At 41.3% G+C, this 111,302-nt stretch overlaps 2 protein-coding genes across 3 annotated transcripts; both read right to left on the reverse strand.

The window, feature by feature from the left end:
- Positions 1–963: 963 nt before the first annotated feature.
- heatr6 (HEAT repeat containing 6) lies at positions 964–68,926 on the reverse strand. Its single transcript, XM_072589803.1, has 20 exons — positions 68,728–68,926; positions 54,420–54,527; positions 51,224–51,364; positions 48,950–49,065; positions 47,348–47,462; positions 44,274–44,375; positions 40,945–41,085; positions 36,800–37,089; positions 36,023–36,200; positions 34,082–34,288; positions 32,223–32,322; positions 21,974–22,335; positions 20,476–20,598; positions 18,710–18,796; positions 17,044–17,178; positions 15,624–15,746; positions 13,149–13,273; positions 11,064–11,160; positions 6,852–7,056; positions 964–3,578 (listed from the first exon to the last, which is right to left on the reverse strand). The coding sequence occupies exons 1-20, from the start codon at positions 68,917–68,919 to the stop codon at positions 3,019–3,021; spliced, it is 3,507 nt and encodes a 1,168-aa protein (XP_072445904.1). The 5' UTR covers positions 68,920–68,926; the 3' UTR covers positions 964–3,018.
- A 6,941-nt stretch (positions 68,927–75,867) lies between these two features.
- Positions 75,868–79,521, reverse strand: LOC140491513 (dynein light chain 2, cytoplasmic). 2 transcript variants are annotated; one of them, XM_072589804.1, is made up of 3 exons: positions 79,372–79,521; positions 78,067–78,206; positions 75,868–77,144 (listed from the first exon to the last, which is right to left on the reverse strand). In XM_072589804.1, the coding sequence occupies exons 2-3, from the start codon at positions 78,196–78,198 to the stop codon at positions 77,007–77,009; spliced, it is 270 nt and encodes an 89-aa protein (XP_072445905.1). In that variant the 5' UTR covers positions 78,199–78,206; positions 79,372–79,521; the 3' UTR covers positions 75,868–77,006. The 2 variants fall into 2 exon arrangements, with proteins under 2 accessions (XP_072445905.1, XP_072445906.1); XM_072589805.1 differs by having other exon boundaries at positions 78,067–78,202; positions 79,372–79,510.
- Positions 79,522–111,302: the final 31,781 nt, after the last annotated feature.

Consider the following 111,302-nt stretch of genomic DNA (forward strand, 5'->3'; position numbering starts at 1 on the left):
TTAGCTACACTTCAGAAGATGAAATTACCCAGAATTATGCTCAGAAATCGGTGCTTCAGGTTAGGAAGCAGAAAACATGTACAGGGAAAAGAGCAAACCACATTCTCAAGAGTGCCAAAAAAATGCTCCTACATTTAATTGGAAGTTCAAGCCTATACATCCCCAGTCTCTGAGAACTTAGCAGCTACTGAAAGGAAGTTGAAAGAGATAAGTCCAAGAACAAGATAAATAATGTGTGCAAATCTGAAAGGATGGCCAGACTATGTACTCAATAGCTTGTTATTACACCTATACTTTGAACAGTATAAGCACCTCATTGTTATTTATGACTTACTAGTCTTCAATGTGAGATTAGTCATACTAAGATCCCTTCAGTTTCATATCCTTCAAATGATTCACCAAGGGCATTTGGAAATTATAAAACGCTGTGGGACAGTGAAACCATAAGTATGGTGGGCAGGTTTCACTCATTTTTATTAAAGAATTGATTTGAATTGTATTCCTTGTGCTGTAGATTGCCACAAACAAAAGAAACTACTATTACCCTTTTGTTTGCCACCATGATTGTGGGAGTGCCAAGAAATGGATTTATGCAAGGGAAAAATCTTCATTACTGTTATTATTCACAATGGATTGAAGTTAACTATTTGCATGTATCAGAGTAGATGCAGTTATTTAAAAATGGTCCACAATATCTCTGCAGTCTAAAAAGGCCTAGCTATCTTTGTCAGGATATAATGTAGCTTAGAGGAGTGATGGTGTTCCCACACATCTGCTGCCCTTGTTCTTCTAGGTGGTAGAGGCATCCCTTTTCTCAACGTCGGTTTGAATCTGGCACTGAGTTGACTGGGACATTCAGGTATGTCAGTCAGCCGACTGACGTATTCTCAAAGGCAGAAAAACAAGACATTAGAAGCATTGATAATCTTTTTAATTTAAACATTCAAAATAAATTAGGTATGGATTAAATCAGAGGCTAAAATATGAACAAATTTTCAAAAATTATCCCAACGTGAAACTTATCATCGCAGCAGAGACATTTGATGTTCCACAAATAAAAAATTGGCTTTATGGCCAGAGACGGTGTTTCACATTATTTATTGTTAGTACGTTATTAAAAACCCAATTACACCTCATTCAACAAGATGCAATTTTTCCAAGCTTTTGTTTTGTACAGTGAGACCAGAAGTGTAAATAAGCGTGGAAGATCTCATCAATTCACTGATTCTTTGTGGATTGTACTTTGGGCAAACTCTGCTCTGCATCTTCTTCAAAGCATAGAATGACTGATAGCAGCTTTTGGATTTCCGTGTGTGTGCATGCTTCCAAAGCTGCTCTTTCAGCAGAGTAATGACAGCGAATTCTAACTGTTTCACTGTCATTCCCACAAAATCAGGATCACCGTTTAACATGGTAAAGCCTAAACTTAGCACTTGCATGGCTTTGCCCAATTCTTTAGTTGGCGTTGGGGTAACTGCTGTTCTGCAGCTTTCTTTTTAATGAAAAAATACTGAATTATTTCTGGCTGTCTGTGCAGTGGCAGGGAATGGGGAAAAAGGCACAAGTTTTATGAGAAAAATCACATTCTATCAATTCAGAGCAAGTGCCAAAAAAAGGTCTTTGCTCCTTCTGGGTCACAAGTGGTTGAAAGCATGTTGTTCTTGTACCTCTGTGTGAAAAGGTTTCTTCACCTTGACTGCCACAAGTCCAACAAAATATCTTACTCTGTGAAAAATCTTTCTGGTCTCAGTCCTATCCCATGACATCTCAGCAGCTGGAAATCCCAAGAATGCAACAGAGTGGAAGCCAAGAGTTGAAGATGGGGATTGATCGATCATTGCGAGGATCCGCCAATGGTGTCAGCATGAATTCCCTTCTGATTTTTGCAATACTAATTTTGGATTGCAAATGTGAAGTGGGATCAATAATCCTCAGCGCATGCAAAAATCAAAAAGCAAAATCCCTAATAGCTGTGGCGTTCCCTAAGAAAGCCCAAATCCCTTTGCATCATGTCAATCAAGTTTTAGCAGATCACAGCCCTGGGGGAAGCCTATTTAAATACACAGCATTTGTGAGTTCAGCCTGCTGGGGTCAGGAACAGGAATGGAGCTGGAAATGTATCCCTGGAGCATAAAGAGGATGTCAGGGCAAAAGAGTTCACCACATCCATCCATAACTCATTCTCTCTTCCCCTTTGTGTGAAACCATCTTAATGTTACTCCCTGTTGGTCTGATCAATATCACAACACACTGTGAAAAATGCAATGACTCCAGCTTTCTGTAATACTTGGCTGATGATGGTGAGGGAGTGTGTGGGTGGAAATGGTGTGATGGTGCTACAGGTTTAAAAAAAAATTACAAATAGAAATATTTCTCTGACCGACAGCCTGAGAGAAATCAGAACAGTCATTAGATACATAATGAAAATATTCCACTCCACAGCTCTGCCACCCACTTGCATTGAATACATTGTGGCATCTCAATGGCATTTCAGTGTATTTAATATTCCACCCACACGTCAACAACAAAAAAATTGTCAAATAGAGGATGTTAGTGCTGATGATCATTGCCCTTTCTAGCTCAGGCATCCTGTGTCACCATCGGGCACTCCTACACCAGGTTAGACACAAGTGACGTACTCTGTATTTGGTTTGTAAATTAAAAAGAATGGCCTCTAACTGCATCAGTGTGACATTGTTCAGCCTCTCTGGAGCAGGCTGTTGGAGAATTTGGGGCAGTTTTCACATGCTCAGGGTTCTTGTCCCCTGGAACCTGGATTGAAACGATACAAAAATGCCTTCATACCCACAGAGAAAATGGACTTTCAACTTATTGATGTTCACCAAGTGTGACCTTATAGTCCCAGTGGAGGGTCGGGAGCGTCTAATGCAATGGACTCTACCACATGCCAGGGCACCCCACCTCCATCTTTTAAGAAGCAATTATAAAAGCAAAACAGACTGAGCTGTTGTAATGTTCAAAAGCATTGGACATACAGCAAGAAGTAGGCAGAACACTTCACTCCTGACTATCTTTCAGATCACTCTCTAGGGCTGTGGATTCTGCGCAATGTTTCAGGATTTCATCCAGGTATTTGGCCACCCGCTCTCTCTCCTCCAACGGCACCTCCTGAAGGCTGTGTAGGTGCTGAAAGGCCTTTTGCAACATCCTGACCCTATCCTGTGGGTCTGTCTGAGTTTCATCAGCCTCTGTCCCTGAAGTGAGAAAGCGCCGAACAAAGGTTCGGATTAAGTCACCTTTCTCTGAAATGGATTTGTTGATGCAGGGGTGGTCTTCAGCGTTGATGAGATGGAGAAGGTGCAGCAGTGTCTGGCAAATCTGAGTTCTCAGACTGGCACAGTACTTGAACTCCAGGAAGTCTTCGGTCTCTTCACTCTTTTCCAAGGCCAGCACCAGCGCATTCCAAATCTCGCTGAACTGTTTGCTGTCCCCATAACGCTCACGGCTGTTGGGGACGGAGAGGGCCATGGCCGATTTGATGCGCACTTTGAAGTTTTTGCAGGTTTTCACCACCGAGGTCAAGGCACTGAACGCCTGAGCTGTCCAGGGAGCTGAGTCTGTAAGGAACAGTCACAATGAGAAACACGGAACTCCACTTTCACTTCACTGTAACACTGAAACTACTCGGTAGAAAACATCTTTGGACAGTCTACAGTCTGGGCTCCAAAACTGCTAAACTCCACACTTTAACCCCAGTGCCCTGACATTTTACTCAAGCTCATAATACCCTAAATTGCTGCAAAGCAGGGTGATGACATGTGGGTCTTCACCCACTATTCCCCAGACCTGCACAATGGCTGGGTGTTGATGGAAACACAGCAGTTAGCATGTGCGAGAATAGGGGGTTCTGCAAACTACTGGTTCACTACTATTAAACAGGCTGCTTTTCATTTCTCTATAGATATTGGTCTGCCATTCAGTTACCCAGTTTAACTGGAGTATAAGGGACAGGGGATCCTGTGGGGCCACTTTGAGAGGTCACCTTATAGCGGTTTATAAAATTATGATTTGGAGATGCCAGTGTTGGACTGAGGTGTACAAAATTAAAAACCACACAACACCAGGTTATAGTCCTACAGGTTTAATTGAAAACACTAGCTTTCAGAGCGCTGCGCCTTAATCAGGTGGTTGATGAAGGAGCAGCCCTCCCAAAGCTAGTGTTTCCAAATAAACCTGTTGGACTATAACCTGGTGTTGTGTGATTTTTAACTTTATAAAATTATGAGGGGCATAGACGAGATGAATAGCAATGGTCTTTTCAAGAGGATGGGGGGGCGGGGGGTGGAGTTCAAACGACAGGACATATCTTTATGGTGAGAGGAGAAAGATTTAAAAAGAACCTGAAGGACAAGTTTTTCACACAGAGTGGTTCGGATGTGGAATGACCTGTCATAGTAAGTGATAGATGCAGTGACAGTTACAACATTTAAAGGACGTCTGGATAGGTACATGAATATGAAAGGTTTAGAGGGATGTGAGTCAAACTAGGCAAGTAGGACTAGATTAGTTTGGGAAACTTGGTTGGCATGGACGGGTTGGACCAAAGGGTCTGTTTCTGTGCTGTACAGCTCTATGACTCTGATTGTCCCTCGACTGGCTGGGTTGTGAATGGAGGTCCACTCACCAACATTCCTTGCAAGTGACCAGGCAGGTTCTGACATTTAGGCTCATAGCTCCTTGAAAGTAGAGTCACAGGTATATAGGACAGTGAAGGTGGCGTTTGGTATGCTTACCTTTATTGGTCACTGTATTGAGTACATGAGTTGGGGGATCATGTTGCGACTGTACAGGACATTGGTTAGGCCACTTTTGTAATATTGCATGCAATTCTGGTCTCCTTCCTATTGGAAGGATTTTGTGAAATCTGAAAGGGTTCAGAAAAGATTTACAAGGACGTCGCCAGGGTTGGAGGATTTGAGCTAGAGGGAGAGGCTGAATAGGCTGGGGCTCTTTTCCCTGGAGCGTCGGAGGCTGAGGGGTGACTTTATAGAGGTTTATAAAATTATGAGGGGCATGGAAAGGGTAAATAGACAAGGTCTATTCCCTGGGGTGGGGAAGTCCAGAACTAGAAGGCATAGGATTAGGGCGAGAGGGGAAAGATATAAAGGAGATTTAGGGAGCAAATCTTTCACACAGAGAGTGGTGCATGTACAGAATGGGCTGCCAGGGGAAATGGTGGAGGCTGCTACAATTGCAACATTTAAAAGGCATTTGGATGGGTATATGAATAGGAAGGATTTGGAGGGATATGGACTGGGTACTGGCAGGTGGGACTATATTGGGTTGGGAATCTGGTCGGCATGGACAAGTTGGACCGAAGGGTCTGTTTCTGTGCTGTACATCTCTATGACTCTTGATAAAAAGTCATCTCAAACAGGAAAGCCTGCTGATTCCGAGTGCACCACTAGGTGGCGGAGCTTGTGCTTGCTAACTCCCAACAGGAAAGGAAGACCATTTAATTTCTACAGCATCTTCCAATCTCTGAAAGTTCCACCACTCATAACCAAAATTAATGTTTTCCATGGTGTCGTTTGAACCAGAATGTCATCAAATCCACTTGGAGAATATACGAGGACTGTGGGCGTACCCACCCCCAAAACATCCCAAACCATCTAGGAAAATTCAATTGTGGGGGACAATCAGAGAAAAGTCTCATAGAATCCCTAAAGTGCAGATAGAGGCCATTCAGCCCATTGAGTTTTAACTCTACTTCTGTGAAAGTTCAAATAACCCACATATCAAGACAAGTACAGAAGGTCTTATTACTCAGTAACTGCATCACTTAATAATTGTCCTAGTGAGGACGAGAAAGGAGCCCCTGAAAATCAAAATGAAGATCTCAAGAAAATCACGTGAATATTTAACCACAAAGTGTATGCCCTGGATAGAATTTTAGAATGGGGACAGCAGTTAATAAAGTCATTTGGCCCATTGTGCCTATTTCAACAGGAAAACTGGGCAGTAGTCCCTGTTCTTTGAAACACTGATGTCCATGTAAACTACCTTAAGATTCATATGAGGCACTTGATTAATGTTTTGTATGAAGATCATCACCTCTGACAGTGAAAGTCCTTACTGAGGTTAAAGTATTGGCACAAACTCTGGAGTGTGGATTTTACCCATGGTGTTCTAATTCAGAGATAGAAGTGTTGCCAACTGAGTTTTAAAGCTCCAAAACTAACATCTTCACCATCAAAACATTGTAGGACAGAAGAATGATTTTAAAATAAAACACTTACATCTGGTCCCTTCAGCCAAAAAAAATGGTCTGACACAATCAACATGGCATCTGAAAATACGTTAAAAAAACCTAGGAGGATCCCAGATTTAAACCCCTAGTCTGTGATGAGTTTGGTCATCTCATTCAAGCCACAGATAGAATATTACAATCAACCACAAATGTTCTTGACCAAAGATGGAGACAGGTGACACCGTGATTAAAGAAAGGCGTTCAGCAGCTGCAAGGACAGGACAAGACAAAACCTCAGGGATCATCCTATCCACAGTCAAACCAAAACAAACACAAGAAAGTCTCAGATGTAAAGAGTTAAAACAGTTAAAGAGATCCATGCACCAAACTCGTGCCTGGAATGCGCTGCCAGAGGAGGTGATGGTAGTAGAGACAATAGCTGCAATAAAGAAATTCTGGACAAATACATGAATAGGAAGGGAATAGGAGGGTTAAAGATCCTGTAAGTGAAGACAGTTTCAGTACGGAAGGGCAAAATGTGTCAGTGCAGGCTGGGAGGGCCAAAGGGCCTGTTCCTGCGCTGTACTGTTCTTTGTTCTAACGAATCCCAAAGTTGAAATAGATCAATATAAATACATACCGAGTGGAATAGCTGGATTTTTGAACATATTCCCCAATGCATAGCATGCATTCCATCGCACCTTCATGGTGGCCTCGCTCTGAACAGTGCGGATTAAAGCCTGGATGGACTCCTCAATGCTGGCCTTGAACTGGGGTTTGGAGATGTGGTGAGGCTGCAGGAAGTGCAGCAGATTTCCTAGAGCTCGCACAGCATTGCTCTTCACCTGCAACACAGAAACCCTGTTGGGATCAGGCCGAACTAAAAAAGAAACAAAACCAGGCATGGTGGGACTGAGTACTTTGGCCCTGTGCCACAGAGCAGTAGGATGGAGTTCTGTCATGTGAAGACTCTGACCAAATTCCACATTCCCTATTGTGAACCATTTAGTGGTAACCTATAGGAAAGGAGAGAAAATACCCTCCAGAGTTTGTTCAGGATTTCATTGGAGTGAGCAGCTGAGTTTAGCAACAAGCCTGAAGCACCAACTAAAAGCTAAACCTTCCAATATGTACAGGCACACCTGTGATCACAGGTAGAAAGTGGGATTCATTCCTTAAAACCTGCCATGTATTTAATTAATAGATACTTGTTTAGATGGCTATGAGTTGTCCTATAAGGAACAGCAGTAAGAAAAGGCAACTGAGCAGTTAATTCTAAATGACCTGCAATGAAAAGATAAATGTCAGTTCAATACTCATATAGTCTCTGCAGCACCAACGACAATCTGAAAAATTAATCTCCTATGAAGTAATCTCCATGGAGACTTGGAGTAATTTTATTTGCTAAAAGAGCAAAATTCCCCTGAACCTTTGAATATTTGAGTCATTTTGCTGATATTATCTGAGATTGCTACAGAATTTTCTTCCCTTTATTTCAGACATTCAAGTGTTTTCACTTTGGAATTTGGGACTTTCCCCTCCCCCTCCTCCCACTGAGAATCTTACACTCCTTTTCAGGATTTTCCTGCATAAATAAATTTCAGAGTTATTGTCCTAAAAAAGCAGTACTGGAATTTCCCCAATTTCATCTCTTCTGTTACAGAGATACTCTGAGTATTTAAACAACATGCTCATTATAATTGCCTACATTCTAAACACGTACTGACTGTTGGATATAGACATCAGAGAAACATATTGAACAGTGACCAGAGGTGATCAGATGACTACATTTGATTCCATATTCTTTTAAATCTGTAGTGAGATACAGAACACTTTTCCAGAAGAGAAGACACCCTTTTATGCTGTTACTTTGGCATTTCATCCCGTACAGCAGCTGTAGCTGGGAAGAATAAATTGCATCTCACATTTATTTACCAATTGGTTTGCAGGACTGAGATAGAAATAAGTTTTGATTGAAGTCATATGAAATATCTGCATCACACCTTATGACACAGACATTAATAACACTGGTGTGGACACCAGTTTGATTTCCTATTGACTGTAATATAAATGTTACTCATTGACTAAAACCAGTCAAGACGATTGTTTGCAGGTAGCACAGGGACTGGTTAAAATGCTCAGCTTTTGTACATTTAGTCTACACTGTCCCTTTAATGACCAACAACCTCCCAGCAAGAGACTGGAACAACTCAAAATTGATTATGGAGAAAACATTTGGTAGGTTGGGAGTTTCTGTAAATCTCTGGCTCTTGCCCAGGTTGAAGACAAGTTTCCAAGAACAGAAAAAAAGTAGCAAATTACTAACTGCATTTCTTTTTTTCTAGCACATTGACACTTTGACAATGCAAGACTTTTACCTGTATCCGCTAGTCAACCTGCTTTGGCATTCCAGACACACAATCTACATGAACTTAATCTTCAGAAAGGAGCAGGTTACAGGGTGGCATATATTTACATGCTATGATTCAAATATATAGTACAATTCTCATTTTAAGTAACTTACTTTGTCCTTGTTTGCATATAATTCATAATTAATTTATTTGTCTACATTCACATTGGAAATGTAAACTGGTTATATTGTCGCTAGGTACAAAAGTAACATGCTATAGCACTTACTTTCAGGAGGCTGTAATTACAATGTGATAAATTTACATTTATGTTGACAGTTTCATTATAAACATGGACACAATTAACGATGGCAGTATACGCAGATGTAAAAAATATATTAAAGATGCATACATATAACTATCAGATCTCCTGGATCAAATGTGTTGCTGTAATATATAGTGGCAATCTATTGATTATTCCCAGTACCATGTGTGAGCACAGAAACAGAAGGATGCAGCAAATGAACAGATGATAGAGAGATGGTGCAGAAGGAAGGGCTTTAGATTTCTGAGATCTTGGGAGCAGTTCTGTGACAGGTGGGGTCTGTATAAAGAGGTCAGTTACAGCTTAGCAGGACTGGGATCAATCTCCTCAGGGAGATTTGCTACTCCTGTTAGGGAGGACTTAAACAAGCTTCAAGACCAAAAAACAGAAAGTGCTGGAGAAACTCAGCAGGTCTGGTAGCTTCTGTGGAGAGAAAAACAGGTTAACATTTCAAGTCTAGTTCTGATGAAAGGTCACTCGACATGAAACACTGATTCTGTTTGTCTCTCCACAGATGCAGTGAGATTGGAGTTTCTCCAGCATTCGCTGTTTTTTGTTTCAGATCTCCAGTATCTACAATTCCTTGTTTTAGTTTAATTTAGCTTGGCAGTGAGATGGGAACTGGAGAATGAATTCAGACAGAAGCAAAGCAAAGCTGGTAATGATAGGAAGAAAAGTTTGAAGTGAAATTGAAAGCCAGCAGAAACAAAGGCAAAATCAAATATAGAAAAATACTTTAAAACTTAAAATTTAAATTAAAGGCACTCTGTCTGAATTAATGTAGCATTTGCAACAAGGCAATTGAATTGACCCCACAAATAGAAGTAAATAGGTACAGCATAATTTAATTGCTATTTCAGAGATACTGCCGCAGCCCAACCAAGGCAGGAACTGAATATTCAAGGGTGTTTAACATTTAGGAAGGACAGACAAATGGAAAAGAAGCTGGAGTAGTGCTTTTAGTATCGGATGTGATCAATTTTTATTAAGAGAGAACCTTAGATCAGAAGATCAGGGTATAGAATCAGTTTCACTGGAGTTAAGAAACAGCAAGAGATAACAAACATTGAAACGGATTGCTTATCGCATATCAAATGGTGGTGGTAATGTAGGACACAATATAAAGCAGCAAGTTAGAGGTGCATCTATGATATATAATGCTGAAACCAAGGGGACTTCAATCTACATATATACAGGTAAATGTATTCAGCACCAATGCCTGAGGATTGAGAGAATTCTAGAACTTGGAAAAGAAGAACTAAGAAACATAAAAGAAAAACAAAGAACATTAAATAAGACTTGTGAGAAACCTAAGTATTGACTGTTAAAAGTTGTAAAGTAGAACGCACGAGATTGGGGTTAATAGATATGGATGGACTGAAGTTGAGATAATGGACAGAAAACAAGTAGCAAGAAACAGGTCATTACTAAATTGGCAGGCGATGACTAGTGTGATATCGCAGGTTTGAGTGCTTATGACCTAGCTATTCTTAAACCAAATCAAGGATTTGGATATGGGGACCAATTGTAATATTTCCAATTCTGCTGATGAAGTAACATTATGAGAGTTTTGAGTACGATATGAGACAATGGTAGGGGTAGAATATCAGGCTGAAGGGGCCAAATGGCCTACTCCAGTTCCTACAAACAATTGTAAAAACAGAATTATTACAGCATGTATTATCAACCTTGTTAAGAGGTGCTATATCCCTTTAAGCAGCAAAGTCTAATTGCAAGGTGAACAGGACCTTGGTTCATTCTGCTTAACTGCTATTCGATCTGAAATGATACCAATGTTTAATGTACTCATTACCTTCAGGCAGCAGCTGAGAGTCACACAGTATCTTAAGATGATTTTTGCATCCTTAACAAGACACAGCATCTGCAGCACCCTGACCAATCAATTTCAATGCAACATTGGCACAGTTCCCATGGCTTAGATTATGGCAATTTGGAGAAAATGCTGCATTCTCACGAAAGAGATAATACAAATTTGTTATGAATAAAGTAAGTGACAGACTTAACAGGAAGTGCACAATACATAAGATTTCCTTATAGCAGATAGCCAGAGAAAACAGAGAAGGGGAGAATCAGAGGATGAGATTGAGAATGGTACATGTATATTTAGAGAGAGGAAACAAAAAGAAAAATAGAAGACTTTCATCCATCAGTCTTGTACCTTGTCTTTATCATTGGATGCATGTGTGGCAGATTTCAACATCTTGAGTAGCAGAACATCTGAAAACTCCTCTTGGAAACCCAGCCCCATGGACTCCCTGAGGAGACAAAAGTTAACGCAAGTGAATCATTTGACCATTAGATCAGAATCTTAAATAACCACCTTCCTGACTATCTAACAACATTTTTACTTCTCAAAGCCCTCCAAGAGTGCAGCCTCACTTCATGTTTGTTTTGCTACTTGTATTTCAATCTCCTTTCTACAGCCATTAAAATGGACAGTTTTGATACTTGTATTATATATTTGTTTTAATTTAAACATCTAGGGTCTTATAGGATCCTACATGCATGATTTAGTTTTGTCAATGCCTAATTATCTACGAATATCTGTTATTCAAAGAAAAGGCTGTTTTTTGTGGTTTCCCTGTCTGAGTCAGGAAACCCAGATTAAAGTCCCACCTACTCCAGAGGTGTGCAGTAGCACCTGAACAGGTTGATTAAAACATTTCTTCAACACTACTGGAATTATCCGATATTTGAATAATCTTTCGTTGTGCTTTTAGTTGCACTTCAGAGCCATGCTCTTGATCTTTGAGCATCCGGTGTTGAGGGGTGTGGGCAAGTCAGAGGTTCTCCTGGTGGTTCTGCCCCTGGGCCTGGCCGGGGGTGGGAGGGGTGGGGTCGTAGCTGCTGAGTCTGTCTCTGTTCCATGGCTACATTCATGCTGGGATGTCCTTGGAGCAGGAGCACACAGTGTCCACCAATATTCCTAACACCTCGAGAGAGAGGGAGGTGGGAGGTGCACAAGGTGGAATGCTTTATCTCCCCTTCTAACTCCATTTTGAATTAGCTCCCTTCCCCTCATCTTTGAAGATTTGCATTGCCTTAACGGGCTTAGTATGTAAATTAACTAACTGGAAAACACTGATGATTCACTAGTGATGGTTAATAGAAGCTATAATAATACCACAGGTGACTTGGTTAGGGGAAACAAAATATTCATTTGTATGCAAGAGCACTTCTAGATATAGAAAAAAAAGGGGCTGTTTTTGTGGCTCTTGTAACACACGAGTGGCAATGCACCACCTCTGGTCCAGAAGTCCTACCTGCTCCAGAGGTGTGTAATAATTTTTGAACAGGGTGATTTCAAGAAAAAAAAGGGGTTTTTTTCCCATGGGCAATTTGATGGCAGGGCAGAAGAAAAAACAAACACTCAGTTGAATGTGATAACAATTCCGGATTAAAAAAAAGAAAACAAAAAGGCTATTTTATTCAGTAAGGGGAGCTTACTGGGGACAGAGCAGACTGGAGTGAAATATGGAAGCAAATAAAAGAGTTTGGGAATGACTTCTACTTCCTGCTTCAGTAAAAAGATGACTAGCAGTTTAACACACGATAGGGTGGCTGCAACTTCAGTTGCCTAGGCTCTGTATTCTGGATTACCCTCCCTACACCACTGTGTCTCTCTACCTCTATTTTCCTCCTTCAAGATCTAACACCTGGACCAAACTGCAAGAAATCTAACTCAATAACTTCTCTTGTAGCTCAGCGTTATATTTTGCTTTGTAACATTCCTGTGAAGAGCCTGAGGATGTTTTATTATGTAAAAGGTGCTAGATAAGTCATTGTCGTTATCTCTGGCAACTTCAACACACTGTCATTGTGCCAAGACTTTAATTTAGATTAGATTAGATTAGATTCCCTACAATATGGAAACAGGCCCTTCAGCCCAACAAATCCACACCAACCCTCTGAAGAGCAAACCCATTCCCCTACCCTATTTACTTCTGACTAATGCACCTAACACTATGGACAATTTAGCACGAGCAATTTACCTGACCTGCACATCTTTGGATTGTGGGAGGAAACCGGAGCACCCGGAGGAAACCCTCACAGACACGGGGAGAACGTGCAAACTCCATACAGTCACCCAAGGCGGGAATCGAACCAGAGTCCCTGTCACTGTGAGGTAGCAGTGCTAACCACTGAGCCACCATGCTGCCTTGGTTAATTAACAAATCTCAGCAACCCATACCAGCTCAGTACACTTAAAGGATGTAAACATAAGGGAACCACAGAAACGTACATGTTAGCAATTAAGGTGTCTGTGAGATTACCCAATGACCAGGCTGCCTTGGTACGAACATTCAGGGACTTGTCATCCAAGGAGGTCAGGATGGCATTCGCAGTGTCAGCCACAAACATCACATCCTGTTTTGTGAAGAAAGAAAAGTAGAATATAAGTGCTCCCTAGGGCAATTATGAAGGAACTTCAAGCTAATAAACCAATACAAATAAAAATGAAAAATCTCATTTTAAATGAGGAATCTACCACCGTACTGAATTGGTGCCTCTTCTGCCACAATTCCAAGTTTGGAAAGGATACTTGTAGATCTTGTCTAATCAACCTGCTCAGAGATTGTACAACACATTTATGAAGCAGGCGGGACTTGAACACAAGCCTCCCTGGTATACTTGTATATGAGCTAGTTTTGTTTTGTCTGTTATCAGGACTGCCACTGCCTGTCAACTGTAATAATGGATACATTTATACTTGGGATTTGCCACACCTCAGATAGTAACACTTGTTCCTCGGTGTGTGAAAATTGTAGCTTCAGGTTCTGCAAGCATGGAAGTGAGGCTAACACTTCAGGGCTTTCTGCCTGTGGGAAGGCCATGCTTGTAGAAAGTCTGTCTGTTCGATTAGGTGTTAAACAGGTGCTCCAGCTTTCCTTTGGAGACAAACTCCACAGCCCTATTTTGCAGAAGAACTTAAGAATTCTCCTTAACTTGGTATCCTGGCATTCATTTATCCCTCAACTAGTAAGACTAACAAAATTACCTGTTCATTATTACAGAGCCATTGTGGAATTTTGCTGTTCCATTCCCTCCAATTGTCACTACTCCACAAAAGTGCTTCATTAGCTATTACCTACTTTGAGATGTTTTGAGATTGTGAACAGTGTTATGTGCAATTCCTACCTGCAAGTATTCCTCCATGCTACACAACATCCTGATTTGGAACTAGATCACCACAACCACCACATTAACATCCTGGGACTCTCTTCCTAACAGCGCTTTGGGTGTACCTACACCACAAGGACAGCAGCAACTCAAGAAGGCAACTCACCATCACCTTCTCAATGGCAAGTAGGGATGGGCAATAAATGCTGACTTAGTCCAATCTGTCCACATTGCATGAACGAACTTTTGAAAATATAGAACTGCGTGTTCTTTCTTCATTTCCTAGCCTCTCAAATTCACTAAGAACTGAGGGTAGGTTATCCAAAATAATTTTGTGGGAAGGGAAAATTTCACTCTATCCAAATCAAAATTTTAGAGGTATGAGAGAAATTGTCCACCCTACTAAAGCATTTTCTTCCCTCCAATAACTTTGGACAGCAAACTTTCAGCTCAAGTTAGTCAATATCTATTTCTCCAAGCTTGTGAAATACCATACAACTGCACCCATCAATGACAGCCATGTGGAAAAATGCTTTGTTCATTGATTATGGAGGTTCCACAGAAAAGGTTAGTATAGACAAGGAGTCAGAGACAAATCTTCAACAAGACCAGAGAAAAGGAATTACAACGGAACAAAAAGTGGCAAGAATCTTATTTAATGTTATCGGGGTCAAAGATGAATTCAGAAGCCAAAGGTTTGTGCAGATTATTGATTTAACTTCAGCTTAGGTGAGGTGCTACACCCTGCTGAACAGGTCATAATAGAAACTGCATGACATAGAAGGCAAGGAATAGATCAAATGCAGAAAATTCATCAGGCCATAAACTACATAATTGTAGCAGTGTATATACATAAACAGTATCTACACTTGCAAAGGTATGCATAGTTCTTTATAATTCCCATTACAATACCTGCATGTGTATGTCAGAAGCACTAGTAGTTTCACATTAAGTAAAGTTAAAAAAAAATCACACAACACCAGGTTATAGTCCAACAGGTTTATTTGGAAGTACTAGCTTTTGCAGCACTACTCCTTCATCAGGTAGCTGTCGTTGTGTGATTTTTAACCTTGTCCACCCCAGTCTAACATCAGCACCTCCACATCATGACATTAATTAAAACACATTTTAAAGTCCAGGTAAATTATGCTACAAAGGGAAGTAGAGTGTACAATTGGCAGGGGATGCTTAACAGAGGTCTGTTTTTAGTCCAGGGTTAGATGTTGGTCACAAATGGTCAAACATCAGCAGGTATTTTACGTAGAATCCCCATAAATGTCCCTAGCCTTGTTCATTTATCAGGTATATTTTTAAAAAATATTTCTCTGCCCCAATTTTCCCCCCTTTTCCTGAAGCAGCACAGTTCCATGGGCTGCCACTATTCCTTCACTGATGCAATTATTATTAATGCGAGCATCTAAATAGCTGCATTTGCAGAGTCTTCAAGTTTTTGAAGCACCAAGTATCAGGCACCAGAGATGATTTTATACGCTTTGGTGCCACAGAGGCACACAGCCCATCACCAAGTCATGACAAAATCTCTCTGGCTAGTAAAGCAGGCTGTGCACCTAACTGTACAGCTGTAAGATGTACTGACCTGTCGGAGCGAGGGGAAGAGGATGTAAACACCGAGTGCTCGCACAGCAGCTGCCTTGACCAGAGGATGTTCGCTATGATTGAGCCCGAGCAGCATAGTTATGCACAGAATCTGCTTTTCATTCTAACAAAACAATTTTATTGCATTAATATTAAATCCACAGTTAAAGAACTCTTTCAGATACAACACTTCCACTGATCTAGACACTTTAACTGCTTCATTAATCCCTTTCACTACTAAATGCTTTCTTTTCTTGTTTCACAGTAAGATAACCAATGTTCTCTTCCCTGGAGATATTGAAGCATGCTGGGGTAATAAACTATACAGACTGCCAGACCACTAACATGTCACCCAAGTGGTCATTCTATATGTGGGATTCTAGACAGTCAGTTGAAAAAGGGTCTTCAACCATCAACAGACTTTTCAACTGAAGACAATCCTGATCTTCCTCCACCAGCATCAAGAACTAGCTTGTCAGTTTAGGTCATTAGAGAGTGAGAAGAAATGTGATCTTAGCTTCCCTCTCTGGTGCATGCGTCAATGGCTAATCATAGTGTGCCCAATGTGGCGCTGCCAACTAGGGTAGTAAAAAGACCAAGAATGAAAACAGTATCCCTCAGCATATGTTGCTATGTCAAACTGAACAGTACTCATTTATACTTCATTCTATTTCTGGTTATGCAGCCATGTTGATCTCTTTGCAGGTTAATGTTGTTAATCTTGCAAGTATCAATGACTATACTCATAGTTCTTCCATCTCCAATCTCTCCATAAACTGCTGTGTCCCATAAACAAGGGCCCATGAATTAAATACTCCCATTTTACTGCCATGTCCCTGTGGAAATGGACACTGAAACACAAATGATTAATGATAACCAAGTACAGAGTAAAACCCCCAGCAATTTACCCGAGTTTTTCCAAAATAGTGCAATATTTTTCATTTCCAATTTTTCAGATTGCATTCATTTTATTTGAAATGTATAGCAGGGTTGGTGTGGATAAAACGTTTCTCCTGGCTAGACAAGGCTCAGTTCATGTCTCTCTCCAGGATTTGAAACCCCTTTCAGTGCAGGACTGAATAGGTGCCACGTGGTCTTAAATCCTTCAAAAGAGGCCTTAATTAGCTCTCATCGCTGGTTCAGGTTTAAGTAGTACAGTCAGACTCCCAATATTCACATCGATATCAGCCCATCAACTCCACCAAATACACATTACCACATTCATTCATCTTGTCCTGTGCAAAGCAGCTACCGTACTTACCTTCCTAACAACAATCTTCAGAACAATTTACACATTGGAGAGATGTATTGACAATATAGTTTCCATGTGATTTTATTTTCATTATATTACTCTAATACAACAACGCCTAAGTACAGCAAGGAAAGAAATGTAATCGACTGTGTTTCTCAGTCATTCTTACTGGAAGACTGTTAAAAGCCTCTGGTAAAATTGAAGAAATTGCATCGCAGGTGCTAGTCTGGAGTGTCGGATGTTCATCATTCTGTAATGCCCCGGGCAAAGGACCATTCAACATCCTGGACCAGAAGGTCACAACCTGCATTGGAAGAGATGATCCCAACTCAGTACAAAAAAAAAATAGACCCAGACAGGGAAAACTTGTACTTGTGCTGAACAGTCTGACGAAAACAGCAGAATTGGAAAACTACAGCTAATGAGCATCTATTCACAGTAAAATAAAACTTGAATTGAAGAGGTTTGATCGTTTCATATCTCTGATCTGAAGTTGTTCAGGGACCAATAATGTTGTGTGCTTGTTAGAAGAAAAATCAGATTCTACAATAAAATGGTTGCCATGGTCTTACCAAACAATGGAACTGCTTTTTCATGAGAAAGAGAGAGAAAAAGAGAGAGAGAGAGAGAGAGAGAAAAAGAGAGAGAGAGAGAGAGAGAGAGAGAAAAAGAGAGAGAAAAAGAGAGAGAGAGAGAGAGAGAGAGAAAAAGAGAGAGAGAGAGAGAGAGAGAAAAAAAGAGAGAGTGTGAGAGAGAGAGAGAGAGAAAAAGAGAGAGAGAGAGAGAGAGAGAGAGAGAGAGAGAGAGAGAGAGAGAGAGAGAAAAAGAGAGAGTGAGAGAGAGAGAGAGGTGAAAAGGAGGAGAAGAAAAAAGAAGAAAAGAGATTACATTTTTATTTACTCATCAGACATGGGCTGCCCTTGAACTAAGTGGCTTGCTAGGCTATTTCAGAGGACAGTTAACTGTCAACCACAATGCTGTATGTCTGGAGTCACATGTAGGCCAGACCAGGTGAGGATGGCAGATTTCCTTTCCTGAAGGTTTGGGGATTGGTGGTTTAACCATGAATCCTTCATGGTAACCTCAGCCAGTGGGGGAAATTGAACCCACTGGCATCAGTCTGCATTACAAACCAACTGTCCAGCCAACTGAGATAAGCCGACCCGACAACAAAAATACCTCAGTTTTTGTTCTCAATTCACCCTGTGCTGTTGACATTGAGAGTTCAGCCATGCCATTTGAGGGCAGCAGATGGGAACTGCCCCGTGTCAGAGGGTAACATTACTGGAGGCAGGCCCATTCTAAGCTAACCTGGCAGAAACTGTTTGAAAATAAATATTTAGTTCAATCCACAGTTGCTGCTGAGGTAGATGATCTGAGATAGCCATAGACAGGCAGTAATTGGCAGAAGCAGATTAGAGAAAGGAAATTCAACCAGAAAACCCAACACTGATGAGTATCAAACAGACAGAACCAATCTTGCGGGGAGGATCAGGAACAATCAAATAGCCCTGCAACCATATCTGAATAATGTGTGAATCCTGACAGCCTGGATCCCATGGACCTTCACCCATTAACAAATCAGTAATAATTAAGGAGACAACAGGTCCAGAAAACCCATGCTGTGGGATAGCACTACCATAAATAAAAGTTATTTAATAAAAATACATATTAACTGATTCCAATTTCTTCTAATTCTGTTGTTAAATTGTCACAGCAAATTATGAAGACAAGTTGACAACAGCAACTCAAAGAGCAGCAAATTATATCAATTATTAAATAAGCACTTATCCACAGCAATAACTGAATCAGTGAGAGAAAAGATAATAGTATACCTGGCTGACAAGCACTCTGTCACTGAGGGGTGTGGGAGAGTCCAGCTTATGTTGCTGGACAATCCCTGAGCCTATCTCCTCCAGAAGCTGAAAAAAAAACACATTTATCAGAGTTGTATGTTCCCATAAGACATGATTAGATGTTTGGATATGGTCCTTGCTGCAGGAGGAGTTGCAGTGTGATGGAGACAGGATCAGAGAGAAACAGTTGGGGAAACACAGAGAAAAGAGTATGTAGTGTCCCTCCAAATCCCTTTTTACACTTTAATTTACGCTGAAATCCTGATGGTGACAATTCACTATTCATCTGCAGTTAATAAGCAGTGGTCATTTTCTAACGCTTCTCCGTGGTGTTCCTCGACAATTTGTCTTGATAACTGGCAAAGGAGAACAGCAATGCTGACTGCAATATAGTACACTTCCAGGAGAATGATCAAATCAAAACTGAATTCTTCCAGTCTTTAAATCGCCACATACCAGTGCAATCCGCTATCGGCTTTAAGTATTTCATTTTAAATTACAGCAGTGCACAAATAATAGTACCCAGGCTGACAGATACTCCATAGACACATGCAGCACTTCTCTATTGTTCCTAGTCAAAATGTAAATATTTTAACTTCATAATGCACATGTTGGATGGAGCTAGCAATGCACTAACTTTAAACAGATATTGGTGAGGGAATTTGAACAACTGGAAGCTGCTTTTAAATTCCTATCTTCACGTCAAAAGATTTGGACATAAAAATACAGCCTTCTTAAATACACTGGACACATCAATATCTGAACTACAAAGGACATAATACTTATAGCACTAAAGATTGCAGAAGACAGAAGGCACTGTTTTCAATGCAAGAATGTGGATTATTGGCTTAGCTAGATCAGGTCTCACCGTTAATCTATTTTTGGTAAATTAACCTCAACCAGAACAGCAAGGGGAGCAACAATTGGCAACAAGAACTCTGCTCCAGGAACAAACAATGAATTAAATCAGGGAGCAGTCCAACACCTCACAACCTCTGGTGGAAGATATATCTGGTGAAGACAATGACAGATGGACTGGAGATTTCCTCATAGTGCAAACAGCCAGCATCTAGGATTACACAGAGACAGTGGCCAATATGTGAGACATTGACATCAAGAAGTGTAGCGGTGCCTTCCAGATAGGAAGGGAAAAAAAATGGGAGGAGTAAAGTTAAAAATTGTCAAGCTCCATTCAGGTTATATGTCCACACTCCTATTTCTAATGTGCATTATGACGCGAGTCTCCAAAGAAATAAGTCCTGGAGCTGAACTGCTGCGAGCCAATTTTTAAAAATTACTATAGGATGAAAGCCATATGCTGTTTATAAGGAATCTACATGAAATGAAAATGAACCAGCTCCCCAGCAGTTTGCAATGGGCAGGCACATTGCACAAAGTAACTGCGAATTCATGCAAAGAGGCCACAAAAGGTTTAATGTTGGAAACACAAACTTGGAGTGGGCACATGTTTTTGTGATGTCTGACCAGTAAATACCTAAAACTAATGCCTGCTTCTGAAAAGAAAAGTGACACAACCCCTGTGGCATCCTCAGAGATATACGAGGGAAAAACAGTGCCTTTTGTTTTAAAGCTGTTTCCATTGGGTTTCTGCCAAAAATTGCAGCAATAGACAGGGAGAACTCCCACAGAAATTCCAGGCAAGGAGTTTCATTTCCTAACTCCATCACTCCAATGAAAAGCACCCAAAACAAAAATGGCAAACCTGATTTTAGTGTTCTCCTTACCCTGGCTCCATGCAGTTGAATAGATGGATCTGGCTCCTCCATACATTTACACGCTACTTCTCCCAACTCAAGCAAGTTGGCCTGGGCCATTGTGAAATATCCTTTAACAAGCAAGGCCAATACCTAGAGGACACATAATTGAGGAGAAAATAGTCAAGTGTCATTTGTACTTCCACCTTCCTTTAGAAAGGGCAGAGTGCACTCAGTAAAACGTACGAAACAATAAAGGTTGTGTTACAAAAACAGAAATTGCTAGAGAAACTCAGCTGATCTGGCAGCATCTGTGCTGATAGAAACAGAGTTAACATTTCACATCCAGTGAACCTTCTCCAGAACTGATAGCACCCAGGAGAAAAAAAAAAAAAAATCGGTATTCTTCTTGATGACAGGAGGTAGAGTGAAAAGGAGTGAGCTGATAGGTAGAGAGAGAGAGAGAGAGAGAGAGAGAGAGAGAGAGAGAGAGAGAGAGAGAGAGAGAGAGAGAGAGAAAGAGAGGTTGGGGAGGGAATAACCCAGGGAAAAAGGAAAGTTAGATAGGTAATACTAGGGACTGTAGGGACTAGGACAGGGTGGAAATGGGTTGCCTGTTCTGAAAACAACTTTTGTTATGTGAGGATGTAAGGGTTGGGAGTGGGTAAAAGACATGGAAGGAGGTTTCAGGATCTAAAATTATTGAACATGATATTGAACCCTGAAGGCTGCAAGGTCCCCAAGTGGAAAATGAGATGCTGTTCTTCCAGCTTGTGCTGAACATTGCCGATGCACTGCAGCAGGCCCAAGACAGTGACATTGGTCAAGGAACATGATGGTGCTTTGAAGTGGCAGGCAACTGGAAACTCAGGGTTACTTTAGGTCTGCGCAGTAGCATTTTAGGCTCTACTGCCAAAAATGTTTCGCGCTATTACTAATGTTTGATGGAAATATTACCCAGTGTCAAAATACTTGTTCTCTTAAAATGAAGTAATGTGATTGAAATCATCAATTTTCAGCCACAGAGTGGAACAGGTTAACAGAACAGCTTCATTCAACTTCACAGAGCAGGACTTTTTACAAATTAGGAAATTCAAGGTAATGAATAGTTCCATCTCAGTGTTTCACCCCACCCTCCCACACCTAACTGAAGAATAAACGGTCACAGTCCTGATGTTTTGTGTAGGTACTAAATATATTGGCAGGCAGATTGTTTGCACTTTGAACTTTAACCTCAGGATATCTACAGCAATGTAGTGCACAATTATTAATCTTCAAAGACTGAAATGCAGCAGGAATAATGTATCAAGATAGCCTCGGAGAACTCCAATTTGGGAAATCTCATCACACAGAAGTGCCAATGAAAGCAGATCTTAAGTCTTTCCTTTCAGCAGAAAGTCTGTGAGCCAGAGGGGCTGTTGCAAGGAAAATAGGAGAAAGTAAGCAAAGACTAAACATGCAATAAATACTTTAGATTAAAAAATAAAAGCCAGTTTTATTTGCAATGAGCCAAGAGGTAAGACCACACCTGTAGTGCTTCTACTCGCACTGGAGAGGGCTCATATATGCTGTTTGCTGCCCCTGTACTGGCGTCACTGTCTGAATATGGCTCCTGTTTTGGTAATGTGATGATGGAAATGCACAACTGAATCAACCAGCAGAGCTCGAACAGTGGACTTTCTGAGTTCTCCTTTTCTCCATCACGGGTTCCTGTTTGTTGGGGTTTTCTCCAAGACTCTAAGTCGCTGAGGCGGTGGGGTGTTCCTGAGCCACTGTTAGAGAGGCCTGAAGAGCTAGGCTGCTGTAAGAGCAGCTGTACCTCAGGTAGTGGGGCCTGCACGGAAATGATCGCCCCCAGTAAAGTCAGGCTGCACACACGCACATTGACATCTGAAGTTTAAAGAAATAAAAAGGCACGTTAGCCATTGGGATTTAAAATAGTGATTTCAAATCAGTTTTCCCAAAATTAAAGTAAGAATCAAGATTAATGCCTGACTGTAGAACTGAAAATGCCTGATACATAAATAATAATTTGGTCAGTGTCAATTCCATGATGGTTTGGTACTAATGTTAAGTTGTGGTCTATGATGGACCAGTGGATAAAGGAACAACTTAGTGGTGCATTGATCCATCCAGACCAGGTAGGTTTCTCACACTCCTCAGAAGACACCACCATTAACACAGTCTGGATTATTTTTTTTAAAAACAAGTGGAATATTGACACTGTTCAACATTAGAATCATTAGATGTCGGGGGAACTAGCACATAACCCCACTAGTTTGTGGGGTTTTGCTAGGTTGAAGGTGGGGTTGCAACATTTGGTGTCTCTACACCTATATCAAGAAGGACCGAAAACAAAAAGAAAAACCCAACTGGATTCTCAGTCCAATCACTGGCCAGACACTGAAAAAAATTACACATGCAGGAAAGCACAAAAGCATCTATGAAAAACCCCCTCACAATAGTACAAAACATATGAAAAGTTGGCCAGGAAGATAAAAGAATGAAAATAACTAAAACTGGCTGCCAGATTTCAGCAGTCAGTTACAAGGCAGGATTGGTAGAGATAGCTCTGGGAGAGATCACCTAACCATTATTTCAACCAGAGAATGGTACAGAACTGGATGTAGTTTTGCTCGCTGAGCTGGAAGGATTGTTTTCAGACGTTTCCACACCATACTAGGTAACATCATCAGTGAGCCTCTGGATGAAGCTCTAGTGGTATGGCCCACTTTCTATTTATGGGTTTCAGCTTCCTTGGCTTGGTGATGTCATAGAGTCATAGAGATGTATAGCATGGAAATAGCCCCTTCAGTCCAACTCGTCCATGCCAACCAGATATCCCAACCCAATCTAGTCCCACCTGCCAGCACCTGACCCATATACCACCAAACCCTTCCTATTTACATACCCATCCAGATGTATTTTAAATGTTGCAATTACACTCGCCTCCACCACTTCCTCTGGCAACCAATTGCACACACACACTATGCATGAAAAATTTGCCCCTTAATTGGTAATTTTTAATGTCCGGAAGGTCTACTCCCCCCAATCTGTGAGGCAACTGCAGTTTGGCTAATTTAATGAGGTCCCGTTTACAGTGCCAGATAAAAGGAGCTGAACCAACTGTTCAGTCTCCTGAGTGTTTGTTTATTGAAAACAAACCCGTATAGGGTATAGCAAATGAGGGAGAATATTCATCTTGATAAGCGCTATCCAACCCAACCATGAGACTGGAAGTGCCTCCCATCTTTGGAGGTCTTGTTTAATTTTTTCAAAGAATTGAGTAAAATTGGCTTTGAACAGCCAATCCAGAACTGGAGTAATGAATATGCCCAAATACACAAAACCCCCCTGTGACCACCTAAATGGGAATCTATAGTCACTCTCAAGGGCCAACTCTTTCGGAAGACCACCCATAGGCATAGCCTCTGATTTAGCAAAATTAATCTTATACCCTGAAAAAGCACACAATGCATTCACGCGTTTGATCAGGCAAAGCACTGTGACTGCTGGATTTGTCAAGAAAATGAGAACATCATCTGCATACAGCGAGATCTTATGTAATTTTGACCCCACTTCTGGAGCTGATATATCGAGATCCCCACGAATGGCCTCTGCCAACGGTTCAATCACCAATGTAAAAAGTAATGGTGAAAGGGGACAGCTCTGCCGGCTGCCCCTAGAAATATTAAAATTGTTTTATCGTACCCTGTTGGTAATGACCGCAGCGAGGGGTACACTGTAGAGAACCTTTACCCATCTTATGAAAACTTTGCCCAGACCAAACCGGTCTAGAGTATAGAAAAGGTACAGCCACTCAACTCGGTCAAATGCCTTCTCTGCATCTAAAGAAATCACCAATCCCTGTATTGACTGCTGTTGGCATGCTTGAATTACGTTAAGCAGCCTCCTAATGTTATTGGAGGATCTGCGACCCTTTATGAAGCCCATCTGATCTTCTTTAATAATAGAGGGTAACTGTCCCCAACCCAACCTTAACGCAAGAGCCTTAGAGAGGATCTTAAAGTCCACATTTAAGAGTGAGATGGGCCTGTATGAAGCACAGTCTTCCAGATCCTTCCCTTTTTTAAGGATAAGTGAAATATTGGCCTCTCTCAGATGGTAGGAGACAAAGATGACTGTATGAATCATTAAACATATTCAGCATCGGGCCTGATAGTATACTCATAAATTCCTTATAGAATTCACTGGGAAGTCCATCAGGACCGGGAGCCTTTCCACTCTGAAGCTGCCTCACAGCTTCCTGCACTTCTTGCTCTGATAATGGGGCATTGAGAAAGGAGTCACACCCGGGAGCTTCAGATTTCTAAAAAAGGATTCCATTTTGGGCTGCCCCACCTCACAATTCTCAGACTGATATAACTTAGAGTAGAATCTCTAGAACGCCGCATTAATCTTTTTAGAATTACATGTTAGATTCCCAGACCCTTCCCTAATCGCTGCAATGGTTTGTGGGGCACTTCTCTTTCTGGCAAAGTATGCTAAGTATTTTCCTGGCTTGTCACCATGCTCGTATAACTTTTGCTTTGCAAAAGCCAGCTCCTTCTTTGCCGTCTGCGTGAGCACGGAATTTAGTGCAGACTGCAGTGCCGTAATCCTCTGTAGTTTGACCAACGAGGGTCTGTCAAAATAGGCCTTCTCGGCTGCCGTCAACCGTGCTTCAAGGAGACGTTGCTGCTCACCCTTCTGCCGCTTCCTACTTGTAGAATATGAAATAACTAACCCTCTGGCATAAGCTTTGACAGTTTCCCAGAGAACAGATGAGCTATCAACTGAGCCTATGTTGATGTCTAGGAATGCTCGAAATTCCCTGGAGAAATACTCCACAACTTGCTGTCCATGAGAATTAAGGGGTCCATTCGCCAGTACCTTGAATCCACTGTAACATCCTTAATTGTAACCATGAGGTACACTGGAGCATGATCAGAGATGGCAATATTACCGATCGTACAGGATGCCACCAGATCCAGAGTTACCGCAGGGGTCAGAAAAAAAAAAGAAAAAAAAAAAATCAATCCTCGTGTGACATCTGTGCGGATTGGAGAAAAGCGAGAAATCCCTACCTGTAAGGTGGAGACACCTCCAGATGTCCACCAACCCTAATTCCCCACACAATCCCAATAACTTTTAGTTTGTGCAGAGGGTATCGAGGGACCTTTAGGCAATCTGTCTACTGTGGGATCCATGAGGCAGTTAAAACCTCCCCCTATAATGATGGGTCGAGATTGAGACTTTAGTTTAGAAAAAGCATCTACCAAGAATTTAAGAGGATGAGCTGGGGGACAATAAACATTTAAAATGCCATATTCTTCCCCATTTATCAAGTCTTTAAGAATTACAAACCTCCCATATGTGTCTTTAACACATTCCAACTATTTAAATGAGAGATTTTTCCTTACCAATATAGCCACTCCCTTACTTCTAGTATTAAATGATGAAAAATAAACTCAGTCAAAGCCATTCTGCTGTAATTTCAGATGCTCTTTGTCATCCAAATGTGTCTCCTGAAACAAATCAATATCCACCCTCTCCTTTCTAAGACTCAAGAGTACCTTCTTCCTCTTAAATGGTAAGTGACTTCCCTTGATATTCCAGGTACACCATTTAATCAAATCATTAGCCATAATCTTCTGCAATTATGTTTAAATTTCAGAGAGAAAGAACCCGAACCACAAATTGCTGAGCCTTAGTGTCGCATGGTCCACCAAATATAAAAACTACATAAACTAAAACCACTACATTTAACAAACATACAAAATTATAAAAAAATAAAATACAACAAAAACCAGAAAACAAACCAATATATAAAGCGCCAATATCGCTGAGTAGGGGAACTCACCCCCTGCCGGAGGGGGAAACTACCTGTCCTGAACTTCCCGTAAATAGGCATCTAATCATCTCAACCACCTTCACTTCTCCCAGCTAGAGCCGCATCGCAAGCACAAGCTAAAAAGAATAAACACCCCAAAGAATATCAATATGAATTTTTTAAAAATTCTTTTATTTAAAAAAGGGGGAATAAATACCCCACCCATCCTTTGGTATGTCCTAACTTAGAAATTTAAAATGTACATCTTAACCACTGCCAGACATAGTTTGAACCAAATTATTATCAATAGAGGAAAAAAAAAGGGGAAAAACAAAGCTCCAACAGGATTTCCTCCATTTCTTTTACAGAATGATAAACGCATACCCAAGCAACAATATTTATACGTACTACAATTGTTTAAACTAGGTTAGTTTGTCCACAAAGTCTCTTGCCTTCTCCGATATGTCAAAGAGATGCATGGATCCATCTAAGGTGATCCAAAGCACTAACGGATATCTCGGAGTACTGAATCCCCAGCTCCTTCAGTCTTCTCTTGACACCATCATATGATTTTCGTTTCTGGTTCACCGCCGCTGAAAAGTCCTGAAAAAACATGATCTTAGACCCCTCGTGAATTAGAGCCTTTGGATCCTTCCCCTGGAGTCTGGAAGCCTCCATGTCTCTCCTTATCCCGGTAATGATGGAACCGCACCAGGACAGGACGAGGGTGTTGACCCAGACCCGACCTCCGTGCTGTGATCCAGTGAGCCCTCTCTATCTTCAATCCTCTCATGCCAGTCTCCAAGTCAAGGAAATTCGGAAGCCAATCTTCAACAAATTCCGCAGGCCGCTCACCTTCCTTACCCTCGGGCAGACCGATGATCCGAATGTTTTTTCTCCTGCCCCTGTTTTCAAGATCATCCACTTGGTCACGCAAATTATGAACCTGCGTCTTCAGGGCTTGGATCTCTTCCTTGAATGAACTGGCATCAGCTTCCACCACTGTGACCCTGTGCTCCACCTCATCCTTCCTCTTCTCCAAGTCGCCCAGCTGCTGCTCATGCTTCTGCAGCACGAGAGAGATTGGAGCCAACTTCTCTTCAATCTGTTTCCCCAACATCTCGCGAGATTTCGAGAGCTGGTTCACCAGGTCCTGGAGAGTAATCTGCTCTGAGGCTGCTGAAGGCTGAGCTGCAGGCCCGGCCTCAGATGCTCCTCCTCCCTTTTTAGGCATTTCTCAACAGCTGAAAATACAGGTAAGTCAATTTTTAAATGTTTCTTGGGGCTCCACAATCTTTCCAACACCCCAAGAAATCCTGATGACCTGGGTTGGGTGGGTGAAAGAACCGTCCTGCTCCTGCTGCGATGCGAAGCTCTGCAGTGTGATCTTCTCAGATCGTCGCCATCCTAGATTCCCCCCTTTGTTACTTCTTTAAAAAAAGCTCAATCAAGTTCGTGAGACATGATTTCCCACGCACAAAGCCATGTTGACTATCCCTAATCGGTCCTTGCCTTTCCACATACATGTACATCCCGTCCCTCAGAATTCCCTCTAACAACTTGCCCAACACCGATGTCAGGCTCACTGATCTATAGCTCCCTGACTTGTCCTTAACACCTTTCTTAAGTAGTTAGCCAACCAGTTAGCAACATGTTAGCCGACCTTCCAGCACCACACCTGTAATTATCGATGATACAAATATCCCAGCAAGAAGCCCAGCAATCACTTCCCCAGCTTCCCACAAAGTTTTCAGGTACACCTGATCAGGTCCTGGGGATCTATCCACCTTTACCCGTTTCAAGACATCCAGCATTTCCCTCTCTGTAATATGGATATTTTTCAAGATGTCACCATCTATTTCCGTACATTTTATATCTTCCATGTCCTTTTTCACAGTAAACACTGATGCAAATACTCGTTTAATATTTCCCCCATTTTCTGCTGCTCCGCACAAAAGCCGCCTTGCTGATCTTTGAAGGGTCCTATTCTCTCTCCCTAGTTATCCTTTTGTCCTTAATGTATTTGTAAAAACCCTTTGGATTCTCCTTAAACCTATTTGCGAAAGCTAATCATGTGCCCTTTTTGCCTTCCTGATTTCCCTCTTAAGTAGACACCTACTGCCTTTATACTCTAAGGACGCACGTGTTGTATTCTGTCTACATCTGACATAAGCTTCCTTTTTTTTCTTAAGCAAACCCTCAATTCCTCTAGACATTCAGCATTCCCTACACCTACCAGCTTTTCCTTTCACCCTAACTGGGAATATACTGTCTCTGGACTCTAGTTAGCTCATTTCTGAAGGCCTCCCATTTTCCAGCCGTCCTTTTACTTACGAATATCTGCTCCTAATCAGCTTTTGAAAGTTCTTGCCTGATATCGTCAAAATTCACTTTCCTCAAATTTAGAACTTCAACTTTTAGATCTGGTCTATCTTTTTCCATCACTATTTTAAAACTAATAGAATTATGGTCACTGGCCCCAAAGTGCTCCCTCACTGACACCTCAGTCATCTGCCTGCGTTATTTCCCCAAAAGTCAGTTAAGTTTTGCACCTTCTCTAGTAGATACATCCACATACTGAATCAGAAAATGTTCTTGTACACACTTCACAAATTCCTCTCCATCCAAACCCATAACACTATGGCAGTCCCAGTCTATGTTTGGAAAGTTAAAATCCCCTACCTTAACTGAAATCTCCTTACAAATTTGTTTCTCGATTTCCCACTGACTATTAGGGGGGGTCTATGATACAATCCAAATAAAGTGATCATCCCTTTCTTGTTTCTCAGTTCCACCCAAATAACTTCCTTGAATGTAATTCTGTGAATATCCTCCCTATGTACAGCTGTAATGCTATCCCTTATCAATAATGCCACTCCCCCTCCTCTCTTGCCTCCCTTTCTGTCCTTCCTGTAGCATTTATATCCTGGAACATTAAGCTGCCAGTCCTGTCCATCCCTGAGCCACGTTTCAATAATTGCCATGATATCCCAGCCCCATGATCCTAACCATTCCCGGAGTTCATTGCCTTCCTTGTTAGACCTCTTGCACGGAAATAAATGCTGTTTAATTATCAATCCTACCTTGTCCTCTGCTTTGTTCCTGCCTGCCATGACTCTTTTCTCAACTGTACTGGTCTCAGATTGATCTCTTTCCTCAGTATCTCCCTGGGTCGCCTCCCCCCATCTTACCAGTTGAAGTGGTGTCCTTCCTCATCTATATGTAAGAATACTAGTGAGAGAGAGTGGGTCCTGTCTTTTTATGGCTAATTGGTGTTAGTGTATCCTGGTGGCTAGTTTTCTGCCTGTTTTCCAATGTAGTTTTGGTTACAGTTCTTACAAGCTATTTTGTAAATTATATTAGTTTTGCTTGTTGTCATATAGGGTCTTTCAAGTTCATTCGCTGCTGGTTTCATGTATTGGTGAGTTTGTGGGCTGCCATGAGGCCAAGAGGTCTGAGTAGTTGGCAGTCATTTCCGAGATGTCTTTGATGTAGGGAAGCATGGCTAGGGTTTCTGGATGTGTTTTGTTTGCTTGTTGGGGTTTGTTGCTGAGAAATCAGTGGATTGTGTTCATTGGGTGAAAGTGAGGATTGCAGATGCTGAAGATCAGAGTCAAGATTAGAGTGGTGCTATGTTCATTGGGTACCTGTTTTTTTTTTAAATACACGGTATAGGTGATTTTTCTCTGGTCTTCGTAGTTCCTCTGTGTTGCAGTGTATGGTGGCTCGTTGAAGTAATGTTCTAATGCACGTTTGTTTTAGGATGTTGGGAGGATTGCTTCTGTAGTTCAATATTTGGTCCGTACGTGTTGTTTTCCTGTAGATGCTGGTTTGAAGCTGCCCATTAGCTGTTCGCTCTATTGTGATATCTAGGAATGGAAGTTTGTTGTTGTTTTTCTCCTTTTTAGTGAATTTTATGCCAATAAGGGTATTAGTGATGGTTTTGAAGAAGGTTTCCTCTAATTTGTTTTGTTTTGTGATGACAAAGGTGTCATCCAATTAGCGGACTCAAAGTTTGGGTTGGGTGGTTGACAGAGCAGTTTGTTCAAGTCTCTGCATTACTGCCTCTGCTCAGAATCCTGATATCAGAGATCCCACTTGTGTTCCGTTGGTTTGTCTGTAGATTTTATTGTTGAAGGTGAAGGTGAAGTGGGTGGTAAGGCATAGGTCCACTGGAATGGCGATACTGTCCTTGCTAATGAAGTTGGTGGTGTTTGGTGTATGTGTCTTTGGTTCTTATTATAGTGTGGTCAGTGTTTCCTTGGTCAGGTTGATGTTGATGGTAGCAACAAACAATTTCTCAGCAACAAACCCAAGCAAGCAGACAAACGCATCCAGAAGCCCTAGCCATGCTCCCCGACAACAAAGACATCTCGGAAATGACTACCAGACTACTCAGACCTCTTGGCATCATGGTAGCCCACAAACCCACCAATACACGAAAACAGCAGCTAATGAACGTGAAAGACCCTATACAGACAAGAAGCAAAACTAATGTCATTTACAAAATACCGTGCAAGAACTGTAACAAACACTACATTAGACAAAACAGGCAGAAAACTAGCCACCAGGATACATGAACACCAACTAGCCACAGAAAGACATGACCCACTCTCACTAGTATCCTTACATACAGAGGAGGAAGGACACCACTTTGACTAGGACAACACACCCATACTAGGACAAGTCAAACAGAGACACACACAAGAATTCCTAGAAGCATGGCATTCCAACTGGAACTCAATCAAAATACACATTGACTTAGATCCCATTTACCACCCCCTGAGAAAAAGAACAGGAAGTGACATCACCACAGGAAGTGGCATCACCAACCCAAGGAAACCTAAACACAAATAGAAAGCAGGCCATAGCACCAGTGTTTCATCCAGAGGCTCACTGATGGTGTTACCTAGTACGGTGACAAAACATCTGAAAACAAACCTTCCAGCTCAGCCAGCAAACCTACACCCAGAAACTCAACTTGAGCTACAAACCTTCTCAAACTCACTAATGGTACAGAACATTAAGATAGCATGAAAGCTATCTCAAAATTGAAAATGTCAGAGAGAAAAGTATGGTAATTTGTGGTGATGGGTTGGGCGATTCGGGTTTATTTTTATTCCTTTTGTCGGTTGATGTAGTAGCATTTTCTGGAATCAGGGACAGTTGATTCAATATAGGTTCATGACCTAGTTTTCAGTCTCACTGTTTCTAAAAGAACCAAATACTGTTGGTCTGTCTTATCTCCCATCCTGGTTTTCAAAGATTAGGCCACCGATTTCCACTGCATTGGTCCATGCTTCTGGGCAAAGTACTGCAGTGATTTGCCATTGCCTTTTGCACTACAACTGACCTGGAAACTCTCCCATTCATATTGCCTGCCACAGGCATTATGGAAATAACAGGCTGACAATCAACCTGTATGGGCCACATTATGAACACTCCTTCCATGACCAGTAAGTCCTGGCATGGGACCCAAAAATAGACCTTCTGGCCAAAAAGTAAAGATGTTTTAACTGTACCACAAGGACCTCAATCTAGATATTAAAGGATGTTTTGAAAACATTTGAACTTCCCTTAAGTCATCATAAGAATTCTCACATATGCCCAGGAAATATAGAAAAACACCAAAAAGCTAAAAGTCTTCTTAGGTCCACATCTGATCCACTAGCTTTTTCATTATCTGCCTCTATGCTCAATCTACAGTTCATCCACATAACTCTTGCCTGCCCTTCCCTCATTACAAATGTAAATGAACTTCAAAAAGTACTTAATTGGCTGAGAAGCACTTTGTGACAACGCAAGCTGCTGAAATGCACTATGTAACTACAAGTTTTATTCCCTATCTCAGCTCATCATTCCTACTTCCCTCTAATGTCTCCACTTCTTGACCCAAAAGCAACACTGGATATCTACTTGCAAACAAACAAATTGATACACAAACCTTTGCGGCGGTTGTAGGGTTTAATCTGGTTCCAAACACGGGTAAGGAGTCCTGGTTTGAGGCGGTTGTATGGTACATTGGTTACCAGATTAGCAAGGCACTGATTCAATAACAGAAAACAAAATCATAACATTAACGATAGGGCCTTGTCTAAACATATGATCTAAAAGTTGGCACCTCCAGTAATTTGGCAATCTCATAACTGCATTGAAATAAAAGTTGTGCCACCAAGTCCTGGAGCCAATTATGAAATCACATCTATTGACAGAAATCAGCTTACTACCACTGAGGTATCATTAAAATATCATTATATGCCAAAGAAAAACACAATATTATCAAGTAAGTGAAGAGGAATAATTCTAGTTGGGGATAAACCAGCCATGGTTATCCAAGGAAGTTAAAAAGTAATATCAAATTGAAAGGAAAAAGAACATATGTAATAGAGATTAGCAATAAAGGATTGTGAAAGTTGAATAAAAACAAAAGATGACCATATAAGAAAAATGAACTAGGAGCCTCAACTAGTAAGCAATGTAAACATTGACTGTAAGAGCTTCTTTAAACATATATTAAAAAGAGAGGCAAAAGTGAACGTAGATCCCTTAGAGAATGAGGCCAGAGAACTAATAATGTACAACCTGGAAATAGCAGTAGAGTTGAACAAACACTTTCTTCAGCTTTCACAATGGAAAACACTAAATATAATTCTAAAAATATTAAATCAAGGGAGGCTGCATAAGTTCTTTGACCTGATGAGTTGTGTTCCAGAATATTAAAGGAAACAGCTACAGAGATAGTGGATGCAATGGTTGTAACCTTCTAAAAATGTTTAGATTCTGAAGTCCCAGAGGATTGGTAAACTGTCAGTGTAACACCCTTTTTCAAAAAGGGAGACAGAAACTTGTAACTAAAAGCCTAACATTTGTCACTGGGAGATTGGCATGTTATATTTTACCTCGGGGAACCAATAGATATAATATATTCAGATTTCCAAAAGGCATTCAATAAGGCACACATATAAGGCTACTTAATAAAGGTCAGAGCACATGGCATTGGGAGTATTTATTAGCCTGGACAGAGGATTGGCTGACTAATTGAGATCAAATTGAGGTATTTAAGGTGATAAAAGGTATGTATAAAATAGATGTGGAGTGGATGCTTCTGCTTGTGGGGCATTCTAGGACAAGAGGACGTAGTCTTAGGATAAGGGCAGCAAATTTAAAACAGAATTGAGGAGAAACTACTTCTCTCAAAGGGTTAGTGTGTAGGACACACATCATGAACTGTAGTGAAGGAGGAAATATTTAACTCTGAAAACATAGCAAATTACATATCAGCAAAATAGAGATAGAGAAAACTAATTCTGGCCAAAATTAATATTAATATTATGAATCAGTGGAACTTGCTACCCAAAGTGCAGTAGATGCTGGGAGAGTGAGTAAATTTAAGGAGGAGTTAAAAAGATTTTTAACTGGTAATGAGTTGAAGGGTTATGTGGAGAAGGCAGGAAAATAGGGGTGAGGAGCAGATCAGCCATGATCATAAGGCAGAGCAGACTCGATGGGCTGAATGGCCTAATTCTGCTCCTATATCTTATGAACTTACAGTTGGATGTGCAGCTGTCAATATCTTGACAAGGCTCTATCATGTGAAAATGCTGCAGATAATTAAAGTGTTGATGTATACTGGACTAAAACATAGGCATTGGCCCAAGACAACAGATAAAATTCCTTATATCACAAAAGAGTTTCTTAAAACTCAATGATCCAAATGAGACAGAAGAAATATCCTAGAGCTTCATCAAGTCAAGTGCTGAAAGATAATTAATGAATACGTGGTCTTGGTGTAATCTGTTTTACCTTGATTATCTGGGTGAGTGTCTGTGGGGAGGACTCTGCTACTAGGGCAATCAGTAGACATCTATGCAGCTCCCTAATGTTGGAAGCCAATGTTGCAGAGAAAGGTGTGAAAGCTCTCCGATGATCATTGGTGTCCTCTGCAACAGACAGGAACTGCTTAGATCCTTCCAAGATGGCTGATAAGGCTTGGAGAGCAGCTGCACGGACCTGACACAAAAACAAAATTAGTACAGTAGCTTATAAATTATTCTGCAATATCCAGACTTTCACCTGCTAGCTATACAGAATTGAAACATGTACCCTCAGGGGCCACATATAACAAGAACAGGTCAGAATCTAGGAATACAGCAGCACATAACTCACCTCCTGACCTCCCAAAGTCTGTCCATCATCTCCAAGGCACAAGTTAGGAGTGAGATGGAAGACTCCCTATTTGCCTCGCTGAGTGCAGCTCTAACACTCAAGATACTTGCCACCATTCAGGACATAGCAGTTCACTTGATTGGCACCACATCCACTATAACCCACTCCCTCCACCACAGATGCTTAGTAACAGCAGTGTACCATCTACATGATGCACTGTAGAAATTCACCAAAGATCCTTAGATAGCATCTTCCAAACCCATGACGACTTCCATCTAAAAAGGACAAGGCAGCAGATACATAGGAACACTACCACTTTCAATTTCCCCTCCAAGCCACTCACCACCCTGACTTGGAAATATATTACTATTCCTTCACTGTCATCAGGTCAAACTCCTGGAATTCTCTCCCTAAGGGCATTGTGGGTCTATATACAGCACATGGTCTGCAAATATTCAAGCAGCTCACCAGCACCTCTTTCCATTAAATTTCTTTTTTTATTATTATATTATCATGAAAGAACTGTTATTCTGAACTTTAGTTTTTCCAATTTATTACCATGATTTTGCATTTTTGAAGGTCTGTAACACAGGACTTATTATTTCTCTTTCTGTACTCAAGAACCTGTAGTACCTAGGGACAATGATGGCTCAGTAAGTGGTGACTTAGAAACTTTTCACTGAACTCATCGGAGTCCATGTGACAAGAAAGCTAATTCAATTAAATTCAACAGGCAATAAATGTTGGCCAGCCAGCAATGCCCATTAGTGAATACTAAAAAAAAATTCCTTTTCAAATTTCATGGGATGTGAACATGTGGTGGTAAGGGAAAAATATCTTGCTAATCCCATAGTTCCCCTCGAGAAAATAGTGGTGAATTGTCTTCTTGAGCTGTTGCAGTCCATCTGGTGTAAGGATATGCACAGAGCTATTACAGAAGGTGTTCCAGGTTTTGAGCCATCAGTAAAAAAAAATGGTAATCTCATTCAAAGTCATTTTTGTGAGCTGAATCACCATTTCTATCAATTTATATCTACATCAACTTGCTTTGATCTACTAATTTCAGAGTTCTCCAACAATGAAGCAATGGTGCGAAATTAACTGATCTCAAATTTCCAGATACACAGAATTCTAAGAGGACAAGCCAGCAAGGAAGAAATCTCAAGTACAACAAGGACAACACTGCCTTTGAGGATCAAATTGTCAGGGATCAGAGAACACAAATTGGAAATCTGACACTGTGGATGAATGTTTTGCAAAAACCAGGCAGGTCATGAAGGTTTCAGGATTGGTCCTTGACTTGTCCTGAGTCAACTGAACTCAGAGTAGCAGTCACAGCATGCCTTTACTGGAAAAGAAAAATCAGTCAACGTTCCCACTCTTGAGCAGTATCCAGTGATCTCCAACTGGTGCCTCAGGCCAGCACAGCAAGATGAATATTTCCTCATTGCTCTTCATATCTTGGTATCTAACTTGAGATAGGGTTCAAACAACAGGATATAAAGGCAATACAGAAATGAAGTAAATCCCAAAGCAGTCCAAATTGCTGTTCAGCAAATGAATGTGCAAGCCCCTTACCTTTGGTGATGGATCTTTCAAAGCAATTGTCATCAAGGAAACAGCTTGTGGGCTTCCAATGCTAGGGATATCTGCAATGAATGAAGACCAGTAGCCATATAAAACCTTCTTCTCCAATGACTTTATAGTTGAAAGGAAGCAGGACAAAGCCCCCTGGCGAACCTTTGCTTGCAGTGATCTATAATCAGAAAAGGGAAACTGTAGGGATAATTTATTTCATTTCCTCCATTCCATTATTTCCCCTTACACTTCTTTCTCTCCTGAAGATATGTAATGCTGGAAGCTCCACAGAGCATGCGATGAGAATTCAGACATACAGTGCACTGAGTTGTCTGCTACATACTTTCTACAGGCATAGCTCCTTGTCAGGAAGGCAAAGTTGAAAAATGGTCTGACTGATCTTAAATGATTAGTTGTTGTGATATGCACTTGTGGGCAGAACGGCTTTGGATCTCAAAAGACCTAATGTCCAGGTCATACAGTCATTGAGCTGTAGAGTTATCCAGCATGGAAACAGGCCCTTAGGCCCAAACGGTCCATGCCAACCAAAGTCCGCCTTATCGTCTCTAACAATGTCTATCATATCAGTGTAACCACCAACTGATGGTTAACAAGCAATAAACCAGTTCTTGTTCAATTGAAGAGCTTCTTCTACTTAGACCAGAAAGTGGTCTTCCTTGACTAGGCAATGCCAAGAAGGCCCTGTAGATCTTTACACTTCAAACTTAGTCTAAGGTAAGGTACAAACTTGGTTTCACTGTACAACACAACACTCACCTCAGTTTGGTCTGGATTCCTCCCTCAGTATCCGAATACTCAGAATCAGAGCTATTTATTTTTTTCCAGCTGGGATAGAAGGAATTTGAAAGATCCTTTCCATCTAAAGAAGGCACGATCTGATCAGAATTGTTCCATCCTTGAAGGAGGTTGAAAGTTGAGTCACCTCCTCTTTGCCTCCCATTGTCTGCTCCTTGGAGAACTTCTTGCTGCATTGTCTCTTTTTGCTCTTCACTTTGATCTTCCAATTGTTCCTTCTTGTTTTTGGATCGAGATTTCTTTTTCTTATGCTTTTTTAAGAACATAAAATTAAAATGTATATTTTTAAAATGGAAGACCCTCTGTGCCTAATTGATATACCCTAAAATATTTCTTAAGCAGGACCCTACTCTTCAGCAGGAATTTAAAATCCCAGCTATACTTTGCACCCAAATTTGTTTCTCTTAGATTTGGAAAATGGATTTCCCAAGCACAAATAATCCTCTGGGTGGTAATTCTTAATTTAAGTGAGCTGACAAAAAGTATGGGGGAACCTGTTGAATGCTACAGAATTTAAAGTATCCCTGATTTTAAGCAGTCCACCTTTGATATCCACATTTTCATTTGCCCAGGCCTCAAAGTTTTTGAATACTCTCTCTAACCCTCTCCACCACCTTGCTTTCCCCCTTTAAGATACTCCTCAAAACCCACCTCTAACTCAGCTCTTGACAATCAGAGCTCATATTTCTTGGTATTATATTTTGTTTTATGATGCTCCTGTGAAAGCCTTAAGATACTTTATTGCACTAAGAAGCTACTGTATATAAATATAAACTGTTTTTGTGCTGATTATTGCTATTGTCATTATTGTTGGTCAGCATCCTGATTGAGATGCCAGGCTGATTTCTTTCCCTCCCTCTGGTCTGGGCTCCTCAAAGTTAATTCTAGAGGACTCATTAATGACCTTAGATTGAGATCAACTAACCAAACACAGATCAGGGATCGCCCTGTTCTGTTGCATTCAGTTGAGTTTTTGTTGGTGACCTACCCATTGAGTCATTGGGGGAGCTCTATCATCACTTCTGGAGAAGAATTACTCATTAACAACCTCAGCTCGGATTTCACATTGATATATTTTGTGAGTTTAAACATGGTTTTCCAATTTAATTAACTTTCATTCTGTACATCTTTTATCAGACATGCTAAACAGTAGACACTGCCAGTTTAATAATCCCTTGTCCATCAAGAAATCCATCATCTGAACAAAGTAATCAAAGCTGACAGCTCACAAACCTTCTAGTTTATGGCACAAGTTTGTCTGATCTCAGACACTAAGCAGACTCAGGCCTGGTTCGTACTTAGATGAGAAACTACCTGGGAATTACCAAGGGCAGTCAGCATTAGGGACCTTGTGGCATACCAGTAGTGGCCCTACACCAGGGCCAGGAGGCCCAGCTTTAAGTCCCACCTGCTCCATCGGTGAGTAATAACATCTTTGCATACATTGTGATTCTATGACCATTTCTAATCAATGTGGAAGCAGGCCAGTCAGCACCCAGATCCTCTGAACAGCATCCCACCCGATCCCTGTAACCCAGCATTCCCCATGACTAATCCACCTAGCCTGCATGTTCCTGGACACTATGGTCAATTTACCATGGCCAATCAACCTAGCCTGCACGTGTTTGGACGGTGGAGGAAACCAGAGCACCTGAAGGCAACCCACACAAACATGGGGAGAATGTGCAAACTCCACACAGACAGTTGCCTGAGGGTTGAATAGAATCCAGGTCCCTGGTACTGTGAGGCAAGAATGCTAACCTCTGAGCCACCGCACTGCCCCAAAATTATGTGCATTAAGAAAATTGATGGGTAGTTTAAATAAAGCATGGGGAGGCACGGTGGCTCAGTGGTTAGCACTGCTGCCTCACAGCACCAGAGTCCCAGGTTCGATTCCAGCCTCGGGCGACTGTCTGTGTGAAGTTTGCACATTCTCCCTGTGTCTGAGTGGGTTTCATCCGGGTGCTCCAGTTTCCTCCCACAGTCCAAAGATGTGCAGGTCAGGTCAATTGGCTATACTAAATTGCCCATAGTGTTAGGTGCATTAGTCAGAGGGAAATGGGACTGGGTGGGTTACTCTTCAGAGGTCAGTGTGGACTTGCTGAGCCAAAGGACCTGTTTCCACACTGTCGGGAATCTAATCTACATATAAAAACTGTAGAATTACTCCCTACATCAATACAAAGTAGAGAGCACTGATACTCTTCGTATGGGCTAGGGTCACATGCAGCCCACTTGCATTTCACTTCTCAAGGCAGCTATAGAAGGTTTGATGATCCATTTGATCTCATCCTTTCGGTTGTTGATATCTGTCCTATCTGTACCCTTTTTATAAGCCTGAGGCCTTTCAAGTTAATAAAGTGGGTAGAGGAGAAGTCCCTTCCTCAAAAGTAAAACTAGGCCTGACACTAATTGAGAATACACAGAATTGAACTATGGGATGCTGCTCTCCATTTAAAGGGCAATGACACCCATAAAACACCCTTCCCCACAGGTTCCACATTTCACACCTGCTTGGAAGATGGGGGGGGGGGGGGGGGGGGTGGATCATAGATATGTACGGCACAGAAACAGACCCTTTGGTCCAACTTGTCCTTCCTGACCAGATATCCTGAATTAATCTAGTCCCATTTGCCAGCACTTAGCCCATATCGTGTTGAAAAGAAATACCATTCAAGAAGAAAAAAAAAGATACTTATGTAGCATCCTCTCATGTTTCTCAGAAAAGCTTCAAAGTACTTCACATAAAACATATGACTTTAAAGTGCAGTGCCTGATAATGTAGGTTCACAGTGAGAGGAGATAATCAACACTGAAAGGACTGACCACTTGTCTCAGATTCACCCTCTTTCTTTAAAGCATCAGCTACACATTTCAGCTGTAATTTTAACAATCAGCGACAGTATAAGAAGGGTGATATCATTTTAACCACCCTCACAATCAATCAATTCTTCATTCCATTGAAGTAAAAGGAACACAAAATTAACTTGCATTTATAATAGGCAACCAATTCAGCATCATCCATTTTACACTAGTGCCTGCAGCTAAAATCAGCACTCTTGATGTTATACTGCTTAAATTGTAGGGATTCCATGCAGCAGGCACCACTTATCGGGCCATAGAGATATACAGCACAGAAACAGACGCTTTGGTCCAAATTGAACATGCCGACCAGATATCCTAAATTAATCTATCCCGCTTGCCAGCATTTGGCCCATATCCCTCTAAATCCTTGCTATCATATGTCTTTTAAATGTTGTAATTATACCAACCTCCTCCACTTCCTCTGGCAGGTCATTCCATACATGCACCACACTGTGTGAAAAAGTTGCCCCTTCGGTCCCTTTGAAATCTTTTCCTTCTCACCTTAAACCCTCTAGTTTTGGACTCCTGTACCTTGGGGAAAATACTTGACTTTTCACCCTATTCATGACCCTCATGATTTTATAAACTTCTATAAGGTCACCTCTCAACCTCCAACCCTCCAGGGAAAATAGCCCTAACTTATTCTGTTTCCACTATATCTCAAACCCTACAATCCTGGCAACATCCTTATAAATCTTTTCTGAACCTTTCCAAATTAACAACATCTTATAGCAGTGAGACTAGAATTGAATACAGTATTCCAAAAGTGGCTAACCAATGACCTGTACAGCAACAATATGACCTCCCAACTCCTATGGACTGACCAATAAAGGCAAGCATACCAAATGCCTTCTTCATTATCTGTGACTCCATTTTCGAGGAACAATGAACCGGCACTCCAAGGTCTGTTTGTTTGGTAACACTCCCTAGGACCTTAACATTAAGGTATATAAGTCCTAAACCTGATTTGCCCTACCAAAATGTAGCACCTCACATTTATCTGGATTAAACTCTATCTCCCACTCCTCGGCCCACTGATCAAGATCCCATTGTACTCTAATGTAACCTTCTTCACTATCCACTACACTTCCAATTTTGGTGTCATCTGCAAACTTACTAACTATACCTCCCATATTCACATCCAAATCATTTACATAAATGATTTTGCTTACTCGAACAAAGATATCTCAACATTTGTAATGGCTTTCAACTTTAATCATATTATGGAGAAATGTTATTACCCCGACTTGCTTTGAAGAGTTTGTAGCACTTCCTATTTGCTCCTTTATGGGTGAACTACCTTCATACTGTGGCAGAGGAGCTGGGTAAAGAACAGCAGGAACTTCAATGTTCACACCTGGAAAACCATAGAACATGTATGTCTGCGAGGAAAGAAACACAGGAATAATAAGGTGGCAGGTTAGGCGATGCAGTAATTGCAGAGTGCATTGTAGGCTGAACTTCACCTTGTGGACATTCAGCAGAGGGTGAAGGTAAAACAGACTTCCCTACAGTCACAGTTTCCCAAGAGGCTAACACTTGCAAATGGATAGATTGCAAGAGTCACTCCAATACCTTGGGTCACTTCAATGTGTCAGTTCCTTTTTAGATACAATAATCCTAATTAAGTTGCATAATTAAATAATTACATGTGCATAAGCAACTTATTAAGGCTCCTCCAACAGCATCTTCCAAACCCACAACCACGACCACTAAGAAGGGAAAGGTGAAGTTACCATTGTCTGACCAGACCTTGGGGCTGCTCTCTCATTCGAGAGACATGACTGATGGTGATTTAACTTAAGGATCGCCATACGTCAGATGAAGGCGAAGATGAGAAGAAGAATCCTTCATGTTAACAAGGACAAGTCCAGCAGATATATGGAAACACTACCAACTGCAAGGTCCCCTCAAAGCCACTCACCATCCTGATTTCACTGTTCCTACAGCACTGCTGGGTCAATATCCTGGAGCTCCCTCTCTAATGGCATAGTGGGTCCACTTACAACAACTGGACCATACCGGTCCAAGAAAGTGCTCCCCACCCTCTTCTCAAAGACAACGAAGGGTGGGCAATACATGCCAGAGATACCCACTTCCTATAAATGAATTTTTAAAGAAGAACTGCCCAGTAATAACAAACAAAAGAACAAAGAACAAAGAAAATTACAGCACAGATAGGCCCTTCAGTCCTGCAAGCCTGTGCAGATGCAGATCCTCTATCTAAACCGGTCACCTATTTTCTAAGGATCTGTATCCCTCTGCTCCCTGCCCATTCATGTATCTGAAAAATGTGTTGCTGGAAAAGCGCAGCAGGTCAGGCAGCATCCAAGGAGAAGGAGAATCGACGTTTCGGGCATAAGCCCTTCTTCAGGAATGAGGAAGGTGTGCCAAACAGGCTAAGATAAAAGGTAGGGAGGAGGGACTTGGGGGAGGGGCGTTGGGAATGCGATAGGTGGAAGGAGGTTAAGGTGAGGTTGATAGGCCAGAGAGGGGGTGGGGGCAGAGAGGTCGGGAAGAAGATTGCAGGTCAAGAAGGCGGTGCTGAGTCCGAGGGTTGGGACTGAGATAAGGTGGGGGGAGGGGAAAATGAGGAAGCTGGAGAAATCTGCATTCATCCCTTGTGGTTGGAGGGTTCCTAGGCTGAAGATGAGGCGCTCTTCCTCCAGGCGTCATGTTGCCATGGTTTGGCGATGGAGGAGACCAGGGACCTGCATGTCCTTGGCGCAGTGGGAGGGGGAATTAAAGTGTTCAGCCACGGGGCGGTTGGGTTGGTTGGTGCGGGTTTCCCAGAGGTGTTCTCTGAAACGTTCCGCAAGTAGGCGGCCTGTCTCCCCAATGTAGAGGAGGCCACATCGGGTGCAGCGGATGCAGTAAATGACGGGTGTGGAGGTGCAGGTGAAATTGTGGCGGATATGGAAGGATCCCTTGGGGCCTTGGAGGGAAGTGAGGGGGGAGGTGTGGGCGCATGTTTTGTATTTCTTGCGGTTGCAGGGGAAGGTGCCGGGAGTGGAGGTTGGGTTGGTGGGGGGTGTGGACCTGACGAGGGAGTCGCGGAGGGAGTGGGCTTTCCGGAATGCTGATAGGGGAGGGGAGGGAAATATATCCTTGATGGTGGGGTCTGTTTGGAGGTAGCGGAAATGACGAAGGATGATACGATGTATCTGGAGGTTGGTGGGGTGGTAGGTGAGGACCAGTGGGGTTCTGTCCTGGTGGTGACTGGAGGGGCGGGGTTCAAGGGCGGACGAGCGGGAAGTGGAGGAGATGCGGTGGAGAGCATCGTCAACCACATCTGAGGGGAAATTGCGGTCTTTGAAGAGGGAGGCCATCTGGGTTGTTTGGTATTGGAATTGGTCCTCCTCGGAGCAGATGCGGCGGAGGCGAAGGAATTGGGAATATGTGATGGCGTTTTTACAGGGGACATGGTGAGAGGAGGTGTAATCTAGGTAGCTGTGGGAGTCGGTCGGTTTATAGTAAATGTCCGTGTTGAGTTGGTCACCCGAGATAGAAATGGAGAGGTCTAGGAAGGGGAGGGAGGAGTCTTAGACGGTCCAGGTAAATTTGAGGTCGGGGTGGAAGGTGTTGGTAAAGTGGATGAACTGTTCAACCTCCTCGTGGGAGCACGAGGTAGCGCCGATACAGTCATCGATGTAGCAGAGGAAAGGTGGGGGGTGGTGCCAGTGTAGCTGCGGAAGATTGACTGTTCCACATATCTGAAGAGGCAGGCATAGCTGGGGCCCATGCGGGTGCCCATGGCTACTCCTTTGTTTTGGAGGATGTGGGAGGATTGGAAAGAGAAGTTGTTCAGAGTGAGGACCAGTTCAGTCAGTCGAAGGAGGGGATCAGTGGAAGGGTACTGGTTGGGTCGGCGGGAAAGGAAGAAGCGGAGGGCTTTGAGGCCTTCGTGATGGGGGATGGAGATGTATCGGGACTGGATGTCCATGGTGAAGATACGGCGTTGGGGGCCGGGGAAGCGAAAATCACGGAGGAGATGGAGGGTGTGGGTGGTGTCCCAAATGTAGGTGGGGAGTTCTTGGACTCAGGGGGACAGGACCGTGTCGAGGTATGCAGAGATGAGTTCGGTGGGGCAGGAGCAGGCTGAGACAATGGGTCGGCCGGGACAGTCAGGTTTGTGGATTTTGGGCAGGAGGTAGAAACGGGCGGTGCGGGGTTGTGGGACTATGAGGCTGGAGGCGGTGGATGAGAGATCCCCTGAGGTGATGAGGTTATGTGTGGTCAGGGAGATGATGGTTAGGTGGTGGGAGGTGTGGTCATGATCAAGGGGTCAGTAGGAGTCTATAATTATCTGGATTATCCCTGCTACCCTTCTTAAACAAGGGGACAACATTAGCAATTCTCCAGTCCTCTAGGACCTCATCCATGTTCAAGATGCTGCAAAGGTATCTGTTAAGGCCCCAGCTATTTCCTCCCTCACTTCCCTTAGTAATCGGAGATAGATCCCATTTGGACATGGGGACTTGTCCACCTTAATGGATCTTCTCTAGATCTATCTACGGTTAACATACTCTGTTCAACAATGTTAAACTGTTGTTAATTTAGAAATATTTACCTTTAGAACTGCAAGAAGATTCCCTAGTTGATCAGTTTGCATCAGGTTTATCCTCCCTGCATTCAGAATGGAATGGATGCCTTTCAATGCATTTTGCAACAACTGAAACAAGAATTACAATCATGTCAAGTTACTACCAGAGAATACGCAGGTATCCTAATCTTCACTTACAGGCAAAAGTCTGAGTACAGTGGCATGGTGAATTGATGCACGAATACTTGATGCAAGGGCAGTGGAAACATAGTCAGTGCTAACACTGTGACATTCCCAACTATTAGCTTTACTTATGCGAAAGGTCAGGCACCACTCCAGTGAGGGGAGCATAAAATCAGAGCAAACATCACCAATCTGTCAATCCCCAGAAAGTGGCAGTGATCCAAGACTTGTAGAAGAAAATTAAACAGAAGACAAATTCACAAAAATCCTCTGCTTAAAAAGATTCGAAAGAAATCCTTTCAAAATCTTTTTTGTGGCTCAATGGATAGATATATCGTATGGTGTAACACTCACCAATATAAACATAGACCGGGAGGGGCAACAGATAGGAAGCCATGCTTCCAGATCCTGATCACTTTCCAAAGGCTTCTCTTGGAGAATGCTCATTCTATGGAAATTGGACTTAGAAAATACCAGACTCACACAGCCTTTGATATCTTCCAAACTGTTTCAGAAGATAGAATCTGTAGAACAAAGTGTCCATTTTCATCTCTTCCAATTTTCTTACTGTACAGTGAAAATTCAGATCACAAACATTGGGTTCTTTGCAAACTGAATTTTGTTTAACAATTGCATGCACAATTGTCAACAGTCAGGAACAACTTAACTGACTTTGTGACATGTAAGGTCTTGCTTCCTCACAAAAGCTACTTTTCTGTTGATCACATACTGCAGAACTTTGTTTCATAACAAATTCTGTCACTAGAGTCCTTGTGCATATCAGTAACCACATGATACACTTTGGAACATTATTATACAGTAGATGCTTTTCATCACATCATGGACACTTCCCGCAATCTAAGGGAACAGAAACATTGTGACCAGATTGCTGAAAAGAAACAAACACAAAACAAGGGAGTTCACTTAGAACAGTGCTGGCTGTTGAGACAGCAAATCTAAGACACTGTGCAATGTCAACTCAAAACCAGGCTATCACATGGTGAACTCTGGCTGAGCAAAGCTATCACAATGAAATGATGAGCAGAAGGTCAGGTAACATCCCCACAGGAACACAGGTAATAATCAGAGGTCCAGCCACATCCCAACAGTTAAGTATGTGGTCTGTGTCAGAGCCTATGAGCAGGTTGCAGCACTGGGATTAACAATTAATTTAATTTTTATTATATTTGTTTGAATAATGGCAGCAGTCTTAACATTTAAGCTGTGCTACTTGCCAAGGTGAAGAGCAACAGAATACAATACACAGCAAGCAATACCCATGTTATTTTAATGGGAGCTAAAATAGGACATTCAAATCCCCAAGTCTGATGCACCATTCAGTAAGATCATCTGTTTGTATTCTGAATTCTACACTCCCCTCTACCCATAACCTTTTATTTCTCTGCCTAACAAAAATGTATCCACCTCGGTCTTAAAAATATTTGAATATTCCCTAGATGTCCCTCATTATCGAACATAATCTGGACATCATGAGCTGTTTGTGGCCATGAAATTGTGAATGTCATGAAAACAGCAACATGAGTTTTCATACTGTATGACATAAGGAAAGAAGAAAGACTTTATGTATTGCACATATATAATAGATACAGAGCCTTTCACAACCACAGGACAACCCAAAGCACTTTTCATCTCACAAATACTTTTAAAGTCTACCTGCTATTTTAATGTAGGAAATGAAGTGGCAATTTGGGCACACCAAAATCCCCCTAGCAGCAACAAACTATGGAACTGGATTTATTGTTTTACTTAGAGTCATAGACCTGTATAGCATGGAAACAGATCCTTCGGTCCAACTCGTCCATGTCGACAAGATGTCCTACATTAATCTAGTCCCATTTGCCAGCATTTGGCCCATATCCCTCTAAACCTTCCTATTCATATACCCATCCAGATGCCTTTTAAATGCTGCAATTGTACCAGCCTCCATCACTTCCTCTGGCGGTTCATTTCATACATGCACCACTCTCCACATGAAGAATTGATTAAGGAATAAAGGTTAGTCAGAGAGAACACTTTTGCTTTATGAATCATCCTCTGAAATCTTTTATATTCGCCTGAGAGGTCAATCAAAGCCTCAGTTTAACAATTCATCAGACAGATGGCATGTCAATTCCCTCAATGCTGTACTGGGTGTATCAGCTTAGATCATGTGCTCAAGTGTCTGAAACAGGACTTGACCCCACAATCTTTCATTCGTACTAAGGAATTAAGTGATAGCCAGATAATTCCCTACAGAAAATGAAATGAAAAATACAGGTAGTTCTGGGATAATGCACGTTTCAGCAGCGCAATTGGCTATAACTTCGCTGAAAAATTAGGGAATGGTATTTTGGTGCATGTTTACCTCTGTTGGCAATAGCACGATTCCAGCGGGGATTGGTTCATGCGCTTCATTCTGCGCATGTGCCGATGTTCTTGCCATTCTGCGCATGTGCCAGTGTCTACATATTTGCGACATTGGTGCCAGTCTGTGTGCCATTCTGCACATGTGCTGATGTAAGCTGCCAACAGAGCAGCTTTCTAGAGAGATACTGTACAAAGAGCAGCTTTCTTACATTTTATAAATGTACTGTGTTAAATTTACTTTTGTTTCGTTAATAAATATGATTTCAACCTTCATTCAGGCTGTGATATACTTTGTGTTAGACTTCTGGGTGATTTTTGAGTGACCATGGGTGATATTTTTGCTGGTCTGCCCCAATTTTCCCAAAGGCCCCATTATATCTATTAAGCGAGGTTTTGCTGGAATGCAACTACCATGTTATCAGAAAACTACCTGTAAAAGTCAAGGTGTTCTGGTTATTTAAATGCACCTCCCAGCAATTAGCTACTTAGCAGCAGGAGCCAAACTTGTATTGTGATTAGAAATAATTGTACCATCACACTTTATTAGTTACCTTACATACGGTGACATCATCAACATCAGGAGACCTTGGGTTCCGCATCACAATGAGAAAGGTCTGTAGAGCCACAGTTTTGTACGGTTCATCCAAGTATGGCTGTCCAGGCATACTATTAGCAAGAAAGTGAAATAATCCTTTAAAATTTTAGTGCAATATTTGCATTAACAGCTGACATCTATCACAGATACACATTCTCAGTTTATAATAAACCGATAGAAACCCATGAAGTGTAAATTTAATCAGTCCTTCCTAAAAGTAGGAGAATGGTTTAATGTACTTTTATATTATGCTTATGCTGCCAACGACATAAGTGCAAGTGCATGACGCCAGAGGCAAATCTGCTTTGGCCAACCAGCCATGAACACCCAGGGACCATTGTTCCTCAGCCTTGAAAGGTGTTTCTATTGTGTGTCAGATGAAGGGAGAGTGGGGCCTGTGGGTTTGGAATACAGGTCAGAATCGTACAGACTATGGTCTCCATCCTATTTCCTAAACAAAAAAGTTTAAGGACCAAAAATCAATATTGGTTGCAAATAAATGTATTTTCTAATTCCCATCAACTCAAAACATCTTGGTCAAACCTCCTTTCACCAGTGCCTTGACATGCACAGTTTGTAACAGTCTACTAGATGCCTAGCTATAACTTGCCAAGGCTTCTTCCACAGCACCTTCCAAACCCAAGGTCTCCGCCACCCAGAAGGACAAAAGAAGTAGACACTAAGGAAAACTGCCATTTCTAAGCATCTTGTATCATCTTGATCTGGAAATGTTTTGAGATGTCTTCATCACCACTGGGTCAAAAGGCAGGAAGTTCCTACCAAACAAAAATTGTCAGAGTGTCTACATCACATGGACTGCAGTGGTTCAATATTACCACTTGACAAAACCTTTTCAAGGCTAATTAGGGATGCGCAATTAATGCTGACCTCGTTGGTAATGCCCACATCAAATCTGAAAGTGAAAACTAGACTCGGACATGGCAACATGAAACTATCGTCAATCGTCAAGAAAGCCCATCTGGCTCACAAATGTCCTTTAAGGAAGGAAATCTGCTATCCTTACCTGGCCTGGTCTGGTCTACATGGAGAGTCCAGACCCACAGAAATGTAGTCAATTCTTAACTGCTCTCTGAAATAGCCCAGCAATTCATTCAGTTCAAAATGTAATTAGGAATGGGCAACAAACAAATATTTCAGCAATACCCACATCCCAAGAAGAGAATTAAAAAGTGAATTAATAATTTAATCAAAAAAGACATAAAATTCCATTGTTATGCCCTGAAACTGTAAAATCAACAATCTTTTTGTCATCAAACAATTCTTCAACTTAACTATTAGATGGAAGATTGCATTTTAACAGGACAGAGCAGTGCATTCCAAGTAGTGAACAGGTTGTTTCATTTTGCTACTAATTCATATCCTGTCAGCCTACCAGGGAAAAGCTTTGAAGATAAGCTACTCTAAATCTTACCACCCTGGCATCTTTCCTTTTCCTAAAATGCCACTAGCCAGTGAGGAATATAAAGGAATTGAAGTTTCAATATTTGCTAAATTATGAACAAACCTGGTCCAAATTACTTTATATTTGAAAACTTACCCAAGACAGAGATTGGCCATGCAATAAACCGCAGCCCTCCGCAGGTCCACGTCTGGCTGGGTTGGTGCGCTAAGCTGAAGTAAGATTCCTTCTTTCCCCAGCAGGTCTGGAAGGAACTAGATGAAAACACAAAATACAGACAACACATCTCAAAATTAACTGATTGAAGTTAATGACCTGCATGCCTCTCAGCATCACAGGGAAAAGCAAAAAGAAAATGCATATGAAAACAGAAATGTAGGAAAAGGCAGTGCTGTAGATCTGTCAGTATTTGCAAGGAATAAGTTCAGGTTGTCACTTTAGCCAGACACCTCAGTAGAAAGATGCTTCCCTGAAGGGTTCGAGGAAAGGACTCTGCTGAGACGCATGGCAGAATCTGGAGCAAAATTCAGTTTCACAGAGTTCCTGCTCCCATTACTTTGTAAAGAGAATCCAAGCTGGGAGCTACAGTATTTCTTGCCCTTTTCCGAATCGGGGCTGGCAGTAGTTTGAGGGGAGTGTCCTGGAGAATTTGTATGGGTTCTCTGGGAGTACAATCAGTTTCACACCTCGATGCGACCAGTCACAAAATGCCTGTGGAGAGCTGCAATATCACAGCATTTCATCTCAGCCCCAATTCTTCAGGGGGAAAATAATCCAATTGATCTAATCCTACAGTTTCCCCTCTTAGACAACTGGAATGCTACTCAGATTCTGCTGCCAACGCAGGGCTAAAGACCCAGGAACCTGCCCTTTTTAGCCAGATAGCAACATCCCCAGAGTTTGGAACAATGTCACCATGGAACTCTATCAATAGACAGAGGTTCCACCTCATTTTATACAACATAACAATGTCAGGAAACATAGCTATCTATGACTAGGTCCATTTCAGATAAAAGGCCTGAAACACTGATCTGACCTTTTTTCTCTTCAGATTCTGGTATTTCTGTAATTTTCTGACTTTACTGCAGATTTACATGATTTCCTTCCAATTTATTTTTTCCATTTCCATGGTAACAGAGCAAAAAAAACTAATTCAATGGGAGTTCAGCAATATTCATTATTAACATAACCAAATGAGCTAAAATCTCTGCATCCAAAATGTTTGGAAAAAAAAATGTATATTTCTCCCCTCTCCTCTAAATACATTCAAAGAATCACACAGCACAGGAGGCGATCACTTGGCCCAGGCCTTTGAACGAGCGAATCGATTCATCCCAGCAACCAATCCACCACCCACCTACCCTGTCATCCTACTCACGCTCCATCACTCTGCACCTTTTTCCCTTTTTAGTAATATATAAATTGCCTTTTGAAAGCTACTATTTAATCTGAACTCTCCATCTTTTCAGGCAGCACACTCCAAACAGTTCAAGATTATTTCTCCTTGTTGTCCCTCTTTGACTCACTTGACTTCCTGTAATGAGGTTTGGAACAAAAACTGAAATTCCTGGAACAACTCAACATGTCTGGCAGCATCTGTGGAGAGAAATCAGAGTTAATGTTTTGGGTCGAGTGACCCTTCCTCAGGCCTGAGGACCTTGAGGAAGGGTCACTCAATCCAAAATGTTAACTCTGATTTCTCTCCACAGATGCTGGCAGACCTGTTGAGCTGTTCCAACAATTTCTGTTTTGTTTTTGAGTTAGAGGATCCGCAGAATTTCCTTTTTTTAAAAAAAATAGGAAGGCTGAGCTTCCACTAGAGAGATTGCAGAGGAGATTCATCAGGATGTTGCCTGGGTTGGGGCAATTTAGCTGAGAAGAGAGACTAGATGACCGGTGATCTTACCTAAGAGCAGAGAAGGCCAAGAGGAGACCTGACTGAGGTGTACAAATTCATGAGGGGCACAGATGGGGTAGATAGGGAGAAACCTTTCCCCTTCGTAGATGGGTCAATAATCAGGGGCAGAGTTTTAATGTAAAGATCAGGGAGTTTAGAGGGATAACGTTTTCACCCTGGGACTAGTGGGCATCTGGAACTCACTGCCTAAAAAGGGCAGGAGAGGCCCGAACCCTCAAGATGTTTATGAATTATTTAGCTAACGATTTGGAATGCCATAGCATACAAGGCTACAGACCTCGTGTTGGACAATGGGACCAGAAATAGATAGATAATCAACGTGGTTATGATGGGTCAAAGAGCCTTTTCCCATGCTATTAAAAACACTATGACTCAGACCAAGGATCAAATCTGCATTTTGCATGGTCTGCTTGACTCTGCTCCACACTGAATAACCAACCGATATGGCCTGCAACACAACATTTCCCTTTAAATAAAAAAGAAAGCAAACGTACCTTTTGGCATCGTGTCCCATTACCATAGACAAGGGCAGCCACTGCCTGCAGTATTTCAACATGGGTCCAGGAGTTACACTGCTGCAGTGCTCGGATGCAGTAGGAAAGTAGGAGATCCAAACTCTGTTCATCCACTGTCACCTTGGGACACAACAAAAATTAATTCCCCAAATGTCTTGACCAACATTCCTCTCTCTAATAGCTCAACAGAAAACAGACCAGCTGACCACCTATTGCTAACAGTGGCTCCCTAGAAGAACATGTCATGTAATCTTCACCCTGTACCTTTAAAAACAGAAGTCTTAAAATACTTCTCTACATTTCTTTTATAAGCCATTAGGGAATATTTTGCACTGCCCCCAAACAGTTTCTGTTAGAGTATTCAATGTCTCAGCAGCCAATTCAAGCAGACAAAATGCCTATGGATCTCCCTTATCAGGAGAGGTTCTTCCTGATTGCTGTTCTCCAGCTATCCTTATCACTTTGATGAAGATGAACTGATCAGAGAGAACTTGTAGTGATTGGTGGAAGGTTATTTTGATGTAAATAACACTCCACAAATCACAACTAATGATCTAACTTGGTTAATTTTGTTTTGAAGAGTTTTGCTAACAAAGTTTATAAGGGAGTGTCCATTTTTTTAATATCAAATTCCAGAAGCCTTTGATAAGATTCTAAACAAGAGATGCTCACATAAAAGAAAGAGTGTGGCATTGGAGCCAACCCTCAAGTTGGAGAACTGCTTAGGAGTCAGGAAACAGAGAGAAGGGATAATGAGTATGTACTCCAATCGGCAGGATGTGACTGGTGTTCCCCAGAGTGTTGTACCGGGGTCTGTATTTATCACTGACTTAAATAAAAGGAAGTGAGAACTGTCCATCTAAGTTTGCTAACACCACCAAGTGAGGTGGTGACATGGTAAACAGTGAAGATAAAGCAGTAAGAATAATTGACAGGTTAAATGAGTGGATAAACTGTGACAGACTGAACTTAATGAAGGGAAATGCAAGGTCATTTTCTTTGGAAAGATAGGTCTGAGTATCTTCTAAACTGTAAGGAACCAGGAACCGTGGAAGAGCTGTGAGGTTTAGGGATCAGTGTTCAGAAGTTACTAAACGCTAGTGAACAGGTGCAACCTCAACAGGAGGCAGTAAGGACTGCAGATGCTGGAAATCAGAGTCAACAGACGTGAAGCTGGAAAAGCACAGCAAGTCAGACAGCATCAGAGGAGAAGAACGTCAACATTTCACGCTGAAACTCTTCGTCAGGACTGGGGAGGGGGATGGAAGCGCAGAAATAAAACAGAAGGGAGGAGAGTGGGGCTGGGGGAAGGGTCGGTGGAATGGTGATAGGTGGATGCAAGTAGGAGGTTACTGTGATTGGTCGGTGGGAAGGGTGGAGCGGAATAGGAAGCTGGGCAGGTTAGAACTGGTCAGGGAGGTGAGGAGGAGGGGAGGGGCTAGACATGGGATAAAGCTGGAGTAGAAGGGACTTTGAAGCTGGTGAAGTCGATGTTGAGGCTATTGGGCTATAAGCTTCCCAGGCAAAATACAAAGTGCTGTTTGTCCAGTTTCAGTTTTTCCTTACTCTGATGGTGGAGGAGGTCAAGGATGGACATGTCACTGGGGGAGTAGGAGGGGGGAATTAAAGTGGATGGCAATTGGAAGTTAGAGTTGGTTAGTGTGTGCAGAACGCAGATGCTCCACATACTGGTCCCGGAGTCTCGGTTCTATCCTCCACCAACTGGTACTCCGAAGCATAACAGAATTTTAAAGGATATGGAATCAAGGGGCGGCATGATGGCTTAGTGGTTAGCACTGCAGCCTCACAGCACCAGGGACCTGGGTTTGATTCCAGCCTCAGGCAACTGTCTGTGGGTGTTTGTACATTCTCCCAGTGTCTGCGTGGGTTTCTTCCAGGTGCTCTGGTTTTCTCCCACAATCCAAAGATATGCAGGTCAGGTGGACTGGCCATGGGAAATTGCCCATAGTGTTAGGTATATTAGTCAGAGGGAAATGGGTCTGGGTGGGTTATTCTTTGGAGGGTCGATGTGGACTTATTAGACCAAATGACCTGTTTCCACACTGTAGGGAATCTAAGCAGGTAAGGGGCATTAAGATAAAAGTGGTGGAACCCATTTGTCCAGTTGCAATCGTTGTTCTCAGTTTCCGTTATTAAAATTCTTCATCTTAGAACAGAACAGACAATATTTTTCAACACAACAACTGTATTTGTTGTTTCGTTATGGTTCATAGTGGCCTCAGTTCTGGTGCTATGAAGTGCTGTTCTACATATACTTTTTCATTTTATTACCGTAAGGGCCCATGAAATAACCTCCTAAAGGTCTGTGTTCAAGACCAAGAAGCCCAAGTCTTTCTTTAGTCTTCAGTCTTTGGGTACTAACTTATAACTTCTATTTGAAGCACTTCTGAGTATTGGAATATGGTTTTGAGAATATCCTGCTCATTGATACTTCTATCAAATGGCTATATTTCAAACACAATCTGGAGATGGCAAAGGCAAGTGGCACAACAGCAAAACCCCATCACGTCCTACTCAACATCTTCACACACTTTCCACTAGGGTTCATAAGAGCAATTTCTTTTTCCTCTTCTTCTGAGTCCAGGCTTGAAATGTTAAACTTCTGCCATCACTCCAGCCGATTCAAGCCCATGGTAAGGATTGAAACTGTGATGTTGTATGTCAGATGGTTTAGTACCCCAAATGCTACCTATTCAAACAAACCCATTATGATACTCTAACTCCATTTCCTATCACAGGAAAAAGACTTAACCATTCAGCCCCTTGCACTTGTTCTCCCATTCAGTTAGTTAATGTTACTTTTTTTTAAAAATCAACCTGTTCAGGAATGTTGTTATGACACATCTCTGGCATAGGTGGGATTTGAATCTGGACCTCCTGGCACAGTAATAGGGACACTAACACTGCTCCACAAGAGCCGAACATATTGCTTTATAACCTTTAATAATTGTAACCATTCAATTCACTACTGTTAACTGAATAAGATAGGCATTTACTAGACTTTCTAATGAAACAAATAGATTAGTTCAATGTGTCTGAGTATAAGTACTTGAACACAGAGTAGTTGGAAGGGAATTAGAAACCAGTTAAATGCAAACAAAAAGGGACTATATCCCTGCTATTTATCAATATAGTAGTTTATGTAGGTTCCTACCTGTAAGCGGTTAAGCAAATGATGGATTAGTTGACACATTTTGTTTACAAGGTGCTCCTGGTTTAACTGGACAAGTCGACAGGCTTGGACAAGTAAAGAGCATACGTGCTGTAATTGAGATATGAGAAAAATAAGATGACTGAGACTTCTCAAAGTTCATCCTTCATCCAAACAAGCTTTCAATTAATTCATTCTCATGGTTGAAGGGTTATTTATAATTTACAGTAATAAAGATTCAGAAACCTGCCACAATTTAGATAAGACCAGATCAAACAATCCGCCTTACATATTAGCCCTGTAGTAAAGGATTTCTTGCACTTTCAGGTTACATTTTGTTGACATCACATTGGGATGATTTACATCACTTGCCTTCCAACAGTTTATACCTGTATTCCATGTCATGATCTAAATTGCAATTTTCTGATTTTTACACTTCCATATCAGTTCCTATCTTAAATACTCGCAGACATAATCCTTTTAATCACTTCCTTCAACATTGCAGCTCTTGTAGTGTGATGACAGAATTTAAAATTTACTTACTTCTATTTAGCCAGCAACAGTGACAAGCCACTTTCTGCTGAGTCTCCAGATATGCCACAAAATCCCTGCCCCCTACATAGCTTACTAATTGTCCTGATTCATTGTGGTGCCCCAGTGTTCTTACACTGGGGTGCAGGTTTGCATTACCATGCATGGGCTCTCCAGGCCATTGTTTTATTTTAAAGACAAGAAATATCGACTTTCCATGACTGCAAAAAAAAAATGCCAGTAAGAGCTTCCACTAGTTCAGTGTAGGGCAATTAGAGGATGTTAATTTGAAAAACTGAGATCTGATTTCCCAAAAGGGAAACTCTCCACTTTCTAAAATGGCATTCTCCAATGAACCTACACCAAACGGAGGCACTGGACAGTATAAATTGACAAACTCTGTATAGTACATGCCCCTGTGGACCATGTTCATGCACTGACAGTATATGTTTAGACAAATAGATTTACATTTTCTAAATTGAAGACCTCTAACTAATCTGCAGTGACATACTAACCACAGATAAGGAAGGACAGTACTCTCAAATGAAGGACTAGCATTGCTCTCTCAAAACCCAGTTAAATATAGAAGTGCCCTTAATAATAAATGAAGACCAGAAATAGATATGAAGTTTTTTTTAAAGGAATGGCTTTTTTAATTCTGTGATATCACCAGTTTAGTTACTGTACTGCCATCAAGGCAATGTCAGGAGAAAATATTAGACCCAAACTAGTCCATCTTAAAATCACGATTCTTGCATGACGCTCTCAAATCAATACCGCAACAGTACTGCTAGAAGCAAGCTTTTATTCACCATGTCTGATTTTGCAATTATTTTATCTTTTCATAGGATGTGGACATTACCAGCAAGATCAGTACAGTACTAAACTCTTCTGCTGTTCGTGCAAAATACTCTTTTCAGGTACGATACCATTTTACAAGTCCAGCATTTATAACTGTACCCAGATTATGTGCACAGTTGACAGGAGAAATATAAAGACTTCACTTGTTGACCATTCACTTTAATGAAATCCAAGTGAAAACATTCCAAGTGAAACCCTAGCATTATGTGAAATAAGATCTCTGCATTATGTCATTATCATGTATATTGTTGAATAGTCCTAATAATAATCCTGCTCTTATAAATAAGGTGTTGACCTCCATTCCACACAGTTGAAATACATGCTGATATGACTTTTATGACACTGGCCAGTGAGTTTAACAGGCAAGCAGTTATTAATCCATGAGCATTGAATTTCAGCACTGTATTACTATGTTAGCATATATAATATTAGTATTGGAAAATATTATTATTGATATATTATATTAAAGTGACTGGAGTTAGCTCAGTTAATTGAATGATTGGCTTGTGATAAAGAGTAATGCCAATAGTGTGGATTCAATTCCCGCATCGGCAAAGGTTACTATTAAGAGCTGTCTCCTCTTGCCTGAGATGTGGTGACCCTCAAGTTAAACTCACCATTAGTCTTCTCTCTCTAATGAGAGAATAGCCTCATGTCCCCTGGGACTATGGCGACTTTACCATCATTGCAGAGACCTAAAACTTCCCAAGATCTAGTTGGAATATGCAACCGGATCAAAATGTTTCATGGAACGTCTATCAAACTCTTACATGGAGAACTAGAGAGAAAAGGAGCTCAGCACAGCTATTTTGATTTCACTTTAAACTTGTTTTATGAAATGAGAAAGACCCCCAATTCCTGAAGCATTCTTGAAAGTCAACTGCTTAAGGGGAAATTACACAAACAGGGCAGAAAGTGTTTTTAATATTAAATCCTCTTTCAATAACAGAAGCAGGAAAGGAGTAAGTAAGCAAGTGTAGAAAAATGTAGAATGCAGAATTTACAAGATGTACTCTCCATGTGCAATATTTCCAAACCCAAATCTGGTGACCCTGTGAAACATTCAGAGATGCCAGAAACAAATTTGAAAACCAATACATTCAAGAGTCTATCATGGATTTTCCACAATTCTCAACTTATTAGTTATACGGCACCTGCTCCTGCTTTATGGCTGCCAGAAATAAATAAGGAGATATAAAGCGTACCAGTGTGTTGCATTTGTATCTGATCATAGTTTTGCCTCACATTGAAGCTGTGGCTAAAATGCAAGTGCAACTAGACGGTGAAGGAAAGCAGAAATAGTCCTGAACAGCAGCACTATAAACATTTCAATCATACCAGGGTGATCATCACCAAAGGCAGGTTGAGTGGCCACTCATCTATTTCTGACCTTTCGTTCAGCGGTTGTTGGTGTCACTTACTGGGTCAGCATTTATATCCCATCCCTAATTGCCCTTGAACTGACTGTTTTGCTAGGTCATTTTCAGAGGGCAGTTAAGAGACAAGCACATTGCTGTGGGTCTGGAGTCACAGGTAAGCCAGACTGGGCAAGGACGACATATTTCCTTTGCATGCCTGCTCCCTGCAGTGCATCCCTCTCCCCTACGGCATACACACAATCCACTGAAGAGAACACTGGATTGGTCTCTAACTTTTCAATGAGTGGGATCCCATTAAGCTAGTTGAAACTGATACCACCAGAATGCAGGTCAGGTACAGATAATTAAGGATGAGCACTAACAAGAAGTTGCAGTGTTGGGAAAAGATCAATTACAATGAGACAATATAAAACAGCAACAACACCTATCACACTTTTAATGTGGATAATGGCTGAAGCAACAGACCCAATGACAAGGCTCTGGTGATTGTCTGAGAAGTTATACTCAGTAGCTCTCAAAGTCAACAACATATTTAAGAGCCTTGTCATTTGTGAGTTTTGCACTGCTACTCCAGCTTCCTAATATCTTAACATCTTGCTCTTTAGCTGAATTCCATTTTTGCTTTTGCTTTTTTAAAGCACTTTTGGATCATTTTTCTGCATGAAGTGCAATAGAAACACAGACAGTTATTTGTGGAATGTATTTTCCACTGCAATGTATTTGATCTTCTCCTTTCACTGCAAATTTCTGATGGACTCATCCTATACTATCTGCATTACCCTCAGTCTTGGTGTAATTAGTTCCAGCGAGCATACTGGAATTTATTTTTAATTCACGCATACAACGTGGATGTTGCTGGCTCAACCAGCATTTACTGCCTACCTCTACTTGTCTTTGTGAAGGTGGTGCTGAGCTGCCTTCTTGAACCACTGCAGTAGACCCACAATAATATTAGGTCGAGAGTTCCATAATTTTGACCCAGCAACAGTGAAGGAAGGTTGTTTCTTATGAAGATGATCATTACCTTTCTTTTGTGTGACATGCATTGAGCATCAGTAAGCAGGTTAGTGTTAAGCAGGTGCTGTTTGATAGCACTTTGATAACACTGATGATGGTACCTTCCATCAGGTTACTGATGATTGAGGCTAGACTGACTGAATGGTTGGATTTGTCCTGCTTTTTGTGTATAGACACACTGGGGCAACATTCCACATTGTCAGGTCGGTGCCAGTGTTGGGTACCTGTACTGAAACAGCTTGGTTAGGGATGTGGCAAGTTCTGCAGCACAATCTTCTGTACTATTGCAAAATGTTGTCAGGACCGGTGACTTCAACAATTTCTTGATATCACTCAGAATGAAATGAATTGGCTGAAGACTGGTATCTGTGATACCTCTGTAAGGCTCCCACAAAAGATCTAATCATTGATGGACATTTATGCAGAAGATGCTGAACACAGACCACAGGATACATCATGATTTTGGCTAATGCCCACAAATTGGTCTCTAATGCACATTCTCTACGTGGAAAGTATAGGACATGAAAAAAAGTACTGAATGTTAAAACAAAAATATGTTTCTTTTTAAAACTGCACACATACCAACAAAGTGAAAATTAAATACCTTTCCCAAAAACAAATTAAGCCATTCCAGCAATCATTACAGGATAGAAACAGCTAAACGAAAAATCCAAGATAGGTAGCTTTACATGGACTGTAACAGCCTTAATCTTCTTTTATGTAAAGCATGCTGAAGATTGCTGATGGTCAATTTCATGTATTTGACCATTAACAGTGTATTTTTCCAGGCTACATCATACAGAGTGTTGGTGAGGCAGCACCTGAAGTACAGTAGTCCCCTCCGTACCCACAGGGGATACTTTCCAAGACTCACTGTAGAAGCCCAAAACTGGATAGGTGCGAACCCATTCATTTAAATGGGAAATTACCTTCCCAGCAGCCCCTGGCCCCTGGTTCTGGAACATTCTCTATAATATGGTCAGGCCATGGTAAACTGCGGATATCTGAAATGGTTTTAACCAGACCCACAGACACAGCCTCCCTCTGTGCAATCACCCAGTTTGCCACCATCTGTTAATCAGGACTCTAGAAGAAAGATAATCGCCGATAGCTAAAGGAAAAGAATGGCAACAGAAAGACCAGAAATTGAAGGCATGGTCAAGGAACAGCAGGACAGCACAGGCAGCACAAAAGGGACAGGGGGTGCAAAAATGAGTTCAATTTTAATGCTTATCCTATAAATTTTATGGACTGTACTGTCCTCAGCTTTGATCCCCACATCTGAGAAACAATAAATTAGCACCGACTGGGATTCAAAAGAGATTCATTGGGAAGATTCCTGGGATTTTATGGTGAATGACTAAATAGATTAGGCTATTAATCATTAGAGTTTAGAGATATGAGGAGATACCTTTATTGAAATCTATAAGATTCTGAGGAGGCTTGACAGGCTGGATGTTGAGAAGCAGTTTCCTCTAGTGGGGGAATCTCGAAAGGGGACATAGTCACAGAATAAGTGGCATTCATTTAAAACTGAGATGGAAAGAATCCCTTTTCTCAGGTAGTACTGAACGACTTGAATTCTCCACTCCATAGAGTTGTGAAGGCTAGATACTAAAATTATTTAAATAGTTCTTTGAAACATTAAGTGCGGTGTTCTTAAAGGTTGTAAAAAGGACGATGAGCAAGAATAAACTAAAATGGTTTATCTGTAAAATTTCACAGATATTTTGATGATATCACACAGGCTGCATGGTAAAATCTCAGTGCTGTTGTGCATTGGAGCAAACTTAAGAAGCCTTGAATCAGCCGCCGACTGGGAATCACCCAGTTTGCCACCATCTGTTAATCAGGACTCTAGAAAAAAGATAATCATCGATAGCTAAAAGGAAAAGAATGGCAACGGAAAGACCAGAAATTGAAGGCATGGTCAGGGAACAGCAGGACAGCACAGGCAACATAAAGGGGCAGGGGGTGCAATTGTGAGTTCAATTTTAATGCTAATATTATGAACTGTCTGAAACCCTTAAAAATCAAAATTGCCCACGAAAGAAGATCAAGGAATGCCAAGTGGGAGAAAGTAAAATAAGTCAGGTTTGCCGCTCAGTCCTTAATTGGTAATAATTAACTGCGACTGACATAGAGAAACTACAATCCAGAAAAGTTTCTTTTTTGTTTGAAAATACATTCGCAAAAGGCATATATTATACTAATTATACACAAATACCAGCTGTTATCTCTATAGGATGAGATCTTGTTTTTGCCCCTGTAAGCCAAACTAATTTTGTAAACTGACAAGCATGGGACAATATGATAAACTACATAAGTCTGACTTGATAAAATTTAAAATAAGGCTTCCTGTTAGGTAATATATGAGGACAGTACAAAGTTCTTATAGACATAATGACTGGGTATGATAATCTACCTCATGATGACCTAATTTTAAAGCTAATTTATGCCATACAGAGAGTAGAAGCTACTGGGCAATGTCTGTAGCCATCCTTAAAGCCATTTGAGATTAGAATATGGTAAATATGAATACCTAAAAATCAGAGTTAAACAATTATTCAGTAGCGTAGGCAATTAGTCTTATAACCATTTGGAATTGGTTATATTATCATGCAGTACTGAAGTTACAGCTCAAAGATGAAACTCATACTATCTCCTAAAAGTGACAGTCTAACCACTTGTCCTTGATATTCAATTGTACTATCATCATGCACCACCAACAGTCTGGGAGTTACCATTGTACATAAGCCTTACTGGATCAGCCATTTAAGGACTCAGTAAGAAGAGCAAGTCAGAGGCTGGAAATTCTGCAGTGAATAACTTGCTACCTGATTCTCCAAAGCCTTTTCACCAATTACAAGGTACATGTCAAGTGTTATAGACTACTCTCCTCTTACCTAGATGAGCGTAACACCCGCAACACTTAAGAAGCCCAAGAGTTTCAAGACAAAGCAGCCCACATGATTGGCACCCCATCTACTACCTTCACAGGAATTCTCTCCCCACTAATGCACAGTGTTTCTAGCATCTACTATGTACACGGTTAACCACAGCAACTTGTTTAAGATTTGCTCGATGGTGGTGGTGGGTTGTTTTTCAGACTGGAAGCCTACGATCTGCAGTGTGCTCCAAGGATCAGTGCTGGGTCCAGTGCTGTTAGCATTTACATAAATGATTTGAATGTGAACATGGGAGGTATGGTTAGTAAGTTTGCAGATGACACCAAAATTGACAGGGTAGTGGACATCGAAAAAGGTTACGTCAGAGTAAAATGAGACCTTGAACAGATGGGCCAATGGGCCAAGGAATGGCAGGTGGAGTTTAATTTGGGTAAATGTGAGATGCTGCATTTTGGTAGGGCAAATCAGGGCAGGACTTCTAAACTTAATTTGAAGTGTTGCTGAACAATGAGACCTTGGAGTGCACGTTCATAATTCCTTGAAAGTAGAGTTACGGATAGTCAGGATAGTGAAGAAGGCGTTTGGTATGCTTGCCTTTATTGGTCAGTGCATCGAGTATAGGAGTTGGGAGGTCATGTTGCGGTTTTACAGGACATTGGTTAGGCCACATTTGGAATACTGCATGCAATACGACAGGACGAATATTGTGAAACTTGAAAGGGTTCAGAAAAGATTTACAAGGATGTTGCCAAGGTTGGAGAGGTTGAGCTGTACGGAGAGGTTGAATAGGCTGTGGTTACTTTCCCTGGAGTGTTGGAGGCTGAGGGATGACATTATAAAGGTTTAGAAAATCATGATGGGCATAGACAGGGTGAACAGACAAGGTATTTTTCCTGGGGTGTGCAAGTCCAAAACTAGAGGCAAGGGTGTAATGTGAAAGGGAAAAGATTTATAAAAGGGGCAATTTTTTTCATGCAGTGGGTGGTGCATGTATGGAATGAGCTGCCAGAGGACGTGATGCAGGCTAGTACAATTACAACATTTAAAAGGCATCTGGATGGGTATACAAATAAGAAGGATTTGGAGGAATATGGGCCAAATACTGGCAAAGGGGAGTGGATTTATTTAAAATATCTGGTTGGCATGGACAAGTTGAACCAAAGGGCCTGTTTTCATGCTGTACAGCTCTAGGACGCTATGACTCTATGACATCGCCTTGCAAACACATGACCTCTTCCTTCTAGAAGGAGAAATGCAGCAGATGCATGGGAATAACACCATCCTGACTTGGAACCATGTCACTTCCTTCACTGATGGATCATGATTTTGGAGCTACCATTCATAAAGTCTGTGTAAGTTATTTAATCATATAGACTACAGCAGTTCAAGAGGGCAGCTTATCACTAACTTCTCAAAGGAAATTTGGAATAAGCAAAATACACTGGCCTTGCCAGCGATGCCTATATCCTGTGAGTGCTGTTAAAAAAATGACTATCAGCCTCTGATAGAATCTGAGTGTTTCAGATGTTTCAGTGAATGATGTGCTGGACTACAACCAATATAAAAAAAGGTGATGGTGGTCTCTATGGTCAGGTAGAAAGAAGATACAAGAAGGATATCATGCAGCAGGATTATCACATTTTCACTTGTGTCCTAAATCGACAAAAACACCAACCAAGCCTGTTAATTGTGTATATTCCAATATTATGCAACCTAACTATGTCAGTGGGTTTCCGAGTGTTCCTGGAATGCATCCAGGCATCAACACCTGCCATCAACCAGATTATGCAAAACATACACTCCCCTAAAGACTCTAGAAACTGATGAGAATGAGCGAGGGGAGGGCAACATCTGCAAGGAGTTAATTGTTACAGACCCTCACATCTATTAAGAACCTCATGACTGACTCAGTGATAACCAGCGAGTTTCCCTGCTTCTCTGCAGCACACATTCTATTAGTAACCTCCAGCATCCCATCACCCTTCTTGGAGATAATAGTGGGCTCTAAAATGCAGCACAGCTGGGTGGGAACAACTGACCTGAAGGGAAAAGAAAAACATAAAACTTATGTCCTGATATCATACATGCAGGAAAACTGCAGTGATTGCCATTTGGAGAAAAGTCAAATGAAGTTCTGACATACTCCTAAGTAGTACCTTACATCTATCTGCACTAGATATTGCAGTATTTGGTTGTTGAGCAGTCCCTCTACTGGACTAATCTTCATGAGGCTCCGGCTAATAATCCAGGCAATGGGAGTCCAAGAATTTGAATTTAGTTTGAAAAATTTAAAAACAAAATTTCAGTGCCAGTAAAAGTTGGCATTGTCATTAAAAACCCAACTGGTTCTCTCATCTCTAGCAGGGAAGGAAACCTGTCCATCCTCACCTGGGTTGGTACATGTGTACTTTAAGTGTAAGGAACTCTTAACTATCCTCTGCAGTGACCTTGAGAGTTACACAGTTGTCTCAAACTTTCCCAGCGCAGTCGCAGGTAGGGAACAAATACCATCCTTAACAGTGACAGTCTTCATTCCAACACTTTCATTTAAAAAAAAAACAGAACAGCATCGGGAGACTGATTTGGGTAGACGTGCAGTATTTTCCAGTGATTCATATTGCATAAACAGTGCTTTCATAAAACAAACTACACTTTACACTGACCAAGCTGCTGGAACACCAGTGATAAAGTCTCTTTTTCCCTCAGGGGGTATGGGTTAATTCTGCAGTCATCCTCTCCTGGGCCAGATTAACAGTTTACATTATACATAAAAGGTGTCTCAGAGTCTTTTTATCTTTAAGAAACTAATTTCATTTCTCCTTTGTCACCATTTTGAGATTCCTCATGAATCTCTTGCAAGCTGGTAGCAATCAATGGGTTATGGTTTTTTTTTAAAAAAAAAATCAAAAAGCAAGGCTGCTTCAAGATTGATCACAAGGATTTCCGATGAATGCCTCAGTCATACATTGGTTTCAGGCTGGATGGACAGCAGTCACTTTTAAATAGGAGAAATTATCCAAGTACGTCATGTGATTGTGACAATAGTTCATGAAACAGGGAATATTAATACACGCAAGTCTTATAACCCAATAGTTAGTGTTCCTGTCTCTAAGCCAGTAGCTCTGTGTACAAGTCCAATTCCAGGACTTGATAGCCATGGAAGATGTATTCATGGTGTAGTCAAAGTAGTTGATTATCAATCCACAAATACTTTCAATACATTTACAGCAGGCACTAAGAGCAAGAGTCTCATGGTCAACAAGAGTCATGTGGCAGCCACAGGCTGCCCTCCAAAGCAAGTGTTCCCCTCATTTCTATGTACAGCCAGAAGGAGAACTTTAATGCAAACAAAATATACAAGATGTACCAAAATAGCACACTAGAAAAAAAAGCCTGTCAGAATTACATAATCAAGTGGATATTCAATGGAAAGCGCTGCAGCTCCATAACAATCCAGCCCAACTAAAATCAGTTCTTCTTTCCCAGTCACATTCTTTTGAAAGTCCTCCTGTAGATAGATGCATAATTACAACAGTTCCACTCCACAAAGCTTACCAAAGGCTTTGTACAATTATTGCTTGAATACAAATCTTTGATGTTAGAAATTATTGGACATTTCTTGCAATGTTTTTCCGTGGTGTTAGATCAACAGAACTGCCTTTTTTTAAAAAAAAACAATGAAGATATTGGAATATTTATAATCAGTTCTTCTGTGCAGTTTAAAATTAGAAACATATTTAAATGGATACCATTATTTTGAAGTTTAGGACGCAAAGTGGGGAATAGGTCAAGTTCATTGGACCTGGCAAAATTACTTCTTGCAAATTGCATTGTTATAACGTCCCATTATGTATTTCTGAGGGCAGTGAGCAGAATGAGAAGTTTAAGATTTTCCCCAGATAATAGCTGTTCTGCAGTACATGCCTCTTATTGATCCATCCAAGGTTAACTTACCTGGCATGGTGGCACAGTGGTTAGCACTGCTGCCTCACAGCGCCAGAGCCCTGGGTTCAATTCCCGCCCCAGGCGACTGACTGTGTGGAGTTTGCACGTTCTCCCCGTGTCTGCGTGGGTTTACTTCGGGTGCTCCGGTTTCCTCCCATAGTCCAAAGATGTGCAGGTCAGGTGAATTGGCCATGCTAAATTGCCCGTAGTGTTAGGTAAGGGGTAAATGTAAGGGTTTGGGTGGGTTGCGCATCGGCGGGGCGGTGTGGACTTGTTGGGCCGAAGGGCCTGTTTCCACACTAAGTAATCTAATCTAAACCTATCTCCCTAGAACATTCAATCCCATTTCTAACCAAATGACTGAAATCCATTTTAAGAATCATTAGTACAACATTACCTTTTAAGGAAGTTATTAACAGAAGAGAATAAGACATGCTACACATCATGCATGTCACGATGATTCCTTGCTATTTTGTCCCCATATTTCCTGAGATGAACAAGCAAGCATATTGTAAGCATGTGAAACACTTCATATCCAACAAATCACAGTACTGCGAGACAATTTAGTAGGTTAAAAGCGCTACGTAATTGTTATGTTGTTAAACTGAATTTGTTACGTCAACAAATACAACAGCCTACATCTATGCAGGAACAGAAAAGATCAGGCGATCCATCTCACCACAATTCATCACTTACATACAATACCTTAAAGATGCTGAGGTACAATTCCTTGGTGCTGACTGCCCTCAAACAAATTGTGCTACTTTATCATTCTTCATTTCTTTCATTGACTGAACCACAGTCAAGTTGACAATGCTTTTGGTGCAAGAACAGAAGTTTCACTTTGTGACATAAGACTTAGGCCATCCAGCCAGTTGTTTTTCGAATGAGCAAACAAAAATTAACAGTAAGTTACTTTGTACTACACAGTGCAGTACCGTACCACAACCAAGGAACCCAAAAGGTTAATCTCCAATTTATACTGCAGTGAGGTTGGTAGTACAGACTCTACAAGTGATCTTGGGAGTTCAGGAAGGCAGAATAAATATTTACCAAGGAACCATGTGACAATACTTTGGCTTTAAAAGATGTATTTTATCCATTTTTTTAAAATGAAGAAAGGTTGAGACAGAGGTGACAACCAAAACCAATAAAGTAAACAGATTGTGAGGCCTTGGGGTTATTTTTTAAAGTTGGATCAATAAAAGTAGTCTGAATGGGTAGGGCCAAGCTCCCACAGAACCAGGAGTTTTAGTTTTAACTTTCTGCAGCTGCTGGGGTTCTGAGGCTGGATGTAGAAACTCTTCTCCATCTCTCTGTTACAGCTAAAACCTGGGGCTCTCTTCCTGCTGCATGTGAGACAATCTATTTTACTGAATTTGCCTTTGCCAAGGGAAGGTTTGTGGAATGGTACTATATTGGAACAGTTAGTTAGTCATAGTTAAAACATACATCATTTTGTTAAGCATTTTAATAGAGTTACTGTTAAACCAATTCTTATACGAGACATTAGACTAGAAAAGATCAAGGTTAGTTACAAAGAGGTGTTATCAATTCTAGAAGGAGTGAAAGTAGACAAGTCACTTGGTTCAGATGGGATTTTCTGAGGATTCTCTGGGAAGCTAGGGAGGAGATAGCTGAGCCTTTGGCTTTGATATTTGAGTTGTCATTGTCTACAGGTATAATACCGCAGGACTGAGGATTGCAAATGTTGTGCCCTTGTTCAAGAAGGGCAGTAGAGATGACCCAGGTAATTATATACCAGTGAGACTTTCTTCTGTTGGGAACAGGAAGGAAAAATACTGAGTCAATGGAAAGATTCTTGGTAGTGTGGATGTGCAGAGGGTTGGTGTTGTTAAGAAGGCATATGGTGTGTTAGGTTTCATTGGTAGAGGGATTGAGTTCCGGAGCTGCAACGTCATGCTGCAATTATACAAAACACTAGTGTGGCAGCACTTGGAATATTGTGTACAGTTTTGTTCGCACCATTACAGGAAGGATGTGGAAGCATTTGAAAAGGTGCAGAGGAGACTTACCAGGATGTTGCATGGTCTGGAGAGAAGCTCTTATGAGGAAAGGCTGAGAGACTTGGGTCTGTTCTCATTAGAAAGAAGAAGGCTAAGAGAGGATTTGATAGAGACATACAAGATGATCAGAGGATTAGATAGGGTAGACAGTGAAAGTCTTTTTCCTAGGACGATGACGCTGTATTGTTCTATGTACTATTTTTATTTTGTCTCTATTTTAAGTACACAATCCTTTATGTAAAATTCTGAAATCTAAAGTGTCTTTCATGATGTTCTTTTCTATATAACAAGGTTGTTTTGGCATACAAAAATGTGACCCAGCTCCACACCTACTCAACCCAAATCACTCAGATGTGATGTGGCGGTGTGGTCCAGCACCAGCAGGAGTCAATTGTGTCTCAGAGCTTGTACTAGTCACAAGTGGGTCTGCTGTTTGGTAATATGTTTTTTATTTCTCTGTGAAAATGTCATTCATTCTGAAATCTAAAAAATTCCAAAATCCGAAAAACAACTGGCCCCCCAAGGATTTCAGATGAAGGATTGTGTAACTGTTGTTTAACAATAAAGTGTGTTTTGCTTAAAGTCGAGTAGTTTGACCAATTGAATTATATCTGGAATGCAAACTCTTACACTTACAATGAAAATAAGAAAAAGTTAGGGTTTGGGCTATCTTCTCAATATATTTTGAGGGGTTTGTTCTGGTCCTTAACAAACCATTCATAATTACCAAGCAGATCTTGTTTAAAAACATGTGTACTCACAGACAGTAGATAATGATGAAGTGGCATTCACCTTCTCAACATCCAAATCATTCTAACAACACTCACCAAAGACACAATGGCATTTGTATAGTGTCTCCAGATATTCCAAAGGGCTCTCCAACAGACGAAGCATTTCTTTTAAATAAGTAGTAACTGTGAATAAGTATGGCAGATTCGACCAGGTTTTGAGCAGTGAATTCAGCAAGAAATGGGATGAAAAACTTGTGTTTGAAATGGGGGAGGATTACAAAATTGTGCCCCTTTAAATATGCCAACCAACAGACCAGAAGGACAGAGTTGTAGAGATGTACAGCATGGAAATAGACCCTTCAGTCCAACTCTTCCATGCCAATCAGATATCCTAACTTAATCTCGTCCCATCTTCCAACATTTGGCCAAATCCCTCTAAACCCTGCCCATTGATATACCCATCCAGATGCTTTTTAAATGTTGTAATTGCACCAGCCTCCACCACTTCCTCTGACAGCTCTTTCCATACACGTGCCACCCTCTGCGTGAAGAGGTTGTCCCTTTTAAATTTTTCCCTTCTCACCCTAAACCTAGGTCCACCAAGTTTTGGACGCCCTTACTCTGAAGAGGGGTGGGGCAATGCTTTTTTTTTAAATTTACCCATTTTTCTAATCAACCTGTTGAGCAATATTACTTCACACCTCTGGAGCAGGCGGGCCTTGAACCTGGGCCTCCCGGTCCACAGGTAGGGACACTACCACCGCACCACAAGAACTAAATCTGAACAGTTGATTCCTAGATGAAACGATTTGCAGCAAGAGGTTGCGATATGACTGTATTTTGTGGCTGTGGCTGGGAGTGACTTGTCACTTACCCCAGACCAGGGCTCTGCCCCCACGCCTGGTCCTTACCTCGCGGCTGATGCTGGGATCGTTGAGGTAGTTTTCCGAGATGAGCTGATCGAATACCAGGTTGACCTCGGTTTTAAAATTCTCGTCGTCCGAGGCCCTGATGGTGGAGAGCTTGGTATAGAAGCGGTGGAAGCCACAGTCTGGCTGAGGGTAAACCGCTGTTCTGCCCCTCTGTCCTTCCTCAGCAGCCATGGCTCTTCCCATTGACTCACTTCCTTCAATTTGAACTCTTCTCCATGGCAACAACTGTACACAACCAACGACTTCCTCCGGGTTAAAGGGCACACCTACATCAACAACTGATTGGTAAAGGTGTCATTCTTCTCTCGATTAAGAGGGATTCAGTGCTGTGTTTGTGAACTAAGTGTTCTTCCTGGCAGAGTTAACGAGATTATTTGAGTCAAGATTCGAATCATTTGGGCTACTTTGACAAAGGGGAAACTTTAATGGAAGATTTTTTTTCATGACTGTGAAGGGTTTTTGATTGTGAATAAGGATTAGTTTTTCTGTTTGGGAACCTGAGTTAGTAACAAGGTTTACTAATGTATCATTGTCACTTTTATTCTGTTAGGCCTTTCTTTTTTAAACCTTTCGAGTTTCGGTTCTTTAACCATATTTTTAATAATATAATTCCAATTGTTCTTTGGTTACAAAAGTAGTTACATTTATAGTATACACTATATGTATACACAGTGGTAACAAGTAACCTTTACTGAGTGGCTGGCATTGTAAATTACTCCAGGTGGAGATAGTGGTGTTGCATGCGCTATGTTTCCTTACAGTTACGCTGTACGAAGCCAGATAGATTTGGATTGTTACTCTGTAGCAGACGAGATGGCGTGTGTTGAGTGCTCGGCAAGTAACTTTATATGGAATGATAATTTGATCTATGAAAAAAAAACTTAATCGTATACCAGAAAAGGGGATCTCATTTTGAATCCTTTCCTGTTCAATTTTAGAAAGTACATTTGTTTTCACAAATTTTAGCTATTTTTCATCTTGAAAGTTCATAATGTCTTTAAACAAGCTTCCTTACAGTCTTCAATTCTAGCAAAGACTTATGTCAAAATGTAACTCTGCTTTTTACTTTACTGTTGGAAAAGCTGTGTTTTTTTCAGCATTTTGTTTTAAATCTCTAGAGATTTGTGTTTTTGTTGCCTTTTGTCAGGCCATCTCTCATTAATTACATTCAGCATCCAAACGTGGATAGGGTCAACATCTTGGAATTAGCAACCTAACGCTATCATGGGAACATAATCAGCATAAAGTCACCACCAACTTTAAACTGCACATTTAGAAGATGATGGTGGCTTCAACAGCAGCAAAATTTTATTCCATCAGAATCTGTATCTTCATGACCTGGCATATATCTGACTCGGACATTACTATTTGTAAGCCATGAGGCTAATCCTGTTTCAATTAAGATGACAGCAGAGCCCATCAAGAGCAGCACCAGGTGCTCTTAAATATGAGCTACCAACATGATGCCGCTACAACAGACTGCAAATGTGGTAAACAACTGAAGCCCCATGGTATAGATATAGTTAAACAATCCCACAAACAATGGATCAGACTAAAGCGTTGTCCTGCCATTTCTGGTTATTAATGGTGATGGACAATTAAATAGTCAATGAGAGGAGGAGACTCTGTGAATTTCCCCATGTTCAACAATGGTGAGGCTATCGTGTAAGCGTAAAAGGCAAGTCTGAAGTATTTGTAACCACTTTCAGTCAGAAGCAATGAGTAAATGATCCATCTTGGTCTCTTCCTGAGAACTCCACAATCACAGATGCCTGTCTTCAGTCAGTTTCTCTCACTACATGTAGTATTTAAAAATGGCAAAGTATACAAATGCAGTAAAGGCTATGGGCCCCAATAACATCCCAGGTGCAGTGCTGAATACTGATGCTCCAGAACTAGCTCAGCTGTTCCACTAGAGCTATACAACACTTAGCTGAAAGAAAATGAAAACTTCCAAGGTATAGTTGGTTTAATCAAGATTTTGACACACTACCAGGCAGGTAGGATCAATTAACAGTATTTTAATGGCAGGTGTAATCAATATTTTATCAAGTAGCATCTCGTTCAGCAATATTCCATTTGGGTTCTACCAAACCCACTCGACTCCAAAGCAGTTACAGCCTTAGCACAGAATGGGTCAACACAACTGAATTCCAAGGGTGAGGTAAGAACAGCCTTTGCATCAAGTGCATTTGACTGAGTGTGGCACCAAGAGGCCTGAGTAATTTTAAGGTCATTTTTTGTGAAAGAGAATCATTTAATAATTTTATAGCAAATAACATCCAAACAGGCTTACCAAGTTAATTTCCTAAGTATCTGAATCAGGCAGACCAGCAACAAACCCTAATCTCTGCTCCAGTAGCTGATCCACACAGAATAAGGAAAAACAGACCACCGATTTTGTTCCTTATTGTATTCAAGAACTCATTCTTAGCAATACATCATAATGGACTTTGAATTAAAAAAGAATCTGCATTAGTAACGATGCCTTCACTATTGAACATCCTGCTGATTTCCATTAACATTCATCATCAATGCTCACATATTGAAGATCAGCAACTTGGATGAAGTCCATCACTAGAGGCTGATCTATTCCCTGCATACTATAACCAAGCATTAGAGCCTCATTACCTTAAAAATAGGAAAAATAATTATGGAAAAGTTGGGCATAGAAAGTACAATTTTCACCATTCCAGTTTTGAATGCCTTTAATCTTGCTGGGGTGTTGTTATACTGGCATCAGTACTTTTTAAAAATAATTTATTCACAGGATGTGAGTGTCACTGGCAAGCCCAACACTTATTATCCACTACTATGAAACTGTAAAACTTTCTAGGATGTTTCAGAGGGCAGTTATGATTTAACCATAAAGTTGTGCACCTGGAGCCATATGTAGGCCATACCTGATATGGATGATAAATGTTGTTCTCTTAAGCACCATCTTATTTTTAATTTTTTTGTAATTATCCCTCTGCCTCAATTAATCGGATCATAGGTCATCCCTTCACTTGCTATTCAGCTGTTTACTCTTTACTCACACTGTCTGACATTTTTGATCACTTGCAGCAACTTGCTATTCAGTCTATCAACACTCCACTCACACCATTTGTACCATCTTTTGAACTCTCTGCCTATAAATGCTGTGCCTGTGTGCTTCTCTTCACTTCACCTGATGAAGGAGCAGCGCTCCAAAAGCTTGTGGTTTCAAATAAACCTGTTATAACGTGGTGTTGTGTGACTTCTGACATTCTCTTAAGGACATCATAAACTATAGGAAAAATAATGCAAGTTCAAATGAGCTGAATCTAGTCTTTATTCATTGTCTATGTCTTTCAACAGTGATGATTTGATAGATATGAATGAGCCTAACTCCTCTCTACAACTCAGGGATGCAGAAGTTGATTTTAGCATTCCTGCTTCCTCCCTGGCTGAGAACCGCTGAGAACCACAGAGAATGATGATTGAACCTAGAAGCTTGAATGTAACCTAGTCTAATTCTGACCAAAGGTCATTAACCTGCAACATTAAATCTGTTTCTCTCTTGACAGGCATTTTCTGTTTTGATTTCTGGCTTCCAGCAACCCAAGAATTTCATTTTTGTCCTATCGGGTCTCTTTGGCTTATCTCTACACTTTGTAGTATTGTTATGCATAAAAGCATCAGTGTTCTGAAATGACCTAAAGATCTTATGATATTTTTCCAAGTTTCTGAATGACAATGACAAGGCAATATTAATTTCCCATCCCCAGTTGTCCTAGGGTGAGGTTGGTGTTACATGTGAGGCCTGTGTTACATGTGAGGCCTTCTTCTTAAAGACAGCAGTCCTAATGATGGTGCATTGGAAATCGCAGGAATATGATTTCTGGCCATTTCCACATGGCATGTGAATTGAAGAATTTAAAAGTTATGATTTTCTCATGAGATTGATGCTTCGGTACTTTTTGGGCAGTACAGTGGCTGTGGTTAGCACTGCTGCCTCAACGACAGGGACCAGGATTCAATTCCAACTTCAGCCAACTGTTTGTGTGGAGTTTGCATATTCTCAAGTCTGTGTGGGTTTCCTCCCACAGACCAAAGATGTGTAGGTGAAGTGGATTAGCCATGGGGAATGCAGGGTTACAGGAATAGGATAAAGGGGTGACATGCTCCTCTTTGGAAGGTCAGTATGGACTTGATGGGCCAAAAGGTCTGCTTCCACACTGTAGGGATTCTATGATTCTCAGTAGTCAAGGCTGCAGGGAAGGGAGATACTGTCAAAGAAGCTTTGTTATATTGCTGCAATGAACCTTGCCAGACTTAGGAACTCTAGCCACAGTACACCAAGTGGTAAGAGGGATGCATATAGATGAAGGTGACCAGAGTGCCTTAAAAACACTGAATTATGTCAAACACCTTCAACATAGCTGATGCTGCATTTTTCCAGGTGGGCATTAAGCCTCACAGAAGGTATGTAGGGATTTATAAATTCGGAGGTGAATCATTCGTTGTGAACATCCAGTTTTTGGTGATCTCTGATAACAGTAGAAGACTTTGTGATAGTTGTGTCATTGAAGGTCATGGAGAAATGTCTGGAACTTCTTTTGATTAACTCATTACCCATGTCCTGCTGACAAGGGTTGCTTCATTTTTGAAAGAGATATGGATGCAGTTGAACACTTGTGGACTCATCAGCACACAGCACTTCCGACCTCACAACTGAGTGATGGTAATTGATGAATCAAATCTGGATACATTGTGGTCTGGGGCTGCGATACCATCTTCCTGTTTGACATGTCCTTTTTGTAGCCAGTGGAGGGTTTGGCCCTATTGATTTGTTTTGCTTGGTGCCATAGTTGGTTGAATCCTGTCCTAAAGTCAAGGGCAAGTACTCTAACCTCTATATTAGCATTCAGCTCACAGTGCTGGATCAAGACTGTGATGATATCTACAGCTAAGCTGTATTTATGGAACCTGATTTCACCATTAATCATCCAAACTATTGATGACCCCTTTCCCTATTGGACTGAGGATGGAGAGGAGGCTGATATGGCAATAATTTAGTGGATTAGATTAAATTTTCTTTAAAAAAAAGTATATAACTGGTCAATCATCCATATTGTCAGTAAACCAAAAGAGTGGTTATTTCTGTGTGGATTGTCAACATTAGTGACTGCACTTAATGTTACATTTATAACATTATGATATGGATGACAAGTCATTGGGATGAGGCTGAAAGGGACCACACACACTGTCTTTCTGGTTTAAAACAGTTCGAATCATTTAATCTTTGTCTTTCACTCCTACTGAGTGCCACATTGGTTGAGGCTGTGAATATTCGTGCATATTCAGCTCTATGCCAACTGCCATTTTTAACCTAAAACGATTGGACCAAAAAGGTATACAGCAAGCTTTAGAATCCTAAAGCGGTTTACAACATGCTACTTCTGGTGACTAATGGGCAAATGGCTTTCTAAGTAATATTGCAAGATCATTTTCAGTATAACTAGCACATCCTTCCATTCTGAAGCACTATTTTCTGCTTTGCTTGTAAACCAAAACAAGGTTGTGCCAAGCTGTTAAAACTGGTGGTGGCTTAATTCTTGTGCTGATCCATTAATCCAAGGTGGCCAGTTTTTCTGTGAAGATCTGGTCTTTCCACAGTGCATTAAGTGAAGTAAACTACATTCGTATGCTGAGAATTTGTTTGAGTCTAGCACCACAGCTGCATGACTTGGACAGCAGTGGTACCACTAAACATTGAAATCCACATCTAGTTTCCTCAATGGAGAAGAACATTGCCATATAGAGCAATAGGAGCAGGATACGTAGCTCTTTCTACTTACTATCAGTGAACTAGGTCATGGTTGCTCCAAACTTCAGCCATCCCTAGGACAGTGATATTGGCCATTAGGTATGGTAGGTTATTCTGGTAGGTTATATTATAAACAGAAAAGTCCCAACTACCTCAGCCTTTTGAAAGGCCACTTTTCTACTGTTGATCATTTTAGGTATTATGGGAATTAAGAACTATAATGGCAGAAGGTGAGATATAAAGTTGGTATTGCTCCTGTAGGTTTGAAAGACCAAATTACTTCCTCCAACACTTATGGGCAAAAGTACTTCAGTTTTCTGTCCTATGTGGTCCACTCCATTTTTATTTCAATGGGATTTTTATGTTCAAACAAACTCACTATAGCACTTGGGTAATAGTGTTTCTGCACTGCAAAGGCACGAAAATAAAAAAAGCTAGTTTGTTAGTGCAATTAAGATTTTAGTTACTAACTGGCTAATTATTATAAAAACAAAATAAAACCAGAACAAACTCCTTGTCCTGAACCCCAAATGAAAGAAAAACACTCACCATTAGCCCTAGCTGCTACTGAACAATGTAGTTTTAAAAGAAGTTTCCTAAATAGTATAAACTAAGCATGATAGCATCAAACAATGTATCTTCTTTCTCTTATCACCCTCCTTCCTGCAAACCTTAATTTCTATTCTCAGGATGTAGAATTTTGTTTTTCCTTTTCTTTGCAAAGCTGTCATCATTGTTTGAACAATATTTAAGAGTCACTCAAAACAATTAGATTGACAGGACGTGTTCAGTGTTATCTTGATTCTTTGACCCAAAGCTTTGGAAGTCGTGCTCCAGTCAGTATATTGGACAGACTATAGAGAAAAAAAATGTTAGGAGTTTAACTTATTTTCTTTGCTCTATTCATATGGACAAGTGAATAACTTTTTTTAAATATTAAAAATGTCTTACAGAGGATAGTCCTTCAGCTACTGCTTTCCTCCAAAGTACATTGAGTTACATCACCAAGATGATCCAAAAAAAAATCCAATTGCACAATAAAAGGCCTTAAGGAGCATACACACAAAATATTAGTTTATAAAAAAAAGTTAGCAGACAGCTTCACTCAAAACCTAGGTACAAGCACAATGGTCCACTTGTGCTCAGTTGTTAAATTTAATACAAATGGATAAAGAGTTACGATATGGCATGGAATTCAGCACAGTCCAAGGACAGCTCATTCATAAGATGGTATCCAGTTACAGTTGTCATTCCAATGAGCAAAAAGCAACAATGCACTCATTTGATCATGAAGGGCTTGAATGTGCAAAGAAAAACATCAAGACAGCTTTCATAATTGACAGAGGTCTGACACTTTCCATTTATTGGCAATTACATTAACAGTTAGCTCATTGACAGATTATGAACAAGGAGTGAAGCTTTTCCATGCTTTAATCACAAGCTATGTAGTCTAAGTACATACACAAGTACAGGTATGGAAGGGGGGGGCTGGGAAAAAAGTGGGGAATCAAAGTTCTCAGCAGTTTAGATTTGTTTGACATCATTTGGGAAGACTAGAAAAAAAAAATAAGCACCTTTAAAGTATATGTAGTTTGCTTATATTAATAAGGATAGCTTATAAAAAGGTTTAAAATGGTTTGTGTAAGGGATAGGTTTTGAAAGAAAAAGACACCATGTTACAGACACCTTGGAAAACATGCAAACAAACAGGAAAAAAAAACACATGATCATGTACAAACTGCCTGGTAGCATCTGTACATTTTACAGCAAGTCAGAGCAACTTCAGCTGTTGCTGGTTTGATGATGACCTTGCACAGAATTATAAGTATTGAAAGTTTCTCCACTCTTGGCAGATTACAGCACAAGGGGGAAAACACACTGTTTTGCCCTGCTTAAGGTGCAATCAAGCCTTCCTTGTCATTCTGGTAATCCAACAATTTCGTGTTTCTATGTAGCGGATTTTTAAATAAAGTCTTACTTAGCCTCAGAACAGTGGTGAATCAAATTCAAATTACCTTTTTATTTTAAAAAAAAGGAATATGTTGCTGATGGAATTCAATGCAATAGCAATTTTGCTATTAAAGAAATATAGCTTAAAAAAAAGGAGAAAGCCAATAAAGCCAATACACCCAACATCTCCGGTACAACTGCCCTCTCTTCCAAATAGAAAGAATTGGAGAAAAATAGGATTGGGCTTGAATTGAAAAAAAAAAGCCTTTGCTTCTGAAGAGAAGTCCAGTGATCCAATCTTCAAGTAAAACCATTCCAGTTTATTCTTTTAAAGGCCACTGTTAAGCATTTATCCATTTCAATTGAATACAAAGAAAAAGAAAGCCTTTCTGGGCAACTAAAGCAAGTTTACTGCTACATATACACAAGATAAAGTCCATGCAGCTGTTTAGCCATTAAAGGGACTGTGGCTCCAGCCGTCAGTGCATTAGTTCGTTTCTTAAACCCCTTTCTCCTTTTAGCCAGACTTGAATAGAAGAATTGCAACCTGACCTAGGTAAAAGTAGATGAAATGCTTTGTTTCATGTGTGACATAACTACCGAAGTTTCTGCCAACAATGCAGTGCCATGTTGGATTGTACTTCTTGTCAAATTCCTGCAAGGAAAGAAGGTGACAAGCTCAATCATTCATTCATTGAAAAAAAAACACACGAACATCTTCCCACAACATGCATGCTCAGTATAGGTCAATCCCAAATACAAGTACAATGTTTATTTTTGTTTAAAACAACAGTTAGTAAAGTTAAAAAATTGAAATAGTACAGTGCTAGAGATACAAAATCAATGGAGTCCCAGGTTTAGTGAAAGGGGTTGTAATGGAAAAATAATTCTGGGGTAAAAGTAAATTAGGTTTGGTTATATTACCCATCTTTGGAAGATGCTGCAAAGAATGACATTTCAATTGAAATTCAAGGGTTTTTAGGCTATATGGAGCTAAACTAGCATGACTTGATTAAGAATTTAAAGAGTAGAAAATGTACAGTCCTAAGACTTCACAAAATTTCCCCTATTGTTCATTCAGGGTACGAAGTCCATGGTTTGTGTTTGACATAGAGGCCTTTTCTGCTCCAATATTAGTTTTCCCAGGTGATTTTAAGTTACACTATGCAAGCATACTCCACATTCCTTTCGAAGACGCTGATTTTGTGATTGACACTCACTTGGACCTCAAGACAATTATCTGACACTAAACGTCAAGGATAAAACCCTGCAACAGTTGCACAATATTCACTCAGCATCTCAAAATCCTGATAAGCCAGGCAAAGTTCTTTTATTGCAGAAGAGAATGAGTTAAGTCTGATCTTATGATTTTGAATTCAATTTCTAATGGTTGAATGCTGTATTGGAATAAAAGCAGAGGAGGAGAGATAAACAATACAGATGCTGCATTACAACAACTGCACGTTATTGTGAACTGGCTCCTGCACAGAGTTTTGGTAACCAGCCCTTTACCTGGAGGCTATACCCATTTAAAAGCTATTGTTAAAACGGAAAAAAATAAGTATACAGCAAGGTACCTTTTTGATAAAGGCGGCAATATCCTTTTCAATGTTGTACTTTTCCATGGCTTGTGTTGCACAGTCTACTGCATCTTGCTGCATATCTTCAGACATGTCAGCATTTTTGATCACAGCCTTCCTGTCGGACATCGTGCTTGCTTGACAGGGGAAGACAGAGGGGGAAAAAAACAGCACACCGTGATTTAAAATTGCACTAATCTGAAAGCAAGATTATAAAAAGCTACGTACGGGACTGTTGGCTTTCAAGAAGCACGTGCATCTAGAGATATAAAGACTTGATCGGAGTTGAACTTCCAACATTAAGTCCGAATTTTAAAATAAAATAACAGACACGAGAACACATCCTAAAACTTCCCGCTTTGAAAAGAGCGGAAGAATTTAAGAAGTACGAGCACTCGGCACGGATGCAGCTCATTCATCTGGGATTTATAGCGCCCTCTCCCCAGTAGACACGCAAGTCGAGACGGGAAAGCCTCCATTTGCACAGAGAGAGAGAGTCAGACACACACAAAAATAGAAAAATAATTACACTGGTATGACAGGAAGCGTTACCTTTCCCCCCCCCCCCCTTTCAAAAACTTGGCGTTTCAAGCTACGAGAAAACTGGATTCTGTCTCGATACAGATTAATAACAGGGTGGGAATGCACATGAAAAAAAGGGAGAGCAAAACAACCAAAAAAAAACACTTTGGGTACAAACAGACTTTGAAATATATAGCATTTTAGGATTACTAGAGACAATCAACTCCTCCCCAGCAGGGTCACCGTTCTCTCGCACCTCTCTCCCGACACACCTCCCACCATAAGAAAATCCACCGCTATAAGAGAAAAAAAAGGTCCGATTAATTATTTCGAGATTAGGCTACTGTGTTTGAAGGTGGAGCCCATTTATCTCTGCAGATATTCCAAATCAGCCCCTTACATCCGCGAAAACAGTCACCATCACGTTCTGCCTAATCATCCACTTTACAAATTATAGTTTGTACTAAGGAATGCAACTCCGACTGAATTTATACTGTTCACCCCTTCAAAAAGAAAAGCACCAGTCATTCGCAGATTGAAAAAAAAATTCTCATCGTATATAAAGCCAGTTGGGTTTCCAAACAGTGTTATATTTTCCCCATCCCGAATGGGAGCTGCAGCAAATACGTGCATTAGCAATGATGCCTTGGAATCGTAGCCACTTTATAGGGAAAAAAAAGAGCTTAGGTCATTTAAAGGTAACTGAAAATCGTGATGGTATCACATTTTTTTTTAAAAAACATACATATATAAATATAGCCTTGCAGGAGATGATCTCACCTTCCAGATGTTAATCTGCCAATCTATGTCCAAGCAAAGCGGCTCTCTTTACCACCTCCTTTTTCTCCTGTAACCGCTTTTCCCTGATGCGATCCGCTGTTTTTTTTGCGACAGTCCTCCTCTCCCCTCCCTGCCTGCCTGAAATACCGCCCAGTCCCCGCAATGGCTGAGCCGCCTGCCACGTTCATTGGCTCGGCGCGGGCCGTGCTCTTTGCCTGTGCATTTTCCTCTGGCCTCATTGTGCCCACATCTTATTTCAGCCCACAATGCAGTGGGCTGAGGGAACCCTGCTGCTCATTACTGATTGGGCTACAGCGCTTTAAGGTACACACACACACACATACACACAGATATCAGGGGGGAATGGCACCTCGGTAACAGCAGGAGGAGGAGGAGGAGAAAAAGAAGAAAGATTAGAATGAGTGCAGTGGATGATGTCTACCCCTTTCCGATGAAGGCTCGACATGTTAACTCTATTGCTTTCTGCACTGATGCTTCCAGACCTGCTGAGTTTCTCCAGCAAGTCCTGTGTGTTTTGTTGATTTCTACCACTCTTCACACCCGCCCCCCCTTTTGTCTGGTTTCTGTTTCTAATATCACAATCTTTGCATCTAAACATGAGTGATTGTGTCCCTCGATTGAGGGAAATTGACGATGCCTGGTGGGAAGGGCGAGCGTTTGGCTAGCGCCATTCCCGGAGCTTCAGTTGCTCTCTGCAAGGGTGTGTGTGTGTGATCACTTTGTTAATGTCTCTACTTGTCTGTCCAACATGATGCACCGAGCGGCGCCTTGTGAAACTTCACAGTCGAATCCCAGTGTTCCCTTGAAAGTGAGGTACTGAAATTCGATTGGCCAGTACTGGAATTTTAGTTATCTTTTTTAGAAATCAGTTTGTATCGAGTGAGGAAATAATATATTCGTCAGCAATACTTCCCCCGCCCCATTTTTTTCACCAACTGTTCCCATCTGCCTTGAACACAAGGACTATAAGTTGGCTCCATGCACAGCGTAAACGTCAAGAATAACCTCACTCAAAAGAGCATTTATTTATTCACGCGAGAAATAGACTTCTGCTTTCCACTGGGACTTTAGGAACTTTTAAGGGTGTGCCAGAACACCTCGCAGACAATGAAGTACTTTTACAAGGGTGCCCTCATCTTGCTACGCACAGTGGTTTAAATCTTTAGTCATAGAATCACAAAGCTGTACAGCATGGAAACAGACTCTTCCGTCCATGCCAACCAGATATCCTAAATAAATCTAGTCCCATTTGCCAGCATTTGGTCGATATCCCTCTAAATCCTTTCTATTCATGTACTCATCCAAATGTTGTAATTGTACCATCTTCCTCTGGCAGCTCATTCCATACATGCACCACCTTCTGCATGAAAAAGTTGCCCCTTAGGTCCATTTTAAATCTTTTCCCTCTCATCCTAAACCTATGACTTCTAGTTTTGGATTCCGCCCCCAATCTCAGGGAAAAGCCCTTGTCTATTCATTCTATCCATTCCCCTCATGATTTTGTAAACCTCTATAAGGTCACCCATCAGCATCCAGGAAAAACAGCCCGAGTCTATTCAGCCTCTCCCTATAATTCAAACACTCCAACCCCAGCCACATCCTTGTAAATCTTTTCTGAGCCCTTTCAAGTTTCACAACATCTGTCCTATAGCAGGGAGACCAGAATTGCATGTAGTGTTCCAAAAGTGGCCTCAACAATATCCTGTACAGCCACAACATGGCTTCCCAACTCCTATACTCAATGTACTGACCAATAAGGCAAGCATAACAATCTTAGAGTCATAGAGATGTATAGCATACTGGGGAGAACTCTTATATGGACATATAGAGAGTGAATCTTGACAGGCGATTTATTTACATAACTTGTGCTCTGTCCATCCTCATCCTTTATCATCTATCCCCAATCAATAAATCACGCCCTTTCTCCCTGATACATTTACCAAACTTAAATTCATCTGCGCTGTTTGCTTCAACCACTGCTTCAACAAGTGCCAGGTTCTAAGTATTTAGAGTGGAAAATTTTCTCCTAAATTCCTGACTGAATTTGTTACTGGATGTATTGTGTTTATGGTTCCTCATTCTGGTCTCACTCACAAGTCTCCACATGGACACCAACACATGCTTTCACAGTTTTCAAGATCTTCATCAGGTCATGACTTCATGTTTTTCCTAGAGGAAAGAACCTCAGCCATTTCTCTCTAAACTCTCAGTTCTGGTTTAATTCTAGCAATTTTTTGTTTTGCAATTCCTAATGCCTTGTTATGCTTTTTATAATATGGAGACCAGACCTGTTCATAGTGTGGGTCAACCAAGGCTTTTACCTCTTCTCATCCTGAGGCAGGTCTGACCCACACCACCTTCACCAAGTGAACCTCTATAAGGTCACCCATCAGCATCCAGGAAAAACAGCCCGAGTCTATTCAGCCTCTCCCTATAATTCAAACACTCCAACCCCAGCCACATCCTTGTAAATCTTTTCTGAGCCCTTTCAAGTTTCACAACATCTGTCCTATAGCAGGGAGACCAGAATTGCATGTAGTGTTCCAAAAGTGGCCTCAACAATATCCTGTACAGCCACAACATGGCTTCCCAACTCCTATACTCAATGTACTGACCAATAAGGCAAGCATAGCAATCTTAGACCTGCCTCAGGGCAAGGGGGAAGGTCATGAATCCAACAAAATGAGAACAGGGATCAAATGCCAATGGCACCAACCTGACCACACTGGTTGGCCAGTTAGCTGAGCCAAATGGCCCTACAAAGCAGCTGGGTGGCTGTGGTGACAAATATGTTTATGTGCATGTTGTAATCTGGAGTTATTGATACTAATGGAAGAAGCTCCAAATTTCATTCCATCCCAGAGCTGACCAGGAATCTCTCCCTCTCTTCCTGCTTATAATTATTTATTAGGATTCACAAGTTGACTCTCAACTTATTTGGCTAGATTATGAATGCACCTTCTTTGGTAACCAAGTTCCTGCAATCACAGAATTGTAATAGCACAGTCGGAGGCTATTTGGCCCATTATGTCTATCTGGCTCTCCAAATGAGTATCACATCTTTTGCCATTCTCCCATGTTCTTCCTGTACCCAACACATTGTTCCACTTCAATTAATCATCCAATTCCCTCTTGAATGCCTCAGGTGAACTTGCCTCCACCATGCTCTCAGGCTGTGCATTCCAAACCTTAACCACCTACTGCGTGAAAAAGAGTTTCCTCATGTCACTTTTGCTTCTTTTAACCTGTGCTCTCTTGTTTTCAATCCTTTAGAGTGGGAAAATTTATTCTGTCCATACCTCTCATTATTTTGAAAACTTCAATCAGATCTCCTTCTAGCTTTCTTTACTTCAAGGAGAGATAGTTCTGTCTTTCCAATCTATATTCATATCTGAAATTCCTCACCCTAGAACCTTTCTCTTAAATCTCTTCTGCATTGTTTGTAATGTCTTCACATTTTCTCTTAAGTGCAGTCCCTAGACCCCCGGATGCAGTACACCAGCTGTGGTCTGACTAGTGCCTTGTATAGTTTTAACAAAACATGTCTACTTTTATATTCCAATCCCTTTGAAATAAAGACGAACATTCTGTGCCTCCCCAATTCCCTTGTTCTGAAGCTCTCTGCAGTTTATCTCCATTTAAATAAATATTCTTCTAACCTCACATTTTCCCACATTATGTTCCATCTGTCAAGGTTTTCACCACTCACTTAACCTGACTCTATCCCTCTGCAGATCTTTGTGTCATCTTCACCAATTGCCTTCCACCTATTTTTGTGTCATTGCAGACTTGGTTATAAGGTTAGATTAAATTACTTACAGTGTGGAAAGAGGCCATTTGGCTCACCAAGTCCACACCGACCCTCCAAAGAGTAACCCATCCAGACCCATTCCCCTACATTTACCCCTGACTAATGCACCTAACACAATGGGCAATTTAGTGTGGCCAATTCATCTGACCTGCACATCTTTGGATTGTGGGAGGAAACCAGAACACCCGGAGGAAACCCGCGCAGACACGGGGAGAATGTACAAACTCTACACAGACAGTCGCCGAGGCTGGAATTGAACCCGGATCCCTGGTGCTGTGAGACAGCTTTGCTATTCACTATCCTCATCCAAGCTATTAATATATATTATAAATAATTGTGGCTAGCACTAATTCTTGTGACACTCTACTAGTTATAGGTTGTGATCCTAAAAATGCCTCTATTATTCTAACTCTCTGTTCTATTAGTTAGCCAATCCCATATGCATGCTAATATACTACCTCCAACACCATGAGCTCTTATTAAGTAGACTACTATGTGATACCTTTTTTTTTAGATTACTTACAGTGTGGAAACAGGCCCTTCGGCCCAACAAGTCCACACCGCCCCGCCGAAGCGTAACCCACCCATACCCCTACATCTACATCTACCCCTTACCTAACACTACGGGCAACTTAGCATGGCCAATTCACCTGACCTGCACATCTTTTGGACTGTGGGAGGAAACCGGAGCACCCGGAGGAAACCCACGCAGACACGGGGAGAACGTGCAAACTCCACACAGTCAGTCGCCTGAGGCGGGAATTGAACCCGGGTCTCTGGCACTGTGCCACCGTGCCGCCCATCTTGTCACACACTTTCTGTAAATCCAAATATGTTACATGTACTGCTTTCCCTTTATCTATCCTGCTCAAAGAATTCTAGTAAAATTGTCAGGCATGATTTCACCTTCATGAAGCCATGCTGACTCTGCTTGATCATTTTATGTATTTATGAATATTTTACTATTATATCTATTATAATAGTCTAATGGTTTCCCAATAATAGCTGTTAAGCTAACTTATAGTTGTGTGATTTTTATCCCCCTCCATGTTTGAAAAATGGTGTTACATTGGAAATTAGCAATCAGATGGGATTGTTACAGAATTTAAGGATTATTACAAGATTATGACAAGTCAATCCATTATCTCTGTAGTTACTTTCTTTAATATCCAAGGGTACATCTTATTAAGTTCAAGGGACATATTGTCTTTAGTTCTATAATTTTCACTAGCACTTTTTCTCTAGTCATACTTGTTTAATTCTCCTCCTCCTTTTACTGCTTGATTGTTTAATAATTTTGCAAAGCTATTAATGTCTTCTACTGTGAAGACTGGTGCAAAGTATTTATTCAGCTTCTCTGCCTTTTCCTGGTTCCCCATTATTTCCTCAGGCTCTTTCTTTAAGATGCCTATTTTCATTTTGGCTTCTCACTTCCCTTTTATATATTTTATAAGCTTTTATTGTCTATCTTGGTTTTACTTGCAAGTTTAACTTCAGACATTGTTTTCTCTCCTTTACTATATTTTGGTCATTATTTGCTTGTTTTTAAAACCTTCCCAATCCTCTGGCTTACCACTAATCTTTGCCATGTTTTTTTTTTCAAGTTGTTGCTATCCTTATTTTCCCTAGTTAAAAATCACACAACACCAGGTTATAGTCCAACAGGTTTAATTGGAAGCACACTAGCTTTCGGAGCAACACTCCTTCATCAGGTGATTGTGGAGGGCTCGATCGTAACACAGTGTTACGATCAAGCCCTCCACTATCGCCTGATGAAGGAGCGTCGCTCTGAAAGCTAGTGTGCTTCCAATTAAATCTGTTGGACTATAACCTGGTGTTGTGTGATTTTTAACTTTGTACACCCCAGTCCAACACCGGCATCTCCGAATCATGCTTATTTTCCCTGGTTAACATGGTTGGCTTACCCCCTAGAATATGTCTTTGCTGTGACCCACAGACTGTTTTCTTGTATCCTACCACTTTTGCTCAACAGCCTTTGCTGGTAAACTCCTTTCCTAGTCCACTCCAGCCAGCTCTGCCCTCATTCATAGAGTCATACAGCACAGAAACAGACTCCTTGGTCCAATTTTTTCATGCTATCTGAGTTTCTCAAACTAAACTAGCCCCTTTTGCCTGTGTTTGGCCCAAATCCCTCTAAATGCTTCTGATTCATGTACCTGTCTAAATGTCTTTTAAATTTTGTAAAAGTACAGCCATCTACCACTTCCTCTGGCAGTTCATTTCAGGTCCCTCTTAAATATTTCTCCTCTCACCTTAAAATATGCCCTCTAGTTTTGCACTCCCCAATTCTGGGGAATAGAGCCTTGCCATTCCCCTTATCCATGTTCCTTATGATTTTATAAACCTCTATAAGGTCACCCATCAACCTTCTACACTCTAGGGAAAAAAGGCCCAGCTCAATCAGCCAAACCCAAAACCTCCAGTCCTGGTAACATCCTTGTAAATCTTTTCTGCACTCTCTCCAATTTAGTAATATCTTTCCACTAGAAGGCAACCAGAACTGTACACAGAACTCCAAAAGTGTTTTCACTAATGTCCTATACAATTGCAACATGATGTCCCAACTCCTATACTCGATGATCTTTGCAATGATGGCAATTGTGCCCAACACCTTCCACACCACCCTGTATACCTGTGATGCAACTTTGAACCTGAATCCCTTAGTCTCTCTGTTCTACAACACACCCCAGGGGCCGTACTATTAACTGTGTAAATCTTCCCTTATTTGTCTTACTAAAATGCAACACCTTTCATTTATCTTCACTAAAGTCCATCTGCCACTCCCTGGCCCATTGGCCCAATTGATCAAGATCCCTTCCTTTGCAATTACCATTTTGTGAGCTTAACACAGTTGTTTCTTCCTATCAAGCTGAATGCTGAATTCTACTATATTATGGTCATTGGTTCCTGCAAGACCTTTTACTGTGAAATCATGTATTAAATCTGTCTCATTGCACAAAATAGATTGATCTCTAGTTGGATCCACAACATATTGTTCTAGGAATCTGTCCTATGTATACTCAATGTGTTCTTTCTCATGGCTATCTTCCATCTTTTTACCAAAAATGCTTTCCCACACCTTTTCCTTCCTTTTGTCTTTTTGAAAAATCACCTCTACCAAAATTATCTAGTCTGGCCTTCATGGGACTTGAGAACCACAGCAATGAGGCTGACTCTTAATTGGTCTTGCAAATGGATCAACAAGCACACTCAGTTCAAGGACAATTAGACATAGGCAATACATGTTGGCCATTGCCAATGATGCTCACATCAAAACTTAAGAATAAAGAAAAACAAAATCAACAGCATTGCCCTGATCAACCCTCCTGGACTAGGGCTTGAACCTAGAGCTACTGACTCAGAGGCAGATACACTATCACTGTGCCACAAGACATAAATTTGACGTAACGTTTCTGCATTCCAGATCTGTCCCTCTAGAAATGAACTCCAGGTATTTTTAAATGGTCAAATTAACCTGCATCGTATTGTTTAATGCTTTTTGTACCTGTAACCCCAAATCGCTCTGTTGCATTTGGAAACTTAAATATGTAAAGTTTATGTAAATGGTGAACAACAATGATCTTAACACTGATGTTTATGGAACATAACTTTCCACCTTTTGCCCAGCCCTTAAATCTGTTTTGTAGCCTCTATGCCATTCACACTCCTACCCTATCCACTGACTTAAGTTCTGAACATTCGCTCATGCAAAGCAAAACAGCCAAACTTGATCATATTCATTTGTAATGCTCTTTCATGTTTACTTTGTAGTACAGCCAACAGACAATGGCTTGTTTCTTCTATCTCTAACCCAGGGATGCTGAAGACTACCATACCAACTCTATTGTCAACCTTCCGAGATCAGTTTTCTCCTGGAATTGAACCTGTGACCTCTTGATCTGTGCTGCCAGCTACTCTTTTGATATAGGCACTCAGCTGATTGTGAGAAAAAAAGATCTACAACAGTTTATAAAAGCTTTGAACTAAAATTAATGACTGAAATGTCAAATATTTGGGTTCTCATACTTTTGCCATGATGTGAAGCATTTTAAGATTAGATTAGATTAGATTACTTACAGTGTGGAAACAGGCCCTTCGGCCCAACAAGTCCACACCGCCCCGCCGAAGCACAACCCACCCATACCCCTACATCTACCCCTTACCTAACACTACGGGCAATTTAGTATGGCTAATTCACCTGACCTGCACATCTTTGGAGTGTGGGAGGAAACCGGAGCACCCGGAGTAAACCCACGCAGACACGGGGAGAAAGTGCAAACTCCACACAGAGAGTCGCCTGTGGCGGGAATTGAACCCGGGTCTCTGGCGCTGTGAGGCAGCAGTGCTAACCACTGTGCCACCGTGCCGCCCATAAATAGGAACAATGATCTTAATTGAATTTAGTGTAAAGTTTTATCTGGACAGATTAGATTACTGCGCTGTCGTTCCTTCACGTTTTCTGGCAGCCACATGCATTTCACACCAATTGAAACATAAATAATGTACACTCTTTTTGTACATGTATACATGGAGAAAGTGAGAACTGCAGATGCTGGACATCAGAGTCGAAAAGTGTAGCGCTGGAAAAGCACAGCAGCGTCCAAGGAGCAGAATTGATGTTTCGGGCATAAGCCCTTCATCAGCAATTGTGGGGAGGAGCTGAGAGATAAATAGGAGGATGGGGCTAGGGCTGGAGGAAGGTAGCTGGGAAGGCGAAAGGTAGATGGAGGCAGGGGGTGATGGAGGAGGGGACCTTTCTGGGACACATGCACCAAACAACCCCACCGCCCTGTGGCCGACCACTTCAACTCCCCCTCCCACTCCTCCAAGGACAAGCAAGTCCTGGGCCTCCTCTACCACCAAATCCAAGCCACCTGATACCTGGAGGAAGAATGCCTCATCTTCCAACCACACGGCATCAATGTTGATTTCACCAGTTTCCTCATCTTCGCTCCCCCCACCTCATCCCAGATCCAACCTTCCAACTTGGCACTGCCCTCTTGAACTGTCTTACCCCTCCGCTCCACTCTCCCCTCCAACCTATCACCATCACCCACCACCTCCATCTACCTATCACCTTTCCAGCTATCTTGTCCATCCCTACATTCACCATCTTTATCCCTCAGCCCCCCTTCCCTCGCTTCCCCCCACCCCCCACCACCATATTCCTGATGAAGGACTTATGCCCGAAATGTTGATTCTCCCGCTCCTTGGATGCTGCCTGACTTGCTGTGCTTTTCCAGCACCACACTTTTCAACCATACGTGTACCTGGCATATCAATGATGTATATACTGTGGTAGAGTATTATATTTGTTCCTCTGTTCTGCCCCCCCACCCTTAAATTAAATCCCAATATCCATCTACCAGTTGAGGTGAACATAAAATACTAGAGCAATATTCAAAAAAAGAGCAGGGAACTACTATTTAGTGCCCTGGTGAATATTTATGCTTCAACTGGTATCACTAACACATAAATCTGGACATGGTCATGCTGCTGTTTGTGAGAGCTTGCTGCATGACTATGCTTCCTACAGTATAACAGTGACAGCATTACAAAATTACTTAATCAGGTGAAAACTACATAACAATATCCTGAAGTTATGAAAGTCATTTTATTAATATAACGGAACTTGAAAGGGTCAATCCTGTAATTAGTACCTCCGTAATCTGGTGGCTGTAATCTGATACACCCAACAAAATTTAGAATCCATTTAAACCATGAAGGGAGAAAAATCTATTGAATTTGCTAAACTTACATGAAACAATAAATACTTAAGAAAAAGCAAATTTTTGTCTGGTCATATTGAACTTGTATGTTGCTATAAAGACACGTTTTGACAAAGCTTTTAATCTTACATTCATCAGGACAATTTAGAAGAGCATCAATTTAAGAGAAAAAAAAGACATTGTATGAGAGGAGTTTGCGGACCTGGCATCCTTACTGTCATGGACAGATTAAAAATCTGCAGTAATACATAACACTCTATGTGTTTAGAGATGATTTTAAAAGCACCTTAAATAGCCCACCATAGACGGCTACTATAAGCACATAGCTTTGAGCAGTGAGCATCCAGACTTTTCGGAAGCCAAAATTAGCCAATCAACACCCCATGTAATCCCAGATGATACTGGAATGTTAACTGTTATGACACAATGGGATCTCTAATATATTTTAAAATTCTATTCAAGTTGAATTGCATGTTTTACCTATCCTGTAGGAAGACTTATAGAGGTTTACAAAATTATGAGGGGCATGGAGAGGATAAATAGACAAATCCTTTTCCCGGGGATGGGGGAGTCCAGAACTAGAGGGCATAGGTTTAGGGTGAGAGGAGAAAGATATAAAAGAGACCTAAGGGGCAACTTTTTCACACAGAGGGCAGTATGTGTATGGAATGAGCTGCCCAAGGAAGTGGCGGAGACTAGTACATCGCAACCTTTAAAAAGCATCCGGATGAGTATATGAATAGGAAGGGTTTGGAGGGATATGGGCCGGGTGCTGGCAGGTGGGACTAGATTGGGTTGGGATATCTGGTCGGCATGAACAAGTTGGACTGAGGGGTTTGTTTCCGTGCTGTACATCTCTATGACTCTATGTGTTAATTATTTTCTACTTACCTTCTGAGATAGGCCACAGTTGTTTTTTCTGCAATTCAACCTTTTGTCTAAGGCAAATAGGATTATGGAAAATCCAAAGGGTTTTTATAATTAAGGACAAAAGGGTAACTAGGGAAACAATAGGGCCCCTGAAAAATCTGCAAGTCATTCTATGAGTGAAGCCGTAGGAGATACTAAACAAGTATGTCAGTGTTTCACTGTGGAGAAGGACATGGGAGATATAGAATGTGGGGATATAGTTGATGACATCTTGAAAATGTCCATATCACAAGGAGGTGGTGCTGATATCTTGAAAAGGATAAAAGTAGATAAATTCCCAGGACCTGATCAGGTGTACCCTAGAACTCTATGGGAAGCAGGGGAGTGATTGCTGGACCTCTTGCTGAGATATTTGTATCATTGAAAGTCACAGGTGATGTGCCAGAAGACTGGAGGTTAGCTAACGTGGTGTCACTATTTAAGAAAGGTGGTAAAGAAAAGCCCAGGGAACTATAAACTAGTAAACCTGACATCAGTAGTGGGCAAGTTTAGAACTCAATAAGATTTGTGGGGCATGACCTGCCCCTCACAAAGCCATGCTGACTGCCTTTAATCACACTATGCTTTGCCAAATAGTCATAAATCCTATCCCTCAGAATTCTTTCCAAAACTTTGCTGACCACGGACGTAAGACTGACTGGATTGTAATTGCCAGGGATTTCCCTATTACTCTTCTTGAAAAGAGGAACGATATTCGCCTCCTTCCAATCCTCTGGTACTACTCCTGTGGAGAGTGAGGAGGCAAATATCCTCACCAGTGGCTTAGCAACCTCCTTTCTCGCTTCCCGGAGCAGCCTAGGATAAATCTGGTCTAGCCCTGGGGACTTATCAATCTTAATGTTTTCCAAAATTTCTAGCACATCAACTTCATCAATCTTGATCTGGTCAAGACTGTATCCCAGCTCCTCTAAGTTTTCATTTACACCAAGTTCCCTTTCTTTGGTGAAAACTGAAACAAAAAAACTCATTTAGGGCTTCTCCTATCTGCACAGAATCAACGCACAAGTTCCCTCTGCTATCCCTGATCAGCTCTACCTTCTCCCTGATCATTCTCTTATTCCTCACGTATGAGTAAAATGCCCTTGGGTTGTCCCTAATCCTTCTTGCTAAGCCTTTTTTGTGCCCCCTCCTGGCTCCCCTCAGTCCATTTCTGAGCTCCTTTCTAGCAAGCCTGTAATCCTCTAAAGCTGTGCTACATCCTTGCCTCCTCCACCTTACGTAAGCTGCCTTCTTCCTTTTGATAAGAAGTTCCTCTGTTCTCGTCATCCAAGGTTCCTTAATCTTACCCCTTCTTCCCTGTCTCAAAGGAACAAATTTGTGTATCACTCGCAACAACTGCTCCTTAAATAGTCTCCGCATGTCTGCTGTGCCCTTTCTGTGGAACAATTGCTCCCAGTCTTTACTTCCCAACTCCTGTCTAATAGCGTCATAATTTCCTTTTCCCCAAATAAATATCTTCCCTTGGTAACTGCTCCTTTCACTCTCCAAGGCTATGCTAAATGTGAGGCAGTTGTGATCACTTTCAACAAAGTGCTGTCCCACCACGAGATCTGACACCTGTCCCTGGCTCGTTGCCGAGCACCAAATCCAAAATGGCCTCTCTCCTCATTGGTCTGTCTATATACTGAGTAAGAAACCCCTCCTGACACACCTGACAAAAACATCTCCATCCAAACCATCTGCACTTAGGAATATTCCAGTTGATATTGGGAAAGTTGAAATCACTCATAACAACAACCCTGCTACTTCTGCATTTTTTCAGAATCTGCCCGCTTATGAGATCTTCAATCTCTCCACTGCTATTAGGTGGTCTGTAGAAAACCCCCAAAGTGGTGGCTGTTCCCTTGCTGTTCCTAACTTCCACCCATACTGACTCAGTAGACAAACCTTCCTCAACAACCTTCGTTTCTGTAGCTGTGATGCACTCTCTGATTAGCAATGCTACACCCCCTCCTCTTTTTCCACCCTCCCTGTTCTTTTTAAACGTTCTAAACCCTGGAACATCAAGCAACCATTCCTGCCCCTGTGAAACCCACGTCTCCGTTATGGCCACAACATCGTAGCCCCAAGTACTGATCCATGCTCTAAGTTTGTCACTTTTTTTTGTAAATATATTTATTTGCAAATTTTTTTTAACTTTACAAACATATAAAATTATTGAAAAATACAATCAATAACAAATATCAGTATAATAAAAAAGAAAAAAACACAAATTACAAAACAACTACTGTCTACTAACTATTAACCTACCCTATAATACAAAACAAACTCTAACACTGTGCAAAGCAACACCAAAACAAAAGAAAGAAAAGCAAAAAAAACCCACAAAATACAGAACAGCTATGCTTGGCGCAAAGCTCCCAAACAAAGGAACGGGAACATTGTATATATACCCATATTAACTCAGGAGACCCCCTCCAGGCCCCAGGACTTGACAAATCTAACCATCCTAGTTAAACAAACAACCTGACAAATCTATTTCTAAATAACTCAAGTAGGGCTGCCATGTATTATAAAAATGGTCTGTTGTGTGATGCACCATGTTTGTAAAAATGTCCAAGGGAATGTGCTCCATAAGTAATTTCTGCCATCCCAGCAAGCCCAGCGGGTTTTCAGACATCTAATTCATCAGAATATTCTTCCGTGCAAGAATATTAAATAGTTTCTTCCCATGCCCATCTAAAGATGGCAAATTCGGTAGACCTAAGAGGAGAGATATTGGGTCTACTTTGAGTTCAGTCCTCAATACCCTCCCTATCTCTCCTGCCACAGCACTTCAATAAACACGGAGCCTGTGGCACGTCCAGAAGCAATGAGCAAGAGTACCCACACTTATTTTACATTTGGGGCACACTGACGATGCCCCTTTTTTAAACTTCGCTAGATGGTCTGGTGCCAGATGAGCCCTGTGCAGAACCTTTAATTGCAAGGCACATGTCCTATTACAGATTGAGATCTTTCGAGTATTCTCCCATATCTCAGAAGACATGGCTCTTGCTCCCAGACCTCACATAACTGGTTAATATCCGACCAGACCCTGCCACCAAGCAGGCGATAGAGGGCACTAACTGAAAGGGTGCTTGTGGAACGTAGCAACAACCTCTCTGTATCAGGCTTATAGGGCTTAGTGAGAAGTGTAGTCTTCTTCTGGATGAAATCCCTAACCTGAAAAAAATGGAAAAGAAGGTTAGTCACTCTTATTTCGGACACCGGGCACAAGTTGTTGGAGGGAATCCTGAGGTACAGGAGTTACATGTATTTAGAAAGGCAAGGACTGATTAGGGATAGTCAGCATGGCTTTGTGCGTGGGAAATCATGTCTCACAAACTTAATTGAGTTTTTTGAAGAAGTAACAAAGAGGATTTATGAGGGCAGAGCAGTGGACATGATCTCAATGAACTTCAGTAAGGTGTTTGACAAAGTTCCCCATGGGAGACTGGTTAGCAAGGTTAGATCTCATGGAATACAAGGAGACCTAGCCATTTGGATACAGAACTGGCTTGAAGGTAGAAGACAGAGGGTGGTGGTGGAGGGTTGCTTTTCAGACTGGAGGCCTGTGACCAGAGGAGTGCCACAAGGATTGGTGCCACTACTTTTCATCATTTATATAAATGATTTGGATGTGAACCTAGGAGGTATAGTTAGTAAGTTTGCACATGACATCAAAATTGGAGGTGTAGGGGACAGTGAAAGTTACCTCAGAGTAGAAAACGATCTTGATCAGATGGGCCAATGGGCTGAGGAGTGGCAGTTGGAGATTAATTTAGATAAATGTGAGGTGCTGCATTTTGGGAAAGCAAATCAGAACAGGACTTAAACACTTAATGGTAAAGTCCTGGGGAGTGTTGCTGTACAAAGAGACCTTGGAGTGCAGGTTCATAGCTCCTTGAAAGTAGTGTCACAGGTGGTTAGGATAGTGAAGAGGGCGTTTGGTGTGCTTTCCTTTATTGGTCGGAGCATGAGTATAGGAGTTGGGAGGTCATGTTGCGGCTATACAGGACATTGGTTAGGCCACTGTTGGAATATTGCATGCAATTCTGGTCTCCTTCCTATCAGAAGGTTCAGAAAAGATTCACAAGGATGTTGCCAGGGTTGAGGATTTGAGCTGTAGGGAGAGGCTGAATAGGCTGGGGCTGTTTTCCCTAGAGCATCGGAAGCTGAGGGGTGACATTATACAGGTTTATAAAATCATGATGGGCATGGATAGGATAAATGGACAAAGTCTTTTCCCTGGGGTGGGGGAATCCAGAACTGGAGTAGAGGTTTAGAGTAAGAGGGGAAAGATATAAAAGGGATTAAGGGGGCAACATTTTCACACAGAGGGAGGTGCATGTATGGAACGAGCTGCCAGAGGAAGTGGTGGAGGCTGGTACAATTGCAACATTTAAAAGGCATCTGGATGGGTATATGAATAGGAAGGGTTTAGAGTGATATGGGCCGGGTGCTGGCAGTTGGGACTAGATTAGGTTAGGATAACTGGTGGGCATGGACGGGTTGGACCGAAGGGTCTGTTTCAGTGCTGTACATCTCTATGACTCGAAGCGTAACTGTTTACCCTTCCCTCAAGGACTCTATAGTACTGAATCCAACTGCTTTTTAACCATGCAATTTCAAAAAAGCAGACCTCAATTCTAGTTTATACACTATCTACTCACGTTATGAAAACCCCGAACTCTGAGCAAAAAATTGAAAAAGCCTTCCGTAGCCAGCAAGTTGTATTTGTAATTTCTATAAACAATGCCAGAAGTCACACCAGATTTCACCCGATGAAGGACCGGCACTCCAAAAGCTTGTGATTTCAAATATACTTGTTGGACTATAACCTGGTGTAATGTGACTTCTGACTTTGCCCACCCCAGTCCAACACTGGCATCTCCACATCTGTCAACAATCAACTTGTGTTTGCCAAAACAGTGAAATAGAAGTTACATTGCAAAAATAACTTCCACAGAAGAACTTCAAAGAGATTTTTAGAGAGAAAAAAATGTGCACAACACCTCAACTGCCAACTAGCTAATCAACCATTTCCATAAAGGAATTGCAGACTACTCATTTCAGTTTTGGACTTTTGAACTCCATCTTCAAAGCAAGGACATTGATTATCTGCTATCTCTTGATTGTTTTATAATCAATTTGTGCTGATTGAATCATCTCTTTATCTATTTCAATTTGATTTTATTTTGTGTGTTTGCAAGCATGCGTGAGTTGAAAAGTACTCTCCCATAGTTAAGGGTCTGTGAAATAAACCCTATTTCTTGTTTAACAGTGTTATTGTGGTCCTTAAAGTATAGGTTATCAAACAGAAGAAATGTAGAAAATATGTCTTTTTTTTCAATAAAGGGAGGAAAATAAAACCACAGTCTAATTATGGACAGGTAATGAGAATAGGGGACAGAAATACTTTTAAAATCATAATCTGTCGATAACATTTCTCAGTTTGTCTTGCATATGACTCCGGATACGGTAACCACGGTTTACGCTTCTCTGTCAGGACTTAACAAGTCACCGAATTGTATTCAAGAAGGTGGTGCCCAGTAGCTGAAGGACAATTCAGAATGGGCAATAAATAGTTATTAAAGATTTGCCCAGTTTAATGGCTTTTCCACTGAAGTTAAATACCATTCACTGTAAATAATGTGATGAAAATCAGGCATATCCCAACTTATTGAGTAGGTAAATAGGAAGAGTGTCCTGTAATAGGCAACATGTGTTGATCAAGAATTTCAAACTAATTTTGAAGTCTCAGCAAAAAACAATGGTAAAATTGAGAAAGTGCAATTTTAAAATGTTAAATGAGTGAAATTTAAATAATTTTTTTTGTTATTATTTTAAATTTAGATTCGCTTCTCTCCTTTAATGAATGAGTTGAATTCTTGTTGGTATATTATTCCATAGGAACCACTGGCCCTTATTTCAAGGGGGTTGGAGTACAAGAATAGGGAAGTCTTATTACAATTGTACAAGGGGCTGGTGAGACCACATTTTGAGTCTGTGAGCAGTTTCGGTCACCTGTTTTAAGATATTATTTCTTCGGAGGCAATTCTGATAAGGTTCATTGAGATGATTCCTGGTATGGAGGGCTTGCCTTATCAGCAAAAGTTAAATAAATTGAGACTCTGCTCATTGGAATTTGGAAGAATGAGAGGTGATCTCATTGAGGCATGTCGGATTCTTAAGGAGCTTGACAGGATAAATGCAGAGAGGATGCTTCCCTTCATGGGAGAGTCCAGAACCAGAAGGCATAGTTTCAGAATACAGGCTGAGATGAGGAGGATTTCTCCTCGTAGTAATTTGTGAGTCTTTGGAACTCCTTGCCACAGACAAGTGTGGGTGTGCTGTTTTCATTCAAGTTTAAGGCTGAGATAGATAGTTCTTAATCGATAGGGGAATCAAGGGTTATGGGGAATGGGCAGGAAAATGGATGTGAAGAGTGTTGTTTCAATAATGATCCCATTAAATGGAGAAGCAAGCTTGAGGGACCAAATGGCCTACTCCTGTTCCTATTTCTTATGATCTTTGGAAAATCTGAAGTGACAATATTTCAGTTGAATAAAGGGAAATATGGAGCTATAAGGGAGCAACTGGCCAAAGTTCAATGGTTCGATACCTTAACAGGGAAGACCGTGGAGGAACAATGGCGGATATTTCTATGTATAATGCAGAAGATGCAGGATCAGTTCATTCCTAAAAGGAAGAAAGATCCCAGGAGGAGACATGGGCGGCCGTGGCTGACGAGGGAAGAAACATATAAGGTTAAAAGAGAAAAAGTATAACTTAGCGAAGATAAGCGGGAAAACGGAGGACTGGGAAGCTTTTAAAGAACAACAGAGGATTAGTAAGAAGGAAATACGCAGAGAAAAAATGAGGTACGAAGGTAAACTGGCCAAGAATATAAAGGAGGATAGTAAAAGCTTTTTTAGGTATGTCCAAGGCAAAAAAATGGTTAGGACAAAAATTGGGCCCTTGAAGACAGAAGCAGGGGAATATATTACTGGGAACGAAGAAATGGCAGAGGAATTAAATGGGTACTTCAGATCTGTGTTCACTGGGGAAGACACAAGCAATCTCCCTGAGGTAACAGTGGCTGAAGGACCTGAACTTAAGGGAATTTCTATTTGCCAGGATTTGGTGTTGGAGAGACTGTTAGGTCTGAAGGTTGATAAGTCTCCGGGACCTGATGGCCTGCATCCCAGGGTACTGAAGGAGGTGGCTCGGGAAATCGTGGATGCGCTGGTGATTATTTTCCAGAGTTCAATAGAATCGGGGTCGGTTCCTGAGGATTGGAGGGCGGCTAATGTTGTGCCACTTTTTAAGAAGGCACAAGTGGGTGGGAGAAAGCAGGAAATTATAGACCAGTTAGTCTGACCTCAGTGGTGGGAAAGATGCTGGAGTCTATTATAAAGGATGAAATTACGGCACATCTGGATAATAGTAACAGGATAGGACAGAGTCAGCATGGATTTATGAAGGGGAAATCATGCTTGACTAATCTTCTTGAATTTTTTGAGGATGTAACTCGGAAGATGGACGAGGGAGATCCAGTGGATGTAGTGTACCTGGACTTTCAGAAAGCTTTTGATAAAGTCCCACACAAGAGGTTAGTGAGTAAAATTAGGGCGCACAGGATTGGGGGCAAAGTACTAGATTGGATAGAGAATTGGTTGGCTAATAGGAAACAAAGGGTAGTGATTAACGGCTCCATTTCGAAATGGCAGGCAGTGACCAGTGGGGTACCGCAGGGATCCGTGCTGGGACCGCAGCTTTTTACAATATATGTAAATGATATAGAAGATGGTATCAGCAATAACATTAGCAAATTTGCTGATGACACAAAGCTAGGTGGTAGGGTGAAATGTGATGAGGATGTTAGGGGATTACAGGGTGACCTGGACAAGTTAGGTGAGTGGGCGGATGCATGGCAGATGCAGTTTAATGTGGATAAATGTCTGGTTATCCACTTTGGTGGCAAGAACAGGAAGGCAGTGTACTACCTCAATGGTATCAAATTAGGTAAAGGGGCTGTTCAGAGAGATCTGGGTGTTCTTGTCCACCAGTCAATGAAGGCAAGCATGCAGGTACAGCAGGTCGTGAAGAAGGCTAATAGCATGCTGGCCTTCATAACAAGAGGGATTGAGTATAGAAGCAAAGAGGTGCTTCTGCAGCTGTACAGGGCCCTGGTGAGACCACACCTGGAGTACTGTGTACAGTTCTGGTCTCCAAATTTGAGGAAAGACATTCTGGCTATTGAGGGAGTGCAGCGTAGGTTCACGAGGTCAATTCCTGGAATGGCAGGATTGCCTTACACGGAAAGACTGAAGCGATTGGGCTTGTATACCCTTGAGTTTAGAAGACTGAGAGGGGATCTGATTGAAACGTATAGGATTATGAAAGGACTGGACACTCTGGCAGGAGGGAACATATTTCCGTTGATGGGGGAGTGCCGAACCAGAGGACACAACTTAAAAATACGGGGTAGACCATTTAGGACAGAGATGAGGAGAAACTACTTCACCCAGAGAGTGGTGGCTGTGTGGAATGCTCTGCCCCAGAGGGCAGTGGAGGCCCAGTCTCTGGATTCATTTAAGAAAGAATTGGATAGAGCTCTTAAAGATAGTGGAGTCAAGTGGTATGGAGATAAGGCTGGAACAGGATACTGATTAGGAATGATCAGCAATGATCATATTGAATGGCGGTGCAGGCTCGAAGGGCAGAATGGCCTACTCCTGCATCTATTGTCTATTGTCTATTGTCTATTGAAAAGCTACAGCTCTTCACAGAGAATTTTCACAGTAAAAGTAAGCATGTTGTTTGATGCTGCGATCATTATGGTGAAGTTCCATTTCTGCTTCACATACATGCATGTATCATTTCACAGAAAACAATCAGGATGGTACCTATGATTGGGAATAGGAGCCCTGGTTGATTTTCCCCTCTCCCTGACCCCTCCTGCTGAGATCAACTGATAGAACTGGGATCTCTCTTTGGGTCAGCTGTCACTTGTAAGCCAACTGAGCCATTGGTGGCACCTAAATGTTACACTTTTAAATAAGTCTTTGAAAAACTGTTCTCAAGTGGGCCTGCAATCTTAACTGGCACATTCAGGAAATTAAAATGTAGTAAACAGAGTCTGGAGAAGAAATATTTTAATAAAAGATAACTGAAACAGAACATACAACATCCATTTGTAACTTACTGAAAGGATAGATTAATAAAATCTGCAATAAATAATGTATTTCCCCCATCTGCAAAACCTCTTGGCGAATGATGGTGAAACAGACATGACCGTAAAGAGAAAAAAGGCTGCATTTATCTGATACTTCTCATAAGCTCTTCAGGACATCCCAGAACAACTTTCAATCAAAGAATCACTGATGCCATGTTGTAAAGTAGGAATGCAGCAGCCAATTAGCAGTTAAGTTCTCACAAACAACAGCATTTAAAAAAAAGATAACCTTTGTTTTAGAAATTTGGTTGAAAGATAAATGTAGGTCAGAACATTGGAAGAATGTATATATGTTTTGGATATGTCCAGTAACCATGTACTATCAACAATCTGTAGACCAGGATGACTGGGATGAGTTTGCAAGAATTAATAGTAACGAAGAAATTGATGCATCAATTGAAAAATGAATACATTACAGGTATAAAGACTTTAGTGCAATCTGGCAAATAGTATACAGACATGTCATCAAAACATTGTGAAGTGATCTGTTTGCAATACTATTTCAATGAAACTGATGTACTTTTACAGTGCCCTATCTTTCAAATAAGACAATATTTTTACTTTTGTTTTCTCTTGCAGTTATTAACTGATATTCAAATGTATATTTCAGGCAGTGGCAACACTCCAATACCATGGTCCAACTGGCTATTTGTCTTGTGGAGTCTTATCGGAAATGGTGTTACAGACTATTTAATATGAAGACATCAGAATTCAAACTCCATCAAGCCCACAGATGTACATTTTTGAATAAGTTGCCACTGGCCAGGAGACAGGAAGGTGACTATAAGACCAAGATGTGCTGGAGCAGAAGTCAACCATTCAACCCATCGATGTTCTGTCTGCCATTCAATGAGATCATGGCCAATCTGCTAATCATCAACTTGATTTTCTTGCCTTTACCCCATAGCCCTCGATTCCCTTACGAAAAACTTCTCTATCTCATCCTTGAAATAAACTTAATAAACTAGAATCAGTAGCTGTCCATGGGAAATTATTCCACAGATTATGTCTGACTCTCCCTGCTGCAGAGACTGGGTGACAATGCCAATTGTTGTGAATCTTCTGCTGCTCCAGCTGAGATAATGCATCACAAACCAGGGATCGTAGTAACTTCCTGTTCTTTATGGCTTCAAACCTTCCATATGGTGATCACTGGGTTGTCAGAAGAACAAAACAACACCTCCTTAATTACAAGATAAATATGGATATGGGAGTTCATCTTTAGTTCATCTTTGTCATCCATAAAAGAACTACAACACTCATCATGAATTTGAATTCTTCTTACATATTCCTTCCATCATTGCTCTTCCTCAAAGTCTGAAGTAAGTGTTGATTGGTTTTAGAGTGAAGAATTTAGAATTTTTCCTTCCTCCAGTTAGAATTTTTTTCAATGTAATGTCCTCCTCAGTTGTTTCTTTTAAGGCTGAAAAGCTCCATATTCTTCATAGTGACAGCCTTGATGAGAATATAGATGACTTGGTCAAATGGGTGAGCATGTTACAGATGAAAGTTAAAGAAATGTGAGGTAATATATTTTAATGCAAAATGAAGTCCGAAAAAGGATACAATTCAAAACTGGGTACGAGATTGGAGCAATAATGAAGTCAGCAGGGTAGGTTGAGGTTAATAATGTAGAGGCATACCAAAGGAAAAAAGTGATAATGAACATTTATACATGAAAAAGGAGAAAACTGGAAATACTAAGCAGGTTTGGCAGCATTTGTAGAGAGAGAAAATGAGTTAACATTTCAAGTCTGGTATGACACTTCTTCAGGACTGTGCTTGTTTCGGATTTCCAGCATTTTACTTGTAACCTTTACAAACACCGATTAAGCCTCAGCTGGAGTATTGTGTTCCACACCACACTTTAGGGAGTATGTGAAGGCATTCGTATGATGCAGAAAATATTCATGACTGTGGTTTCACAAATGAGGGACTACAGTTCTGTGGATCAATTACTTGGGTCTGTTATCCTGAGAGAAGAGAATGTTTAGAGTAAATTTGAAAGAGTAGTTCAAAATAATGAGGGGCCTGGACTTTACAGAATAAATAGAAAATCTGTCCCCAGTAGCAGAAGGTTGACAATCAGGGGATATCAATTTAAGGCAAATAGCAAAATCATTAAAAGCCAACTTGAGGAAAAACAGATGACATGTTGCCAACCCTGAGATGGTGGTAAAGACAGCCACAGCCGTAGATGGTACTGCTGTCACATGGCTACAATAGAGGGTGCATTCACACAGTGTGGATGGCATCACTGGTTCAAAGAACCCTTGCTATCCTCACTCCACTCACAGCTCTGGTATTTGGTCCTCCTTCCCTCAGCTCTCCCACTTCCCACTTGCCAGTCCCACTCTGCTCTCCATTCAGCAGTGATGTATCATCGATAGTCACAGGTGAGGTGCTGGGAGACTGGAGATTGGCTAATGCAGTGCCACTGTTTAAGAAAAGTGGTAAGGACAATGGGCCGGGTGCTGGCAGGTGGGACTAGATTGGGTTGGGAAATCTGGTCGGCGTGGACAGGTTGGACCGAAGGGTCTGTTTCCATGCTGTACATCTCTATGACGAGCCAAGGAACTATAGACCAGTGAGCCTGATGTGAGTGGTGGGCAAGTTGTTGGAGGAAATCCTTAGAGACAGGAGTACACATATGTGGAAAGGCAAGGACTGATTAGGGATAGTCAACATGGCTTTGTGCATGGGAAATCATGTCTCACAAACTTGATTGAGTTTTTTGAAGAAGTAACAAAGAGGATTGATGAGGGCAGAACTGTAGACATAGAACATAGAACAGTACATACGGCGACCAGAACTGGACGCAGTATTCCAAGTGTGGTCTAACCAGTTTTATAGACATGATCTATATGGACTTCTGTAAGGCATTCAACAACGTTCCCCATGACAGACTGGTTAGCAAGATTAGATCTTATGGAATACAGGGAGAACTAGCCATTTGGATACAAAACTGGCTCAAAGGTAGAAGACAGAGGGTGGACATGGAGGGTTGTTTTTCAGACTGGAGGCCTGTGACCAGTGAAGTGCCACAAGGATCAGTGCTGGGTCCTCTACTTTTCATCATTCATATAAATGATTTGGATGCGAGTATAAGAGGCATAGTTAGTAAGTTTGCACATGACACTAAAATTGGAGGTGTAGTGGACGGTGAAGAAGGTTACCTCAGATTACAATGGGATCTTGATCAGATGGGCCAATGGGCTAAGAAGTGGCAGATAGAGTTTTATTTAGATAAATACGAAGTGCTGCATTTTGGGAAAGCAAATCTTAGCAGGACTTATACACTTAATGGTAAGGTCCTAGGGAGTGATGCTGAACAAAGAGACCTTGGAGTGCAGGTTCATAGCTCCTTGAAAGTGGAGTCGCAGGTAGATAGGATAGTGAAGAAGTATTGGTCAGAGTATTGAGTACAGGAGTTGGGAGGTCATGTTGCGGCTGCACAGGACATTGGTTAGGCCACTGTTGGAATATTGCATGCAATTCTGGTCTCCTTCCTATTGGAAAGATGTTGTGAAACTTGAAAGGGTTCAAAAAAGATTTACAAGGATGTTGTCAGGATTGGAGGACTTGAGTTACAGGCAGAGGTTGAATAGGCTGGGGCTGTTTTCCCTGGAGTGTCAGAGGCTGAAGGGTTATAAAATCATGAGGGACATGGAAAGGATAAATAGGCAAAGTATTTTCTCTAGGGTGGGGGAATCCAGAACTAGAGGGCATCTGTTTAGGGTGAGCGGGGAAAGATATAAAAGAAACCTAAGGGGTAACTTTTTCATGCAGAGGGAGGTGTATGTATGGAATGAGTTGCCAGAGAATGTGGTGGAGGCTGGTACAATTGCAACATTTAAGAGGCATCTGGATGGGTATATGAATAGGAAGGGTTCGGAGGGATATGGGCCGGGTGCTGGCAGGTGGGACTAGATTGAGTTGGGATATCTGGTCGGCATGGACGAGTTGGACCGAAGGGTCTGTTTCCATGCTGTACATCTCTTTGACTCTATGTTATATGCAATGCAACTAGTTGGGCAGTGAGTCTTAGCAATAAATGCAGCTGAGGAAAAAGAAAATCTTTGGCATAGATATCTACGGCGAAAGTGAGGACTGCAGATGCTGGAGATCAGAGTTGAAAGTGTAGTTCTGGAAAAGCACAGCAGGTCAGGCAGCATCCGAGGAGCCGGAGAATTGACATTTCAGGCATAAGCCCTTCATCAGGAATGAGCCCTTCAACACTACTGCGAAGCCTCTTCCAAGGATGCCCACCTTGAAGAAGATCTCCTCTCTCTACGTTCATTCCTGAGGAAGGGCTTATGCCCGAAACGTCGATTCTCCTGCTCCTCAGATACTGTCTGACCTGCTGCGCTTTTCTAGCACCACACTCTCGACATAGATGTCTACGGCACCAGATTCAGTCATAACTTTCAAATAGGAATGGGATAGTTATCTGTAAAGAAATTAAATGCAGGAATCTGGAAAAAGGGTGAAGGAGAGAATAAGCAAATTGTTCACAGTGAAACAGCTTGAACACATTAGGCAGAACAGCCTCCCTCTGTGCTATAATCTTCACTGCAGCTCTTCTCTAAGCAATTCCCTTGTGTTTTGGAACTCAAAGCTACAAACTAGAAAACTCTGGTTACAACTTTAACCTGTGCTGACTGTTTTGGCTTTTCAGTTTCACTTTAGCGTTACTCCTATTTTGGACTTGAAGGCAAGCATGTGTAAATTTATTTATTTGCTTTTGATTGCTGCTAAACAAGTCAAATAAACTCTTCTGCTCCTCGGATGCTGTCTGACCTGCTGTGCTTTTCCAGCACCATACTTTTTGACAAACAACCTTATTGCTAAACTCATCAATTTTTTTTACTCATTCACAGATATGGGATTTGCTGACTCGGTAGTTCAGCGTTTATTAATGCCAAGCAGTTGCTTTGCCCTCGATGGTGTTGAGATTATTTTGTGTGCTGCACTCATTTCAGGCAAGTGATGAGTATTCTGTCTTCCTGACCTTAGACTTGTAGATGCTGGACAAGCTTTGGGAAGTTAGGAAGTATGTTACTTACCACAGAACTCCCAGTCTGCTAAACTGCTCTTGTGCCATAGTCGTCACATGGTCGGTTCATTTTGGTTTCTGGTCAATGCTAATCACAGTATGTCAAGAAGGATTCAATTATGATAATGCCATTGAGAGACAAGGAGAGATGGTTAGATTATCTTTTGTTGAGGTGGTTATCGCCTGGCACTTGTGTAGTGCAAATGCTGTCTGCCCCTCATCAGCCCAACACTGAACATTGTCCAGGTGTTGTTGAATATTGATATGAACTGCTTCACTATCTGAGGGGTCATAAATGTTGGTGAACACTGCACAATCATCAGCAAACATTCCCACTTCTGACATTATTTTGGAGGGAAGGTAATTGATGAAGCAGCTGAGAACAGTTGGACCTAAGAACTGGAACAGGTTGATTAAAAATATCTACCATGTGGAACTGCTCCAGAGCTATCCTACTACTGAAATGACTGACTTACAATAACTACAACAGTCTTCTTTTGCGCTAGATGTAACTCAAACCACAGAGGGTTTCTCCACAATCCCAATGAACTCTTCAATTGGTCAAATTGGTCAAATGTAGCCTTGACGTCAAGGGCAGTCACTCTCACCTTATCTCTAGAGTTCACCACTTTTTCCATATTTGGCCCAAAGCTGTAATGAGATCAGAAGCCGACTCGCTCTAATGGAGCCTAAACTGAGTGTCAGTGAGCAAGTCATTACTGAGTACTTGCCATTTGATGTTGATGATAGAGGGCAGACTGATGAGGCTGAAACTGGTCAGGTAGATTTGTCCCACTTTTGTCAACAGGATATATACCCAGACAATGTTCTACATTGTTGCATAGAAGACAATGTTTAGCTGTATTAGAACAACTTGGCTAGTAGCACGGGTGATTCTGGAGCGCAAGTCTTGAGTAGAATGCCAGAATGTTGCCAAGGCCAATTACTTTGTATTATCTAGTGCCACCAACAATTTCTTAATATCAGGTGGAAGGCATCAAATTGGCAGAATACTAGCATTTGTGATGCTGGGCACCTCTGAAGGAGGTGGAGATAGATCATCCACTTTGCACTTCTGGCTGAAGATGGTTGGAAATGCTTCATTCTTTTCTGATGTGTTGGGCTCTCTCGTCAATGAGGATGGAGATATTTGTGGATCATCCTTCTTCAGTTAGTTGTTTAATTATCCACAACCACTCAAGATTGAATTTGGGGGGACTGCAGATCTTAGATTTAATCCATGGGCTTTATCTCTGTTGATCAAGGGTTGCTGATGCTGATTAACATCCACTAACCTAGATCAGTGGTTCTCAAGTGTTTTTAATTTTAAAACTTTTTTTTATTGAATCAATGATCTCTGATGCACCATCTTTAACTCAATACTATACAACACATTGGCAAACATGTATTTTATGCCCATTCTTTGAGTTTAAGTAGCACAGAACTTTCTTTTCTCAAATGAGGCTGATCTCACCTGTGAGTCTACCTGGCAACTGACACTATTCCGTGTGGATTTCTCTCTGCAGTGAGACAGCCATGCCCCTGTGCTCAGCACACATGATAGCCAAGCTTCTATTCCACATTCAACCCAGCTCCAGCCACCATTCATGCAAGTATTCTGGCAAGTGTCACAAACCACCAAGGTCTGTGGATCCCTGAGAAACATTGAAGTAGCCCAGAGAAATTTTAGGAACCTTGTCAAAACCAGCAAATTATTTGTCGCAACAAAATCACAATATTGCGGTGTATTAACATACTAAACCAGATATGCTAACTCCACCAGAAAAATGCAGTTCAATTAATCTTTGTTTACATATGAAGAATAACCAGTTAATGAATCTCCAAAGGTGATCAGTGTATAGACAGGTGATCCTATCTGAGTCATCAGTTGACTGGTTATAAAGCAGGACATTTTGAGGGCATAAATGCAGTCTACTTCTTTATCTTTGTTTCAAGAGAGAAAATGAAAAGACAAAATAGTTTGGAAACAAGCGGGGGTGGGTCCTGACAACTATGTGCCAAGGAACAAAACAAATCTATTGGGGTTTGGGTCTGGGGCTTTATCTGCCAGCATCTCTCTAGGATGAATTTCTGAACCATCTTTTATGAACAGTTTTAGATTGATGTTAATTTTGTTTGCTAAACATCAAGCTACTGAGTAACCTCTTTCTTGCCAAACCATTCAATGTTTAACAGTACAATATCCATATGTTGAATACGCAGCAGAAGATTCTCAAAGAGTTTCAAGGATTTTATTGTAAATCTGTAGATTAGCATAAACATCAGTTTTCATCTTTTCCCTGTCCAGAAGCCAACTTCCCAACTGGGAAGAACCCAGCTCTTTTTATTAGATTTCTAAAAAGCCCCATATAGATGATATTACACACATCTGAAACAAGTGAGACATGAACCTAGGCCCCGTTGCTCAGCGGTAAGGGTATCTCTGCTGCACCATAAGAGGCCAAGGAATGCAGCTTTTTTATTTTTAATTTCTTTTTATATCCAGAAGTGCTCTTTTCAACCACCAAATCACCCATGGTACTTATATCTACCAATGGCTGGTTTGCAATGCAGAATTACACCAACAGCGTGGCTTCAATTCCTACACTGGCTGAGATCACCATGAAAGATTCTCCTTTTCAAACTCTCCCCTCACCTGAGGCAGAGTGACTCTCAGTTTAAAGCACCACCAGTCATTTCTGTCTAATGAGATAGCAGCCCTATGGTCTGGCAAGAGTATGACAACTTTACCTTTACCACCACCACTAAATCACCCTATTTCCTATTAATCAATTTACGTGCAAAGCCCATTAAGGGAAATTCATTACCACCAAGGGAGAGGTAGGATGAGAGGGCCAGGTCTAAATCAAAATGGAGTTGGAAAGGGAAGAAGAACCAGATCTCTATTTCTCTTTTCTATTGTTTGCAGAAGTGTTATCACAAATAACTGAACGGCTTTTCTCCTATGCCCAAATCACCCATGGTATGTTTCCTCTATTAACCACCACTAAACCCCATGTGTTCCAATTGATTAATTTACATGCAAAGCCCATTAAGAACAATGTAATAACACCAAAGTTGAGGGAGACGTCGGGAGAGAGGGAATGGGTTGAATCAAAATGACCAGGTGATAAAGCATGCCATTTTCTGTGGTGCCACCTTTCTTTAAAAGCATCGAGAGTATCAGTGGACGAACCCAGATCCTTTACTTACACACATAACCAAAAGACTTTCCATGTCCATGGCAGTCCATGTCCAAATGCCGCAAAACCTGGGCAATAGCCAGGCTGGAGCTGAAAAGTGGCAAGTAACATTTGTACCACACAAGTACCAGACAATGAATATCCCCAATAAGAGACAATCCAACCATCACACCTTGACAATCAATGACATTACCATCACTGAATCCCCCATTATCAACATCTTGGGGTTACCAGTGACCAGAAACTCAACTGGATTCACCACATAAACACAGTGGCTACAAGAGCAGGTGAAAGTCTAGGAATCTTGCAGTGAGTAACTCACTTCCTGACTCCCCACAACCTGTGCACTATCTACAAGGCACAAGTCAGCAGCGTGATGGAATAGTCCGACTTGCCTGGATGAGTACAGCTCCAACAACACTCAATAAGCTTGACACTATCCAGACAAAGCAGTCCATTTGTTTGACACCACATCCACAAACATTTAGTCATTCCACCACCAACGTTCAGAAGCAGCAGTGTGAACAATATACAAGACATACTGCAATAATTCGCCAAAGATCTGTAGATGGCATTTTCCAAACCCATGACCGCTAGCATCTGGGAGCACAAGGGCAGGAGGTACATGGTGACACCACCATCTGCAAGTTCCCCTCCAGATCATTCTGACTTGGAAACAAAATCACTGCTCCTCCACTATTACTGGGTCAAAATCCTGGAAATCTGTCCCTAATGGTATGGTCAGCCTACCTACAGCATGTGGACTGTGGTGGTTCAGGAAAGCAGCTCACCACCATCTGCTCAAGGGCAGCTAGGGACAGGCAATAAATGTTGACCCAGTGGCACCCATGTCCCATGCGTGAATAAAACAAATTAATGAGCAATGTGTATGGGCCACACCACACAAGCTTATAACCAGAAAAACCGCAGGCCTAGGCACTGGTGGATGGATCATACTGTTAGGCCTGATGGAGATATGCATCAGTGGGAACAGATGAACCCAGGGAACAAACCATTCTGGAGGGAGAAAGCAGTAAGAAAATCTGAAATACATGGAAATATGCATACTGTTCATAGTGAAGCTCTATTTTGAAGTATGTACAAATCAGACCAAGGTTTAATCATTTTTCCTTCTGGGCCTTTATGCCATTTTAGAGATTACCCCCATTGGCCTCTTCAATGAGGCCTCTCAGTTTTGTTCCAATGAACATGCCCTAGTCACCGTTCTCCACGGTATAGGCCACCATGTGGTATCGACCACTGATTGGCTGGCAGCTCTCTTGAGGCAGGAAATCTGCCCTCCAGTAGGATTCTCAACGTCAATTTCCTCTCATACCTGGCATTCGTGCCTCTCATGTCTCCAGGAAACTGCCACATCAGGGTTGCCACGAAATTTCCAGCTGATGGTCAGCCTCTCACCACCACTTTCCCCCAAGCAGGCACTCCACCCTCCTAAGCTGGAACCATTATGTTCCACCCACAGTCATTATTTGGTTGTACCTTCAGCTCCAAAGATTGCCATTTTTCTGAAGTTAGAAATCACACAACACCAGGTTATAGTCGAACAGGTTTATTGGGAAGCACTTTGTATGCCCCAATCCAACACCAACATCTCCAAATCATCACTTTTCTTATGATAGCCTAATTCAGTTGAAGCTCCAAGTTGTGTTTAGTGAATCAGCCTATTCTGAGAGTTCTTGCAGCCAAGTTGCACAGTAATATTTAAACTCTAATTTTTAAAAAAGTGCACCCTATTAGTTCAGGCATCCTTTTAAATATCTGCTGCAGTTCATATACGCCACCTCCCACTTCCTCCAGCTTAGAAAATACACTTTGTGCAAATGAACAACACACACACAATGTGCAGATTATTGAAATAAGTAATCCTTCAGATGCCACTCTATTTGTTATTTGATGCTGGCCATTGTTTAGTTGCTGGGCACCAGTTAGTGTCTAAGTGGAAAATCTTCGGGTCTTTGCCAAAGACATTGGCAGGCTATCCAATAACTGGGAACACTGCAGCCAAGTTCAATGCCATCTTTGCCCAATGTCAAATAAACATTCTCTCCAGCTGGGCTGATGATAATAATTAGGCCCATAAACATTGCTTGACATTTTTTTTGGTCTTTTACCCAAAGCTTGATGTAAGTTTCAGCATCCCTACCATTCCTGTGATTTGTCAGAACAGGGCGTATACAGTCCAATGAGTCTTGCTGACATCATTGCCTCTCATTCTACAGCATCTTTACTCTTTCCTTGGGCCTCTGTGTCAAAAGTGTTGGTGTGAATGAGGTGGTCAGTGATATCTGCAGCAGGGAAGTGTACAGAAAGCATGGAGTCAATGGATTAGGACGTTCAGGACTTTGGGACTTCACAGGACTGTGCCCTGTACAGTGCATGGGTCTGTATCGAATGATGTTTCCAGTGCACTCTGCAATGCAAGTCTGTGCTTCCTGAGCATTTGCAAGTGTATCGGAGAAATGCCTTGGTGGTTGTAAGGGGGTTAGCAAATGTCAGATGTCAATATCTGTGTGGCGAGGGATATTCGTGCTGCTTGTACCCATGCATTATGCTGAGATGATGTGTGATTCTGAGCAATATGAAGGCTGTTTGCAGCCAGTACCAAACTGACGTTGCCAGGTACCTGCTCTGATTTTCATGTTAATAATTCTCAATGTCTAACTTGTTTGGTAAAATAGGAAGCTGGATATTAATGAGGCAAGTTAGGCTGGTTAGTAAGGCATTTCACCAGCTACAATCACCTCAGCTGACAACTCACTGCTGCCTAATGAAAAACTTGCCTTGCCACTCGGCAAAGCCTGAAAGATGCAACAAGATGTTCCTGAAAATGAGACAGGCCTCACATACTTAACTGATTATGCCACAAATCTTGCAACAGCCCATGTTGCTCAGACCTTAATGGTTATAATGCTTAATACTTGAAAATTTCAACAGTGTTCCAAACTTTTAAATTATTTATGATCATCCTGCTACAGCACTTTACTGAAAATTAGTTATAAAACGTTTGATTTAGGAAAACATTTTCTACTTAGGAATGCTCCATCTATTTAGTCATCAGGCAATATTCTGTCAGTAACGTTTGTAGATGTATAATCTTTTTAATGTTTGACTTTGTATAGGACAAATATACTAGCTTTTTAATATATAATTATTGGCAACAAAAGACCAAATAACACTGTCAATAACAAACTGCCCAAATATTGAAAGCATCTACCACATGATATACTCACATGATATCACAGTAATGTTATCTCAAAGAGAGGCCTGCCACTTTTCATCAGCACTGTCATGTCACAATTCCACAAATAATTGTCTACACTACAGTGTTATAATAAGGTTACAAACAGCAAAGCAAGAGTGAAGGCAAGTCTCTTTGCAAGAAAGACCTGAGCTAGTAACCTATCACAAATATTATTATTAGCATTATCTTACTGCATGGACTCTTAATGCATGCATCTCAAGCGGTCTGTACCACTGAAACTGGCTAGATAAGGCATTATAGTCTTTTCCCATTCTATATGTTCTCATGTAGCCTTATTCAGTCAGAAGGGGAAAGTGAGGACTGCAGATGCTGGAGATCAGAGTCGAGAGTGTGGTGCTGGAAAAGCACAGCAGGTCAGGTATCATTCGAGGAGCAGGAGATTGACATTTCGGGCATAAGCCCTTCATCAGAATAGATTTGTACACTCCAGTCCAACATCGGCATCTTCAAATCATCCCTCATTACAACTACATTTTGATTTTAACCTTACTGTGATGCCTCTTCCAAAGATTTTACTGTACTCAAATTTCATTCCGTGTGCAGGAATCTTCATGGGCGAAAAGGCACCGCACAGTGAAAAGAAGATAATGTAGTTGCTTAATTAAAACCCACAGTTGTACGCTTTGTTTCCCTTCTTGCTCCACTCTTTATCAC

This window comes from Chiloscyllium punctatum, chromosome 19 (genome assembly GCF_047496795.1).
Source record: "Chiloscyllium punctatum isolate Juve2018m chromosome 19, sChiPun1.3, whole genome shotgun sequence".
Taxonomy (NCBI): domain Eukaryota; kingdom Metazoa; phylum Chordata; class Chondrichthyes; order Orectolobiformes; family Hemiscylliidae; genus Chiloscyllium; species Chiloscyllium punctatum.

What these genes read in the sequence shown, in the direction of transcription:
- LOC140491513 (XM_072589804.1), bottom strand. Translation starts at nt 78,198, where the DNA reads ATGTCCGACAGGAAGGCTGTGATCAAAAATGCTGACATGTCTGAAGAT. An exon ending in TTGCCGCCTTTATCAAAAAG is followed by an intron (nt 77,145 to 78,066) that starts GTACCTTGCTGT and finishes CTTTCCTTGCAG; the next exon opens with GAATTTGACAAGAAGTACAA.
- heatr6 (XM_072589803.1), bottom strand. Translation starts at nt 68,919, where the DNA reads ATGGCTGCTGAGGAAGGACAGAGGGGCAGAACAGCGGTTTACCCTCAG. An exon ending in ATCTTCTTGCAGTTCTAAAG is followed by an intron (nt 41,086 to 44,273) that starts GTAAATATTTCT and finishes CTTTCCTCGCAG; the next exon opens with ACATACATGTTCTATGGTTT. An exon ending in CATCCAATGATAAAGACAAG is followed by an intron (nt 7,057 to 11,063) that starts GTACAAGACTGA and finishes TCTGTGTTGCAG; the next exon opens with GTGAAGAGCAATGCTGTGCG.